The sequence below is a fragment of the Nilaparvata lugens genome, chromosome 3 (assembly GCF_014356525.2).
Source record: "Nilaparvata lugens isolate BPH chromosome 3, ASM1435652v1, whole genome shotgun sequence".
Lineage (NCBI taxonomy): Eukaryota > Metazoa > Arthropoda > Insecta > Hemiptera > Delphacidae > Nilaparvata > Nilaparvata lugens.
The window spans coordinates 16,713,214-16,857,392 of record NC_052506.1 but is presented as its reverse complement, the minus strand read 5'-3'; the positions used below and the strand labels follow the sequence as shown (position 1 = coordinate 16,857,392).

At 33.4% G+C, this 144,179-nt stretch overlaps 3 protein-coding genes across 13 annotated transcripts; 1 reads left to right on the top strand and 2 right to left on the bottom strand.

Annotated features, from left to right (window-relative positions):
- Positions 1–3,220: 3,220 nt before the first annotated feature.
- On the top strand, positions 3,221–41,866 carry LOC111049872 (trichohyalin-like). Of its 4 annotated transcripts, none has more exons than XM_039423098.1 (14): positions 3,221–3,405; positions 5,034–5,165; positions 7,912–13,616; positions 14,812–14,864; positions 15,830–15,926; positions 17,171–17,245; positions 17,757–17,924; positions 25,345–25,403; positions 26,247–26,350; positions 29,764–29,978; positions 32,224–32,280; positions 33,365–33,427; positions 36,510–36,692; positions 40,664–41,866. In XM_039423098.1, the coding sequence occupies exons 3-14, from the start codon at positions 8,247–8,249 to the stop codon at positions 40,766–40,768; spliced, it is 6,549 nt and encodes a 2,182-aa protein (XP_039279032.1). In that variant the 5' UTR covers positions 3,221–3,405; positions 5,034–5,165; positions 7,912–8,246; the 3' UTR covers positions 40,769–41,866. The 4 variants fall into 4 exon arrangements, with proteins under 4 accessions (XP_039279032.1, XP_039279031.1, XP_039279034.1 ...); XM_039423097.1 differs by having other exon boundaries at positions 26,247–26,371; XM_039423100.1 differs by lacking the exon at positions 33,365–33,427.
- A 2,879-nt stretch (positions 41,867–44,745) lies between these two features.
- LOC111049879 lies at positions 44,746–55,744 on the bottom strand. Of its 6 annotated transcripts, none has more exons than XM_039423091.1 (3): positions 55,546–55,744; positions 52,119–52,286; positions 44,746–50,388 (listed from the first exon to the last, which is right to left on the bottom strand). In XM_039423091.1, the coding sequence occupies exon 3, from the start codon at positions 50,382–50,384 to the stop codon at positions 46,998–47,000; it is 3,387 nt and encodes a 1,128-aa protein (XP_039279025.1). In that variant the 5' UTR covers positions 50,385–50,388; positions 52,119–52,286; positions 55,546–55,744; the 3' UTR covers positions 44,746–46,997. The 6 variants fall into 6 exon arrangements, with proteins under 6 accessions (XP_039279025.1, XP_039279027.1, XP_039279026.1 ...); XM_039423093.1 differs by lacking the exon at positions 55,546–55,744 and adding an exon at positions 55,197–55,444 and having other exon boundaries at positions 45,495–50,388; XM_039423092.1 differs by lacking the exon at positions 55,546–55,744 and adding an exon at positions 54,884–55,120 and having other exon boundaries at positions 45,495–50,388.
- Positions 55,745–70,827: 15,083 nt separating this feature from the next.
- LOC111050660 (Golgi-specific brefeldin A-resistance guanine nucleotide exchange factor 1) lies at positions 70,828–134,846 on the bottom strand. Of its 3 annotated transcripts, none has more exons than XM_039423089.1 (40): positions 134,636–134,846; positions 127,401–127,500; positions 126,143–126,241; positions 125,673–125,791; positions 125,112–125,220; positions 122,687–122,793; positions 119,512–119,650; positions 117,762–117,877; positions 115,773–115,878; positions 113,967–114,151; positions 112,331–112,784; positions 110,585–110,802; positions 109,673–109,850; positions 108,757–108,872; positions 107,992–108,118; positions 106,814–106,950; positions 105,792–105,994; positions 100,850–100,973; positions 99,072–99,280; positions 98,843–98,906; positions 97,358–97,530; positions 96,072–96,171; positions 95,225–95,401; positions 92,920–93,040; positions 91,930–92,069; positions 91,033–91,148; positions 90,575–90,749; positions 89,170–89,407; positions 86,855–87,024; positions 85,292–85,517; positions 83,517–83,710; positions 81,032–81,190; positions 79,373–79,570; positions 78,602–78,715; positions 77,905–78,076; positions 76,324–76,465; positions 75,116–75,536; positions 73,786–73,953; positions 72,576–72,633; positions 70,828–71,837 (listed from the first exon to the last, which is right to left on the bottom strand). In XM_039423089.1, exons 1-40 carry the CDS (start codon positions 134,735–134,737, stop codon positions 71,758–71,760), a joined length of 6,354 nt encoding a protein of 2,117 aa, XP_039279023.1. In that variant the 5' UTR covers positions 134,738–134,846; the 3' UTR covers positions 70,828–71,757. The 3 variants fall into 3 exon arrangements, with proteins under 3 accessions (XP_039279023.1, XP_039279022.1, XP_039279024.1); XM_039423088.1 differs by lacking the exon at positions 134,636–134,846 and adding an exon at positions 131,361–131,598; XM_039423090.1 differs by lacking the exon at positions 134,636–134,846 and adding an exon at positions 131,361–131,598 and having other exon boundaries at positions 90,575–90,734.
- Positions 134,847–144,179: the final 9,333 nt, after the last annotated feature.

Here is a 144,179-nt window from a genome sequence, read left to right as displayed (position 1 = left end):
TTTTCATTTTGTATTTTCAATGATTCTTTTACATCATTTCTGTCATCAATTGAGAAACTTTCTAAATATTCTAAAGATAATAGCCCCAACTCTCCAATTCAATTTGTTCTCTGATGATTTCAGGTGCATGTCCTGAAATAATTTCAGAAAAGTTCGAATTCAACCCTTCACACAAGGATTATGAATATCCAGTGTCGATTTTCCTGGCAATAACTGCATTGAAAGTAGAAGAGCCAGATTTTAGATCTCCTCTTTTTAAAATGGACCAAACCACTCAGAAGGCCGTGGAAAAGTTTTTGGAAACAATCCTATCAAAAGACATGAAAAGGGATTCTCTTAACGCTGCAATTGCTAATGCTGGTGAGTATCATGCATAAATATAATGAGCATTTACTTTGAATATTTATAGAATCTAACTTTGAAATTAAATCTACCTCAAGTAATAGGTTGGGAATAGGCTGGGAATAAGGATAGTAATTTAAGAGAGGTCGACACATTGTGACCATTAAACATAGCGTTTCTTATCCAAGCAGGTTTCACAAAAATATTTTTAAGATAATTTTGATTAGTTTAAACCACGTCTTTATCCCATTTCACAAGAGAATTCGAAAATCTTTTGCAGCACCATTGATTTTTGATTCCGCCAGAAAGGTAGCAACTCATAAACTTGAACAAATTTTCAAAAATATAATCTGCATCACTGTGTTCTGATTGGTTGTGGTGGGCGGGGCGTATAAAAAATGGATCAATTTTTCTGATTACCCAGGGAAGTAGTGGTTTATGTCTGTTGATTGATATATTTTCAAATGTCAATACAAAACAGCTCTGTTTGGATTGTCTTCACCTGGTGGAATAGCTTTTTATAATTTGAAATGATTTCAGTTAAGGTAGTTAGAGATGACTCGCTGAGGACTCCGGTATCGCAAATGAGAAGTAGACACCCGGTGCCTAATTCTTCACCATTGAAGGATTTTTTTTCAGTAAGTAGTATTGAAGATCTTATACTTTTAAATTCTTAAAGTTCTACTTTCAACTCATATTTTTATCTAATCATTTGATTGTAGAAGAAAACATTTCAGAGGAAGGAACAATTCAATGTCAAATTTTTATGATTAGGAATATTTTTTATTCATTTAAATATAAATTTTTATAATACATTCAGGAATCGGGTGAGAAAATATTATTGTAGACAATGTTATGCAATGGATTGAATCAATGTTGAGATTTTTCTATTCACAGATTTAATTCAAAAATTTTGTAAAATTAATGGGTTTTTTGTGTCACTCTCTTGGTTTTGAAACATGAATCATGCTATTGATGTAGCGGTTAGCAAGTCATGTGGGAGTGTCATACTGCCTCAAGATTCCAGATCAACAATTGACGAGGTCCTATTCTAGTAGGAACCATGAGTGTGAGACTGGTGAACCGTAAAACGTTCCTGACTTAGTATTATGTAAAAGGAAAGTTATTGACATATCTCTGCGAAATTATTTTGATTCTATGAGGGTGCTCATGAAGTGTTGAAACTTCAAGACAAGTGCCTCATTATTGAAGGATATTATGTACAAAATTATATTGAAATGCATAGCTTTGTGAAAATAAAATCATTGAGATGACTTTGTGCGGTTATATTTTATTCCAGAGCCGTAATTGAAAAACATGCTTTATAGTTATGTTAGAGATGAAAGATTAGTGAGAGATTACAAGTATCTAATAATTATTGTTATGAAATGCAATCTATTGATCAAGGTCGCTCGCTTTTCGTAGTTTTTTGCTATATATCAGAAGTTTTTCTATCTTATACAGTATATTTTTAATGTAATTATTATAATACTTTTAAATATATAATAGGCTAGTTATGTTTATAATTCATACAAAACTATTACTTTTCAGTCTCCTCCCGTCCTACGAAGAACATCTATAAATGTATCTGCCGATTCTAACATTAGCAGAGAGTTGGAGGAAGAAATGCATAACTTGGAAGTCGAAAGATCAGAACTCAAGAATAGTCTTCAAGTGAAAGACTCCGTCATAATCTCCTTGAGTAAGTTTTTAAATTTATTTATTGTGAATACAATTATTACAAATCATATGAATAAGTATTTGGCCTCATTGCATTCATCACCGGGGATAGGTCTCAGTCGGTTACTCCGTAATGCATAATGGAACAGAAATACATATTGGGTTGGGATGCACCAAACTGGATCAACTGATAACACATACTTGACATTTTGCTGATTGAGACTGATCTCGCTGGGTTATTCCCTACACATAGATGTATTGTAAATGGACCGCCACGGAAAACTGGCATTTTACTAATGAACAACACAATATTTCAAGTTCAAAAATATATTTTTTTTGGCAGATATAACTTCTTTATAATACTGTATGCCCAATTCGACTTACCTATGTATGAGAAGTAATATTGTTCAGTTGGTGCTTATTCTCAAACCACCAAAGGTTGAGTCGCTCTTGAAATTCATAATAATTATTCAAACTATTACTTTCATTTCCAATAGTTGGTGATTGATCTGAGCCATTTTCTGGTATTTCTGTGTATTCTTGAAGATATTATTCAAGTTTACGAGGTTTAGTTTCATACACCAAAGACTATAAATATCATAATGTGTAAAACAAACTGAAATAGTGGAGTCTTAGAACATTCATTTCCAGTAGCAGACCTGTATTAATCAAATATATTTTAAAATTGTTTAATGACATGCACTGTGGCCCTTATTTTTACATTGGAGCATTTCACATGCTTTACATTTTGGCTGACTTTTTTAGTATTGATGTATATGAAAATGAATGTTTTCGTTTAATATTATAACAATTTTTATTTTTTTTAATAAAATAACACTATTATCTATTATCGAAGGGTTTTCTAATAGTATTAATAAATAGAGATAAAAGAAATATTATTTTATCAAATTAACCGATCAATTTTTTTATGAAACATTTTAAATGTAAATTACCACTTTTCGTGCGGCATTCAATCAAAGGAATGAATAAATCTACTCTATTCTATTCTATTTATCTTATTCTATTCTAAATCTATTTATTCTATTCTATTTTAAATGTAACTTACCATTTTTCGTGCGGCATTCAATCAAAGGAATGAATAAATCTATTTATTCTTTTAGCTAAATTCTTAGACAGATTTTAATTTATCTGGAATGAGGTGTGTATTAATTTGTATATTTTTTAGGGCAAAGGCTAGAAGCAGCGAACAATGAAGTGGAAGATTTGAAGGAACTCCTAACAAAAGAAGAAGCGGTGCGGGAAAGTGCTGTCGAAAAGAACAGACAGATTGAGCATGCACTTAAGGACCGCGAGAAGGAAACAGAGAATTTGCAGGTCGAGTTGAACGAAGCGCTTGAGAAGCTCGTAACAATTGAAAGCAAGGTACAATATTTAGATGTGATAACACAATTCATGTGATACCAACTTAGAAATACTGATTAGTAAAAATATCATCTTCATCATATAACCAAATATCTGAACGTGGTAAATTTCTAGAGTTGATACAATGTATGTTTTTCTGAATGAAGAAAATAATCTAGGAAGCATGCATTAGTAGATTTCTCAATGGATTTGGCACGCCATGCCGATTGTTGTTTTAGTAGCAACTCAGGATCCCGCCGTATCACTCTTCCTCCGTCTCAAGGCCCAGGAAGCGGGCCACCCCGCAAGGGTCGGTCCAGAGGCTGGCGGTTGTTAAATTTGCCATGCCGATCTTATTTGTTAGTTCAAATCACTCTCCTATGTAGCTCTGTTAGTTTAAGCACATACATTTTTCAAAGTTACATACAGAGTTTTAACTTGTAGCGCGGCCAACGGTTCAAAATTTTGTCCTCACTCACTTGTTAAGACTGTGCAAAGGCTAAAAATAAACTTTCTACTGGTGATATTTTTCAAAGTTTTTCGATTTGTATATTATCAAGCTATCAAAATTAAAAAGTTTTCTCAGGAAAACATTTTTTTCGATCATTACTTTTTGAGATATGAGCGCCTAAAGTTTAAATTTTTGTGCCAGAACATTTCAAGTTCGGTGAAAGATAAAACCATGAGATTTTAAGGATAACATACAATTGAAATATTGTCACGTTCTTCGTCAATCTTTTAGTTTAAAAGTTATTTTTGGTCATTTTTAGTAAATTGAATAACTTTCTCAGAAAATGGCATTTTCAGAAAATTTTTGTTTTATTAGATCAACAATACCATGAAGAATCTATCCTTAAAATCTCATGGTTTTATCTTTCACCGAACTTGAAATGTTCTGGCACAAAAATTTAAACTTTAGGCGCTCATATCTCAAAAAGTAATGATCGAAAAAAATGTTTTCCTGAGAAAACTTTTAAATTTTGATAGCTTGATAGTATACAAATCGAAAAACTTTGAAAAATATCACCAGTAGAAAGTTTATTTTTAGCCTTTGCACAGTCTTAACAAATTTTCATTCATGCATGTTTATTCTATACTTGTATTGTCATGAACTAGTAATATTGCTTATTTGCTATTATAAATTCCAATTTTCACCATCATACAGACATTCACGAAATTGAAAAATGTAATACATGTTTCGAGAAATTTATATAATATAAAAAATTCAATCGCTTTTGCCTCCTCAATTTCTCAATTTTTGAATCAAGAATAGTATTTGAAGTGTAATCACTAGTTCATTAAATGCGCTGTTGCTGATTTTAAAAACGTTTTGAATCATAATGTACATATTCCATTTTTCATAAATTCATTAAATTTCAGTGTACTATATTGTAGACCAAGAAGAAATTATGAATGATAATTGTATAGATTCTGCCAATAAAGCTCTTTAGGGAGTTGAATGTGAGCCTTTATATGTGCTTTAAAAATGAATAATTTATTAGCATTCTCAACCAGAATCATTCATGAGTGTTTAATGTTGATTTCAACTCAAGCACTGACTATTAGCCCACTTAGTATATCATACTATGATAATTTATGGCTGTGAGCTCAAAGAGAATTTTGTTTTTCATTAAATGTTCTTTTTTTAGTTGGAACAATCAGAATCCAGCCGATTGAGTTTGTTGAGTGACGTCAGAGTGTTAGAAACCACCAATTCAAAGCTGGCTTCCAGTAAAGAAATTCTGTTTGAAGACTTCAATAAATTGCAAGAAAAATACTTGGTGAGTTGGAAAGTTTCAACAGATAGCAGTTATTTTTTTCGATCAGTTTCCTGACTTCCAATCAAATTACTTATTTGGCATTCATCAAATTATAAGTGATCATTTCGCTCCTTATTATTTATTAAGAAATAACTTATTAGTAGGCTACTATCTGCTCACTTCTATCATTACATGCTCTCAATTTGCAATGAGATCCGATAACAATGTGACAAAACTTCAACTGCATAGTCCATCTTTTCTATTTATCTCTTTTCTGTATAGGGCTACTTTTATAGAAATAGAAAGAAAAAGAAAAATCTTAGTACCCTTTTTGAAATATTTAATCACAACATGTTTCGGACATTGATAATGGTAATCATTGTGATTAAATATTTCAAAAAGGGTACTAAGATTTTTATTTTTCTTTCTATTCATATTTTTTAATTTGGCTTAGTGGTTTTGTGTGTTGTTTCGGTTTTGTATAGTGTTTGGACCTTTAACATTAAAATGAACTTAATTCCGAAGTGAAAAGTGTAAATTTGAAGTGATGTGCTTACTATAACCTTAGTGTCCGGTTTCCCATTAGGGAACTTTGGATTATAGGTGGATCTACCCTTGGGTCTCCCCACCATTAAAAGCCATACGCTAATAATAATAATGACAGTAGATAATGATATCATGCAAAAAAGAAACTTCATGTTTCAGGTTGGATAGAATAGGAAAGCAAAGTGATGTTTATTATGAAATAGGAACGAAAAGTGATTGTAACATAAAACTAGTGAATTTTACATTTTGTTATTTGATTTTGCTGGGTGTCATTCGTAAGTGCGATATCTCAAATGTGCGAGTATTCCAACTTTTCGTTATTTGTGTTTATTATATAAAATTATTAACATATTTTAAATAATATTACCATATTGTCATTTGAAAACAAACACCTTACCTTTTCCCTTTTCTTTTAGCTTATTTTAATCTAATTGAACAGATTATTAGGTTATTTTCATACACTAGACAAATTGGAATCTCACATTATTGAGACACTCCCATTTTGCTATGTTATAGTTCGGGTGGGCGACTAGTTGCTACCCCGACTACTTGTCCCCTTTTAAAACCGGTTTTTAGGGGACAAGTTGACGTGAGCCATACCCGTCTACTTGCCTCCTTTCTGAGGAGGTGACAACTAGTCGGGGGGACACTTTGTCGCGAGGGTGCGAGGTGTCAAGTTGTCGTTTACGGTCATGACTAGTTGGCACCTCCGGTCCAGTAGGTGTCAAGTAGTCGGGGTGAAAACTTGACGGCAATGGTATATTTTTACGAGGGTACAAGTAGTCGTCTACGGTCACGACAACCTATCCCGTCGACTCCACTCCACAAGAAATCACCATTCCGGCTGGCTCTTCATTTGAAAGTTGGAAAATGAAGCCAAACTATCAAGTTCTATATGAAAAGGCATTAAGATTCCTAATTTTGATATAATAAGATATTTTCAACATCATGTCTTTGTGAGTGAGCCTCAATTTCTATCTCATATTTACTTTCATTGCCACTTATTTACTATAATATGCCCAGGAATTCGAGAAATAATTTCTTTCCTCCAATATTTGCAGTGATAGATATGGCAACTAGCTACTCTCCTTAATAATCATACTCATAAAATTTGTTTGGACAGTGTCTGTGAGTGTAGAAGACACAGACACAACTTGAAGATTCTCATTGGCCTTCTTATGGTCTGATTGCAATCTGAGCGCAAGTGTATATAAATAATTATTTATCCTCATATTAATTACCAGACTTTATGTAATACCTCAGTGGATAACCAGACTGATAGCTTCATCTGCCATATCATTGATGGATGAAAATTTGACTGTTCTAGCATTAGGCTCAATTTCGTAAACGGTACGTCTGACGGGAAAATATAACTGAACAAAATGTGTTTAGAATTGTGTTCTACATCTGGTTTAGTCATCAAAGGGGCTTATTATTCATTTTTTCTATTTTCAACCAACTTGAAAAAATTTGTCCTAAAAATAGCAAAGACGGTGAATATCTCCCGAACCGTGCGTTTGACGGGAAAATGTTACTGAACCAAAAGTGCTTGGAATTCAATTCTACATCATAACCAGTAATAAAAATTGCTTGATCCATCCTCCCTACGCCGCAGGGGTGTGAGTTGTGCCAACTGGTGCTCTGTAGGTGACAAGTAGTCGGGGTGACACCTTGACGCCAGCGTGCAAGGTGTCATGTAGACGTGAGCCATCCCCGTCTACTTGTGTCCTTCCTAAGGAGGTGACAACTAGTCGGGGGGACACCCTGACGCGAGGGTGCGAGGTGTCAAGTTGTCGTTTACGGTCATGACTAGTTGGCACCTTTGGTCCAATAGGTGTCAAGTAGTCGGGTGGACAACTTGACGGCAATGGTATATTTTTACGAGGGTACAAGTAGTCGCCTATGGCCAAAATGACCAGGTGTCAAGTAGTCGGGGTGACAACTAGACGGCTACCCTATAGCTCCTGACTGTGTATCCTAACTAGTGTGATCATGAAAAATGAGTACACTTTTGCAGCTAGTATTCAATTCCATGAAAAAATAGTTTAAATAGCTCCTATTTATTCAGTATTTCCAAGCTTACAGTGAACTTTCCTTACACAAATGATTTATTCTAATTTATGTTGTGTAACTTGATGTTAGATTTAAAGAATTAAAATACGGTGATTTAATAAATTATCGTGATAACTTGTTAATCACAGCTAATTTATCTCTTTTTCAGGAACAAGAGAGCTTATTGCAAGAACTGCAATCGAATCCAACAAACAGGAGTCACAGAAATCCTGAAAACAGCAGCTCGTTTATCCAACAATCGGTCAATTTAGGACAGGAAGTGGTTGATCTGTTACTACGAGAAAAAGATCAAGAAATTGCCTCTCTCAAAACAGAAATTGAAGATCTAAGGGAAGAATATTTAGGAATTGAACTGCGCAGAGAAAAGGAAATAACCGATTTGAAGAAAGAAATTTCATCATTCGTTCAAAAAAATGAGACGTTAGAAGAAGAAAAACTAGAATTGATAAAAAAAGTCGATGGTCAAAAACTTCAATTTCAGGGATGACTAAGTTAATTGAGACGCGGACTAGTGAAGCAGAGAAATTGAGGAATGATTGGTCTGTATACAAAAGGCTAAAAGAAGAAGAGATTGTAAACTTGAATGGCAAAAATTTAACACTCCAGCAGGAAATTGAAAACTTGACTGAACAGTTATCCATTAACGAAAAAGAAATATTAACAATTCAAGAAGAACTTGAGAATGTGGAGAAGGAGTATTCAGAAAAAGATCTGATGAAGCAAGAGCAATTGCTTGAGTTGACAAAAAGAATTGACGCTCATAATAATATGATTTCAGATATGGGACAAGAGCAAATTAAGATGGAGAGTGAAATAGAGCAACTGAAGAAAGAACTATCAGATATTGAAATCTTGAAAGAGAAAGCTATTGCTGACTTGAATAGCAAAACTCTATCTTTCAGACAGGAAATTGAAAAGTTAAATGAGCAAGTATCAATCAAAGAACACGAAATATCCTCACTTAACGCTGATCTTGCAAATCTAAACCAGGAGTATAAAGAGAAAGATCTGATGAAGCAAAAGGAGTTACTTGAACTGACAAAAACATTGGATGCTCGCAACAATACAATTTCTGAAATGGGAAAAGAGCTAGATAGGTTGCACAATGAAATGGAGCGTGTAAAGAACGAATTCTCAGAACAAGAAGTATTGAAAGAAAAAGAAATTGCCGATTTGAATGACAATACTTCATGTTTAAGGCAGGAAATTGAAAACTTGAATGAAAAATTATTCATCAAAGAGCATGAAATATCATCTCTTCAAGAAGATCTTTTGAACCTGCAAAAAGAGTACAGAGAAAAAGATTTAAGGAATCAGCAGCAATTGCTTGAGTCAACCAAAACAATCGATGACCTTGAAAAAACAATTTCAGAACTGGATAAGAAGCAAGAAAGGATGCAGAGTGAAATGGAGCAACAGAAGAAAGAATTTGCCGAAAAAGAGGTGGTCAAAGAAAAGGAGATCGCCGACTTGAATAACGAAACTTTATCTTTCAGGCAAGAAATTGAAAAGTTGACAGAACAAGTATCCGGTAAAGAGCTTGAGATATCAACACTACTCGGGGAACTTGAGAATATGGAGAAGGAGTTTACAGAAAAACATTCAATCAAGCAACAGGAATTAGTCGAGTTGACAAAAACATTAGATTCACGCGACAAAACCATTTTAGAGTTGGAAAAAGAGCAAGAGAAGTTGCAGAGTGAAATGGAGCAGCTGAAGAAGGAATTCTCTGAAAAAGAATTGCTGAAAGAAAAAGAGATTGTCGACTTGAATAAAGAAAGTTCATCTTTGAGGCAAGAAATTGAAAGGTTGACTGATAAAATATCCAGTAAAGAACTTGAAATTTCAACACTTCACGTTGATATTGAGCACCTAAAGAAGGACTATGAAGAAAAAGAGTGTATGAAGCAACAGGAATTGCTTGAGTTAACAAAAACAATCGATGTTCAAAAAGATAATATTTCGAAATCGGAAATAGAGCAAGAAAGGTTGCAGAATGAAATGGAACAACTGAAGAAAGAATTAACAGAAAGAGAATTAATGAAGGAAAAAGATATTACGGATTTGAATAGCAAAATTGTATCTTACCGTCAAGAAATTGATGAATTGAATGAACAAGTATCCATTAAAAATGATGCATTATCCTCGCTACACTTGAATCTTGAAAATCTGGCAAAGGAATACAACGAGAAATATCAGACGAAACAACAAGAATTACTTGAATTGACTAAAACAATGAATGCTCAGAACAATACGTTGTCAGATATGGAAAAAGAGCAAGATAGATTACAGAGTGAATTGGATCAACTGAAGAAAGAATTCTCTGAAAAAGAATTACTCAAAGAAAAAGAAATTGATAACTTGAATAACGAAAATTCATCTTACAGGAAGGAAATCGAAAGGCTGACTGAACAAGCATCCATCAGAGAAAATGAAATTTCCTCACTCCACGTTGATCTTGAGAACCTAGATAAGGAGTATACAGAGAAAGACTTAATGAAGCAAGAGGAATTGCTTGAGTTGAGCAAAACAATTGATGCTCAAAAAGATACTATTTCGGAGTTGAAAAAAGATCAAGAAAATATGCAGATTGAAATGGAGCAAATGAAGAAAGAATTCTCAGAAAAAGAAGTGTTGAAAGAAGAAGTGATTGCAAATTTGAATAACAATACTTCTTGTCTAAGAGAGGAAATCAGCAAGTTGAATGAACTCGTATCCATCAAAGAGCATGAAATATCTTCCCTTCAAGAAGAAATTGAGCAGCTCAAAAAGGAGTATATAGAGAAGGATTTGATGAAGCAACAAGAATTGATTGAGTTAACCAAAACAATGGATGCTTATAAAAATACAATTTCCGAGTTGGAAAAGGAGAAAAATAGTATGCAGAGTGAAATGGAGCAACAGAAGAAAGAATTCTCTGATAAGGAATTGCTGAAAGAAAGTGAGATCGACGACTTGACTAACGAAACTTCAACATTGAGACAAGAAATTGAAAAGTTGACTAATCAGATATCTAGTAAAGAACTTGAATTATCATCACTTCACGTTGATCTTGAGAAGCTAAAGAAGGAGTATAGAGAGAACGATTCTACGAAGCGAGAGGAAATGCTTGAGTTAACCAAAACAATTGATGATCAAAAATACACTATTTCAGAGTTGGAAAAAGAACAAAATAGGATGCAGATTGAAGTGGAGCAATTGAACAATAAATTCGCAGAAAACGAAGTGTTGAGGCAGAAAGAGATTGCTAGCTTGAATAACGATACTACACGTTTAAGGCAGGAGATTGAAAGCTTGACAGAACAAGTATCCAATAAAGAACATGAAATATCAGCACTTAACGTAGAACTGCAGAATGTTGAGAAAGAGTATACAGACAAAAAATTGATAAAGACACAGGAATTACTCGAGTTAACAAAAACATTAGATTCACGAAACAGTACCATTTCAGATATGGAAAAAGAACAAGATAGTTTGCTGAGAGAAATGGTGCAACTGAAGAAAGAATTCGCTGAAAAAGAATTGCTTAAATTGAATGAGATTACAGACTTGAATAACGAAGCATCATCTTACAGGCAGGAAATTGAAAAATTGACCGAACAATTAACCAGTAAAGAAAATGAAAAATCCTCACTCCACGAAGAATTTGAGAACCTTGAGAAAGAGTACAGAGAAAAATATTTGATTAAGCAACAAGAATTGCTCGAATTGTCAGAAACCTTAGAATCTCGCAACAATGCTATTTCGGAGATGAAAATAGAGCAAGATAGGGTACATAGTGAATTAGATCAACTGAAGAAAGAATTCTCTGAAAAGGAAAGGGAGATTAACGACTTGAATAAAGAAACAACATCTTACAGGCAAGAAATTGAAAAGTTGACCGAACAAGTAACCAGTAAAGAAAATGAAAAATCCTCACTCCACGAAGAATTTGAGAACCTTGAGAAAGAGTACAGAGAAAAATATTTGATTAAGCAACAAGAATTGCTCGAATTGTCAGAATCCTTAGAATCTCGCAACAATACTATTTCGGAGATGAAAATAGAGCAAGATAGGGTACTCAGTGAATTGGATCAACTGAAGAAAAAATTCTCTGAAAAGGAAAGGGAGATTACAGACTTGAATAACGAAGCATCATCTTACAGGCAGGAAATTGAAAAGTTGACCGAACAATTAACCAGTAAAGAAAATGAAAAATCCTCACTCCACGAAGAATTTGAGAACCTTGAGAAAGAGTACAGAGAAAAATATTTGATTAAGCAACAAGAATTGCTCGAATTGTCAGAAACCTTAGAATCTCGCAACAATGCTATTTCGGAGATGAAAATAGAGCAAGATAGGGTACATAGTGAATTGGATCAACTGAAGAAAGAATTCTCTGAAAAGGAAAGGGAGATTAACGACTTGAATAAAGAAACAACATCTTACAGGCAGGAAATTGAAAAGTTGACCGAACAAGTAACCAGTAAAGAAAATGAAAAATCCTCACTCCACGAAGAATTTGAGAACCTTGAGAAAGAGTACAGAGAAAAATATTTGATTAAGCAACAAGAATTGCTCGAATTGTCAGAATCCTTAGAATCTCGCAACAATACTATTTCGGAGATGAAAATAGAGCAAGATAGGGTACTCAGTGAATTGGATCAACTGAAGAAAGAATTCTCTGAAAAGGAAAGGGAGATTACAGACTTGAATAAAGAAACAACATCTTACAGGCAGGAAATTGAAAAGTTGACCGAACAAGTAACCAGTAAAGAAAATGAAAAATCCTCACTCCACGAAGAATTTGAGAACCTTGAGAAAGAGTACAGAGAAAAATATTTGATTAAGCAACAAGAATTGCTCGAATTGTCAGAAACCTTAGAATCTCGCAACAATGCTATTTCGGAGATGAAAATAGAGCAAGATAGGGTACACAGTGAATTGGATCAACTGAAGAAAGAATTCTATGAAAAGGAAAGGGAAATTAACGACTTGAATAAAGAAACAACATCTTACAGGCAGGAAATTGAAAAGTTGACCGAACAAGTAACCAGTAAAGAAAATGAAAAATCCTCACTCCAAGAAGAATTTGAGAACGTAGAGAAGGAGTACAGAGAAAAGGATCTGATGAACCAACAGGAATTGCTCGAATTGACAAAAACATTAGACTCTCGCAACAATGCTATTTCAGATATGAAGAAAGAGCAAGATAGGATACAGAGTGAATTGGATCAACTGAAGAAATACCTCTCCGATCAAGAATTACTGAAAGAGAATGAAGTTGGGAATTTCAATGAAAGAATATCAAGCATCTCACGAGAGAACGAGGAGTTGTCTGACATCATATCCAAGAGAGACATGGAAATATCATCTCTCCAGAGTGACTTGGATAGTTTGAAGAAAGATTTGTCGGAAAAATTGTTGTTGAAGGAGAAAGAAGTAAATAGTTTGTCTGCTGCAATTAATACCAAAGATCAAGAAATTTCCACTCTGAGACAAGAATTAGATCGCGTTGAGAAGGAAACCTCCGATGAAATCCTGGCCAAAAATCAGCACTATGAGAATCTAACATCATTATTGTCTGTGAAAGTGAATGACTTGACTTCGTTGCAAACCGAATTACAGAATCTAATCACAACCAATGAGAAAACAGCTGCATCCTATCGACTTGATGTGAGTCGGTTGAAAACCGAACTATTGAAGAAAGATCAAAAATGTTTGGAGTTGGAAAATGAGCTGGACAACATAGCCAATCACCATGCCCGTTCGGTTGAAGCTAAAAAGCTCGAAATTGAACGATTAACCAGCGAAGTATGCTTGAAAGATCAACTGATATTCAGTCTGGAGGAGAATTTGTCAGCTTTACAAACGGTATGTACACACAATAGATATAACTTTTCACTTATGTGAAAAACTTACCTTATTTTTATAAATTGAAATTACTTAGCGTTTTGCATAAGCTCCATTCAAAAATAGTCACTATTCTTATGTATTAATTTATTCATCAAATTATCATAAAAATGCTGTTCAATCCAAGTTTGTTATCCTCCCAATTTCTTATAAAATCATTGCATTTAAAAATGGATTTATGTTTTCTCAACCACAAAAGTGTACAAAAACATAGAGTTATAAAGAATCCAGTTGAATCTATATGATGAATAAATACAGCACATTTAGTTAGCTAAAAATAATTTATTGAATAACAAAATATTTCAAATTACTTGAATTATAACAAAATTATTTTATATTAATTTCTAATTTATTGAGATTGAAATAACTTTTAATCTGTTGGATTATTACTGGTAGAAAGTTTTGTGTATTTTCTGTACACCATTGAGTTGATATAATAGTTATTTGTACAACTAGTGCGCAAAGTGACAGTTTGCTGCACCGAAAGAAACGTTTACGCCCGAGCCGTAGGCGAGGGCGGAATGGTTTGTTGAGTGCAGCAGGAGGAACTTTGCGCACGTATTTCACATTAAATTTTTCCTACAGTTACCATTGAATATGAAAAGTGGGTAATAATTATGGGTGAAATTGCCTGAAATGCATAAAATGTTTTTCTGTGTAATTTTATTATTAATATATAAAATATAATAATGTAGTAGTGTTTGAATGGCGGGGTGGCTGTGTGCTGAATGTGGTTGCTGTCCTCGGTGTCCATGTCCTTAATATTATTATAACGTGGGCCTCACTATGAGTGTTACCAACTTAATTTAGATTTTGCTGCACTGGTGCTCCATATAACCAACTAACTATTTTGCGTTGTCATGCTGCAAATCTGGAGTACGCAAAGTACTCACTTTGCGCACTAGTGCGGAAAAGTGATTCTTTGCGTCCTGCAAACAGTGCAGAAATGGTCACTTTTCAAGGTATCTGTAGGAAAATGATTTTTTTATGCATATGAACTGGGCAATAGCTTGAAACACATCCTACTGTTACCATCCGCACAATATATCTAGATTAGTCCAGATATATTACATCAAGTTAGTCTAGATTATTTTAGTATAGTGACTATACATTTTCCAACATCACTAGATTCATTGACTTTTGTCTCGTTTTTCAGAATGATATGAAGTTGAAGGAATCAAATACTATACAAAAAGAAGAAATTGACAGGTAAGAACCACTAAAATATGCTGATTTGATTTTTATGATTTTTCATTTTTTCTTGTTCTTTATTTGAAAATCCCTGCTATAAAATAGTAAGCACATTCAAAAACCCCATATTCATTTTTACTGTATGATTGAATAATTTCGATTAACATGAAATGTAAGGAATCCATAACAATAATGATGAAAGATTGATGGAAAGACGTGAAAATTATTCTGGAATAAATTCTATTGTGAATGAAATGATTATGAACACTTGCTAAACCATAATTAATCTAAAATACTGTACTGTACCCTTATTTTTTTTGTTCAAATAAACAGTGAAACTAATGAGGGTTACATCTCATAACATTTATAATATTAACTATTCAGATTTGACAATAGTGCGAAGACAATTGGGGTATCTTAGCTCAAAAATAATAAATATAATGCCAAATGCATTGTCAGAATATCTTTCTAATAGGGGTAGACAGAGGATGGAACAGATAAATAAGTGGGTGATACAAATATTTTTCTTCGACATCAGTCAAATATTATAATTACTAGACTAGTAATTTATTGTTAACTTCGATTTTTTTGTAGCTTTGATTATTAGTAAATAATTTTTTTTATATTGTCTAACAGCTGATACTCTCACTCAGCGGTCAGGGTTTTGCCCTTGCTGGGTGGTGCCATGTAATTTTAATTTATTTGTAAAATAGCATAATATATTATTATAATCTAGAATATTTCTTTTGTAAGTTTTGTATTTTGTTTTTATGGGCAATAAAGATGTTTAAAAATAAAAGGTTGAAGTTTTACATTATTTAAGCAGAAGATTCATATTTTTCGTTTGGGGATAAACATTCACATACATTAATATATATTACAGTCGACCAATTATATAGTATGTTTCAATATTAAATAATTAGACAGATAAATGTAATAATGTTATTTTATCTGGTCTATTTATAGAACGTTCTCTGTTTCAGATTGAGAAAAGAGCTGGAAGAAAAAACCAAGAATACAGACAAAGAAGCAATTCGGAACGAATATGAACAACGTCTGACTGCAATAAAAGAAAAGATGGTTTGTATATTATTCAATTATTCTGTTAGAGGTTCTCAGGGTAAATTAACTTGGATAAAATAATTTCATAGTATCCTTTTTATAAAAAAAAAAAACAATTTTTTATAGAATACAATAGCAACTAGTTTTGGAATTTTCAATCCATTCTATATGCTCAATCAATTCAACACCAAGAGTGGAATGCGCGAAGCGGTAACGTTGCAAGGCAAGCAGACTTAAGGCTGTGCAAAGGCTAAAAATAAACTTTCTACTGGTGATATTTTTCAAAGTTTTTCGATTTGTATACTATCAAGCTATTAAAATGTAAAAGTTTTTTCAGGAAAACATTTTTTTCTATCATTACTTTTTGAGATATGAGTGCCTAAAATTTAAATTTTGGGACAGAAAATTTCAAATTCGCTAAGAGAAAAATCCATGAGATTTAGAGGATAGATTCTTCATGGTATTGTTGAAATAATAAAACCAAAAGTTTCTGAAAGTATCAATTTTTGAAAAAGTAATTTAATTTACTAAAAATGACCAAAAATAACTTTTAGTTGAGTTATTTTTGGTAAATTGAATAACTCTCAAAAATTGATATTAAAATGTAACTTTGTTTTACAGAAACTTTTTGTTTTACTATTTCAACAATACCATGAAGAATCTATCCTCTAAAATCTCATGGATTTATCTCTCACCGAATTTGAAATTTTCTGTCTCAAAAATTTAAATTTTAGGCGCTCATATCTCAAAAAGTAATCGAAAAAAATGTTTTCCTGAAAAAAACTTTTATATTTAATAGCTTGATAGTAGGCTATACAAATCGAAAAACTTTGAAAAATATCACCAGTAGAAAGTTTATTTTTAGGCTTTGCACAGCCTTAAGCCTTCTTCTCAGTCTTTTTCGGCAAGAGGATTAAACATTCCGAAACCAGTTAATTTATTTTATATAATTAACTTAACAAATCAAGTAGCCCTAATGAAATACTTTATTAGATAACTTGTTAGAATTCATATTGTCTATCTACGAGATCTTGAGGTTCCGTTCTTCTAAGCAGATTTGCTTTTTGGTTTCATTTGTGATCTTCTATTCTATTGAGCCAAATATCAGACTTTAGATTTTCTTGATGTGTTTCACATTTAGACGAGTTTGTAGATTGTGCCAAGTGGATCACAGTTTTGAACGATTTTTCCCCTGAACTATACATTACATTACAAAGATAGTACTTGTTAATAAATTCAGAATCGGTGTTTCCATGTTTCAGAAAGGGTTTTGGCGCGAAGATGTCAAGAATAAAGCCGAAGAATTTGAGTCCAAACTGCGACAGTACAAAGAAAAGGTAAGAATCCCTCTCTCCCTTCTACTTTTTCAAGATGGCTATTATTTATTTCCCTAAGCTTTCATTCAATCGTGAGTACTTGAATGAAAAATGTTGTATATTTGATTAAAAAATATGAAATTAGATTTCATTTTCCAATCTTGAAAAATTATTAATTTGAAGAGTATAACAAAATTTCCACTTTCTTTGAAATTCGCAGCAACGTATTTTCTTGTAGATCGTAATTTGAAGTTTTTTCTCATCGATTATTAATTCCGTCAATAATATTACTGTGAAATAAGCATGTTCTTTTACATAATACCAACTCATTCATGATTATTTGTCGTTTCTATCGTACTTTGTTGTTTTTTGATTTTTGCATTGGTCTCAATATTAGATCATGAGTACTACGGTAATTCAGTTCTAAAATCATTGTCAAGTTTATATCTCAAACGCTTTCAATGCAGTGTTAATAACACTGTTATTTCTTACTTGTCCCTTCAACGTTTAATTGCTTATTTGATTTTTTCAGATCTCGAAAGATGAAACTCACATTGCCGAATTGAGTTCTCAGCTGTGGGAGACAAGTGACAAACTGCTCCGCATGCAAAATGAATACCACAAAATGAAGAAGCTTTATGATGAGCTGCGATCGAGCTTTGATGCAGCACATAACATAGTCACACATGCTTCATCTGCTGTAAGTAATAGGCTTACTCAAACAAACTTTCAACAATGGTTTTTCTATTAAAACACTAGTATTACTTTTTGAATGATTTCTTATAATGATAATGCTCTTGAACAGCAAGTCACTTTATTTTCATTCCCTGTGGTGGTTTGATCTGAAACTGGTATGTGAACAATATTTAGTTCAGAACTTAAAAGAGAGAAATTCATTTATTAAAAATAAATACAATTTATTAAAAATAAGAACCAAGAAAACAAGTGTGAAAGATAATAAAACAAATATGTAAATGGAAAAACTATTGACTAATGTATGCTTACAATTTTATGATAAAACTAAATTCGTAGTGTTGTACTGGTTGAAATGAATCTGGTCATTTAAACTATACTGGGAATTTTCCTTAATTACTCTTGTTATTTCTAAAGCCTCTAGAATATTCAAAGATCTGCCTTTGTTATTAACATGCAGAAACTCAACATTCTCCTTAACTGTGAACTTGTGATTATTTGTTATCAAATGTTCTGCAAAGTTAGATTCCCCATTTTGTTTATTCCAATCTCTGATGTGTTCTTTAATTCTACTTTTGAAACTTCTACCAGTCTGACCCACGTAACAAGCATTACAATCATCACATTTAAGTTTGTACACCCCGCTTTTATCCAAATATCAATTTTGTCTTTACTCCAGCTAAATAGACTATTTAATATCGGTTTGGTCTTGAAAGCAACATGAAATCCATTCCTCTTCAATTCCCTACCTATTTTATCAGATACAAGGCCTAAATATGGGATTGTTATACAAGTCTTCTCCTCACAGTTTGAGCCTACAAAGCTAGAATTGATTGAAATTTTTCTATTAATTTTACTCAATAATCTGTCCACCATACTTTCTTCATACCCATTTGTGACAGCTATCTGTTTAATTTTAGTGATCTCAATATCAAAATCATGATGGCTCATAGGTATTGTTAGTGCTCTATAGACCATACTATTGAAAGCAGCAAGTTTGTGAGAAATAGGATGACAAGAATGAAGAGGAATGATAACATCAGTATGGGTTGGTTTTCTGAAAATAGAAAACTTGTGAAAACCAGTGCTATGATCTATTCTTAAATCTAGAAAATTCAATACACAATCCTGTTCTACCTCTACAGTGAATTTTATACTCTGATGTAATCCATTCAGATAGGAAAGAAAATTGTCTAGTTGTCTGTTACTTCCTTTCCATAAGCAAATAATATCATCAACATATCGAAACCAGTAACAATTTTATCTTTGAAATGACTATTTTCAATGATTCTACTTTCTAACTTATCCATAAATAATCAGCTAGGAGTGGTGAGAGGGTGACCCCATTGCCAACCCTCTCTTTGTTCAAAAAATCTATTGTTAAATTTGAAATAATTATGCTGAGTGCATAACTTCATCAATCCTATCAGTTCTTCTCTGAGTGTATGATCATTTATAGAGGCTTCCATTATTTCCTCAGCTCTTTCAAGACTTTCTCCCACCGGAATGTTAGTGAATAAATTAGTAACATCAAATGACACAAGTTTATAGGATGATAGAACAGGAATATGTTTTATATTGTTGACCAACTCCAATGAATTTTTAATACTAAACTTTGGTTGAAAACCTGTTAATGACCGAAAGGTGCTATTCAGTTTGTGAGCTAATTTAGAGCAGGGGGAATTAACAAAAGATACCACTGGTCTTATAGGAACATTAGTTTTGTGTAATTTAGGTTGACCGAAAAGTCTAGGTGGATATGGATTCATAACTGTTAGATACTTAGTTTCTTTCTTGTTAAATAATTTGGTGGTGGTGGTAAACTTATTTCTAATCAAGCTATTGATTTTGGTGGTGGGATTGGAGTTAATCTCAATAAAATTGTTATCTGCAATGAAATGGTTTACCTTACTTAGATATTCGTCCTTATCCATTATTACTGTAGTGCATCCTTTGTCAGCTTTCAAAATCATCAGGTCATTGGTTTTCATCTTCTTCTTTAAATTCTTCATGATGTCCGCCGTTTTTGTGATCTCTGGTCGAAGTTCCCTTGTATTTTCTTGAAGAATTATGTCAGCACATCTGTTAGTTAGTATTTTGTTCTTTGAGGCTTCCCAATTGCTATCAATGATGCATGCTAGTCGTTCAAGTTGTTGGTTATCCAAATAGTTATGACTACTGTATTTGTTACTTCGTCCTAGTAACTCTGTCTCTGAGGATGAAAATTGGACTTGTGAGAAATTAGCTACCCTATCAGCAAACTTGTGTTGATGTTGAATGATAGGCCTATTATTAAGTGTCGGATGTTGATCTTTGAGAAGTTTCTGCAGTTTTTTGTTTTGAGTGACTGTTTTCTCACTCAATCTCCTAAAAAGTTGTTCCCTACATTTGGTGTCTAGAAAATCCCACTCAGCCTTGTGCAGTTTGCTTGCCAGTTGTATGTGGAGAATATAAATGTAGAAAGATAAGCTATCCCTTATTTTATACCAGTGGCTGATCTCCTTCTTAATCCAAAATTTCTGGGCGGTTTTTATGCTCTTCTGTGCAATAGTAGAAGTGTTGTTGGTTACTATTGCCACATACTTTGGTATAACCTTCAGTTTCAAGCATTGTCTATTGAAGAAAATGTTCCTTTCTGCTACTCCATACTTGAGTTTCAATTTAAAATATAACTTCACTTGTTCAGCTTGACTTGCTAGTTTCACTTTTTGTGTAGTTGAGAAGTTGATATTGTGGTAATTATTCATATTGAATGAAAAAGACTAAGAAATTGTTTTCATTCAATGTTTCATTCAATATGAATAATTACCACAATATCAACTTCTCAACTACACAAAAAGTGAAACTAGCAAGTTATTATTTGATAACAAATAATCACAAGTTCACAGTTAAGGAGAATGTTGAGTTTCTGCATGTTAATAACAAAGGCAGATCTTTGAATATTCTAGAGGCTTTAGAAATAACAAGAGTAATTAAGGAAAATTCCCAGTATAGTTTAAATGACCAGATTCATTTCAACCAGTACAACACTACGAATTTAGTTTTATCATAAAATTGTAAGCATACATTAGTCAATAGTTTTTCCATTTACATATTTGTTTTATTATCTTTCACACTTGTTTTCTTGGTTCTTATTTTGTACTCAAAGTAAATTTTCATTATCAAGGCGATTCTGTTGCTTAAGCCGCCATTTTGTCACACCGTTGAGGGGGAGGAGACTGTCTGGCTAGGCCAATGGCAGGCGTTCATGCCCTCGACCAATAGCAGTACACGCCTACTAGTATAAATTCTGCTGCTCTTGTATTTAGTTTTAATTTATCAGAGATTGACAATGGTGTAATAACCGAAACCGGTCTTTCTAATTATCAATAAATCAGTGATTTTTTGACAATTTCTTAGTCTTTTTCATTCAATTTAGAATTTAATTAGATTGAAAACCGAAAAGAATCAAAATATTGCACCAAACTAATTAAATTTTAAACTTTAAAAAACTTTTAAAAATTGAAATTTAACAGGCGTTTGTGCAACCTGTCGTTAATCTTCAAATTAACAGGGTATAAATAAATTGTTTATTCAAGTAAACACCTGATGTTAGCATTACTCATCATAATTTATTATCTTAAGGCATCATATCACCTGAAATCAAATTCAAATTTATTTTGTCAATTAAAAAAATTACAATTTCAAAGAAAATAGTATAAATCACAGAAAATATACTGTTCATACATACTGGGTAGTATTAAGTACACACACACAGCAAAGAATGTAAATCCACTCTTTATAATTATATTATTAATACGTTGATTATATATCTATTTATATTTTTCACTAATAAAATATTGTGATGAAAATCTCATTAATTGAGCCATATGTTAATGCTCAATTTATTGGTATCAGCAATACCTTCTATTACTTCAGGCAATACCTACTATTACTTCAGGCCCCACAACTAATTAATGACGTCATAGCATGTAGATTGATTCTTCCTAGAGTCATAGTAGTTTCTACTAGCTCATCATTGTATGCTCTCCAACTTTTGTTGCTATATCGGTTTTTATTGGGTGAAATAATATTTAAACTACAGATTAAAGACATTTGTATTTTATTAAAATAAAAACACTTTATTCGACTAATGCTATAATTTCCTCAAACGTTTAGCTTAATAGACATATTTGATTCAGTGATAGAGATTTTGATGAATTAATCTCAACCAAAAATACCTAATAACAGCCTGTATCAGAATCAAAGGAGAGGTAAAGCAAATAAGGTAAACCAAATCAGAGGTAACTCATTTTTAGGAAAGAGGCTCCCACAGACTTGGATCACAATAAATCTGTGGTTACAGAGAAACCTATTATAAGAATGTTTTCCAGTTAGGTAAAACCTTTCCATCTTATGATGTTATGGACAGTTCTAAAACTTGCATTTACTTTTTTATTCATTAGTTTAACTGTTCTTTCACACTTTATTTACACTGTTCTTTCACACTCTTATCACACTGTTATTTCACACATTATTTACACTGTTCTTTCAAACTTCATGTAAACTGTTGTCCCACACTTTATGTACAGTTCTTCCAAAGTTATACACAATTTCTCACTCATTAAAACTTTTCAGTGTTCAACAGTTTTCAACTTCCTTTTTTTCAATTTACTTTTTGAAAAATTATCATGGGATAAAATGCTATGGAAAATATTGCATAAAACGGTGAACTCTGTTGAGTAACGGTTGGAAAACTTATTTGTATCTAAAAGATTTAACTGTTCCTTAATAAACTTAAATTTTTCCGAGTTGGAGGCAAATTCCAATTCCTCAATTTGGCTCAGACACCCATCAATTGTGCTGAATAAATCACTTTTATTTGGCCTCCCATTAGAGCTTTGAATGAATTTGGTGAATGAATGCAATGTTTCAATTTAACCGTTGATGTCATTTACATCATGCGGATAGTTTACATTGTTCATTGCTTTTGATTCAACTTGCCCCACAAACAATGAAAACTGTAAATTTGAATTCACCCTGGCTGAAAGTACAATGTTAGGCACAGGCACAGCTTCAACAATCAAGAAGAGAACACTGTCTGGTTTTTTTCGACACTCCATTCACTAGGTACTTAACTCTCACTAAATCCACTAAATTTGATAATTCAATAAAATTTTTAAATTTGAATTCATCATCTTATTTCTTCTTTGATTGCAAACTTTTTTGAATTGCTTGATTTAACTGATAGTTTTCTTGACGCTCTCTTCTTTCTTCAGCACTTTCTCTTGAAGAATATTTAGTTGACCAATGTTTTGGGCAATTGGGAAAGAATCTGGGAATTGCACCTTCTTTCCACTTGACTCTATTGATTTTGGCTCCCTGATTTTCTCCATGCTCGTTGTATGCTCTTACTACTTTGATGATATCCCTATCATCAAAGTGCTTTTCACATACCTGAAACAAAGGTGCAACTTTATTAAACCTGTCAAGATAAGGTCCTCCATTTCTCTCCTCTCATCCCTGCTCTCCACTGATCAACAAATTTATGAATTAGGATGAAAAATTTCTCAACTCCTGTACTTTAATATTTTGACAAAAATAACTACTATTTGACCTGATAAACTTTTTTCAAATAATAACTGAATAAACTCAATTAGTTGAGAAACCACAGAGTAATTCTGAATAAAATGCAGACATTTTTTAAGATTTTCCGAAAAAAATTTCCAACAAAATAAAAACATGCTTAGGCCTATCTGTTATGATAAACTTGTTATGATGAATTTTAATTTTTTCAAAGTAGCTATGCTTATTAATAAATGTCTGTTTGCAGCCTTTGCAGGAAAACTTAAGGCGATTGAAATTAAAATTTAATAACTTACCTTTGAAGATTTTGTAGGATTAAAGTTCTTTCTTCTTATCAATCGTATCCATTTTCTTTTCATAATTTCATCTTTCGGAAAAGAAAATACAAAAACTTTTGAAGTCTTATAATTCCCGCGACAGTTGGGTACACAACAACAGAATCCCATGATTTAAAATTCCATTCACCATTACTTTCCACAGACAAATATTAGATTTAAGATAAACAAACTATATTTATTAAAATAATAGACCGTGAAAATAGAATTCGTGATACAAATTTCGATGGTTACCGTATCAGATGCAATAACAAGTATTTCGCTTGCCTACCGCCAGTAGATCAGTGATCTACATGTGATGACGTCATAGTTTTGTTAGAGCTCCAGTTGTGGGGCCTGATGTAGTAGTAGGTATTGCTTCAGGCCATACAACTAATTAATGACGTCATAACATGTAGATTTATTCTTCCTAGATCATAGTAGTTTATACTAGCTTATCAATGTAACTTTTGTTACTGTATCGATTTTTTATTGGATGTAATATTATATAAATTTTCAGATTAAAGACATTTGTATTTTATTAAATATAAATTTTATTGAAATAAAAATACTTTATTACACAAATGCAATAATTTATCCATACTTTCAGCTTGATAGACATAGGCCTACTCGATTCAGTGTTAGAGCTATTGATAAATTCATCTCAACCAAAAATACTTAATAATAACCTGTATCAGAATCGTAGGAGAGGTAAATAAGATAAACAAAATTAGATGTAACTCTTTTTTAGAAAATAGGCTTCCCCAAACCTGAACACATTGAATCTGTGGTACAAAGAAACCCTTCAGGAAAATGTTTTTCAGTTAGGTAAAACCTTTATTAGGATGTTATGGACAGTTCCAACACTTTGCATTTACTTTTTAATTTATTAGTTTAAAAGTTTCTTCACACACTTTATTTACACTGTTATTTCACATTTTATTTATACTGTTCTCCCAAACTTAATTAAATTTTCCACTCACACGTTATTTACACTGTTCTTCTACACTACTTCATGTAAACCGCGTTGTTTTGTAGAATTGAAGTTCTTCCTTCTTCTCGCTCGTATCCATTTTCTTTTCAAAGTTTCATCTTTTGAAAAATGAAATACCATACGGAAACTTTTGGAGACTTGTTATAATTCCCGCGACAATTATAGGTACACAACAGTATCCCATGATTTAAAACCACAAATTCATTATTACTTTTCACAAACGAATATTAGAAGAATGATAAACAAAACATATTCATTGAAATGGAAGACCGTGAAAATTTGAATTTGTAATTCTTATTATGTTGATCAGATGTGATAACAAGCATCAGCGCTCTTATTTCGCTTGCTTACCGCCAGTAGATCATGGATCTACATGTGATGACGTCATAGTTTATTAGAGATCAGTTGTGGGGCCTGAAGTAATAATAGGTATTGGTATCAGTCACTATTTTATTTTTGGAATATTTTATTATGCTATTGTTTACTTACCCTCTGATTGATATAATCTCTTGATTTATAGTCATGAAATAATTTTCTTCTTTATTATTCTACAGCAAAATCAAGATTCTTATTCAAGAAGGAGGAGTCTCTCAGTTGATGCGTTTCCTTTGAAGTAAGTTTTCAGAATTTCACAGAGTTCGATAATTTAATATAGCCTATTCATTTCAAAATAGAAATAGCAAAACTATAATTGGAGGATGAAAATATGTGCGAAATATTAATCGCAAATTTTTTTCGTCCCAATGTTGATCTTCTAGTGTACTCTTAATATGAATTTATGCTTATATAGTGAGTTCCACGTTATAATGGCAGTGTGTGATTTGCAATGGTGTTGCTATCCTTGTCTATCTTTCAACAAAGCAGATGGCACTGTCTCTTTCACGCATTGCGATGTTTCCACATCGTTTATCAACAATGTAGAAATTCAACTAATTGACAAAATATTTAATCTCAATCATGAAAATTCATTACTACATCTTTAAAAATATATTTTCTTGACAAATAAAATATGATTAATTATTTTCAACAATAATGAACAGTTAAATTCATCAGATATAACAGTATCAGCTGTTGGGGTGGCAAGGCTGAGATCTGGCAACACTTTTCTCCTATCTTCCTACACTGCCATTATAACGTGGACCTCACTATAGAAGTGCTGCTTGAAAATATTAGAGTTGTACTTGACCATTCACTGCTAGTGATTATAATATCATGGGGATGGGCAGCAGCTAATAAAATAGATGTATATTACCATCTACATGTATATAGTAAACCTGTATTAGTTAACATTGGCGTTTTGTGTTAGCTGAATTGACAGCAAAACTCAGAAACAATTTACCAAGAAATTCAGTGGATACAGTATAAGACAAATTAAAATAAATGCTGTTATTCTATACTTTGTTAATCCAGCTACCATAAATGAAGTATATTAAAAAGCAATATTATACGTTCACAGATCGAAAGAGAGGGACACTGACTCTCAGAAATTTCTACTGGATCTCCAAGATGAGTCAGAGAGTGGCAATCCTAGGCGGCGAAGTCTCCTGCCATCGGGCATGGGTAAAAAATTCTTGTCTTCGGGTTGGTTAATTAACTTTTTTATTATCTATTTGTTGAAATGTTTTATTTTTCTGTGAGTATTGATGTTTTTGAGTTTTCTGCTTTGTTGCATAACTTGCTTATAAGCATTAAGCATGTGCTGTAACATCATTCTTACAATTGCAATTTCAAAAACGTATTAGAATTTGATTAGATGTATGGTGATGTTTGTCACTCATCAAATCTAATGGACTATTATAAATATTTATGTTTACTGATCCATTCAGTTCAATAAGTGTCCTAAAACCCGGACAGAAAATGACATTTTTAGAAGTGTGTTTTATTCCAAATGCGTTTCATACAAAATTTTGTTATTAATGTAGCTTACATTAAAGTCTATACCTTGCTGAAATAATGTTAACATTTCATGAAACTAGTTTTCATTCTTGATTTTGAATTTTATGGTTGAGCTTTGGACGATTACTGCCCACTTGTTATTTGGTTAACAAAGTTATTTTGCATTGTCATAAAACTTACCCAAACTTGAGATGATCGAGAATGACTGATACTATAATTTATCTGAGCTTTTTGCATCTATTAACAAAAAAGAAACCATGCCTGGAACTACTACTGAAAATATTAATGTACTTTTGTTTATTATATACTAATTAAAACGAATAGAGAAATGAATCGACCGTCTCAATTAATAAGTCTGGGATAGATGGAAAATATGCAGTTAAGAAAAGATGAATATTAATTGAATGCTTTCTATATAATGTATTACATTATAATATACAATATATATAATTTATTTGTCTCGTGACGATGAGTGTATGTAATGGAGTCTGATGCTTGTGTCTGCGTGTTGGAATTATAGTTTCAACTCCGAGAAAATAATAATACAAATAAAAACTTTTTCTAATATTTTCGGGTAAAATATCAAACTATCTTAGGATAATTGAAAGACATCATTCATTGATAAATTCAATATGCATGTTCTCTTGTAATGCTTGAAAACATCTAACAGTGCATCTTGATAAGGCATGCTTTCTATAATAATATAATATATTACTTTATTTTATGCCATGATCGCTTCTAATGTAATAGAAGCATTCTTTAAAATCATTGTTTGCCAAAAACTTCGAAGTTGGTAATTTAACCTACTAGTTGTGAAAAAATATAGAATCAATTTCATTTCAAATTTGTATTGTTTTTTATTTAGAGAACAGATGCTTCTACGTGTAATTGAATTATCAAGACCTTGAACTCATTCAATAAAATACTAAATTCTCTGGGATATAGTAGTAGTCGAGGTCGATAAGTATACCAAAATACTACCAATAGAAAATGAAAATTTACCACAGAATATATAAATACAATGAACTATACACATTCAATATGCTGAATATTTTCCAAATTTTCAAATGTTACTAGTGGAAATGATTCGAGAATTAGATCTTCTTCATCACTGTTCAAACTCTTGAAATCAAATTGATACAGTTTCTTCATCAGCGGAAGAGTCCTGTATAGTAAATTATTTATTATCCAAACTTGTACACCTGGACATTATTTGCGATATTGTTGCGCTGATTTGTATTCAGTTCAGTGCATTTTACTGCATTGACAATCGATGAGAATTTGATATGTTTTGAACGTTGATCAGAATCGTGTAAGATCTTGGAGAAAATTGCAATAGCCAATAGCTAGTGTTTGCGGAATTAATGCGACAATGTTGAGTACATTTTTATTCAGTATTGCGCATTTCACTGCAATGTCAGGATCTCTTCACACTTAGCTTCGCTACGCTGAAATTCGTCCTATCTTCCAACGTTAAATCCAAGCGACGAATGTGAACAGGACAGATTCTTAGCTTGGATTTAACATTGGGAGATAGGTCCTATTTCAGCTTGGCATAGCTAAGTGTGAAGAGACCTTAAATCTATCAGAACTTGATTTTTTAATATTTATCATAGAGAAAAGATAGTATAAGTAGATATCCTATGGTATGGGTCGTTTATGTTCCATATTTCAAGTCCAATTGAGCTCAAACTTTTTTGATTTGAAGCCAATAATTACTATCGACTACTGTCTATTATTACTGTTTTGGCCGGATGACAGTGTAAGAACGGCACAGTAAGAGGGACTAGCAACATCACATAGTTTCACGATAAACAACTACTGGGACTATCGGATTGATTTAACAGTGAAAATTGGATCATAAACGCAGTATACTGTGGGATATCCAGTTTTTCAACCGTTAACATTTTTGAGTGAAAATTGACTAAATTTCAGAAAAGTAAAATCATAACCCTATTTCGGACTTTATGTTATCTAAACATTAAAACATTGAATCAGTCATTTTATTCAAACAGGCAGTCAACAAAATGTTAAAAGCCTATAAACAATCACAGAATTCATTTGCAAGAAAATTGTTTTTTTTTTTCATCTATATAATAAGAGAGAGTAGGGTTGTGTTTGTTCGCATCAAAACATGTCAACTTGTGGATTTCATACCGGAAAAACGGGAACGATTTAGATCTCCAAATTTTGCACTTAGATTCTAAAAATATCAATCTCGTGCACCTCGAAGCCCAAATTTCAATTTTCCTTCTAGATTTTTCAGAATTAATGTACAAATTTCATTCATGGGACATGAATACATATTATATGTTGATATAGTACTATAGGTAATTTAGAGAGACTACCTCTTCGAAACAGATGGTTGAAATTGGCAACTAAATTAATAACCAGTCCAATTTTGCCAGGTTGGAATCAAGTTGAGGAAGGTTTCTAAACAAGGTTTGAGTTTTGTCACTTTATTAGGCTAGCACCAAGTTGAAGAACTTATCTATACTATAATGAAGGAAAGAACTGGCTCATACATGTACGGGATAGGAAAATTATGTTTGACGCATCGTCACGTCTAAAGTACTGAACTGATTAACTTGGAATTTTGCATATAGATTCTTAATTAACCGAGGATGGTTCTAGGCCTATTTGAAACTCTTCAAGATTCTACTCGGTCAAGTTTTCAGTTAGTGAAGTTTTAAAATAGACCCTTGCAGAGCACGGGTGACCTACCAGTATAATATATATCATTACCATCCTTATATGTATAATGATACTTGACACTTCCTGAATAAATATTTTATTTTTTGATTGTATGTATTATAGTATTAGTACTGACAAGTTACCTGTCAAATGGGTTTATTCCCAAAACATTGATGTGATGTAATGATTATTAATAAATAAATAAAGTTGGGAGAGAAATAATACAAGGAGTATCCTTAGCTTTTCTCTCCCGGTTAGTGCTTTCTTTTAAAAATGAAATGTTGTTGTGCTATGTGTGTATTGAGTGGATGTCAGACTGGTGCAAGAGGCGGTGATGGTGAAGAAAAGTGGTTATAGTGTGTGTGTTGTGTTGGTGTCGATAGGTCGAGTGTTCCCAAGTGAGGATGAGACGGGCGAAGTGTTCGACAACCGGAACCTGGCCGAGCTGAAGGAAGGCCGCCACGACTTGAATGCCGAGGACGACAGAATGAGTATCCTCATGATGCGCAACTCGCTCTGCCCGCCGCATCTCAAGTCGTCCTATCCGGCCGAAACGCAATTCCTCATCCCCGACGGACCCAAAGAAAACGATATCAAGGTTGGTACTCGAAAATATCTATAGTGAGGTCTACTCTATAATGGTAGTGGAGAAAGATAGGAGAAAAAAGTTGCCGAACCTCTGTCTTGTCAATGCCTTCTATAGACGGAAGCTGATACAGGTTTATTGATTAATAAAAACAATATAAAAAAAACTTGTAGTACCCTTTATTATTAACACGCGAGTAGTCGCGCCCGCGGCAAATTGCCGCACAATTGTAACTTTTGTATGTAGCTTTGGGAATTTTCGTTTTCCAAGGTTGGCAGCTCATGTAATCCTCGCTGTGACTGTCCTCTAGACAATCTTGAACAGTTTGAGGATGACAGATTGAACGTTGATTAATTTCAATATATAGGTATTATCTTCCTATTTTATATTCCATCTTCTGATTTAGACTTTCATTATCTTTTTATTCTATCTAGATGTCGAAAAATGAGTCAAATAAAGAAGGTATATTCATTCCATTCATGAGTAGATTATTTTATCCCATAAAAATGATAAATTCTAACAATAAATTTGCAGTATGTATTTTTGGAATCTCCTCCATGTATTATGTTATTATATACTATTTAATAGTATATAATAACATTAAACACGTTGAGAAAGATTTGAAATTAATAAATATTGAAAGAGCATTGTCGAAACCAACTGTTTATAGTCTAGGGAGCCATAAGGGTGAGTGTGAGCAAAATGCTCACGCGCGACCACTGACGTTCTGCAAGTCCATGCGACTACTCGCGTGTTAAAAACTTTTAAATATTTTAACGACTAGTTTCGACCATAGGTCATTTTCAAGTTAAAATAAATAAATATTGTTCTTTATATTTGTTTTAATTAATTTGTACAAAAGTAGCCCATATAAGTGATGTGTTTTTAGGTTTATTGATGTATTATTAATTAATTCTCATTTTAAATAATCAATTATATTTTATTAAGCAATAAATTATATTTTTCAATAATTTCATAATCAATTTACATAATTAAGATGAAATATTTTATTAATTATTAATTCTACATTGTTAAAAGACGATCTGGCAACAGAGCAAAGCGAGAAAGAGATAGTGCTATCCGCTTTTTTGAATGAAAGACAAGGATAGCAATACCATTGCTAATCAAACACTGCCATTATAATGTGGACCTCACTACAAACACTATCCTTATATATTTATTTATCTATGTAACCATCGACACTAATATGAAAAAAATTGGTAGATAAAATACTAAGGCAATCCTTGTGTTATTTTCAAGTGATGACACAGTCCGAAAAGAAGGTAAGGCAGTTGAACCTCTGTATAATGAAGTCGATCACCCCGAGAAAATATTCACTGCAGAGAGGTATTCGTTATTGAGAGGTTATTCTGTCAAGAAAACTGTCACAATCTTATGGATCTTATAATGTATAAGATAAAGTCATTTCGGACTTTTAAAATATGATCTAAATTTGGGAAAGGAATAGTACAAGGTGTATCCATAGTTTTTCTATCCCATTCAGTGCTTACTTGTGAAAATATAAATAAATATCACTGGCGGTAATTAAATGAATATGGTACATAAAACATTTATGTTACTCTTAAACTCTTACTTTTCCCACCACACGACAGACTCGCGGCACGAATGAAACTGAGTACAGCAATTGAACCAGCAAAATTGAAATGTATGAAAAAGCAAGGATGGGAAAGATCTCGTTTATCTGTCAGCCTACAAATTACAAAGTTCTTAAAATTCCATTTCCTGTAACTTGCATTCAATTTCGACAGGTGTTTCAAGCATTCTCCATTTACTATCTACAACCCTTTCTTCTTTCTACCTTAACTTGTCATTATTTTTAGTTTATTGGCCATTCTGCTGAAACTAAACAATTCCTTGAAAATGAAGACTATCTTACTTACTGGCTGTAACAAAAACAGTCTTATATGTTCAGGATTTGAAAAATTTCTTGAACTGAGTCGAAAATATAAAATAACTTAAGCAACTGCTTACGCTATTTGTTGAATTTTTGGCACTAATTTTTGTTGATTGATCAAGTGCTACTGCAGCCATCAATTTTCATTATCAATAGATCTAAATGTTTTTTTAATTATAATAATTCTTTCAATAGGATGTATGCTTGTAAATTTACAATTGTAGAATGTTGTGAAATTGAAGCATTCCTTGATGCTGAATTGGATGCAAGCATCCCTTTATCCTACATACTATTATGTGTTCAAGTCATTGATGAATAAATAAATACATTTTTCCTTTACAGTGTGGTGGCGAAATTGTCGCTCAGAGTGGTGCTATCAAGAAGAAAGAACGGACACAAGTGAGTTAATTTCTGAATAAAATAACTCTTTTGGGTTGAACTTGAAACCAAACTTAGAGTAAATCAGTTGTTTTTGTATTTATATACTCTAACTCTGTGTTGTTTATGTATTTGCTTTGTTGTTGTTTTGTGTTGTTATTGTTGTTTGTTGTGTGTTAATGGTCTTCAGCTCTTTATTTAATACTACCATAGTACTAGAATAGTATATACCCTAAGTCTGGAGACAAGGGTGTGGCTTTTTGTACTTTCCTTTAGATCCAACACTAGAAAATTGTGTAGAATATAAACTTATAGGACTAGCAGAATTTAGATGGTTATTTTGGGTCGTATTAGCACCAACTTATTTATTTTATCAGATTCAATACAATAATATAGATTATTGAGTATTTCAGATTTTTGAGAATTATCAGATTTAACTCTAGATTATTTTTATAATGGTTTTAAGTTTGTCTCGTGCTGTGTTAGATACTGCGAATTTATATTCCTAGAAAAATCATATTGTTTTTATTTCTTGAGTATAGATTCTACCATAGATAAAACGTATAACCTTTCATTCTACTTTTTTATTGTATGGCTACATAATTTTTTAAAACCTTCAATTATAATGTGTACCGTATAGAGATAATCATTATTCAATATTACATTTAACATTAATACAAGAGAGCGTTTTGTTCAGACTGTGATGCGAACTGTTCAATCAATGAAGTCATCAAATGTAAGGCGTGTTTATTGGTACTCTTTTAGGAAAAAATACTCGGTCCTTATGTTTATTGATAGTTGAATACCAGCAGATAATGAGGTAGCCTAATATTTTTTGTTAAACCGAATATTTGAATATTCTTTTTGGATTATTTTCTTGGTTTCAATTCAATTAAAAATATAGTTTCTTCAAGCTAACTATTATGTTAGCTATATTTATGTCGGTGAGCGTTTAATGTAAGAAATACACCTTCAGACGGATTTTTCTCTCAATTCTCCCATCTTGTAATCAATGTTTGGCAGATTATTGTTGTGTATTCGAACTTGGTTCATCTTTTTCTGTGGTAGTTGATGTATGGTATGTAATGCTGTAGTTTGTTTTCAGATAACTTATAAAAAGCCAGGTCCTCCCACTCCAAGTAAAAATGGGGGTCGTTTAGGCAACCAGGTCAGTTGTTGTTTCCTATGAGTTTTGCTTCTTCCACTCCTTTCTCTTCTTCTTCATGTCTTTGTCTATCTCCGAAGTCCAATAGCTTTGAGCTGCTTCCTTAAAGAAGAATGGTATTATTAATAATATTGTACTACAGTTTGTTCTATTAAACAAAGAAAATAAAACACCCGATTCTTCATTTTTTGTTTATAATAATTTTATAATATAATGAACAGCTACTTAGTTGATAAAACTACTAGAATCCCATTCATAATTATGTGTTCTATTATTTGCCCGAGTTATTGGCTCATATTTTGAACATAATGTTAACTAAGAAATAGGGAATTTCTAATTTTGAAATTAGAATGTGAGTATATGCATTTCAACAATAAATTGTTCGAACTATTAAAATTCAATCTATTCCTCACTTCTGATAATCACTAATGATTATGAATTAATGGATGTATGGTTCCATTTGGCGATTTCTCCAGACTGTTACAATCACATGATCACACTTCGTTAATAATTAGACATTTTCCGGTAAATTAACTCATAGAATTGAAATAAAACAGAAGAATGAATTAATCACTGCGCTGTCAAATCCATCTCCAAAATTTCCATCGAGTTATTGGTTTTCCATTTCTATGTAAATTTAAAATGAGCTTCCAAATCATATTTTGAGGGCTCAGACCTACGGTACCGTGAACTGTAGTTAAGACTGAAATTAAAATGTATACCGTACCTTATTCACATCGTAATGTTTGATACAATATAGAAATTAATGCTCTTTACAATTCAGTAATTAAAAATCATTGGTTCATTTTTCCGATAATTTTAATTTTCTATTTCCATTGAAAGTTTTGTAAATAAAAAAATATTGGTTTGATATAAGTTACACTTATTTTGTGGGTCAATATTTGATGCATTAAAACGTCTCAATTTTCCACTTCGGTTTTCCAATTTATTTTCTACTCACATTAAGGCACGGTAACTTTTATATGTTTCGATTTCTGTTTCTTCGCTTATCTTGTACTGCCATTTCTCTATTTATCAAGGGTTTGGATAATTCTTCTTTCTTTCTTTCAAATTGTTGTGTGTTGTGCATGCTCCTGACTATTATGATGAATGAAAACATAAAATGAATATTGTCAAACATCCACAGCCCAGTTTCATCTTACAAGCAGAAGTTTAAGTTTGCTCTTCTAATCATGTGCTTAAAGACCACACATTTTTTCAAAAAATGTACATTCTTCACTGTGAAGGGTGTGAAGAACTGTGTTGTTTTTGCATTCATATTTGAAGGACACAGGGGAAAACCGATCAAAGTCACAAAATCTTTTTTCTTCTTCTTTTTCTCCTTCTCATTTTCCTTCTCCTTCTAAGCTGGGAATATTGTTCGTTTTTCGCCTGTGTCCTTCATTTGATCCAGAATCAATGGAATCAATTATTTCTATCACATGTTTTGAAATATAACATTTATAGGCTGACATTATATTATCATTTTTATAAACTATAATAAGTTCTTTGACCGAAAATTATCACAGTGATAAGAATACTAATGATGTATTGGTGATTTTTATTATACTTCAAGACTAGGTAAAATAAACAAACTAATCAGTCATACATTTGCTATTTCATCATGTTCAATCTGATGAAACGGTCTTATCTGTTTTATTTGAACTGTCAATGCTATTTGTAAATATTTTTATACAAATGCGAACGTTATCAATATTGTTGATATCACTGAAATGATGTTTGATCAACACTATTGTGACATATTTTTGCCCCTTACTGTTTTTTTATTTCATTGAATCTCAATTTGATAGCACTGAAATGACCTTTGATCAATTGTAAGGGACATATTTTTGCCCATTACTGTTTCTGTTATATCAGTGAATCTTTTCAATATTATTGAACATGGCAATGGTAAGAGTGCATAAGGTAATGAGTTGTATCAATAGTAACATACAACCCATCGTCACAAATATTTGCAATCGAGTAGAAATTTCTAAAAGTAATAACCATCTGAAAAAATCCTATACAATAGATTTAATTTTGGTGACTTGATAGTAAGCCTATCCAAATCGATAATCTTCGAACAATTGAAATTGAAATTATCTTTATTCTTCTTAGAAAATACAAACAATATGCAATATACATATACAAAACTTGAAGAAGGTTCCTCACATGGGCAAAGCCTGTGTGCGAGGAACGAGTTCTCTACAATTCAATATACTTAGATATACAATGACAGATATGACAATGATACAATACAATTGAAAAACAAAACAATTTCAACCAATAATAAGCACTAAACCATAACATATTACCAAAACAAAAGAAACAGAGCAATAATAATTATTAATCACAAGATATATTACTTACAGACGTAAAATGATAATAATTATTAGGTGATAATGAAATGGTATTAGGATACTACAAGAAATTAAACCTAAAAGAGACATCCCAAACACACTCAAAATCCCTCAACACACCGTAAACATTAAATTTCGTATAAATTCATGTGAACTTCCCTATTTATATGGTTTATTTTCATTTTTATTTATATTCTATATTAATTTTTAATATTATTGTATACTTGCGATCTTATCACATCATTCAATCACTATCGATCAGAATAAATTGATACTTTAGAATTCTCCATTTCCTCACGATTCACACTAAGTACCGTATCCATTTGTTGACTATTTGCTTGAGATGGCTTATTTTATTATTTTCGGGATTTTTTATAAATTCTGATAGCAATGTCTCCAGTTTTCAAAAGCCTGATGCACAACCTCAAAAGGTGGAACTTTTTGTATTATAAGGTTGAAGTTGAAAGGTGATTAAAAGGTGGAAGTTGAAAGATGATATTGTAGGTGACTCTACCTATTCAATCCACTGAATGGTTGTCTACGGTGAAATTTATAAATCTTGTCAACAGTACATACATTTTTGGGTTAAGTGGAAGGAGGGGGCTCTTATTGCCTCAACTTCGCCCACACTCTATATTTTAAAGTGTGATGAATAAAGGCAATTATGTGTCTATCTACATTTAGCGGTTGTCGTGCTTTAACGGTAGGATTTGTTGGGTGTATAGGAGTCGAGCGGTCGCGGAGGCGGAGGTGTGCTGAGAGAACTGCAGGTGCCGAGTAGTGCGAGCAGTCGCCGCAGTAGCAGCGGCAGCACCAGTTCGGCCGCCACTGAGCCAAGGACGTCCATCACGCCTAGTCGGCTCAGGGCGCTCTTCACCGCCAGCGGCCGAAGGGCTAACCGCGACGAGGTAACTCACTCACCTATACATTTAGTCCATTTGAAACAACTTCCGACTAGGAGGGATATGCGGAGCAGAGAAATAGATGGAGATCAGCCAATCACAGTGATTAATAGTCACAGAAAGAAGCACAGTTGTTAAGTTGTCGATCAGACTCAGTCGATGTTGTGCTTTCAGAGAGGAAACTAGGTATGCGTATCACTCACTGAAGACTACAGAGCCCTGTTGGCTTTTGCAGGTCAACATCGCCGCCGCTCCATCGCCCTACTTTTCTCTGCTCCGCGCACATATCCCCCCAAGTCTGAGGTTGTTTTAAATAGATTATAATTAGGAATTTCTCTGTTGCATATCCATACTTTTTCACAATTAAAATTGAACTTTAATTTTAAAAAACACTTATGGAGTGAAAATGCACTTACATTGGTAGTGACGATCGTTTCGACCTGTTGTTGGTCATCATCAGACTGTAGAAATTTACGGTAATGTCAAGGTCGAAACGATCGCCACTAACAATGTAAGTGCATTTTACTCCATAAGTGTTTTTTTTTTTAATTCAAGTCAATGAATTTCTATTAATTAGCCAACAGTCTTTTCATTTTGTTAATAACTGTTTTTTTTTTAATTGACCGAAGCGAAGCTGAGATCTTAGTTTCGATTCGATCGGCTATTGTCTGTTTGTTTGTACCGCAGTTACAGTCGCAGTTATTGTCCGATTTGGATGAAATTTAGTATGCAAGCTCTTTGAAACAAGGCGCAGAAACGTATGTGTAACGATTTTTGGTAAGACCTCCGGTTTTTTTTTAATATTTAAAAAACCGTAGAATAACCTCAAAAGTATCTTTGAAGATACAGCAACTCATGTTCCTACTTTTTCGCAACCACTGTTACCAGGGTATGGTGTCCAAGGCGGTTAGAGCGTAGTTAATCACACCGTGGGACCCAGGTTCAAATCTCGTTCCGACCAGATTTTTTTTGCAGACGATACTAATTGTTCTATCTTATTCTAAAACAGTACACCTCACGCAGTATTCTCATCCACAATCACCTGATTGAAACCACAGACCAGTGCTCTCCAACCTACGGCCCGCGGATGGATTTTGTCCGGCCCGCCGAGAGTTATTGCAATAGATTTTTTTTAAATATATATTTATACACATTTTTGACAACCACTGTGAGTTCAGTACTCTTTTCTTACTAGCCACTCCATTTCTTAATAAGTGTAAAATTAGCTGTAAACAAGCAGCTTTTTGGATCTACCTTAGTGTGAGCAGACATTTTCAAAAATGAAGTTTGTTAAATCCAAATACAGATCTTCCATGTCAGATGAACATTTGAAATCAATTTTAATGATAGGAACCACAAAGATCCTAAATGGGCGGACATTTTAAGTGGAAAACAAATGCAATCTTCTCACTAAAAATAAGTATTCTCTTTTAGCTTGGTAACTTTTTGTAAATTCGTGTATTGTCAAGTTGTCTTATTACTATTAAAAAGTCAGTACTATTCTATTTAACTTGCTAGATTTCTTATGGCCTTTTTACTTTTTTTACTCTTTGACCATTTGACTTTGTATTAAAATGAAATGAATTGGTTTGTTTCTTCCTGTTTTTTTATCAAACCTTCTTAAAACTTATTATATTTTAGTTAAAATATAATAATTTTGCACCCCCCAAACCCCCGACGTGTGTGACCCCACAAGTCAAATTCCACGTACATCATTGTTATTGGACCTCTAAGCCTCCCAAGAATTAAAAATGTGGCCCTTGGATAAAATAGGTTGGAGACCCCTGTATAGACCTTATGGAAATACAGCAATAGGCTGGCTTCCCCACACATCTGTGTAATCACTTGTCAGCTGATTAATAATGAATAATTCTATAGTCTGATTTTTACTCTAATAATTGGCGTATGAACGAGGCTCCTTTTTCCTTCTATATTATCCTTGAAATGCAAAATTTCCAAAAACCTTGTATATTCGTCGACGCGCAATGAAAAAAGGAACATACCTGTCAAATTTCATGAAAATCTATCACCGCGTTTCGCCGTAAATGCGCAACATTTAAACATTAAGAGAAATGCCAAACCGTCGACTTGAATCTCAGACCTCACTTCGCTCGGTCAAATATATCATTATAAAATTAGCATTATGACTATATAGAATAATAATAATAATATTAAATCATCTTATTATTATTAATAAATTGATTTATCAAATTTATTGGATAATTTATTTTTTAAAAATCTTTAATATCAATATAAATAACTATTATTATCTATGTTACAGATAACTCAACTATTTCAGTTGTAGACAATATTTAACATCATGAACATTTCTTTAATCTCCAACTTCTTTTATTCATAACTATCAGTTATTATTTAAGTTATTTTTAACTGAATTTTCAGTTTATCAGGTACAATAATTATTGTATTGTATGCATTTTTGTGTCGCTTTACAGTGTCAAGTCTTTTGTTTTCCTTTTGGTATGAGATCGGAAACCAATTTGTGAGCATTAACATTCTGCACAAGTATAAAAAGCCATAACATTGAATCCACTTTTCATGAAAAACATGATTAGCAACCTCCTGTCATTGTCACCAACAAACCCATCTTATTTAGAATCATTTTCCATCCCACCATCGTCTGTCAGACGATTCATCATCTAAATTGTCTACTGCATATTCCATTTTTCCGTCAGTTGACCGATTTCTTATAATTAATTATTAGAAAAGTTGTAATATATGTTTATATTGTGAATATGGAGACGATATAAAGGTACCTCCTTGATAAGTCCGGTGTCCCTGCAAACAGTGTCTCTAGCACTTTCAATGGAGAAAATAATAGATGACATGGCTAAATCTTCACAATAATATACTGTACTTACTGGCCCTTCTCATTAGATTGAGAGTTGTATTCATGAGCGAAGTCTACTGTTCGCAGAACTACTAGTTAATAACTGTTTTTTTAACCGACAATTTTGCTTGTTTCGCAGTTTAAATTTGTAGTTCAGATTTATTTTCTATTCTCCACCTCACCAAATTTTCTGAAGTTATTCAACAATATTGCCGGTGGCCAGTTGTTTTTCAACCTTTGTGAATGAGTTTATCCGCGAGACTCAAATGTTTAGTTTCCTGATAACATTTTAAGCACGCTAGGATGTCATGCTTCTATATATCTATCAGCATTTGCAACATCGAACAAAAAGCATGAATGGGAAGTGGCAGTCTGCATACATTTGGAAGAGTGAGACGAATATAGTACCGGTAGGCGATAGGCCACATCCGCCCTAGGCAAAACATCTCATTTGATAACTTTTATAACTTGAATTGCTCGTTTAATAGTATAGGATATACAATGTAAACATAAATATTCTATTTGCTTTTTGGGATGTATTTGATTGTTCATTTATTTTTTGAATTATGCTAATACGTAATTCAATCAACTATAAACAAAATTAAATTATTTTCTAATTTCTTTAAAATTACAACAATTTTTAAGAAATTACTTATTGAATTTCACTCATACTTATGGCGAACGTACACCGAAAGATGAAGGAAAAATTCCTCAAGGTGTTCAAATGTAGCATCTTACAGAGATGTCCATCTGTCTGCCTATGTTTGCTCACGTCTGCATGCAGACGTTTGATTTTTGATACTGCTGCTATGCAGTATAAGATTAAGCCTTTTTGTACATGCTTATTTGCTATTTCCAATCAGCTCCCCCAGATGACACTTTGCCATGGGATAAAAATGCCTACAATGATTTGCTTTGTATAATTTCTATTTTATGAGATAATTGAATAACAGCCATTTACTTCAATTTATTAATTATAAGCCTTAATACTTTGACAAAAAGGTACCACCACATTATCCTTTTCTACTTCCAAAAATTATAATTTACTTCTTATATTAATTATTATTGTTATGAGTTTTTATCTTTTGCAACTCGATGAATATAATATTCAATGCGTTTATATTTACAGAATACGCCAACTGCAGTTAAGGAATCACCGACGACGAATCAAAGAAAAAGGCTCAGCTTCTTCAATAAACATTTCGGCAATAGAGATTCAAGATCGCAGTTTTAAAAAACCCAGACTTTCTTATTCAAATTTTCAAACAATTACTCATCAACCTCTTCATTTAAACTATGAGTTAATGTGTGACATAGGTTTATCCATTATCCAGTTCATAAAATTACGATTAAATCCACCAATTTTAAAATCTATGACATTGTAAATATGTGTATGTGTCTATACGTTGTATGTGAACATTTTTTATGGTACTGACTATTTCCATGCTGATTCATTGAATCAAGATAATATTTATTGTATGTTAATAATTAATACGTACTTTTATAATGGTAAAACAAAAATGATATAGATTTTTATTTGAGAATATTTTTATAACATGTCTAATACTTTGTACATAATTTAAAAAATGTTACCTACTGTTAATTGAGATTGATATTTAATACTAGATTTCAAAATTAGCCGCTCCCCACAATTCAATGTAATTTGCAAATTATATCAGACAAAGATGAAATCTCACTCAGTATTCAATTCTCCCAAGCAAATTAATTATTGTTGTCTGAATTGTTGATGTAAATTTGATTATTTTGTTACTGTATATGAATTTCTTGTGTGCAAATTGCATAATATTATGTGCCTATATTGCACGTTGAAATTGACTGTTTTGTATGAATCTATTGAGTTATATATTGCATAGTTTATCATGTCCATTTTGCAAAAGTGAAAGAATGTGTATATTGGAAAGGAAACTCAGTAGAACTTCTTGACAGAATTTGATCTTAAAATTTATGGCAGTTTCACTGCGAGGCGACCAGACGAACATGTTTTCAGTGTACATAATATTTTTAATCGAATCAGGATAGCTGTATTTTCATATTTTTCATGGTTATATGTTGATTTTTATATTTTTACCTATTTTTTAGATGATAAAAAATATTACATTATTATTAAAACTGAGAATAATCTTCAATACTAGACTCTCCCCACAAATCAATGCGAGTTGCAAACCGCATCGTACTAAGCATTCAATATCATTACAATCAATTATTGTATATTAATATTTTATTATGTACTAAATTGTATAATTGTGTGTCCATATTGTATATGCTTGAAAGAGTTTTAAATAAAATAAATTAATAATTTTTTTTAAGATAATAATTATTTTTAATACCTGTATTAAACCCTACTACCTCAGTACTCAGACTAGACAAAAGGACATGCATTCAATTCATAAACCTTTTTAGGGTCAGAATCCATGAATTGAACAGTAACAAATTGAAAATAATAAACCGAAATAAATAATTGTATTTGTGTCTATTCTGTACATAAAATTGAGTGACGATTGCACAAAAGCCGATTAGATTTTAATTTTACGAGAACCAATCGGAAAAGATTCTGCAGGAGGTGTAGTTAAATAATTATCTTAAAAAGGGAGCGCATCTCGTCTAATAGAAATGGGCAGGACATGTGGCGAGGATGGCGACGGAACGCTGAAGATATGCACTGAATGGATTCGGCGCGACAGAAGAACGAGATGACGCCCAGCCATTAGATGGAGGGACGAGATCGCTCAGCGCGTAGGAGATATGTGGCCGACAACAGCCAGGGATCGGAGAAGGTGGCAAACAATCATGGACAATTTGTAAACATATTGTAAATTTTGTTACTTCAAAGATGTTTCTTTGGTAACTGCCAACCACAAACTACATCAATAATAATTGAGAGGCTTTTATTTAATGAATGTCAATAAATTTATAACCTATTATAATTTAACCGGTTTTTGTGCAACCGGGCCTCAGTGTAATAAGATGAAAATCTTAAACCGACGGAAGTAGTCGGCTCCAATGTTGATCCAGCCCATTACTCTCTCCATTCTGTCTATTAACAACTATTTTACACTAGTAACTCAGCTACGGCAGTAATGAGAACTAATATTTTATTCAAAACACCATTTATTATCAAATCAAATACTTAATCATTACATTAAGAACGGAATATAAAAATGAGTTAATGGAATTAGTCCAGTCAAGGATACTGTAGGTTATAGAGGGAAAAGTTGGGAAGACAATTTTTACCGCGCAGTTCTGTTTAGGGTAGTAAGGAGGTGAACATATCAAAAGTCCCCACCCCTACCACCTGTGCTAAGGGGGTGGGGATGGTTTAAAGTTACCATTTCATGGTTTCTCGCATAAAACTCAAAAACTATGTATCTTAAGGACTTGACTGTCATATAACAAATTAAAGCTTATATAATTTCCTACAATATTCATTCTACAACTTTTTTTATATATCCTCTAGTTTTCGAGATATCCGCTCTTGAAGGTGTGACATTTTTGAAAAAACATGTTTGCCACCAATTTTCGATCTTATAATTTCTTAAAAATCGACGGGAAAAATCCATGTTGATTATAAGCTTATAGAGCATTAAATTCTCTTCAATTTGATGTATCATTTTACACTTTTACGTATTTCCCTACACCTTTTGCAGCAGCTTTAGAGTTGAGTGTGAAATCTCCATTTTTGCAACAATAGACCAATTGACAAAGGAATTTGAAGGGAATGTTTCAAACAAAATTTTTACTTTCCTTGCCCTATTACCATAGGTAAGGAAAGTATTGCTTTCCGAAAAAAATTAAGGTACCCCAATTTCTAAATGTTTCAAGGTCCCCTGAGTCCAAAAAAGTGGTTTTTGGGTATTGGTCTGTATGTGTGTGTATGTGCGTCTGTGTACACGATATCTCATCTCCCAATTGACGGAAGCCCCATCTATGCAAAGTTCGATTTTAGATTCCCAATTATCAGGTTAAGGATAAAATTCAAACAAAAAATTTTGAGTGGAAAAGATTAAGCATGAAAATCTCTACAATTAATGCTCAGTAACATTTTCACCTAAAATTGAAAATAAGCACGAAATTCCAGAAAATGTTATTATTTCAATTGCAAACTGTTGGCAACTGTTGATTCTATTAAATGATTCACTATGAAGAGATAGCAGACCTCGTATGTCTCCAGCGTTATTGTCCTGTCACCAGCTGGCTCAGATCTTTGTTTATAAGTAGACTTGAGATGCGCGTGCACACTAGCGTCAGGTGATCAATTATCGTAACGGCAAGGAAAGTTGTGTGAGTGCGCCACACCAGATTTTTGACTTAGCAGCTTTGTTGAGACTAGTTAGGAGGAGAACATATCAAAAGTACTCAAGTGTTGAGGGGATGAGGGTGGTTTAAAAGTTGCATTTTTCAGCGTTTTGCTTCCACGCTCATATCTTGTGAACAATGCGGACAACCGACATAACTAACTATTCAGAAATGAAGCTTGATAACTTTTCTACAATTTTTGTTTAGTAGAATTTTGTGATATTCTCAACAGTTCCCGAGATATTCGCTCTTGAAGGTGTGTAATTGTTGAAAATACAGGTCTTTAAGCAATGTTTTGCTCTTTCACGGCCTATCTCTCTAACAATGCATAATAAAAACTTATGTTTATCGTAGGTTTGTAGAGCATTGAATTCTATTTGAAATGATGTAATATTTTCCTTCTATTGTTATAGCAGCTTCAATGTAGGGGGTGAAATTTTCATTGCTGCAACAATTGATCGTTTGACAATGACATTTGAAAGAGGGTGTCTGTAACACAATTTTCGACTTTGCAGCTCGATTTGGACTACTTGGTAGGTGAACATCTTTAGTTTGAACATCAATAGTGCGCATCTTTATCCCCTCTGTTGAAGGTGTGGAGCCGCTGAGTTGACACTTGTTGCAGCAAGGACAATTTCACCCCCTACATTGAAGCTGCTATAACAATGAAAGGAAATTTCACGAAATTTGGAACAAAGTAGGTTTATGATATAAAGATTCGATTGCACTAGGTCTCAACCCTTGGATAACTCGCTGAAGGACATTAAAAGGATAAATACGTCCTTGGAAAAACAGCTGAAAATTTAGTCGTCTGTCGATACCGTAATGGAAGAGAGTGAACGAGTGCGTGTGTGTAGGATTATCCAGCTGATTTCACGAGAAGAAAAAATCAGCAAGAGTAACTTATTTTTGTTTATTTCTCTTTTTTTAGACAACATGTTTACTTCAGAAAGTCCAAAATAGTAATTAGATGCATTAGTAACTAAAGCATTTAGTATATTAACAAATATTGTAGCAAACACATATCATTCTAAATCGAATTCATAGTATTTCTATTTGTAATTGATAATGTGTTAGTTTTTTTAGGTGTGAATAAATTGTTATTTTGATGAGTGATAGTAGCTTAACCTAGATTTTGATTTGGACTGTAGTATAAATTTGAAAAAGGACAGTTTTGGGCATAAGCTTGTTGTGCCTCCTCATAAAACTATAAATAATTGTACGACTAAGTAAATGAATAAATAAAATATAAACTATAAATTCAATCTTTCGTTACAAATTTTCTATGCTTTTACACTCCAGAGCAAAGCTCGGTCCCCCGATATTATAATAATAATAATATATAAAATATATTATATATTACTCAAAGGTAACTGATTCTATTTCATGTCGTTTGCAAGAATCAAGTTTTATACAGTGTCTCGCATAAAATTTACTCCATGCAGTAACACCACAGTATTTTAGAAGCAGATCAAATAAAATTTGTATCTAAGAAGATACAAATTTCCAAATTTCATATTTCAATAAAAGCTATCATAAGTCACAAATGGATCAACATTCTCACAAATTTGAAATGGTTATACTCTATGTGAAATTTGAAAATATTTTATACTATATCCACAACTTATTTGTCTACATATTTTTTAAAATATAAAACCTTTACTCACGGACTGCATGCTCTAGTCAACATAGTCAATGGAACAAAAAATATTGTAGATAATGAATCCCGAGCGATTTGAGGCTGTTCGGTACACTTTTTTTATTTAAATTGGATAATCTTTTTCAATATAATTGTTAATATCATTATAAGAGTGAGAAAAAGTGGCAACTGAAATTTTCAAGTGGTCTAATAAGCGAGTTATGGGTTGTTGAAAGTGCTAACTCCGTTTTCTTTCCAGATCATAAACGGTTAACGGTTTCGAATTTTCCATTGGAGTTTTTTAATAAATTGGCTTTGCTCTAATAATATGCGTTTTTCGCGATTTATGCCACAATAAACAAGTATCGAATTTACAAAAAATGTTACTTTTTTATTTATGAACGATATGGGGAATAAAATGTTTTAGTTTGGAAAGATAAATTTTTTGAATTTTTAAGAGATGTTCTAATAATATAATCAAAACTGTTTATGATCTGAAAAGAAAACGGAAACTGGAAAGTTAGCATTTCAACACCCCATAACTCGCTTATTAGACCGCTTAAAAATATCAGTTGCCGCTTTTTCTCACTCTTATAGTGATCTTAGCAATTATATTGAAAAAGATTATCTTATTTGAAATAAAAAAGTGCACCGACCAGCGTTAAGAGCATAGGCCTACTTTAGTCGTCAGTGAGCAAAATATTTTTTTCAATGATTAAACTTTTCAAGTTGTCAATACAATTAATACTAAAAAATACATCTCAGTTTGTAACGGATTGAAAATATTAGACATTTTTTACTATTAATCTTATAAAACTAATCTATTTGCACTTTATGACAGTTATTATTTTAAAAGATTATGTAACGAAATTTCCATCATTATAATATCTTCTTCATAAATTTTACATTGAAGATGATTCAAGTTGGAAAAAAAGTCAAACATACACTCAAAGTTGAGAATAAGAGATTAATAGATGTGTTGTTTTAAAAGTAATAATATCAAAGAAAGATTTTTGTTAAGTGTTTAGAATGATAGATAATCCATACTGACATTTGAGTGCATGAACCATGAACTTATAATATAATACTGTTCGTATGGCTTGTATTGGTGGAGAGTCCTTTCGGAGACGACACTGTAAATACCTTCCAACCGCCATGATGTAGGCCTGATATGGAAAGCCAGTAAAAAGTAATTTTGAATTTGGTTTGCATCAACGCCAGAGCCTCCAATCAGCAAAACACATTCTATCAAGTTTTTAAAAGGGTACTATGGTATTATTTTACATCTAACAAATTAAGTAGCCCTGTAAAAATACCAACAATAGGTGTTGAAAATTTAAAAATTCTATTTCGACGAAGTCAAGTATTTTTTGTAATATTAAATTAGGATTTCACTTCTATTCTTTTTAAAAGAGAATTTATCAATTAGAATAGTTTAAATGACATTTTCAGTTCATAGTATGTCGATTCAACACGAGAAAATCACTTGTAGATGCGAAAGATTGATAGATTAGCTGGAGGCACTTTTTTCAGACGAGGTCTCCTCAGTGGACGGTTTGCGCACCAGCCCCAGAACATCGAGCATACTGCGCGGACGGTTGTCATCAATCCTATCATTGTTTCTAGCGGGTTCCGACGAATCCTTGCGGCTGACGAAGGCCTGCAGCCACTTGTCGTTGGCATCTCCCTCATGGTCGTGGTCGTCGAGGTTGACGAGCGGCGGAAAGCTGGCCGACTGCGACTGGAGCGTGGTCGACGGATAGGCCGACTTGCGACCACAGTCGACCAGGTGCTTGGCCAGCTGGTTGCCGTTGCTGCTCTTGTAGCCACACACACAGTGCAGCTCCTTGTCCAGAATCACCTGGACGCCCAGATTGCCGCGCTCCCTAGCCGACACATGACTATGGAAGGTGGTCGTGTGCTCCATCATGGCCTTGCTGCAACAGGTGCGGTACGGGCATCTCATGCACGAGTAGTATCCGTCAAAGTGGCTGTCGGCCAGAAAGTCTCCTTCACACTCGCAACACTTTGAGCCATCTAGAGCTCCCGTTATCTCAATGTTTGTGAACTTGTTCACCGAACAATTGTTATCGTAGAGCGTTTCTTTTGTTTTCTGCAGCTGTGACTTGACTAGAATAGGACTATCCGAGACAGGCCTTGGCATCATAATAGCATCCAACGCATCCGATTTGAAGGGCTGTATATCTGGTGAGTCTTTGAATGAAAGGTGGTCTTTTTGCTGGTGTTCACGCAACACACCCTTATGCACAAACCACAGGGCACACTTATTACACTTCCTCGCCAAAGTCTTTCTTTTATGCTTTTGAATATGATTGAGGAAAAAGTACAAGTTTTGAGAGATTTTGCGACCGTTGTTGGCGAAAGCGACAATTTTCAAACAGTAGGGACACTGGACCTTCTCGCTGTTGGAATGCACCTGATAGAAGTGGTCAACAGCCGCGGTGTGCTGCGATGAGCGGAAGCCGCAGATGCCACACTCGTAGGGCAGTTCCAGGTGATAGTGGTTTCTGTGCATGTGCAGTATCAATGTAGTTCTATCTCTGAACTTCTCTTCACAAATTGTGCACATCAAAGTAGTTCCAGTTTTTGCATACGCTTCGTCGAGATGACTTTGAAGCAGAAGTTCTGAATTGAAATACTTGAGACAGTAGCGACATTGCGGCTGATTGGATACATATTTTTCTTCACTCATGGCATGTCCAATGAGATGAGTCATCAGTTCAATGTTTGTTTCAAATACCAAACGACAAGCACAACATTTCATATTTAATGGACCTTTCTTCTCCTGTTTGATGAGATCTCCATCACCTGGTATCGTTCCACAATAGTATGATTCAAGATTAACCATTTCTGAAGCGTTTGAAGATGGCTGAGGAGGGATCTTGATGGCTGGCGTTGACAGGTCAGCTTCTGCTGCTGTTCTTTTACGAATAGGGCGTTTACCTGCCGATTCTTGAACAACAGATTGTAGAAGCTTGGGCTTTTCATCAATAGAGCCATCAGTGGTACAATTGATTTTCCACATGGAATACGACCAATTCTTAAAAGGATATGCAGAGATATTCTGAAGTGCAGTGAGAATGTTGTGACCTGAATCAAGCCTTGTTTGCTCAGATAAGTGTACTATAATATTGGCAAAAGCTTTGTTAGGCAAATAGCCCCATCTCTCTCGCCAAACCAGTTCATCGAGAAATTGCTGCATTATTGGCCTTGAAAGTAGCGACAATGTGTTCTGGTACATTCGAGGCACAACTCTTCTCAAATACGTCATTATATATGCGTTGGATAAGTTTGCAGGGTTGGTCTCATTGGAAGAGTTTTGTACAACGCTCTTAAATCCCATACTATGCAATGCTAATTTATCTACAGTGTAATCAGTTACAACTATGCTTTCTTTGTCAACAAACAACGGCAGAGGCTGAAGAATTTTCGTAAATCTTGTTTTGTAATCCTTTTCACTATCTGGGAGAGGCTCGACGGCTATCAATCGTAAAGATTTGCTGCCTTGCTCAAGTACACCAAGAACTTCAACCTTGACTTGTCTTGAGGCTCCATCAGTTGTAGTTGTTCCTAGACTTATGATACCAACTTCAACTACCTTTTTGGGGCCACCGAGCATTTGACATTTCTCATGAACAGCTGCAGTGCACACAGCTCTCAAATTTGTGAAAAAGTTCTTAACGAAGAGGCTATCAACTTTGACCCATGAGAGAATGTTCTGTACGACTGTTTGGCATGACCAATGATACATAAGTTTAAGTAGAATGTTTGGCGGGTGAGAAGAAGATTCAAAAATGGATGATTTAAAAACAGAAACATTCCGCTCTGGACAGCAGTCACTGATCCAGACATAGCCACCACTGAATGGGAATTTTGTCGCATCTGAGTACATGCCTAGTTTCAGTTTGACTGGAGTAAAATCGGGATTAACATGTTCATTACAAAACTGTTCACTACGTACAAGTCCTTGTTGAATCAGCCATTCTGTGAATTTTGATGGAGTGTACATCAAAACAGATTTTACTTTAGCATCTAGACTTGTGTTTTCCTGTTGGATGATTTGGGGTGTCAGTTCTTTTTGTTTCATCTGCGGTCTTGCTACCACTACTAGAGATGGATATGTTTTTCCAATTAGCTTACTGAACTGGACTTCTCTTGAATCAGGAGCAATAGGGGTCTTGTTTGAGAATTTGTCAACTTGGCCAGCAGAAGAAGCAGGTGCCGGTTTGGGTGCTACTGGTTTGGGTGGTGCTGGTTTGGGTGCTGTTGGTTTGATTGTTGCCGGCTTGATTGGCTGATTGACCCGTACTGTGGTGGCTGACATCGGCGCCGGGGCTCTGATGGTGTTGGGCCTATTCGCCATTTGCCTGTTGACCGTCACATTTGCTATGGGTGTAGTTGCACGTACAACAATGGGCAACTTGCGTTGTTGTATTGGAGGAGTCTTGGCAAGTTGAGAGGTGAGGTGCACTGGCACTGGCCCTGGCATTGGTGTTTGTGGTGGCTTGTTGACAGGACTGACCACCAGGCCGACATGAGGCTTCATCATCAGCTGGTAGGAATTGGCAGGCCGCCCTACCGGTTGCACTGTCTTCAACACACCTGCACCGGTCATAACCGCTTTCCTAGGCATGTTACTGCTCAAATCCCATATCATAGCAGAGTCGTTTTTCTCCAAAAGCACAGCATGTTTCTTTTCATTTTCAAAAAGTGACAAAAAATTACGATACTCTTTTTCTCTGGTTGAATAAGCGGATAGTTGAGCAGGACTCAATTCTTCTTCATAACATTCCATATGCGTTAGAATATTGTTCTTCTTCGGCCTCCCCGCCTTCTTTGATGAAGCTGAGGGCGAAGGTAGCACAGCCGACGCCATTTTTCTGCAAATACAACAAATTAGCCTATATTAATAAAACTAATATAACAATTGTATAAAATCTAGTAACAAGACTATGAAACTAGCATAAATAATTATTTACTAATCTGAATCTGAGCCCATTGGCCACAGCACAAAGCGACTCTTACATAGTTCCAATTTGCTGCCGCTTTATTGTTACTTAGTCAAAGTCACAATTCACATTTGTGTTTATGACAGTATTATTATAACTACTTGAGCCGGTATCATAAAATAGAAATTCACTTTTATTCCTGTATTTCGAACCCTACGCTTTATATAGACGATTCTTGAAAGTACGTTTGAGACCTATTTAGTCTTAAGGTGCATACAGATAATTATACACACCGCGAACATGATCAATTCACTTTTAATCAGCTGATTATATCTGTATTTTTACAGAAACAGATAAAAAGCTTGGCATCAGCTGATTAAAAGTGAATTGTTCATGTTCGCGGCGCGTAAATCTGTACGCACCTATAGAGTATCAAACACCTACAATTATTATGAATGAACATGCGACGGGTCTCTGAAGAATCAACATCTACTTATTGAATTCTGTAGAAAGTGATGCCTTGTCAAGCAGGGATGAGTTGAGAGTGAATGACTGATTGAGGGACATGATTAGGAAAGTATAGATCTACTGAGTCCTAGTCAGCTGGCGAGTTAATGATGTTGACCAGAGATTGATAATGGTTTAACAGCTTTCTACTTTTAATAAAATCTGTGGTTTTGATAATTTTTTAGTCTTTTTATTTAATAATGATGTTGTGGTAAGCAACATATTTCTGGCTGGTTCACTACCGTTCTGTCACTTAGGACTGATTCACACGATGCCAGTGGCTGGGATGCCAGTTTGGATATTGACTGGAAGGTCACTGGCAAGCGGCGACTAGCATGCCAGCTTTAAGCGGGTACCCAATTTACACGTTGCCAGCTACTGGAACAAGTCAGGCGACAGTTGCCGTTTACACAGTGCCTGTCGGCTGGTGTTACTTACAGGGGAGGGGTGCCACGCGGTAGAGGGGAAGCTGGCGCGCCAGTAAAACAAAAATTTGTTTTGCTGGAACGGCCAGTTACTGGCGTGAGCCGTTTACACAGTGCCAGTCGTTGGCATAGTGACTGGCTAACTCAACTGGCAAGCCGACTGGCGCTGTGTAAATAAGCCTTTAGGGCCGTGTGTACAGTCAAAACAAACTGAAAACGAACTTGGACTGGTTGCCGAGCAACCACACCATATTTGGCTAAGTTCGTTGTTGAAAACTGTTTAGACTGAAGAAACCTTGAGAATGTCTAGGTCTGTAGCCTACTGCAAATGTTTTTATGGTGTTTGTCATATCCTATCTCGAACGATATTTGAAACAAGATCCATGCAAAATGGTGCATTCTATAATGAAATGAATTTGGTAAATTACTTATTATGTTATATCCATTAAAACATCCACTTGAACAAGTCCTTCTTCACATTGACTCAAGAAGTAATTCGTAGTTCTTTGGCTTTTCAATAACAACGTATATAAATTAATTATTTTATCTCAAGATGTGTGAAGGAGTAAGCAGCCTCGACCATATTAGAAACATTCATGTCCACGGCAGCTTCAATTTTAAAGTTGGCATTACTTATTTGACAAAATGTTTTGCTTACAACATGGTTTCGGTGAAAAGGCTACACTAAATTATTATAAGTATTTATACTTATTTATTATAAAAACATACCTGTTGAAAAGATGAAGCTATATAAGGTATCCAGACAGTTGAAATGAGTGGTAGCCCCAGACTACAGTCAGTTAGAGGAGAGCTCGAAAAGGCAACCCATCCAAGATGACCAAAGAAACAGATGACCAACCATCTGCATCGGCTGTCAGAATCCAAACAATCTAGAACCTTCAAACACAAGAAAAACAAAATTCAAGAAATTGAATTCCAGTTTTCCCGACAAAAAACAGTCTATTTTGTAGAAACGGTATATAGATAAAGCCTATATATTTTTTAAAAGTGCATTTCAGCAAGACAAAATTATTAGTTAATTTGAAGTTATAGGTTAATATGAGTATGAATAAATTTATCCTAATGAAATAAGGCCTAAAATAATTATTGTCATGCTCATTTTAATTATAGGATAATTATTTTAGCATAGGCAATGTTCTAATCTACATCGAGAAAATGAATTAAATGATATATACAATAATTAGTAACTAGCTGCTAAACAAGCAGGTTGGATGTGAAAATTAATGAAATCTTAACTACAGTAAGATACGTTCGCATAGCTAATCGATCTAATTGTTGATTAGCTTGTAAACTCATTATTTATTTAAATATTAAATGATACAAAGAAGAGGAATTAATTTACAGACAAGATAAATCATGTCAATAAACAATGAGGAAAGTTCAATAAATGATAATTTATATGATTCTGCAATGAATGAGTTTTTGCATAGAAACTCTCAAAATTTCCAATAAATTGAAATGTGTTGATGCGCAATTTTACGAGATTTATTAAGGGGATCGACACATGTTTGATTGCACCACCAAGTGCTATTATGAGTGATGAGAAATGCTTCATAACGCGCTTCATGAATTATTGTTAATCAAAATTGATATGCTTTTCAATAGGCTATAAATAAAAGTTTTGAGTGAAGTGTCTGGTACCCAACTGTTTATCATCTTTAATGATAAACAGTCATTTTTTCAAACAGTTATTTCATTTCATGAAATAAAGATGATAAACAGTTGGGTACCTGACACTTCACTCAAAGCTTTTATTTATATTGAAAAGCATATCAATTTTGATTAACAATAATTCATAAAGCGCGTTATGCATTTTTCATCACTCATAATAGCACTTGGTGGTGCAATCAAATATGTGTCGATCCCCTTAATAAATCTCGTAAAATTGTACATCAACACATTTAAGTTACTCAATTTATTGGAAATTTTGAGAGTTGGTATGCAAAAACTCATTCATTGAACAATCATATAAATTATCATTTTTTAAACTTTCCTCATTGTTTATTGACGTGATTTATCTTTTCTGAAAATTAATTCCTCTTTTTGTATAATTTAATATTGAAATAAAGAATGAGTTTACAAGCTAATCAACAATTAGATCGATAAGCTATGCGATGGATTAATTTTTTTGGAAATACAAGTTTCATGATCAAGTCACAATTTGAAATCCATTGGCATAATGTGATTCAAATAAAATAATACCATGATAAATAATACTTTGAATTAAAAATATTGCATTACAATAAAATCAGTGGGGACGGTAAAGGCTGCAGTTTAATAATATGGGCCACAGAATCCTGCATTAAGATTAGATATATATAGATAGAGAATGTCTGGACATGTTTATCCATGTATTACATTGCTGTCTATTTCGAAGAGTTAGCTGAACAAGCATGGCAGAATATTTATATTTTTTTCTCTGTTATATTTTTAGGATTTTATTTTTTGGGACTTCAATAGGTCTAAAATAATCTAATCAATGTAAAATTTGACGAAAAATCCATTGACACCAGTTATTTTAGTTTATATCTTCAATAAATTTTGATATGTTTAAAAAAAGAACAAAAAAGCACAAATTTTTGTTTAAAACTTGGTTATCATTTGTTAACTTATTTAAACCAACCTACCCAAACCTACCAATCCAACTCAACCTAACCAAATATAATACAAACTCAAACCAACCTAACCCATTAAGAACTAACCTAACCAAACCTTACCTGTTACACAAAAGTCTTACCTAACCTAACTTGATCCTAATAGAAAAAAACAATCCTAACCTGAACAGGGCCACTTCTGAACTAACCAAACTTTATCAACTTTAACAAAACAAAACCTAACCTACCGTTACCCAGCTTATAACAACCAAACCTAATTCAAATATAGTTAACCTAACCAAATAAAATATAACTTGTCCTGACCTAACATACCAAAGTTTATCCAACCCAACTTTAACATATTTATTTTACCTATACGTAAGATAGGCCTATGACTAATTTAGTGCCAACTAGAAATAGGATAAAATTGTCAAGAACAAAAATTAAAAAGTATGGAGTTTGTTAAAGTTATCAAAATTTCTCAATTGAGTTTAGACTATCAAGTGACTAAACATGTTTTTCCAAAATTTAATAGTTTTAAATATACTCTTGTATTTATAGACCGCGGAATCCAGAATTGAGACCTATATACATCAATGGAGGAGATCAAGACGAGTTCATACATGTATTACGGTACATTTATTTTGATCTCAAAGTATTACAAGTAAATTATACCTTATACTGTACTCTATAAGAGTTATAATTATTAGCTTTTGTGTTGAACAGTTCCAAGCCAAACCTAACTAAACTATCTGACAGAAGCCCATTCTAGTAAACCACAGCACAAAAATAAATAGGTTAGTTAGATAAATGACTTCAATCTATCAAATAAATGTTCATAAAATTTGTAAATGTTAAAAATTATACTTGATTACCAACATAAAATATTGTAAGAATAACGCCGTTACGCCGGCCAGTAACAGTGAGTGGGTAGACAGCAGGCTTACCCTAACCTCAAAGTGTGTGTATACTGTATATTGTGTAATGATATAAAACACATTGTTTGCAGTCACAGATTCCTTTAAAAGATTAAAGTTTCCTGATAAAAAGATTAATTTGATTTATGTTGATAGCCATAATAATTCAGATCAAATTTTAACGTTTCATTTGACAACAATAAACTTATACAAATTCATAACCTAGAAATTATCATAAATGCTATTAGGCTAGTCAAATACCGGTATTAACTTACTCATATTAGAAATCAGCAAAATTCATTCCAATAAAAACTTCACATTCACTTATAGAAATATAGAATTAGAAAGAAACAAATTAGAAAGAATGTCTCAGAGTGCTACAATAAAAAGATCAGAGTACAATAAATATAAAATCTTACGGAAAAGATTATGCTATGGAACCGATTATTTTTTGTAATAATTGTCAAGAATAATGTACAATTAAGAATAATTATATAGAATAATAATTGAGGAATAAATTATAAGATAAGTTTTGCGGTGCGCATGCGCGTACTAATGGCTGACGTTGGTGATGCCAACAGATTGAAAAGTGGCAACATAGCATGTACCTAGTAATTTACTAACCTTGACTTGATTTGATTTCACTTTCTTCTCATCCGAGACCAGAGAATGAAATAAAAAGTTAGATAAGTCGAGTTCGAATATTAAGATACCATATCTTTCAATTGGGTACTAAGCCAATTAGCTTCCAGCCTTGTAGGAAATTGCCAATTTTCCATGGTTGATGTCTTTTGTCTTATGTTGTTGGGTGGTGCTGGTGTTATTTTTCCATTTTTTGCTTTCTCTGCCTTGCCACTGCCTTCTATAGAATACCTAATAGCTCACAGTCCTTTTTGTTAAAAATAATCAATTGCATTTTATTCGTCAAGAAATTTTTTTCAATCATTGAAAATTTTCATAATTGAGATTAAATATTTTGTTATTTCTTATTGATTAGATTTCCAAATATTGTTATTGAAATACGATCTGGCAACGTTGCAAAGCTAGAAAAAGTTCTATCTGCTTTGTCGAATATTAACAAGGATAGCAACAACAATGTTAATCATTATACTTTTTATAGGACTTACTTTCTTGATAAAGGTTCTTTTTTCACTGGTGAGGTTAGAAAGATAATAATCATTAAACTAGTCATTGGAGAATAATCAAATGGCGCCAGCTTTGAATTGTCTTCAATGGCGCCATTCATTGTCACTGACGCAGCTACCACCAGAGTTGCTACTACTACCAGGCCAGAGTTGCTGTCTGCTGTGTTGCAGGCTGGCCACTAACGACAGGACATGCATGATGAACATGTGTGTACACACATGTCAGCATTAATTCACATTGTGTCATTCATCTTAACTAAAGGCTTCAAAAAAAGGTTATGTTCTGTATCTTTAATTTTTTGTTGTTTGTATTTTCTTTACTGCTCTATTTGAAGTTAAATTATGTTGTATAATTTGTAATTTTCCAGTGGTTTATTTATTATTATTATTATATTATTATTATTATTGTTATAATTGATTTTAGGTTTTATGTTAGAAGCTGCTGTCAAACAGCTGTTTTTTATTCAAAGCCTCTTGGGACAAAAAAATGCATGATGGACGGACATGAGTTTTTGTGCATTATGAACAAGTGTGTCACTTATGTTCATAATCATGCATGTCCTATCATTAGTGGTCAGCCATATGGGTCTGCCACTGGTCTTTAATAGTCATGTTGGGCTGGCCACTCTGATGGTAAAATACCAAGGTCAACAACCAACTTGTTCACATGTTCAACATGCATGTTTTGCCATCAACCAGAGGCTTTTAACTTAAAATTAACAACCAATAAATGAATCAATTTAAAATTGAAATTATAGTGATAGAAAAATAACTTTTTCCTACAGTTACGTTGAAAAGTGGCCATTGCTGCACTGATTACAGAACGTAAAGAATCACTTTTCCGCTCTAGTGCGGGAAAAATTTTTCTGCACTCCAGATTTGCAACATGGCAACTCAAAATACTTAGTAGGTTATATGGAGCAACAGTGCAGCAAAATCAAAATGAAGTTGGTAACAGTGACTGGGCTGCTATAGTGAGCAGAGGTGCACCGAAGCACAACGCGCTAATTATTACTATTATATATTATAACCAACGACAACGAGGACTTTAGGATTTTAGGATTAAGGTTTTTTATCAATAATAAAATTACACAGAAAAACATTTGATGCATTTCAGGCAATTTTACCCATAATTACCCATTTTTCATATTCAATGGTAACTGTAGGAAAAACTTAATGTGAAATACGTGCGCAAAGTTCCTCTGCTGCACTCAAGAAACCATTCCGCCCTCGCCTACGGCTCGGGCGTAAACGTTTCTTTCGGTGCAGCAAACTGTCACTTTGCGCACTAGTTGCACAAATAACTATTACCTCAAATAGAGCAGCAAAGAAAAAATAAACAAAAAAATCGGAGATACAAGAACCTAACCTCCAAAATTTATGCTTGAAGCCTTTTACTGTGATGACACAACAACGTATAACGTCATGTGCATCATGCATGTCCTACCGTTAGTGGTCAGCCTAAAGCATGTAGGGGTACCAGGAATGGAGCCCGGGCAAGCGACCTAAGTGCAATAATGCAATATTAGTGTAATCAGAACTATTGCCCTGCATCCCAGCTCTAATGTAATATGGGCCCGAGGACCGAGTCACAAGGCTGGGACACCAGGTCTTCAAGCTGGTGGCAGCCAGAAACAAGATTTTGGCGGCCGGCTGGTGGCTCTCTGGCTACCCAGACTGGTGGTCTAAAGAAATGTGAACCTTATTGTGTTCATTAGTCTACACTATAGAGACACCAGATTTTAGCTGCTGGACACCAAGTTGGATGGGTACCACCGTTGGTACGCCATTAGTGGTTACCACCTTTGGTACACCATTAATGTCTCACTGGTATCCTGCTGGTATGGCTTGCTTTACACCAAGATGTTTGTGTGATTACGGAATGGCGCCGGCTTTCAAGCTTTTATCATTGCTCTTATCACGTCAACAGTAATATAGTGGCACCAGATTTTGTATGTCTGAATGGTCTCTCACTCGGGACACCAGACGACACCACTGGAATACCAGCTTTTCGTGAAGTATGGAACTTCTTAAAATACATTTAGGCATATTGCTTATTATACTAGTAGTTCTGTGAACAGTAGACCTCACGCAGTATTCTCATCCACAAGTACCTGATTGAAACTATTGACCTTATGGTAATACAGCAATAGACTGGCTTCTCCACACATTTGTGTAATCACTTGTCAGCTGATTTATGATGAATAATTCTATAGTCTGATTTTTACTCTAATATTGGCGTATGAAGGAGGGTCCTTTTTCCTTTTATATTATCCTTGAAATGCAAAATTTTCAAAAACCTTGTATATATACGTCGAGGCGCGATTAAAAAAGGAACATACCTGTCAAAAAATAGGATTAAAAGCTGTTATTTCAACAATTTTACACTTTTAAGAGCGTATATCTCGAAAACTGTTGGAGATATCACAAATCACCACAGAACAAAAATATTGTAGAGAATTTATCAAGCTTTATTTCTAAATAGCTAGTCATGTCGGTTGAACGCATTTTTCTCAAGATATGAGCGTGTAAGCAAAACTTTGAAAAATGCAACTTTTAAACCACCCTCATCATTTTAGCACAAGGGGTAGGGATGGGGACTTTTGATATGTTCACCCCCTAACTGGTCCCAACAAAGCTGCAGAGTCAAAAATTGAAGATCTCACACTCAACACTGAAGCTGCTGCTACAGTCGTGATCAGCATGGATTTTTCCCATCGATATTCAAAAAGTTGAAGGAAAATGTGTTTTTTAAACTAGTAGTTCTGCGAACAGTAGACCTCGCTCATGAATAAAACTTTCAATCTAATGAGAAGGGCCAGTACAATAAGTACAGAATATTGTGAAGATTTAGCCATGTCATCTATTATTTTCTCCATTGAAAGTGCTAGTGCACTGTTTGAAGGGACACTGGACTTATCAAGGAGGTAACTTCATATCAAATACATACAGATTTTACCTTTCAAATGAAAAAGGCTAAGAAATTGTCAAAAAACCACAGATTCATTGATACTTAGAAAGACCGGTTTCGGTCTTTATCATAAATTGACAATGGTGTAATCACCGAAACCGGTCTTTCTAAGTATCAATAAATATGTGTTTTTTTGGCAATTTCTTAGTCTTTTTCATTCAATATGAATAATTACCACAATATCAACTTCTCAACTACCCAAAAAGAAAAACAAAATTAACCTTTATACCTTTCCATACAAATTTCTCTCTACAACTGCAGTATTGGACTCCAATACAATAAAGATTTTTTTAAAATAATTTATTCAATTAATTTGATGAATCAAATTAATAAATATAATAAGATGATTCAATTTAATAATTCTATCTAATCATAATTATTCATTTTATAATGATATATTATTAGAATAAGATAAAACAATTAGTATCATCTACAAAAAAAAATTGGTAGGAACGAGATTTGAACCTGGGTCCCACAGTGTGAGAAGCCACGGTCTAACCAACTTGGTCACCATGTGCTCGTAACAATAGATGCGAAAAAGTATGAACATGAATTGCTGTATCTTCAAAGACACATCCTTTCTGGATTGATGTTAATTTAAGTTTTTTTTAATTACAAAAAAAACCAGAGGTCTTATCAAAAATCGTTACACATACGTTTCTGTGCCTTGTTTCAAAGAACTTGCATACCAAATTTCATCAAAATCGGACAATAGCTGCGATTGTAACTGCGGTACAAACAAACAAACAGACAAAAGCCGATCGAGTCGAAACTAAGACCTCAGCTTCGCTTCGGTCAAAAATGTCACATCTTATAGAGCGGATATCTCGAAAAGTGGAAGAGATATAGAAAATGTTGTTTGATCAATATTGTAGGAAATTATGTGAGCTTTAATTAAATTTCTTATAGAACAGTCATGTCTGTGAAATCCATAATTTTCGAGTTATATGCGAGAAACCAAAAAATGGTTCCTTTGAACCACCCTCACCCTCTTAGCACAGGGGGTAGGGGTGGGGACTTTTGATATGTTTACCTCCTCACCAACCTAAACAGAACTGCAGGGTCAAAAATTGTCTTCCAAACTTTCTCCTCTATACCCTTTGTTGAGCATTCATTGCCTGGACTATTCACTTCGCTCGGTCAAATATAGCACACAGTGGCATTTGTCATTTTTGAGGGTGGGCTGCTATGTATAATGGTAAAAAATCGAAAAATCAGAAATGATTGGGCTGTGGGCCAAAATGATAAAAGAGTCACAGTTTGATATCATTTTAGTTGGAACACCCAATGGAGAAAATTGACAATCAAATGCTATGAAACAAAAAAAAAAAACATTGAAAACTGTTGAAAAAATACAATTTTTGTCTATTATGAGGGTGAGGTTTCATTCGTTCGTAGTCGGTACTGAAGTTTCTGAATACTGATTTCAAATCAGCAATAAATTGAAGATGAAACGGGATTGGTTTGGAACTTGTTGACTGGTATCTATGGTCTACAGAGAGCGGGGAAAATCACTTTCTTTTCTCTTAATCTGCAGGCTGCTTCAGCCCTCTATCGTTTCCAGAAACGGCTGAATGCTAATAGCCAACGACCTGGTATCGCTACAAGGTTTAGGTTTAGTTGTCAGCTGGCAAGTGTAGCCGCACCAGGATAGGCTCAGCATTTTGATGAATGCATCAAAACTATTCCCAATGTATATCTACGTCATTTTCATTTCATCATCCCAAACATTTACATAATTACATCGCAATCATGTACGTCATTTTCATTTTAAATGTCACCTTACATTCTCACTGTGTGTATACACAATGTAAGGACCGGATTTACAGAATGAGCAGCGAATAATCCTTGCACATAAAAGACCGCTCACCTTTGTTTTGACGCATACCACATCAAAACTTGTCAATTCAAACAACTAATTCGACTGCAATTCGTTTTGAAAAAATTCTTTCAATAAAATAAAAATATTATGAGCTTCAATTGATCCATTATAAAATTGTTCAACAATAATGTTTAAGCCTTTGAGCAATAATTTCTTGAACTGAATAAGGAGTTGATAAAGTGAGCCATTATGATACAGCATTAGTCAGAACAAGAGACTTTGATACTATTCCAACTCCTCAAGTGTAGACGTTAGTGCACAACAAGCAGAGGCCTAAACCCTAATGATTTCAAATACCCTCTCATTACTTATGTTCGTTGTTTGGCTTTGCATTCAATTCGTGTTCACATTTAGAAATTTTCATAATCGAATATAATTTGTCACCTGGTCATATGGGACATATATATGATTCATATATTTATCTCATATTGATCAGGATTTTGGAGTTTTAATTTACGAAAAGTTTAATGAACGGTGTTTCTGCCTTTGAACAGTTTTGTCATCGACAGAAAGATTTGTTTATTTCACTTGTTATCAAAATTATTGTAGTTACTCTTTTGTTTTTCATAACAAACGTGCTCGGCTCGTGCGACTGATAAAAATATGTATTTGAAATGGCTTCATGTTTGGCATTGACTGAGTTATATATTAATTCCCAAAATTTTACTAGTGTGGTGGGTGAGCTCGTTCGTTAGGACTGAGAGTAAAAGTCCGGCTGTTCTGGTGAAGGGGATAGATTTTGTTCTTGTTTTGTAATACAGTTTTCCTGTCACAGTTCGGGCAGTTTAAAGAGAATTGTATTATTGAATAGGAAGGGATCTGAACCCATTTCATTAGATCAGTTTTTTTTATTTTATTTTTCATTAATAATTAACGTCGCGATTAACCAGTGGATGCCAAATTTGGGGGCCATTATCATAAAGGTAGGTGACTACTGAGTCATTGTTTTAAATTTTCCATAATCACAACAAAATTTAATCTTCACTAGCAGCCAAGCGAGTAGCCCTAGAAATATTCATATATTTATTGTTATTTCATAATTTATAATTATAATTCTAATTTTGTACAAATAATTTATTGTTTTGTTTTAATTATCAAAACCAGTACGATCATATCTTGTTTTTCACTTCCCCACCCTTACATACTCGGTGAAGGCACATATTGCTTACATAATTGGTGGAGGCTCAAAGGGTTTTTAATCCAGCTTTTAAAATTTGGACTTTTCCGGTTACCTCATTGAAGATTCAATTTTTGTGGTTGCATTTTGCATTATTAAATACCGTATATGTTTTTTTTCAGTGAAATTATGGGTGACATAGTTGAGTTTAAACCTTATGGGGCTGTAGAAACAGCTTGTAGGATGAATTTCGAGGATTTATTGAATTGGAATATTGTGGAACAAAAAATTGATTGCTAATAATGGATTTTAACGGATGGAGAATGATGATTATAATTGAACAGATTAATTTTGAGATTCACGATATTGGAAGATTTACGATTATTGATTTGGAGATTTTGAATTGTAAAAGCTTTGGCAATTGAAGATTTTGTACGATTGCAAGATTTATTATCAATTCTTATTAGAAAGAATTGGATATTTATGATGATATGAGAAATTGATGATTATTAAGATATGATTGAATAGGTTAAATTATTATTATTGAAGAGATATTTGAGATATGGAGAATTTATGATTATTGAAACCAGATTAATTGGAAATTTATTATTTATTATTGAATAGAATTGGATTGGAACAGATTAACAATGGAAAAACTTAGACCGTTACTATTACCGAAATTTTTTGATGGAAAAGATGAAGAATTTGACATTGATGATTTTTTCAACTATTTTGAAAAGGTTGCCTTAGCGAACGGTTGGGATGAAAAAGATAATTTATTATACTTGCGGTTTTGTTTGAAAGGAAGTGCTGAGAAATATTTTGACGTTATTGAGAATGATTTGACTCGACAGGACAAATTTGAATATATGCCAGTGAAAGAAAAATTGGTTAATTTCTATCGATCTCCTCTCAAATTGTGGAAACTAGAAAAGGAATTAGATACTTGTAGCATGAAATTTGAAGAAGATGGTAGAGATTTTGTAGCACGAGTCTTATCCCTATGTAGAAAAGTAGATTCGAATATGCATGAATCTCGGATTATCAGGATAATTTTAAGAGGTTTGTCTTCAAATATATTTGAAAGAATTATAATGTTATCAAATAGTACTATTGTAGAATTGTATAAAAATATTGAGAAATATGAATTATCATGTCAGTATTTGAATGAGTGGAAATTTGGACAGGTGCAAGTAATTAATGATATTATGGAACCAGAATTTGAAGAACCATTGGAAATCGGAAATGAGTTTGAAAATGAGAATTGTTTAGAAAATGCTATTATCTGTGATGATTTTGATTCTTGTAAATATTATGTTTCAAATGAAGTGGATGTATATTGTCATGTTAGTAACTTCGAGATTGAAAATGGGTTGGATGGAGTTCTTATTTGTAATGATTGTGATTTGAATGAGGAAGATATAATTTACAAAGAGGATAAAGATAGGGAAATGATTAAGGAAGAGTTATCAGATTTATCGGAAAGTGACTTGGATTATTCTTTTACGATTGATAACAGGCCGTTTGAACATTTTGTGAACTCTGGTATGCGTAATGATTGTGAATCTAGAGGAGTCAAGATGCATCAGAATGTTAGTCTCGTGAATAATAGGACTAATAGAAAAAGAAGACGTAAGAAATGTAAAGTTTGTGGTAAACAGAATCATTTTACGCGGAATTGTTTTTACAACGTTAATTATGCTTATCGGGTTTATAAAAGGATGCATAGAATTTGTGAAAAAGAAGGCTATGATATTAGAGTGTGTTCTTTTGATGGCAGAAATAAGTTTTCGGAAAATGCTAGACGTAAGAAAGCATATTTTACTGATAGGACACAGGAGTTAGTACTAGGCATATTGATGAAAATGTTTTAGACGGCGGTCCATCAAATATTGATAATTCAAGGAATGAATTAGGAGGTTGTATAGTCACTGAATCAGGTTCTACTTTGGAAGGTGTTAGGCACAATGGGATATATGTTAGAAGAAACTATTCTAATACTGATGATAAGAAATATTCAATCTCCCATAAACACGAGATTGATCTTGTAGATATTAAAATTAATTATAGCCAGAAATGTGGATCAGCAAATAATGGTTTTGAACGAAATATTACTGACTCATGTTCAGAGTTGAAAAGTGATGTAGATAATAAAAGTTTTGTTAACAAGATGAATGAATCAATTATTGATAAACAAGAACCAGGCCATGGAAGTAGTATATTGAACCGATTACAGAAAAAATGTGAATCAGCGATTTGTGTAAACGGTGAAGGTGAAAATACAGAGTCAGATTTGAATTATTGTAATTTTCTAAAAGATATGAAGAATAATAGAATTGAAACTGATGGAATTTTTGTTAATGGGAGTTCGGCAGAGAAATATGATGACATAATTTTGAATAGTTTGGAAAACGTGTCCCAGTTAAGCGTTAATAGCGATGAAATATTTATTGAAACAATAATTCTGGAGAGGTTTGAAAAACGAACTCAGACTCAGCAGACTCAGCGAAAGTATTACATGAGACAATATTGCTAGTAGAACGAGGCCTTTTAGCTGATTTGCAGTTGTCATTCAATGAAGAACGCTGAACTGTTTGGGACTAATACATCATTCGATGTCAGATAAATTGAAAATAATCATTGTCCGATATGAAGAATTATTAATATTATGTTATTTGGAAATATTATGAGCTAAAAAGAATAATGATTAGAGTAGAATAAGATAATTAGAATAGAATTTTTATTAGATTTTGATATTTTTGCTAATAATGAACTTTTCAATTTTGGGATTTTATGATTTTTTTTTCACTGAGCTTGTAGGTAGTGATAATTTCAATCGTTTATGTCCAATAAAATTTTTCGATTAGGGCAGTAGTTTTCGAGTTAGGTATTTTCAATAATTTTCAAAATTTTCTCTTTGGGGTTTTGTGATTTTTTTCTTCATATAAAGTTTTGTTTTAGTATTTCGAAACATATTCTGGAAATTCAATGTAATTCACCGAACGAATCTGTTGTGAAGGAAGTTTTTCAAACGACGATTTTGATAGCGTTTGATATTGATTGACTCCTACTAAATTTTTGCTCTACTGGCTGCCAAGAGGCGAAATTATCGAAAAATTCAGAAATCTCCAGTTCATGGAAAACAATTTTGTGAATTTTCGATTTTTTTTTTCGGGAATCTTATTTTTTAGGATGAGTACATTCAACTTTGTTCTGTGAAAAATTTTGTTTAGAGCAAAGGGTTTTGAGGTTTTTCATTTTATAGTTTTTGTTGGTGACCTTGTATAGTAGCAAAAAAATTTTTTTTTTGAATTTAAAGATGAATTTTAGGTCATTCGCTTGCATTTCTAAAATGGGATAGGATATGTGAAGTAGATATTTTTGAGATATTTGAAGGTTCGTGAGTTTTTTCAATAGGTAGTAAATTTTCGGCTACAGTCAGACACGGATTTTGAATTTCGCGCGTTTCTGCTGAATAGTTATCTACTGATTTTGAATTTCGCGCGTTTTTGCTGAATGATTATCTGCTATTTTTCTATGGTTTATGTTGGGATTTCATTTTGGTTTCATGATATTTGATGGATAGTTGTATTCTACATATATTGGATTTTGGTTTTCAGTTATAAGTGGTATTCGTTTATTCCGATGAGTTCTTTTTTTTACGATTTATGATGATTACAAGGTACGCGGCGTATCTTGATTGTTAGTCTAGAAATTTCAGACAAATTCGGAAAAAGTCGATTTTCGAAAAAAATTTATTGCAGTTTCATATTTTCTTAGCATAGATTTTAGCATTGCGATAATTATAATTTTGTTTAGGGCAAAGGGTTCTGAGATATTTCACTTTAGAATTTTGGCCCTTTGGATTTTATATTTCATTATATTAAGGTTATGAATAAGTTTTATTGAAATATTTTCAAGGGTTATTAAAGGTAGATATTTTGTTGATAGAATTCATGAATTAAATATTTGAATTTGTTGTCATAAGGTGTTGATAATTAAGGTTTAATGGTGATAGTCATTTTTTTAAGTCGTATTTTTTTGAAGTCATGCGCTATATTAAAGTCCCTAAGAGAATTTTTGTAAATATTATTCGTAATTATTTATCATTTCATCATTGTTTATCAGAATTGATTATAATATTTATGGATTTATCATCCAGTGGTTGAATAATAGGATTATATTTTATTTATTTGATCTGTTTTCGATGGGGTCTTATGATTTAAGCCTATAATTATAAGTCCTCGTAAAATTTTATTAAAGTATTATTACTGATTATTGTTGCTGGAGGTGAAGTCCATATTTTTCAATGGTAATATAGACCAAACTTATTGTCCATGGGTTATAATAAACGGTTATAGGGGAATTTTTTAGCTATGGATAGCAGAGTTTCAGTTTTATACGTTTATATCTTTGAATTGAATTTCGTTTTATAATTTTTTCTCAGTATAAACTAATGATTACTATATTCTTGATTATATTTCATGATAATATTTGAGTTTCATTGTGTCATGGTTCTAATATTAATGGTTTTGAGTAGGAAAATTTTTCTTTTGGCACAATAGGTTGAGTTTAGGGCTTATTATTATGGTTGAGTTTCTATTTTCAGAAGTGATTTTTGGTAATCATTGTAGAACCATGTTTTACGATATAGAATCAGTTATTATAGAAGAGGGTTTATTATTCCATGGTTACATATTTATAATTTTAGGGTACAGTTACCTATGAAAATTGGTATTTGGCTGGGTTTTACATTTAATTTCACCAGTTGCATTATTGATTTTGTATTGATTTTACAGTTATGATTACCATGTTATATTTCATAGTCATTATAATTATATCTTAGTTATTTCAAATTATGGTTATTCCAGGAAAATGAACAGGAAATATGGTTGATGGATAGTTTACCATTTTATGATAACCAAATGGTCATGTTTCATTCACATAATTACATATTCTGATTACATGTTACATTTTTGTAATATAACATTATCACTGATATAACTTTCTTTTTTTTTCTCGATAAATCATGGTACGTTTTAATATTTGGTGCCACGAAAAAGTACAGTAATGTAATTCATTGTTTTGTTATTTTATTTTTGCGTTTGTACTGATGTGACCTACGTTAAGAAAGTGCAATTGTCACGTATTTTTGTTTAGTTGTCAATCTTGTTATTCATATCCAGGGCAAGGTCGTTCATTGAGTGACAAACGTTGTTATTGATACTTTTAAACGTTCACTAATAGAAATTCATAATGAAGCTGTTATAAGACAATTATATTTTTGATGGATGAATATTTTATTCACTTTTATTTTGACTTGAATTTCTTTCTCAATAAAAATATAACTAGAGTATAAGTTTCTTATATTCTGATGATTTATTGTATGATTGTGATTTTGTTTTCATATGACTCATATATTGTTCTGATTTCAGAATTGTTCCAGTATATATATATATAGGCCTATGCACTTCTAATAAATTGTATCATTTCTAGGTTTCTGATTAATAATATATGCTAACCAGCCAGTCCAGTTGTTAATTGTAATATTCACGTCGAGTTTATTAATATTATTGTAAACGTTTCTCTTGATTTTTTTTTTATTACGATTCATTTGCGGTTGCTTCAAAGTAGAGTTTTTTTGTTTGTAAGAGGTTCTGTTACGCATAAACATGTCAATTATGGTACATTTTGCGTCATTTCTCATTCTCACGACTTTCACGGCGCAACTGGAGGCAGTCAGGGTCTTCGCGGGAGTTTTCTACAAGGAGCTACGTCACGCTGTAGCGTATGAATCATCGGTTCCACTAACATACGAGGTAGATTTCCCGGCAGCTCAGCTCGACATCTTGCAGGCGGAAAGGGTGTTCTGGCCTAACTGTCAACAAGAGGATTGCAGTTTAGCGGATGCGGTAGAAGTTTTGTATAATTCTACAAACGGAATTCTTCGCAACAGTCATGCTGCTTTCAACTCTTCAATTCGTTTGGGAACTCAAGCTTCACGAAAGACCAGAGCGATCGATGTTGTCGGCGATTTTCTTCATTTTTGTTGCGCAGTCGCGACGGATGGGGAACTTCATAAGCTGGAATTCAACGAAAAACATGTAGCTGATCACCTCAACGCATTCCAAGGGTTGGTTGCAGACGACCACAAAGATTTAATTCGGATTTCTCGCAACTTGAGGCAGTTTGCTGGAAATTTTTCTCAGCAATTTCACGATGCGTATAGCAAATTAACAGACAGTATGAGATTATTCGTACAACAGAATGTATCGGAGGAGAAAACACTGTTCACAAACCAGTTATTAATTTACATTTTTCACCTCTACTCACATGTAAATATTTTATCACGGCAGGAATTCATAAATACTGCGAAGGAACGCTGTGATAAAAAGCTTTTACCCTTTTCGCTGGTACACCCCAATTTCAGATCTCTTCAGATTGGAGAAAGGATATAAGTCGAAAGGACACCAGTTAGCTATACCTCTATCGGATTTGCAGCGATATTTTGATCTTCCACTTACGACTTGCGTGGTGAAGGAGAACTCCATGGTGCTTAGCTTAAAAGTACCGTTGGTCAGCATCGGCGGACAGTTTCAATTGCACAAGTATGTGAGGACACCTATGTATTTCGACGGCCAGATTTGTCAGCTTCAGCAGCAGGATTTCGTTTTGGCGCGGAGACAGGAGGACGGTGAGATTCAGGTCATCTCGGGAGATCATCTCTCTTCTTGTCGGGCACAGGACGATTTCTTATGCTATCTTCCGCGGCTGGTGCATGGAGGACATATGTCATCAAGATGTATGCATCACTTGTTTGCGGCGACAGAGCTGAAGGACATCCAACAATATTGCAGTTTAAGCTGTCGTCCAGCTAAGCAGGAGTTGGAGATCGTCGAATTTTCGCCTTCGGAGTATATCGTCGCGAATATACAGGCCAACACTACAGTCACTTGCGAGGGAGGTTCGTTTCATCATCTTCAACCTATTCTGGGAGCAATGTATGTGGTTTTACCCTGTCATTGCGAGATTTCGGTCGGCGGGAGAATAATGGTGAGAAAGACTTTTCCGTGTGACGCAAATGTTGATAAACAACCTCAGGTTCTCCATTACTTACCTTTGCATTGGGTTAAGTTTAATTCGTTGAAAATTGATGTTTTGCAACCGCATTTCAATCCTAATTTTGTTAATTTTAGCGAAATTTTAAAAACTGATATAGATATAAAGGTTCCGGAATTTACAGTTCAAGACGTGATATCGTCAGATATATTTCACAAAGTAGATCTTCCAAATTCTTGGGGAGATGTTGTAAATTCATCTAGTTTTGTTTTTTATATATTATTTGGCTGGTTAGGGTTTTTAACTTTATTCTGTGCATATTTAGGCATCAAGTTGTATGTGTGTAAATTTTCTGCTGTAACGGTAGCACAACCCAAGATACATATAATCGATAGTTAGGAGTTATATAGTTACTTTTTGATGGATTAACTGGTTTATTGTTTTTTTTTCTTGCCTATATAGTTATGAGTCATAATGTACTTATAAAGTTTTTTTTTTCTCTTCTTCGATTTTTATTGCAGTTTTGAAGTAGTTCAATGTTGATTCACAAATAATTATTGTCAATTGAGATTTTCTTTTCATAATATGTTGAATATTCATGTATATTAATGTGTATAATATTGAAAGTTAGTTTCATATATAATCAATGTTATTGTGCAGCATAGTTTCGTTTTGAATTTGATAATTTAGTTTGAGTAACCTACCTTTCTATGTAAAAGTTTGATTTCAATGTATAGTAGCATTATCAAGTCAATCAGGCACACGTTTGTTTCCCGAGTATATTATTTTGTTTAATCATTATTTTTTTTGTTTTTTGTTCCCCTCTTGACTACAGACTCAGGGACGAGTCTTTCAGCGGGATGGGTGATGTGTCACCTGGTCATATGGGACATATATATGATTCATATATTTATCTCATATTGATCAGGATTTTAGAGTTTTAATTTACGAAAAGTTTAATGAACGGTGTTTCTGCCTTTGAACAGTTTTGTCATCGACAGAAAGATTGTTTATTTCACTTGTTATCAAAATTATTGTAGTTACTCTTTTGTTTTTCATAACAAACGTGCTCGGCTCGTGCGACTGATAAAAATATGTATTTGAAATGGCTTCATGTTTGGCATTGACTGAGTTATATATTAATTCCCAAAATTTTACTAGTGTGGTGGGTGAGCTCGTTCGTTAGGACTGAGAGTAAAAGTCCGGCTGTTCTGGTGAAGGGGATAGATTTTGTTCTTGTTTTGTAATACAGTTTTCCTGTCACAGTTCGGGCAGTTTAAAGAGAATTGTATTATTGAATAGGAAGGGATCTGAACCCACTTCATTAGATCAGTTTTTTTTATTTTATTTTTCATTAATAATTAACGTCGCGATTAACCAGTGGATGCCAAATTGGGGGCCATTATCATAAAGGTAGGTGACTACTGAGTCATTGTTTTAAATTTTCCATAATCACAACAAATTTAATCTTCACTAGCAGCCAAGCGAGTAGCCCTAGAAATATTCATATATTTATTGTTATTTCATAATTTATAATTATAATTCTAATTTTGTACAAATAATTTATTGTTTTGTTTTAATTATCAAAACCAGTACGATCATATCTTGTTTTTCACTTCCCCACCCTTACAAATTTGAAATTGGCAGAATATAAAACCTCAAGCTCTAGCCATGAATTCAAAAAGAAGATATCTATAAAATATTGGAAATAAAAATCGAACTAAATTCAAAGTATATTCCATAGAATAAATTTTGTTTATTTTTACATTACACAATACACAACTTGATACAATAGAACATCTTTATAATAATAACTTAATGAATGATAGATTACAGCATTCACACCTTTTACCACATATTTTACAGAAATATGGTAGAATAACAATCAGATAAAATTTATATAAACAATTTACACTAGGAATATCTAGATGGAATTTGAATAAAGATAACAAAATAAAAATTACATTGAAACAATATATAACATTTTCTTTACAGGATATTCAATTTAAAACAGTACTGTAGCATGTATATTGTGTCATCCTAAGATGATAAGTCAGGTGAGAGAGAATGATGATAAAAATAATTTTGGATTCTTGAACATTCATTACAAGTCTTACAATGAGCATTACACTCTTGATTGGATTATTTTCTTTTGTTGAAAAAATATAAGTAATAGTGAACTGCAAGATTATGATGGTATTGTCAGGAGCTGACATAGCCTATGTAGGTTACAAAATGCGTACTGAATTATGCGATTGAATTATAAAGAAGTGTTACATTGATCATTATCATTTTTGAGCCTAGCAAGATCAATGAAAATCTTATAACTCTTATAAATCCGAGAAAATGATTGATTATTCCCATTAAAGTTGTAGAATAAACAATAAATTAATCATTATTTTCTGTATTCTCAGCAATATTCAGCCACGTTCACTTGATATAAGAATAATCTTCAATCTGAATTTTAACAATTAGAAGGTTGTTTAGAATTTTGTGATCAACTATACTTCAACTAAATTGAATAGTTTAAAATCCTCTATCAAGTAGCCTACAATGACTAGCAAGTTAATTCACATCTTAGCCTGACTTGGAATATGGAAGATTAATAATATTCAATTCATAATAATTGCTAATATAAATAATTGACAAACTGTGGTAGAAGTTAGGGATCACTAGGTGGTGCCAACTGCGGCAATGAAGGCAACACTGCATCTCCCACGTTCAACAGTGATGACGCTGAACCTGATTAACACAAAAAAATGAATTGCTTATTCAACAATATAGAAAATTGTGAGTTAATGAGTTGTTAACTCGTTCTGGATCAAGAAATAAATCGCTCAAACAATAATACTCAAGTTCTCAAGTAAATTGACTACAAGCATTTAATTTTCTTGACAAAGATGTTATGTTGTATCACCAGAGTAAGCGCTAAACAATTTTTTCTAGAAAACAAGATTGATGTTCAAAGTTGTCATTAAAAAATGGACATGATTATCTAAACATGTAAGTTACGTGGGGCAAAACCAGTTGATCCTCCCTTCATTTTAATTAGTACAAGTATGGAAGGGGATAATACAGGATGGATGATATTATACAGTTATTCACATTATTAATCAATACTATTCAAAGCAGAAAGGAGAGACACCCACCGTCAAATTACCTTTGTGTATGAGATATTAAGCCGTTCTCGGACTTTTCACCCACTCTGTATGTGATACAAGTTTGATCAGACAAAATATAAAAGCCCATAAACATATAAAATACATGAACATAATTGGCAGCTCACTTGCTAAACAAAACTTTATGAGGAACGTAAAGATTCCTCATACTTTTAAATTTGAAAAGAATATCATATACAATATAAGATTACAGCTGATTATGTGCTGAATACGAAACTGCAGTCATGTTGTCATTGATTCAAGAGGAAAATAGACAAGAGTAATTTCTCACTGACATAAGCGGAGAAATAGTATTACTGACCTGCATTTGTCACGGCAGGCTGCATGATTGTGTTCTGAGGGACAGGCATCAATTGCGGCTGGAGAAGAAAAAAATTGAAAATCAACAAAAAAATGTGAGTACGATAATTATCAAGACAAAAAACTGATTTTTGTAACCAATAGTACTTATAATCATTTTTGAATAATAGCTTTCGTGAGAATGAAAACAAATTATCAATGCCCAGAATTTTCAGTTTCTTAGATATGAAACTCACACTAGGCATAGTAATTATAAAATATTCAGGAGAAACAATAACAATAGAATATTGCTTCAATATTGACTTGATTCTTGAAACTTTATCAAGCACGTTATTTCTGCCGATAAAATATTATAATTGTTTACTTCTTAATGTATACTATAATAATGGAAAGAACTGGCTTATACACGTACGGGATTGGAAAATTATGTTCGACGCATCATCCCGTCTGAACTACTGGACTTATTAACTTGAAATTTTGCATATAGGCTAGATTCTTAATTAACCGAGGATGGTTAGAGGCCTATTTTCAATTCTTCATGATTTTATTACGTCTAGTTTTCAGTTTGTCAAGTTTTAAAATAGACTCTTGCAGAGCACGGGTTATCTGATTCAATGAGTTTTATTTAAGCCGCCAAAGTACATCAGTACATAAGCCAGGTCAAATTCAACATTCATTATAAATAAAATACAATATACAATATCAGAATACAATGTCACAGCTTTTAAAAAGTCCAGTGTCCAATAATAATTGTAATGACTATTTCCACAATGTCCAACGTCTATTAATCATATAATATTTCCACTTCTATTACCAATATAATATCATATATTATGTCTAATTTAATGTATGTTACCCAAGTAATAAAGTATTAGCTATCAAAATAGCATCAACAAACAAGTAAAGTAAATCCCAAAGGTTATTCCCCAGTGCTATCTGCTAGTGTAAAATACACTTTCAGAGAAACTACAGAGGAATGGAGAGAGGAAAAGGAACTGAAGAAGAAGGAAAAGGTTTCAGTGAAATGCCTAGGGGGAATTGTTCAAGGGTAACAAGAAAAGGAATTGGGTTGTAGGTTTGGATGATATATAGTGGCATCAATCAACTCAATCTATTTTTCAGTACGATCAGTCTTCTCCTTGACACAATTTCAGTATGTTGAGACCGAATCCAAAAATGATGAAATGATTCCCGGTAGCAGGACCACTTACCAAGTCTTGGTAGAAGAACTGAGCTGAGGAGATGATCTTTGAGGGAGGATCAGACACGTGGGCAAAGCCAGAATAGACCGGAAGTGGAGTGGGGGTGGCTTGTGACTGCTCCAAGTTGGCAGCTGCTGGGGGAGCTGAAGGTGGGGGGCCTATTGGTGTCGACACCAGCTTTTGCACCAAATTAATGGAGAACATAGAACAAGAACAATGCAAACACTCCCATTAGCATATCACATCTTAAAAACACTGAGCTCAATACACAGAAAATACACGTCATTAAACAGAAACCTAAAACTTTAGAGCATGAATCAGATGAGTTCCCACACAGCAAGGTTGGTTGATATATTTGAGGGATCCTCAAAAAGTAATGATTTGCAACCATGACAGAATCGTTCAAATAAGAATATTATCATTAATATTTTGCGGTTCCTGAGAGCTGTAAGTATAATTCAAGGGTTGTGTGCACAGAAAAGCTCAACTCTAATCTGAAAGCTAACTCTATATCCAAGCTCTGTTTGGAAAAATTAAAAAATGAAACTCTGATTGCCTTTATTATGAACATTTCGAGTTTGAACCACATTTTGAAACAAGTTGTTTGAAACATTTTATGATTCATAATAGATTTTTGATCCGATTTAGGCCCGCCGCAAAGTAGACCCACGTTAATCCACGAAAAGCAACCCACGCCTAGGATGTTTTGTAAACCATTGCTATAGAATTATTCATAATAAATCAGCTAACAAGTGGATTATTCATTGCATGTATTAAACAGATGTCTAGAGAAGCCTAGCAATGTTTTACAAAACATCCCACGGCGTGGGTTGCTTTTTGTGGATTAGCGTGGGTCTACTTTGCGGCGGGCCTAATCCTCAGGGTCGCATGCACACTCAATGGGATCTGCCGGAAAGGTAACACATTATATGCAACCTTAGCTTGATTCAACCCATCACCTATTTAAATTGTAATTAGAAATTGTTTTTTTAATAATCGATGGTGGAATTAAGAGCAATAACTTACATTTTGATTTGGACTATAGTATGAATTTGAAAAATGACAGTTTTGCTGTGCCTTTTCATATAAGTAGGCTATGATAAAAGAGTATTTAAACTATAAAAATTATACAAATGATTGTATAGATGAATGCCTTCTTTGTCTCACCACATAAATTTATTCTCTACTCATAATTACTTTATTTCTATATTTATGAGCCACCACATTTGTAATTTCATTAAAACTTCATTTGGATCAACAAAACAGAGCGATTCAAGTGAAGCATTTCTTGAATGTTTTTTACATGAATCACAAAATAGGATAAGTTGAGAGGACTTACCTGACCCATGTGGGGGAATAGAGGAGTCGAGCCACGCCAATTGTGACCGTAGCCTGCGGGTGGTTGCAACGGTTGTGGGGCATGGTGATAGGGTTGCTGTTGTTGTAGCTGTTGTTGCTGCTGTTGTAGCTGTTGTTGCTGCTGCTGTTGTTGCTGGAATGATGAAACGTCTACACTTGACTCCTGTTGTTGGAATGGCGCGGGCACATTGGAAACATGCTGTTGGAAATTTTGCTGATGTTGATGAAGTTGTTGTTGCTGCTGCTGATGATGATGTTGTGCTTGTTGTTGATGTTGTTGTTGTTGCTGCTGCTGATGTTGTAGTTGTTGCAAATGCTCTGTTTGTTGTTGCTGTTGTAGATGCTGTGCTTGTAGTTGTTGTTGCTGAATCACTTTTGATGTATCGGTCACTGGTACTGGACTGCAACAATGAAAAAAACGTGAAAACTTTTAATTAATATTAATCGATTGCAGGATGATTTATTTCCTTCTTTCTCAGAAATCAAGAACATTTTCTTTCTTTTTCAGAGGTGATCAATAATATCATAGCCACCTCTAATGCAAGGCCCCGGCCTACGATATTGCAACGTCACAGTGTAGGCCTAGAATCTAATACATGATTGGTGAAAAAGATCAGCTGGTATTTTTTTTAATCTTTTTAACCAATCATGTATTAGATTCTAGGCCTACACTGCGACGTTGCAATATCGTAGGCCGGGGCCTTGTATTAGATGTGGCTATGATAATATTCGTGTTGAATGAAGTGTATTATGTACAAAAAATGAAACTTGAAATTCAATTGTTGAATATTATAAAATTCAATCTTCAAAAATAATAGTATTACTTCTCGTTTCGGAATCTACATATTTTATAACTCAAGGTGTCATATTTTATGTTTACTTATTTTCAAGTAGCATGTAAAGGTAAGTGAGGACTTAAGCGCTACAAACATTTCACTTTTCATCAGCTGATGCTATTCTTATTATATCTGTATTTGTACATAAATAGTAAGGCATTTTCAAGCTGAAGGAAAGTTGAAAGCGCGTATTCGTGGTGCATAAGTCTGCAACCTTGACGAATGACACTCAAGTATGTACGTTTCTTTTTTAATTTATTTACCGCTGCATTTTTTCACGCAAATGTTAGAAAATATAAATGTAGCTGCGAGTAGTAGATTATCATGAATGTTTATTGATAAATATATTTACCTTGTGGCAACAAGTGAAGGCCGAGCATAAGCTGGATTGCTATGTGGTGGCTGCTGTACCTCACTGTTGGAATTGCTTGTGTTCAACACTTCTGCGCCTTCATTTTGAGCTTGAAGCACCGGTTTTGATGATGCAACATCCACTAGAAATTAAAGCAAATTGAAATTACAAAAAAGAGACAATATTAGTAGTATTGTCTAAACAAGTGATTAGAATACAGTTCCAGAATATTTTATCTTATCACTGTAGCATTCCAATAATAATAAAGTGCACATAACAATGCTTTGTTATAAATAATACAATTTTATGAAATTTTGAAATACATGCATTAGCATGAATTTTAGTTAATTCTGGAATTTTTCTGCGGCTGTTAAGTCTATTGTCTGATCACAAAATACTAAAATGGCATTAAAAAAACACAGGTTCACATACTAAAAAGATGATTACACATTTTATTGTTTTTACAAAACTTATGTTGTATCTTTTAGTTTGGCTATGGCTTATTGACAGAATTAAATAGAGGTCAAGGTTTGAGAAACTATTATACATATTTTTACAGTTCAATGCTAGTATGTGAGTATTGTGAAGGATAATGGTGAATACAGATGATGAATTGATCTTCAGTTTTCAGGTACGCTCCAAACAATCTCCAAATTCTGAATAATCAAGAAGATTCTCACAAAGTATTCATAATTCATCAAATTCACTATTTAACAAACTATCAATATGTAAATCGTAATGAGTAAAACAGTAATTGATTCTAAAGAGTGTCCTTATAGGTAGAATGAAGAAGTATTTAGAACCTCAAGTATAATTTTTGTTTCCAAGATCAACAAATTCGTTATCTATCGATGATGTGGCCGTTTTATTAGTAGAATAGTAGCGGTTCTCATAGCCGTGCAATGCTGCCACCAGGCGGTGAATTGATCAAATCAAGGATAAAAATGTTATTCTTCTAATCGAGGTCTCGACATATATTGTTTTAGGCCGACTCCCTTTTTGTTATTCGTATTTGTAAATATTTTCAGGGTATAATGTGTGTGTACAGTCTGGAAAAAAGAAAGGTAAAATTCGCCAGTTAATGATAAAAATCTGCAAATTCGTAATAGTTTGATAGATCAATCAATTCACAGTAACATCGACTCCAACTCCAAAATAATTGAAGGTTACTCCAAAACTCGAAAAGCTAATAGCAGGACCACATTCCTTGAGTGTTCCTTTATAATCAACTTTTCGTTACCTGTACATATCCTCCTGCTAAAAATAACATATCATATGGGAAAAGGAGATCTGGTGAATCAATCTATACATTGGTCTATCAATATATACATTTGCTTATATTGTGTAAGATGCGACTGTGTCAATCTTTCATTTTCATAACCAAGTCCGCTCAGAAGTTATACTTATAACCTTTCAGTCTAGAACCTCAATTTGGACTAATTGTTGAACATTTATGAGATAGACAGGTGTTGCAAGAATGCCTGTGGTTTCTCTCCAACTATCAAACATTATTAAATCAATATACACTTTCATGAACCCCCCCCCACAAAAAAAACCCAAGGAGAAGTAGTATTGATTTACCTGATGGGGCTTGTGTTTTGAATAATTCATCTTTGAGATGAGGGAGGAATGTATTTATTCGATCCCATGTGACAGTCCACAAAGGAGAGAATTCGCAGCCATTCACTGAGAACACCTTGGCCGAATCCATCACAAGCAGCATATTTTTGAGTGATTCAGGAATTGCTTCGTACTGAAAATAAGAGATGCAATATTTAAGGACAACATCAAACTAGATCACTCACGAAATGTCTAAAATTAAAGAAGAAAGAAAAGAAATGCTGTGCTTCTTTAGAACTCACAGCTTGGAGATCAGATAGTCTGATTTTCAGGGACTAATTTAGTTCTTTTGTAAGGCAATAAATTTGTTTTGACTGTGCTGAGAATATTTAAGTTGTTATCCCTCCTGAATTCAGGAGGCATCGAAACTTCAAATATTGTCCACTGAAAGTGAAGTCTGTACAGTTGAGAGATGCATCGAGGTCACTAATCACCAACCTTATATCAAATGCAAGTGACTTTTTCAACTCCATAAAGATTTTGAGAGAACACTAAACTACTTCAAAGTACAACGCTCATATTAATAAGAGTATTAATTAGCTATTAGATAAATATACTGCTTTCAACTTCATACCGATGAGTAGAATACAGAAATTTACATTAATTAGTAGTTGGATGAATAATATTGATAACATTGTAGAAATGTTTGAATTCTTACCAGAAGATCACTTCTGTCTGCATGCATATACTTGTCCATAAAATCCAAAATAGTCAGCCAAAGAGCAGTGAACGTTGGTAGAGTTTGCAGGGGCGTCAAGTGGTGTAAAAATACCTGCAATAAAAACAAATAACTTTCATCAATGACTTCTTGAAATATAATATGATACCACAATTTTAACAATATGATAACACAGCAAACACAATTTTAACAATATGATAACACAGTAATCTTAATCAAGTGTTGAAAAGAAATCCAGAAGGACGACGACCGAGAGGAAGACCACGACGGAAATGGTGGAGTCAAGTGAAGGTCGATATGGAGAGAATCGGAGCAACCGAGGAGGACGCGGAGAATCGAGAGGTGGGGGGGCTTTGTTGGTGCGGCTAAATATCTACTTAGATATGTAGGGCAGTAAGTAGTAACACAATTTTACCCCCGAAAAATATCAAATACTGAATTGAGACGCTAAGTAGTGATTCCTATTTATAGAAGTCATATGCCTAACGAAATTAAACTCAAACAATATCACAACGGTCTAATTGAGAGGTTCAACAAGTTTATTGATGATCCCATAACGCACAATTACCGTTATTTATAAAATAAGAGATGAACAATGCGCTATTAGTAAGTTTTTATGTGCTTTCATGGTAATATTCACCGTAATGAAATCCCGGTGAATTTTAGGAAAAGAAAACACAACTGCAATCCCATTGTAATCATTTTTTATAATAAATAGTATCAGTTTTACTTATAGAAGTTCAAACTTACTTTTGATAAGACAGTGGCAGCTCTCATCCGCGTTTCTTCCAGACCAGTAGGGTCCTGGGGACTGATGGGCTCCAACAGCTTACTTAGTAATGGGAACAAGACCATACTGAAGCATGATTCCCATTCATCTCCAGTTAGAGTTTGCAGATCGTGCACCAGCAGAGCTCTTTGCAAGTATGTTATAGCACTCATACGAACCTGTAACAATAGAATATTTATTGGCTATTGCTATTGGATACTATACATTACATTTATCTTCAAAACATATGAAAGAATAATACAATTATTCTAACCTTCTTGGTAAGGGCTATTCATATTTACATGGAAATTAGAAAACTAAGTACCCGGTTTTCAGCTTTATTTTATTTCTCACAGCTTCAGACTATTAATGTCATTTTGAAGTGAAATGAAAATGACAATAATAGTCGAATTATGTTGTGAGAAATGAAATAAAGTTAAAAACAGGGTAATTTGATTATTTTATTTTTATGTAAATGCAATTTACACTGACCAACATAATATATCACAATAAAAATATTCACCAAGACTAAAAAAGCTCTTTCCTTGAGCCACTGTGATACTACTGTTCTGTACAAGGTCTATAGAAAGAGGTTTGGACACCACCCATATTGTTGCTTGTTGAGAGGTTAACAGGTTACATGTTACTAGTATAAGGAATATAGTCTAGCATACGTTGATATAATAATATATTATGGAAATTACATATTGAGCCTCGCTCCAAAATTAACAATAGTACCATGACCTCTATCTACAGACCTTGATTATGTATTTTATACTGAAAATTTCAACAAACTGTTAGAGGTAACTTATTGAAAATAATGAAATAGCGACATTGAACTCAGAAATATCTTGAAACTTCCAATCGAAATGAAAATAAATATCATAGAATAGAATTGTTTTAGAGATCCATTTCAAAATAAATTATTATTCAATACTGATAATAATGATGTTTAATAAAATCATGAGATAGTGACCTTGAACTCAGTAATATTTTCAAAATTCCAATTAAAATAAAAAGAAATAGATTTACTTTTTGTAATAGTTGAGTAGTTGATATTGTGGTAATTATTCATATTAAATGAAAAAGGCTAAGAAATTGTCAAAAAACCACAGATTTATTGATACTTAGAAAGACCGGTTTCGTTTATTACACCATTGTAAATCTCTGATAAACAGAGATTATAAGAGATTATCAGACACTGTTTATCAGAGATTGACAATTTTTTTTTTTTTTAAGATTACGTCCTAAAGACTCCAGTCATGGAGTATAAGACAAGTCATGTTATTACATAATAATTCTAACACTAAGTAGTTCAACTTAGTTTAGGTTTGAAAGGAATTCTTGTACACTATAAAAAGCTCTATCAACTAAATATTTTTTAATTTGTTTTTTGAAAATCTTCAAATCATCATTACTTTTTAATAAAAAAGTAATTTTCCAATGGTGTAATAACCGAAACCGGTCTTTCTAAGTATCAATAAATCTGTGGTTTTTGACAATTTCTTAGTCTTTTTCATTTAATAGAAATAGATTTGTTTTTGGGAACCAATTTCAATCAAATTATTATTATTCAATTGCCGAGCAGCTCTGATTAGATTGTTCAAAGTTTGGAACAAAATTTGGCTTCAATTATTCACCTGTCGCCTGGAGTCGCAGCACAGCCGTGCAATGCCCTGCAGCAGCGGACACCAACCCTGAGTCCACAGGGACGCCAGTTCAGTTTCGGCATTCTCTTCCGCCCACCACCTGTAGATCTGCGCCGTCCTAGTGTGCAATGTGTGCATCAGGTCCAACAGCTGCAACAACAAACAAAATCATTAGCATTCTAATCACCACATAATAATGCAGGGTGGCCACCCATTTTTAAATAAAAAATCATAAGTAATTCCCGGTTTTCCAGAGTAAAATTTCAAATTTTCCAGGTAAAATATCCGCGGTATTTGAGGAACAAGATACATTCGTAAAGAATATTTAGGATGGAAATCTTTAGTTTGATCTTCCATTTCGAATAGCTGTTAATTTTCCAAATATATTAACAATTTTTAATACTTCAGTCTATTTTGTGAAGAACTAGTACGTTCTTTTAACTGCTCATGCGTGTGGAGTGCTTTCGGACAGGGTCCATTTTCAAAACTCAGTGAGTAGTTGAAAAACGAAAAATTCCTCATAAAAATTGACTACAGAGTAAAAGTTATCAATACATTTATTATGTATTCTGAGTCATACTTTTACTAATGAAGCTATATTATATGTATGTACAGTACCATAGCCGATGTTTTTAGATATTTTTCTGGTTAGATAGGCTAGTTCAAAAACATTGCCAATTATATTATTGCTAGCCATCAAGTGTTTATTTGAATTTATTGTTACTGTGCATTTCTTTACTAAATTAGGCTAATTCAAGTTTATGAAACATTCATGAGTAATTGGAGAAATTCATGAGGAATTCACGGTACTTTACCCGGTTAGTAAAATCATAAGGAATTCAAGGTTCTCCCGGTTTTCCCGGTAAGTGACCACCCTGTAATATAATAATGATAATATCGAGCAAACTGGCTGGCTCAGGTCTGATATAAAGAGTTTTCAGATCGCACCTGATCAATTTAAATGCCTCTTACATGACCTAGCGACTGTTTCTTTTAGGCAGCCGAGACCGACGCCTTAACGTGCCCATCCGAAACACGGGAGTGGCCCCAGAAAAATATCCTGCACGGATCAGGATTCGAACCCGGACCTCTGAATGGCATGTAATCCACTCGACTACGGCCACTCCACCACATAGATGATTGAGGGACACATGAACCATCTAAGTTTAACGTTAATCTACGATTACATTGTATGGTCGCATGTACTATAATGTGTTTTTTCCAGGTTTAAACCAAAGGATGATTTCCCCTGTAAAACAAAAACACATTTAAAACGTGTGATACCTTAACGTTTAGGTTTAACTACGTTTAACGTTAATCTACAATTACATTGTATATCGCATGTATACTAATACATTTCGGGTTTTGACCAACAGATGATTTAAATCATTTTTCAACTCCGTTTAAACCGAGATGGTGCATATGGGCCCAAGTCATCAAAACTGGAATTACTATTAGGCCGGTTACAGAGCTCGACCGACCGTCAGTGCGTACGTCAGTCGCGCTTGTCTTTTCCATAGATGTTCCATGTAACAGAGCAGGACTGACAGCCCGCATGCGCACGGTCAGTACCATGCGTTTTACACTGCGTACGAAGACCATCGGTCGAGCTCGTACGCATCCGTTCCATCGGTCGACTAACACGCTATTGAATCAAATAGAAGCGTTCACAGTTGTACTTATCAGTTGCCCGATCGCGCCATAACTACTGCGCTGACACCTCTGCCCGACAATCAGCTGATATTGAATTGAATAATATTATAATGAATGAATTCAATTAATAAATATATAATAATTATTTAAAATCAGAATTTTTCTACACATTTCTTCATCTATTTCCAACTTTCTTATTAGAAAAAATATATATTATTATTATCTACGGTACACTTATTATACAATACTATCATAGCTTAACAAGTTTTATAAGAGTCAAGGTTGTATTGAAATTCGAAATCAGCAATTAAACAATTTGTAAACGCGTCCATTTTGTGTGTCAGATCAGTTCGTTCGTCAGGAGAGCTCTGAAACTGAAAAACTGATGTATGGATGTGTATGGTCAGGATGGTACATACGCACTGACGGTCGGTCGACATCTGTAACCGGCCTTAAAGTATGAATTTGGATTTCATGTTGTTTTATAATACTACAGTGAATCCACGCTATAATTGCAGTAATTGATCAATATTGGTGTTGCTATCCTTGTCTATCATTCGAAAAAACAGATAACGCTATCCTTTTTTAGTTCTGCAACGTTGCCAGATCCATTTTTAACAATGAAGAAATATATTTTCTTGATGAATAAAATATAACTGACTATTTTAAAAGAGAATTAACATACAATATTACATCAGCTATCCTCTACAGAAGGCAGTGGCAGGGCAGAGAATCGTCAACGCTGTTCTCCTATGTTTATCCACTGCCATTAAAACGTGGACCTTACTACGGTAAATAATTAATTAAATAGGAGTTTTCATACCTGTATTGAGACTTGGTGATAGCCGCTGGGCATCTCTTCTGAGTCACTCTCGTCAGCATCGTAGGCACTGTTAGTCGGGCTGTTGGCTCTTGGCTGGTCGCCTCTCCTTCTCGAATTGCTCATCTTCTTCTTCCCCTTCAAAGGTCCTCCATTTTCTTTTCCAGACGATCTCTTACCGCCACCTCTCTTCTCAGCTGCAATCAAGTCACAAAATCGTTACTTTTAAAAAGACAAACAATTTTAAACATATCTATAAACAAGCTAGTTATATATTTAAGAATAAATTAGAAACAATATGAATAATCACACAAAGAGTATGAACCATTTATGAAATAATAATCATATTGATATTAATAAACTAGCGGTCTCTCCTTGCTCTGCTACGGCAATCAACAAATCCCATCCAAGAAAGGTACAGCTACTTATCCAGTTTGAGAATAGCATAATGGGTATCCTTATTAACAATCCAATATTCAAATTCACAGCAATCACTAGCTGTTGTTTTGTCAGCACCAATTAGATGACGTGATATTTATTTGAGCCATGCATAAAGAATCAGAGGAAGAGCCCTTTGACGTTTGGACAAGTGAGACAAAAGTAAGCAAGAGATCTAAATGAATATCAGTCAACAAGTTCCGAATCAACTTGATTTGTACTAATCAAAATAATTGTAACAAGCAAGGGAAAAATAGTGATCAGCATTATGACTGCTGATTTGAGAACTGACATTGGAAATTAACAATTGTGATAGAAATCCAAAGTTTGAATCCAAGCCCCGCCATTTCAAAATTTCAAAATTCCGCTGTAATTACAGGGCAGTTCCAATATTTTCCAAGAATTATTCCATGATTTCAGCTAATTGTTTGTTTCTTTAAAAGTCTTAGAAGTTTACAATTCATTATTCTCTCACACCTATCTATTTCAAATTATTTAAGTTCGATTCACATCTGCATATTATAATTTAAAATTGATTTACACCTGTATATTTTAAAATGAAAACAATATAAAACATGAAGTACCCTTTTATCTAAAACATTTTAAACTTTAAGGGCCAGTTTCCGAGCTCGGGATTTGGCTGAGTTCTAGACTTTAAACAGCTGGAGTAAGAAAATTGGCTTTCCGAAACGGGGCGTGGTCGTAGTCATTGTCAAAGTCACGTTTGAATTAAATTTCAAAAAACTAGAAAATTAAACACAAAATAAAATAAAGAGAAAATAGTGTAAAGTTGCAGCTATTTTTAATTATTTAGAAATGTTTAATTTTGTCAAGGAAAAACGTTTCCAATTATAGAAATAAGAAAATAAAAACTCAAACTACTGTTATAAAAACTGCGACTACGCCCCGTTTTGGAAAGCTAATATTTTGACTCCAGCTGTTTAAAGTCTAGAACTTGGCCAAATCCCGAGTTCGGAAACCGACCCTTAATAATTCAAATTACTGAAACTTTACACTATTTTCTCTTCATTTTATTTTGTGTTCAATTTTCTAGATTTCCGAAATTTAATTTAAACGTGACTTTGACTATGACTACGACTACGCCCCGTTTCGGAAAGCCAATTTTCTGACCCCAGCTGTTTAAAGTCTAGAACTTGACTAAATCCCGAGCTCGGAAACCGGCCCTAAAGATCTATGTACACCTGAATGTTATGATTTAAGGTCGATTTAGACCAGTATATTATGGTTACAGCTAGAACATTTTGGATTAACTTCATACCAATAGATGTTTTCAGTACAATTCCGAGTTAATTAATTCATCAAAGTAGATGTAGACTTACTCGACTCGAGACTGGCCTCGACAAAGGTGCGAATGCAGCGAACACAGTTCTCGAAGTTGTAGGGCGTGATGTGCGCCACGTCTCGCACGAGGAAGGCGAGGCTCTCGCAGCACTTGACCAGTGAGAAGGGGTCGTGAGCGGTTAGCTCGCGCTCACTCAGCATGTTCAGCTGGCTGCTCAGTGAAGTCCTCACCGGCATCGGCTGGATCTCGCCTTCGCGGCCAACCTAACGCCAAACACATTCTTATCACATCTAACAAACTATTCTCCCTAAAAATGACTTACTATGGAGGGGAGAGAAACCAATCTACTTCATTAAAATGCGACAGGGTGACAATCTTTTTATCAAAGTTTCAGTTGATCTAGAATCAGCATGGTATGTAACTTCACTACGTAACGTTTTCAGTTCAATGATTCAATGATTTTTTATTTGAGCCAGAGTACATCAATACATAAGCCAGGTCACATACAATCAATTATAAATAAAATACAATATACAGAACACAATGTCACAGTAGTCAAACACAATATCCAAATATTAAATATATACATCAACAAATTATTTAATACGTTCCCATGCAAGGGTAAGCATTCCTGACCGGAAATTAGGAGTTCGATTCCGTTCGATTTCTTACTGGGTTCGATTACGGGCTGACAATTTTTGTATGGTAGCGCTCATCGAATTTCCATCTAGCTGTTTACCCTGTTGTCAATATTTGCAGTAGCAGAAGTCTTCGGGGTGATATACAGCATTTAATTGGAATTTCGTTTAATAATAATTACTAACTATTTAATATATCAGTGTCTAATATATCAAATGTCTAATATATCTATTTTTACTGACGATTTTTAAAATTGTCGATTTCGTCAAGTTACTATTGCTTTCAGTTTTTTCTGCTCAGTTAACTTGAGGCTGTGCAGCACCTTTAAAAAATATTTTACTGGTGATATTTTTCAAATATTTTCGTTGTATACAAAATTAAGTAACCAAAATAAAAAAATCTCAGGATTTTTTTTCCGATTATTATATTTTGAGATATGAGCGACTGAAGTTTAAATTTTTGGGACAGATAATTCCAAATTAGGGATAAATTCATAAAATTTGAGGATAAAAACTTCATGGTATTGTTGAATATTGAAACTATATTCTAAAATTTCAATTTTTGAGAAAGTTATTCCATTTTTAAATTTAACTTCATGCAAGTATTGAAACATATCACCAGTAAAAAGTATTTCAAAGGTTTTGCAAATCCTTAACTTGAACTTTCGTTCTCTGTAAACAGTATTTTCTTATAGATTTCTTATGATTGTACCGCAAAGGTCGCAGATAATCACTGTAATTTATTTTATTTTGCAAATCTAATCTCCGTAGTATAAAATGTATACTTGAAAGATATTCAAACTGGCAGCGTCTATAAAATATTTGCTAGTATAATTCTGAAACCATGATTGTATTTAATTTTCGTATTATTTAAATGCAGAATAAAGTTAATTTTCATTTTGTTAAGATCTATTTCAAGAGCGAAGATCGTTTGGTGATATATAATGGGGGTGGTTACTGACCAGAATCCACCCGCCGCCCGAGTTTGGCGACAACTCAGGACTGGTAGTGCGTGTGGGTTGAGCACTCGACCGAGTCACCTCCGAGTCAGACGTGCAGTTGCGCTCGTTGCCCAGACCGCTATCCTCCTCTGCACTCTGATTTGCGCCAATGTCACCGTCCGACTTTGCCCCTAAAACACAAATACCATATAATAAACTGAGTGATCTGTATGGAATGAAATGAGATGAAAAAATATTTTCCTCCATTTACTGTCTCAAGTGCTTACTTTACTCCCTGGAACATAATACTAAAGTGTCTCTTTTTCGTAGGTGGAGGAAAAATGTTGTGTACATCACGAGTGAAAATGCTTTTTCTCCCTCAGGGAAACTTTTCCCCTCAGGGAGAAAAAGCGGTACTTTTCACTCTAGATATACCAATTACTATTATTTGGCGGAGGAAGGACTTTAAGTCCTCTCTACAACTCAACCTCGGGTGTATCTCATAAATTTATTTGTATCAAGTTAACTGGAGTGGCTGTAGCTGAAGGGGTTTATATCGAATGAGAATTCCTAATGTAAAGTTCAAAATTCTAAAAAAATCAGGATGGGGAATCGAACGTCAAGCTCCTGTTGCAGAGCCACGGTACCATGACGCCACGATGTCATGTCGATAAAGGGAGGATTTTATTGCTTTTCTGTTAGCGTTGTTAATGTTCAAATTCGAAATGAACTTCAATTATTTGAATATTATTGAAATTGGGAATTGATAAATAAAAATAAGCCTGTATTAGTATGCTAAATTCAAATCTGTACAAAATTTCAAGTTGATCAGTTTGATAGTTCAGGCATATCAAACATTCAGGAACATGAAACATAAATATCATGAACACTCAACAGATTTTTTATTATATTAGAAAAGAAAGAAGATTGCAGATATTTTAGAAGAAGATAGATTGAGTAACTAGTTTCGGTTGCTAAATCATAAACAATCTCTATAGTGAGATTCACCCCAAACTGACAGCATTGATTTAATGGGGAACATTGATGTTATTTATGAGGAATATTAGTAGTTAAAAGTGAGTCTCACTAAAGTGAACTGATAGCTTGAACATTGATCATCAGAATAATTGTCTTTTTTTCTTTAGGGCTACTTTTGAATATAAATAAAAATATAAATTTGAGTACAATTTTTAAATTATTTCGTCACAACATGATTCGGCTACTAATGCCATTTTCAAGCATTAGTAAAATGCTTGTCGTGACGAAATAATTTAAGAAGGGTACTCAGATTTATATTGTTATTCATATCATCAGAATATTATGGAACATACTTTATTGAACATACCTAAGAGATTGATATCAGACTGTATGGTCCATACTTTATTAAACATATACTCAAGTCTAGAAGCTTAAGCGTCGAGCAGGGAATGCAGTGGTGACATGTCTAGGCACCCAATCGTCAGTCACATTTCAGGAATGGGGATGATATTGATTCGAAAAAAAATAATTTCTTTTGAAGTATCAATGGTTTTGATTCTAAGATTTAGTTTATTTGTTTATTAACACATTCATAAATACAATATAATTATTAACTCAGTATGAATCATATCATAGTTATGGTACTATAATTGCATATCATAAAACCATTTTTCAACAAGAACTATTACATTTACTATTGCAATTCAACTTTTATACTAGTAGTTCTGTGAACAGTAGACCTCACGCTCAGTAAGTTACATTGACCTGTTGTTTTCTCAAAAATTGATAAATAATTTATGTATTTAAAATGTTTAGAAAAAATCCTAAATAAACATAGAGCTTTCTGTCCTATCGTACCGTGACGTGTCGTCCCGGAATGTGAGTGTGAGCGCTGTTATCAGGTCTGGCTTCAACTGTCTACAACGTTGATGGAAAGATACAGACGTTCGATGTTTTTGAACGGGTAGTATTAGTCCACTAGACAGCTGATTTATTATGAATAATTCGAAAGTCTGATTTTTACGGTAATATTGGCGTTCAAAGGAGACTCCTTTTCCTTTTGTATTATCCTTAAAATGCAAAATGTCAAAAAACCGTATGTATACGTCGACGCGAAATTCAAAAAGGAACATACCTGTCAAATTTTATGAAAATCTATTGCTGCGTTTCGCTGTATATGCGGAACAAAAATATAAACATAAAGAAAGATGCAAAACCGTCGACTTGAATCTTAGACCACACTTCGCTCGGTCGAAAAATGTTTTTAATGGAATCAATAAATGAATACAAATAGAAACAATTTCCAAAATTCTGTTTAAAGCTTCAATTTATTGAGGTGAGTGGCTGTGAAGTCTGACCTGTTTGATGTGTGGTGGTGGCATTTGCGTTGACCTGGTGCTTGCCGACAACGCGGGGCGGCGGGGCGCCGGCACCCACACACTCGAGGAGGGTGAATATGATGGCCCAGTCAGTGGCCGAGTGGATGTTGGCCGCACTCGTCTTCAGCAGCTCGAACAGCCCGTAGGCCACTTGTCGTGACACCCAGGCCAGTGTGCTGCTCTTCAATAGCAGCAGCATACGCAGTGACTGCAGCACCTGTTACATGTTACATATTATATCACAGCCATATTTTTTATTTATTTATTCAGTCATGTACAATTATTACACTTATGTGAGAAGGCACAACAGGCTCATCCCCAAAACTGACCTATATGAAATTTATACTACAGTCCAAATCAAAATGTACAGGGTGTCTGATAAGTCACTTCCTATTTTTATACAGCTATAATTTCTTTATTTATGAACCAATTTTGTTAGAACTACATTTGTTAGATTGAGCACTCCTTGAGGTTATGTTTAACACCAATTTTCATTCGTTTCAGTTTGAAAATGCCCACTCTCTTGACTGTGGAAGAAAGAGCCAAAATAGCAGCTCGTTATGAGGTCTGGGGATCTGTGGTGCGAGTACAAAGGTGGTGGAGGGCTGAACGAGGGATCCATGCAAAAACTTTTAAAAATTGCGCTTTTCAAATATTACTAAGAACAGGGAGTGTCGCAGATGCATAAAGATCAGGAATACCATCAACGTCAAGGACAGCAGAGAATGTAAATAAAAATAAAAATAAATGCTAAAAGAGTACTTCTTCGATTTTTCATTTTTATGTAAATTCAAGTGGACAAGTGAGTTGAGCATGTGCACACAAATGACAATGACATTGTTGCGTCATCACAGCGAAAGTCTCCGAGCAAAATTTTTTGAGGTTAGGTTTTTGTATCTTTGATTTTTGTTGTTTACTCTTTTTTCACTGCTCAATTCGAGGTTGAAGTACTTTTGTACCATTATCATTTGTAATTTCCAGTGTTATATTTATTTTAAGTTACAAGATGCTGTAAAACAGGTGGTTTTTGTACGAAGCCTGTCACTGATGACACAAGATGCATGAAGAGGATGTGTGTATACACATGTTTAACATACTTGTCCTGTCGTTGATGGTCAGCCTTACATCTCAAATTCTCAGTCCATAGTGTGATGAGCAAAATAGGAACTAGCCGGAACACCAAATTTTGTGACGAACACCAGGTTAAAGATTTGATTCCCTATAAGGCCCGTGTTAGACTATCAAATACTTGATATAAGATGTGAACTATTACACTATCAATGATCAGTTATTTGACCCGATGGACGATTATCTATATGATTGTGTAAAGGGGCCCGAGAAACGTGTTTCTAATTTTATAATTTATTTGAAAAAGGATACTCACCACAAAACTCATATCTTCTCTCCTCATAAGTCGGATTCCCAACCTGAGAAGGCCAACAACTGACCGCTCAACCAGGAAGTGATGGTTGGATGCTGCAGAGCCCATCAGTAGAGTGTAAATGTGATCACGAACATTCTGCCAAACGTTCTGCACACGGTCCCTGCAATCAAAATCACTATTTTTCATTAAATCATTCGTATCGTTCACATCTCACAGGTATCCATTCACAGTTCTGCAGAAATATCACGATCTATTATTCAAAATTCCCATTAAATCATTCCTAACGTCCACATCTCACAGGTATCCATGCATATTTTGGAAAAAATATCATGAAAAATTCTTTGAAATTTCTAAAATTATTTGCATCATTCACTTCTCACAGTTATAAGATGAATCCACATTTCTGAAAAATGTCAACGATTTTAATTTTTTTGAAAGTGTTGAAGGTGATTACATACCTGTTTTGGATGACAACTTTGAGCAGGAGCTCGAGGAAAAATACTGCTGTATTCTCATCAGTGGCAGAGCCAAGAAATACATGTCCTTCTGGTCCATAAGAAGCACGGATCAATGCCTGAAAAGGAGAAAATTAAATCAAGATTGATTTTTGTTGGGAATAAAGAATGTGTTTTAAGGCTATAGAAATTATAAATTAATTTTTCTAGACTTTTCATTTTAAATTAGTGTTTGAAGCACTTTTATTGCCTAGTATAACTACCTGCATTGTATTCATTGTCTATAAATGAATAAAAATGAATTAAGATGCTTTAAGCAATTTTAAGAACTTTTTTACCAGTACTGGGTTTTAATGATGAGATAATACCAATTCTAGATATGAGAGCACACTTTTTTGTGGAATAATAGTCTCTGTGCATCTCAAATATTCTACCTCTCTTGGTTCTAGGTTGACAACATATACTTGAAATTTTGATTTTTACCTGAATGGTTTAAAGATTACTTCAGCTTATAACTTGCTCCAACTAATTGAGTATCTGCGTATATGTACTATGTACCTATGCAGGCGTACAAACCTAGGTTTTGTTGGCTTTGTCAGATAGATAACAAGTTATTTTAAATGTAAGAGTTTAAATGTGTTATTGGAATCTTATTATGTATTTCTAGCTTGCCTAATATTTTTATGATTCATAGTCTACATTGTATTGTTTTCAATTTGACAAAATAAATTTTATTTGATTTTTGATTTGCCTATTCTAGTTAATACTACCAAACATCAAGAAATATTACAATAGAAAATTTGAAAATTAGAACGGAATTTTGTAAATTATTGAAATAAGCATGATAGAAAGACTGATGTAGAGTGATTTATCTAGAAGGATTAAAATCGAATACTATACCTTGATTAATTGATGCAATGAATCGAGTCGTAGGAATTTTGACTCTGTTGTCAGTTGCTCCAAATGACATTCACTTATACACGCTTGAGCAAGCCGAATGTACTCCTGGTCTTCTGGAGAAGGTGCTTTTTGATTTGATTCTGTAACCAAAATTGAGTAAAGGATTATTATACAGCAAAGACGGAGTAGAGAAAATAGATAATGAAGGATCGATTGAACGTTCTCTCTGGTTGGTTACTTCTACTTCCTATGTCACGCGCTGTCTCTTTCGACAGGCCGACGCCCAGAATGACGTCATCTCAATATTATGTTTTCATTACTAATCAAAGTTTTAGTCAATTAAGATATTGCATTTTGTATTCCTACACAATGAATCACAGCTAGGTCATTTTCAGGATATAACAGCTGTGATAAGTTCTAAATAGTGTGTTTGTCTTTACGGTGTCAAAATTTTATAGTTTTTTCAAAGTTTGGAATTTTCTAATTAATTGTGATTGATTTAATTTGATTTAGAAGTTTTTTTTTTTTAATTTAAAAATGATATTTGTGTGTCTTGAATTGTAAATTGAGTGTGTAATTGATGAATGTTGAGTGACACATAACCTAGCTGCATTTGGACTGTTGTATAAATTAGAATTGGGACCGTTTTGGGCTTATAAGCCTGTGGTACTTTTCTGTAAGTTGTATAATTCCGAACGATTAAATAAATAAATTATGCTATAAAATGATAGAAAGAAATCTGCATGATGTACTCAACTAAAGTGATATGCCACTAATCAAATTTTTATTGAATGGGAAGTTAACATGATTATACATCATACAGATACATGTTATTGCAGAAATGAAATGGAACTAGTATGAGGTACTCAGCAACAGTTTCAATGAGGTGATCAGATCAATTTTTATTTTAATATTAGGCATTCAATTACAAATATCAGTATCATAGTAATTGAAAGTCTTGGAAAAGATTTTTTAAAACGATTCACTTACCGGCACCCATAGAAATATATGAATAGATCGAGCTAAACAGTCCAGTTTCTGTCTTTTGAGTCAACTGAATTTCTTCTCTTAGTAGGGAGATCTTTCCGCTTGTCTCAGTGAAATCTTCGGCCTAGAAAAACGTTTTGGTTTGATCAGAAGACACTCTTATTTTACAATATTTTTCGTAAGAGATGTCAAGAAGTGGCATGATAAATTCCATATATTCCATAATAAATGGAATATATATATAATAAACGCAAGATTCAGCATCCTTCAATCTACACTTGCATCCACTAATATTATATAGTCAACTGAACAAATAGGATATTGTGTATAGATTGAATACGGATCAATAATCCAAATTATTTTCCCGTTTTATAGCCAAGCCATACGAAGCGTTTATTCAGGCATTTTCAGACGAGTCGGTAGGGCAGGAAGCTCTTTGATTGGCTGATTATCAGTTGATTCCCGAACACCAACCCAGAGAGCTTTCCTGCCCTGCCTACTCGTCTGAAAACGGTTCATATGGCTTGGCCCTTAGCTTAGGCTCAACTCAAACTTACGCGACTCAGGTTGAGAAGAGACTCGACTCTAGTTGAGAGCATGTGTTTCCAAATGGTGATACTCAGACCAGTCGATTCTAGTCTCCGCGACGTCACCATTTAAAAGCACATGCTCTCTCAAAACTAGAGTCGAGTCTCTTCTCGACCTGAGTCGCGTAAGTGTGAGTTGAGCCTTACAACTACCGAATTGTTTTCAAGAACTATAAAAATTGCAATGAGATAATTAGTTTTATGGTCTAGAATATTTTCAGGATAAATTTCAACTTTTCATTCAACAGTAATGTTTTACAAATTTCATAAATTTTCAATGTACGAGATTGAATGAGCCTGCAACTTCACAATAGGTTAGCACTAAATGAGCAGATTCAGCTTAATTATCAATAGTTATTTTTGGGAAGAAATGAATCGATATATTAATATTCCATTAAAATCCAGTTCCTAAGACACTTGTTGCATCTTATGGACCATTGATAATCTATAGCGCTTATGGAGCAATTGGATTTAATAAGTGCCCTAGAAACAGGGCATTAGCGTATCTGACCTCCACATTAATACAAGAGTTAGATAAGTAACTTATGTATCATGTGATAATATAGGAGGGTCATTCAATAAGTAACGAGACAAATTATAATTTTGAAAAACGGCTCAATTGATCCGTATGAAACTTTCAGGACATGAAGTTGACAACCTTGCGATGACATGTGATCAGTTGTTCCACCGTATTTCGTAAACATAATTGCAAATTGATTCAGTTAACAATGGCGAGTCTGCTTGAGAATTGCACCATGAAAGAAAAACGTGCTGTGATCAGATTTTTAGTCGCAGAAGGTGAGAAAGTTAGCGAAATCCACAAAATAATGTTAAACGTGTACAGAGACCATTGTTTGAATCCTTCAAACATTTACAAATGGGTAGAACAGTTTCAAAGTGGCCGTTCAAAAGTTTGTGATAATCAATGCAGTGGACGACCAGTCAAAGTTGGAACTTCTCTCGAATCTCTAGGCGTATCTCGCACAAGTTTTGTTGTACTGGCAGTACTGCAGCTTGTTGTGAATAATGTTATGGACAGTTCCAACAGTCGCGTTTACTTTTACACTTATAAATTCAACAGTGATAAAGGTGCCGCAAAGTAGACCCACGCTAATCCACGAAAAGCAACCCACGCCGTGGGATGTTTTGTAAACCATTGTTAGGCTTTTCCAGACATCTGTGTAATACATGTAATGAATAATCCACTTGTCAGCTGATTGATTATGAATAATTCTATAGCAATGGTTGTGCGAGATGAGTGCCTAGACAACTCACGGACGTTCACAAAGAAACCTGAATTCAAATCAGTCAACAGTTGAAAAATCGGTATACAACTCAAGGAGAATGTTTTTTTTCAAAATAATTGTAACATGGATCCACCACTATGAGCCAGAGTCAAAACGACAGACAGTCAAATCTGATCACGGCACGTTGTTCTTCCACGGCGCAATTCCCAAGCAGACTCGCCATTGTTAACTGAGTCAATTTGCGGTTATATTTACGACAAAATACGATAGAACAACTGATCACATGTCATCGCTAGGTTGCCAACTTCATGTCCTGAACGTTTTTTATGGATCAATTTAGACGTTTTTGGAAATTGATAATTTGTCTTGTTAATAATTATTGAAGTGTCTTGTATGTGAATGATCGAAGATCAAAACAGAATTCTCTTCGGATTTGAAATACTTGATAACTATTTCAAACAGTGAAATAATCACCTCGACTAGAATCTTAGGTAGCAGTTTGCATTTATAGAGTTGCAGAATGCAGTCCAACACATTCCTCCAGCCTTCTCTGATTGTGTCGCCATGGCGGTGAGTCAGGTTGAACACAGTGACAGCTGCCAGTCGACACTTCGGATTCTGACCGAATGATATTGTCAAGTTATCAGGCGTCTGAAACAAGGCCAATATTGCTGATTATCTTCAAAACGAACATGTTGATCATCTTAATAGAAATTAATATTCAATATTTTTGAGATTCAATAATGCAATTTGTAGCTCGTTCTTTCCGAATACATATTTACAATTTGACAAAAAATGGACGTAATACAAGTTTCAAACCAAAATACATTAATATAATCAATAATATGGCGTTCTTAGGTAAGAATAGCGTGTTTATAGAATATGTTCTAGTTCCATAATTCAATAACAAATATATTTTAATAATTTATAACCAATATACTTTAATATACTATAAAAACACTTCATTTATATGGGATACTTTTGTACAAATTAATAAAAACAATATAAAAACTTGTAGTACCCTTTATTATTAAAAACTTTAAAATATTTCAAGGACTAGTTTGGCCATAGGTCATTTTCAAGTTCAACTTTCAAAGTTCAAAACTTAAAATATTTCAAAGTTTTTAATAGTAAAGGGTACTACAAGTTTTTTTATTGTTTTTAGATATTACTATATCTGATTCGAAAATTGAAGAATAATATTTATTGCAATTTGTTTGAAAAGCGTTCTTCATTGCCATTTGTCTGAAGTCCCTCTCGTTTGTGGAGCAAGGTATACAATGAGAAACAATTAAAATACAGAATTAACATTATAGCTCACCTCTGTTGAATTGAGAAGCATGGTAAACTTGCACAGTGAGGCGACGATGTGGTCGAACACATTGCTCATTCCATAATGTGCAGATATCATAGCGCACTTCCTAAATTTACACAGAAAAACAAACAACATCAATATATTTATACCTATTTTTGTAAGGGAAATGAAACAAGAAAATAACATATATATAGCATAGTAACAGATGTTAACAATAACAGCATAGTGACATTTACTTCAAACTGTCAGCAGCCTTTATCAATGTTTCATGTTAAAACCATACAGTATAGAGGCTGATGTCATCTTCTCAATCGTGGCAGAAAAAAATCACGGTAGATAACGTTAGAAAAATAAATCATTGGTAGATAACGATTTGAATTGTTGGCAGTGACGTTTTCGAAAAAGTAAGGACCAATAATGAAGTTTTAACTAATGCCGCATCAAACAATAAATTATTTGTCCATTTTGCTACAAAAGAGTTATTAAATACAGAAAACCCCAGTCTTCAATCATCAAAATTCCCTTCACTGCAGATACGGCAGGGTTATCTCTTACACGGCACTCTGTCATAAACGTTTTAAATTGTCTACAGGAGTGTTTCGACAAAAACGGACACTATTTTACAGATCAATTTTAATACAATTTTTTCCTCTCTAAGGGCCGTTTGCACAGGGACAGTTTAAACTAAATTTCATTTTAAACTGGATTAAATCCGTATCAAGTCTAGTTTGTTATGTGTTTCATTTTGAGTTTAAGCCACCAGCTGAATAAATCGAGTTTAAGCTTTGACTGTGCAAACGGCCCTTATTATCAAAATGGCATTATTTGAGGTACACACTAGATGAAAAAATTGAGTTTCGTTCAAAAATAAGTTTGTAACAACTATTCCAAATCGTCGATAATTCATTGCACAATCCTGTATAATTGTACCATTTTTAAATTTTAAACTAGCAGGTAACCCCAGGATAAGGCAAGGGTCTAATTAAAAACTTGACCTACTAAAATCTTGAAGAATTTAAAATAGGCCTATAACCATCCTTGGTAAATTAAGAATCTATTTGCGAAATTTCAAGTTAATTAGTTGAGTAGTTGAGACGTGATGATGCGTCATTCGTGAATTTCCTATCCTGAACGTGTATAAGCCAATTCTTTCCTTTATTATATTAAGATTATCGTTTGTGCAGGCTACCAATTAGAAACAGATTTTGTAAAATCAGTTTTGACTGGCAAAGTAAGTCGATCGGGACTGGTGTGATTGATTGGTTGGTATTTTTGTTGTGAGTTTTGCCGACCTGAACCCGGAGATGGCCTTGTGGTAGATGGCGGGGTCGCTGCTCTTGTCGAAGAGATAGCAAAGTGCGGCGACGGTTGGCCCCCAGATCAGCGAGAACAGGTCGTGGTCGAACAGGCCGTTCGGCGCATGCACGTATACTCCGTCCAAGCCCTGGCCGCGCCGAAGCAGCACCTGCAAAGTACGTCAAAAATCCCCGGTTATTATCAAATCAAAAACGGTGCTCAAATGAATAATAAAAACAAAAATCCTTTAATAAATAGGAACTATGCAGTTATCTATTTCAATTTCTATTGAATGTCATCTCAGAAACCAAATATTTATTACAATATATCGTGAAGTAGTCTATTCTTGCCCTTTTTTAGCTCTACTGCCTAGTGTGGGCTTTGACCTCCTCCACGACTTTTCTTCAAGCATCTGTCTTCAATGAATCTTCTCCATCCTCTATAGCTCATCCTTATTAAATCATCCCTGATCTCATCCTCCCCTCGTGTTCTCGGTCTACCCCTTTTCCTTCTCGAGTAGAGTTTATCGTTCAGCATTATTTTTGTCCGTTATTAGGTGCCGATAAATCTATCCTTCTCAAACTGCGCACTAGTTTTTTTAACAGGAATGTTTGATTTTGGATTTTAGCGATGGGTACAGATGTAAAGTAGCAATCTTCAGTAGAATAGGTCATTTCTATATTGATGATACATTATTTACTGATAAATTATTATTCAAATCTAACCTGTTAGAAACATTATCTTTATATTCAAGTTATATCTGATAAGATGATTTGATCATTACACAAGTTTAATTTGATCTATTACTGATGAAACAATAAAGTTTGATTTGATGTTATGTTTCATATCTATAGAAAGATTATTTAAGATTTAAGTTCTATAGAGACTATTATTTTACGATATAGTGTAATAAATATTTGGTTTTTGAGTAAATAAAAACAATATAATACATGTAGTACTCTTTTTATTGAAAAAATAGTCCTACCAACATGTTTTATTAATTTTAATTAAATTGCCCATACAAGTGAAGTTATTTTTAGTTTTTGAGATATGAATTAAAATTGATAACTGCATAATTTCTATCCATTTGAGAACTTGTATGGTTGTACGAATGTTTTTGTTATTTCAATTTGTTTTTTCAATTCATATAGTATGATATGAGTCAATTAGTCATTTGTTCAACAATATATAGTATATTGTCGTAGCCAATTATGGTGGTTCATTCATTATAATATATTGTAACGACACTAATGATTTAAATGAAATGGAATGCTATATTCAAATAGATTAGAAAAATAATTATTCTAATTGCCTTAGTCGTAGAAATGACTAGCGAAGCAATCATTTTCTAACTGCATTCCTCATTTTTTCTTTGTATTTTTCTGAGTATGTAGGCCTATTCAATTTTTTTTTGATAAGACGAACTTTGACGATATTCAACTGTGTATTCAACAAGTATTGAATAAAATATGTTATTTTACCTTCCAGAGGTAGTTATCACGCACTAGACCAGTCTGCTCGGCTGGCATTACGATCTCGTCCGCTCTGCAACAAACATAAATATTACTGCATTGACCAATTTGATTCGATAAAAATTTGTGATGTTCTATCGATTCAGATTTCTCATGCATTTTCAATATTCAATAATATTCAATTTTAATGGAAAATAATTTATAATGACTGTTGCTAGAAGATACACAAGACACTCACTTGATGGCAGTGTAGATATCATCCAACATATCTTGATCAAAATCTTGGTCGCCATTAACTTTTTTCAAATTTCTCTTGAAATCGTCGGCTGTCATCGGAGTCTTCTGCTTCTTAGCGTTGTAGTTGTGCTGATCAACGTTCAGCATGATGACTGCATAGGCCAGAGTGAAAGCTGCGTCAGCATTCACAAATGGCTCATTGTTACATTTCTGAAATTGAACAACAACATGAAAAACATATATTTAAAAAATCGAGATTGAAAATAGTATATCTTCAATTGATCAAGAACTAATTTATGTTGCTCTTTGAAATTGGTGATGAACCAACTATTCATATCTTGAATAAAAATTATATGGATCAAGTTGGTAGAATAAGAATTCTCAATAGACGTTCTATGTTAAAATTAAACAATGTTAAAATTCTATGTTAAAATTGTTAAATTGTTATAATGTTCTAAGTTAAATTCCAAGAAAATGCGTTTGGATGAACTAGATAATAAAGATAATAGCAACTGAAAGTTTGAGACAGTAACAAAAACAAAACTAGGAAAGGATTTCAAGGACTCAAAATTGGACAAAAATCATGAAGTGTAAACATAACCTATTTTTGGACAATTTCTATCTAAATTTGGGAAAGGAACAGTTTTGGGCTTTGAGCCTGTTGTTCCTTTCCCAATCATTCATAATTGAGAATGATATTGTATGTATCAATGTATAATTAAATAAATGATTGATGCTGGATTCCCCCATATCAGAATCAAGCCCGCTTCCGATTCAGTAAAAATACTCTTTCCATGATTTTAATACTTATTCATACTCGATCGGCCGTGCTGTGTGGAAATAATTCCATTTTAAAGCTCATGGGATGAATATTTATACCGAACTGAATCTGATACTGATAATGTATGAATAGGATACTGAAGGATACAGAACTAGTATGAATTAGATTTTTATTTCAACTAGAGATAATTTATCAACATTAGAAAAATGATTTGAGAATGTTAAAATATGAATATACGAAAAAATTTATGAATTGAGGCTACTTTTCTTTTATTTATAAAATAGAATTATAGCACCCTTTGAAATTAATAAAATGATATATATTATTATTAAATATAGATATTTTATCATTTTATTAATTTCAAAGGGTACTATTATTTTATAAATGAATAAGCATATACGAATATATCTTGAAGCATGAAGGTGATTTGAATATTTGATAGGAGAGCAACATACTAAAGTCTAAGGCCCGGTTGCCTTAGTCAAAAGTCTTAAGTCAAAAGCCGGTTAAATTTTAACCGTGATTAATTTAACGGGAACCAATCAGAAAAAGCTTTTCTGAAAAGACGGCTTCTCTGATTGGTTTCCGTGAAATTAATCACGGTTAAAATTTAACCGGCACAAAGACTTAGTTTGTAATGAATGAGGTGAGATATTGGAATAATTGTTTATGCATAAACATGAAAAACATATTTATTTTACACGACCATCTTGAGGTGCGTACAGATATACGCGCCGCGAACATGAGCAATACACTTTTAATCAGCTGATTATATCTGTATTTTTACAGAAACGGTAAGATACAGATATAAAAAGCTTGGCAACAGCTGATTAAAAGTAAATTGCTCATGTTCGCGGCGCGTAAATCTGTACGCACCTTAAGCTTTACTGAACTTCATTACTGTTTAAAATTTTACTGCTGAGATAAATAGCGATTGATGGATGTTTGGTGATTTCTAAAAAGTTGCGATAGTTAACAGATTTGAATAGTTAACCTACATGCCAATGGTCAGCGAAACACTCCATGATGTGGGATATGAGTGGCGATTCACCCGGCAGACGAAAAGTTTCTAGAAACTGTCTCAGAGCTTCATCAATTCTAGTCTCCGTGAAGTCGAACGACCTGCAACAGAATCAGAAAGCAACTGTATTAATTATTTCAAATACTGACTAAAAGAATTCCATATCATACATATCACTATCACCAAAAACAAATTCATCATTTTGAACTGACCTTGAACGTCTACAAGCTGAAATAGCATCTGAAAGATTGCAAAACATACGTGTAGTGTTCCGGGAGCATCCCTGATGAGAAACCAGAATGGAAAACTATCATTCCCTCTACAATGTTCCCAGCATCTCTGTCAAACTCGATCAAATTGGTCAGATATCGAATTAGCTGGACGTTAGTTATTACTGAATACTGATGGACGGAGTATTGTTCTCTTTTAATGACATTTTTGCAATACATAATAGAGATGTCCTCATTTATTTCCAACCTTACAACTTAACATCAACTGGAGATTGTTTAATTGTATTGCCAACCGAACAAAATTGTAAAAATTGCTTGTGTAGATCCCAGCCTGCTGTGAGGCGTGATGTCACCATAACCCTAAATCTCACTGAACTCAATATTGAACCAAGGTCTTGTTTCATTAGGTAAAAAGCTAATATTTTTGAGATTTCCTATTCAAATAACCAGCTGACTACTGAGTTCTTATTTTAAAATGCAGTAGGCCCCAGGAGGTAACACATGCTAAGGTTAGTAAGCCATGCCAGGCCAGATTCTGTCTAATTTTATGAGATTGGTAGTAGATTGTTGATGATATGGGTGCTGTCTAGCTTTGTTGGGTTGGTTAAGATGGTTCATTCCATGGCCAATCTATAGTGTAACTACTATAGGGCTACGTTTAGTCACGAGAAAAGGGCACATGTATTAAAATCACATGAAAAAAGACGAATGTCATTATTTTAGAGCTTTATGGACCCTACTGTGATTTCTGGTATCAGTAGTACAAATGATCGATTTATAAAAAATATGTTAGAATACCGTGAAAAGTCAGCTGGAGACTCAAAATATTTATCCATTTTGCTACCAAATTTTAATGTACTTATTTATACAAATTGATAAATTTTCCGTTATAAAGTAAGATAAAAATGACAATTTAATTATTATTTCAATACCTAAACATTTGACAAATGATCGAATGGCATAACGATTCTGACAGAGCCCAACAACAAAAATATAACTGAAGGTAAATAATATTTCAATTGTAGGCTATTAATATATAGGTACTCTAAAGAATTGAATATTAATGAAACAAAAACACACATAAATATCGTCAAATTCTACAGTTTTATTTGGTGCAGGACCATGGTTTCGTGACCACACAGGTGACATTTTCAAGCTGATATTTAACATTTATATATTACTTTACATTTAGAATTTATACTATTAAAAAGAAGTATGTTGCACTAAAAAGGATTTTATAAATATTTTATTTGAAAATGAATAAAATATAAGTAATCTTTTTTTGAATGTTACCTACGACATGTTTCGGCATTTATAAAATTATCAAGTCGATTTTTATTTTTTTCCTAATCAAGAATAGCCTTAACGAAAAAAGATAGATTTTATATTATACAGATTTTACATTGCATATAATAATTATTTGAAGATTGACGGTGTTCATTCATTATAATTATGTCTTAAAAAATGCTTTGAATACCGTACACTAATTCTTAAATATTTTTCATCAAAACTTGATGTATTATTGATAATCCGATTCATTATCAAGACTATGTTGCATTACATGTGTAAGAGATTATAAAGAATTATTTGTTTATGAAATGAATCCTTTTTCTAGAATTAATAAAACCATTATAAAGGAAACAAAGAAATGCCGAATAAAGGATCCAGAGCGAAAAATTATAACTCAAAACTGCATTTACTACAAGCATTATCAGAATTCATTGTAGATGAGATTGGTAATGAAAAAAGTGAAATCGAACGTTTTCTATTGATATTGATCAAGAAACTACGAAGAAAAAGTTCTAATGCAAAAAACAATTTAAAAAATTATTCACAAGAGATCAAAGATTCTATAAATAATAATGGAAGTTCAAATAATATTTTAGAGAAAATATTCTCAAGCAATTGCCCTAGCATATCTAGGGTGGAAAATTGCTTGGGATTCAGTGTTTTCAACAGGAGTTCAACTAATATTACCATAAATAGAAACTCCAACACTGAAATATTAGACTTACCAGTGTTGCCCTAAAGTTGTGCTGTAAGGAATATGTTTTGTGCATTCAAATGAATTTTATTAATGTATTTGAAAATTCGAATTGACTTACAGTTTACTTACTGTATTATCTTTAAGACTCAGTAATGTAATTTTGTTTGTACAGTTGCTGTAAAACTTGATTTTATCTTTTGTCTTACTGTATTCAATATTTTATTTTGCCTATTATTCTAAGAATTTAACGACAATAAAATCATATTTATTTATTTAACTAGTCTCAAACATTCTGTACAATGACGTAAGCAAATGATAGAAATAGTTACCCTGTTTATTTCTGTATGTTTTATAAAAAATTGATTTGTATTAAATAACTCAGTAGGACAGTTTTCTATCATTACACAGGTCAATATTCTCCATTAATAATGAGAATTCACTCTATTTTAGGAAATGTGTCGAAGCAGAGACGCAGGTGGACTCTACATAAAAAAATAACAGAGATCCAATCAAATTTGATTAATGGCCGAACAATTCGAGTTTATAACAAGCGACCTCAAACTTCAGGAAGTATTGATTGCTACATGGATGAGCTTCATTCATCAAACCATGACAATAATTTAGAAGACATCATTCAGCTTTATGATAAAGTAACGGATTTGATACTCAATAAATATAAAAGACTTAATAGACGCAATCTTGAAGAATTCAAGTCTTTCCTTGAAAATAAATCACATTCGAAAAAAGATCTAACTCCATTTGAAACTTCTACAACCTTAACACCTGAGATGCCCAGCTGGGCTATTAGAGGACTACTCAATGAGACTAGAGGAACACCGATTGATTTATTTGGTATAATACTAGACAGGATGAGTGATTACTTAATAATGAAAAGAGGCCGAATCATCAAGGAAGATATTGACGTATTTATGCAAATGCTGAGTCACAAAATGATTGAGCAGGCAAGTTTCTGGCGAAGGACGTCACTTCATAGAATTTATAGGAGTAAAGCCAAGGACCATTATAACATTAATACAATGGAAAATCGTCAATTTTAGTAATACTCATTGAGTACGGTTTACGAAAGAAAAATGGACTACATACTGAAACCCCAATCCGATAAATTATATTATTTCATGAGATTAATAATGAGTAGTATTAAGGCTGTTCATTACACTATTTTATTATCCAAATTGGACAATCTTTTTCAATATAATTGTTAAGATCATTATAAGAGTGAGAAAAAGTGGCAACTGAAATTTTTTAGTGGTCTAATAAGCGAGTTATGGGTTGTTGAAGTGCTAACTTTCCAGATTCCGTTTTCTTTCCCGATCATCAACGGTTTCGACTATATTCTTAGAAATTCTCTTAAAAATTCAAAAATGTATCTTTCCAAACAAAAACATTTTATTCCCCATATCGTTCATGAATAAAAAAGTAACATTTTTTGTAAATTCGATAACTTGTTTATTTTGGCATTTATCGAGAAAAAAAACGCATATTAGAACAAAGCCAATGATATACTGAATGTATTAAAAAAACTCCAATGGAAAATTCGAAACCGTTTATGATCTGGAAAGAATACGGAGTTTAGCAATATTTAACAACCCATAACTCGCTTATTAGACCACTTGAAAATTTCAGTTGCCACTTTTTCTCACTCTTATAATGATCTTAACAATTATATTGACAAAGATTATCCAATTTGAATAAAAGTAAAAAGGTGTAACGAACAGCCTTAAAGAGATTTTAGTGAGTGAAGAATATTATTATAACACAAAACCAACAATCTAATGAGGAATGAATCTTGATAAGTGGTAGTATTCGATTTCATATTAAAATTAGACGGCTAAAACTTATGAGCATTCTTCAGTCGATTAAATAAACTTTTTTAAAAAATACAACAAATAATTGCGATTTATTAATAGCTAACTTTAATGGGCATATTTTTGTAGACTCAGAAAAATTCTCTTAATTCAATTATATCTAGGAGAACATTCATATAGAGCACGTATAACCACTCCAAATGAAAAATATTACACATTGTAAATCAAGGTATAGTAGCACCTTATTACTCAGTAATGCCGACCATCGGACCATGTCTATTCTGATGTTTTTCATGAATTTATATTCAAAGTTGTTGGACATGCAGTAACTTTTTCTTCCATATCGACGACGTATTAATCTCGAGATTTTAAAAACAAACTACTGTTTGCAAAGCCAAATTCGTTTAGATATATTTGTTGAAAGTGGACTCGCTTACAATTTTTGCACATTTTTTTCACTTTTTTCCTACTTTCTTCTCGAATACTTACCTTTTCTTCTCCTCTTCATCCTTCATTCCTTACTTATATACCCTCTACCTGCCTATTACATGGGAAACCATTGTTGGCTAGGTATTTTTCCACCTTTCTTTCTTTTCATCACACTCAGCTATGAAGCCTATTTTTGTATTTTATTGGAAATTTATTTTTGTGTTTTGATTTCTTTTATGTATAATATATTGTGTTGATTTGAATAAAATTATTGATTATTGATTGATTGGATTGCATAAAGTGGCTTCATTATAGCAAATTATAGCGTTTATAATAAGTCATAAATATTAGTACCTGGCTTCGGTCCAAGGATAATTAGATGCTATTGCATATCATGCAGAGAAACTTCTACATGAGAATTTGAAACTCGAACAATGCAATACTCACTTGACAAAACAGTCGAGAACATTCAAGTTGGTCCGGTTGCTGATGTACTCGCCAATCATTTTCTTGTCAAGGTAGGGATTCTCCTTCAAGTAAGTCACAACTTCAACTGGATCCAGAGGCGTTGATAGCAAGTTTTGATCCTGTAGGAATTGAATTCCCTTTTTCGGCTTTGAATTGAAATGCTCTGTTCCTGTGGCTAAAAGCTGCAAACAATACGAGTGAGTTAATGAAAGTTACCTTCGTGCAAATAAATTTGATGAATAACTTCAACTAAAACAAATAAATTTTAATTTACTTCTTTTTTTTAATAACATATTCTATGTTATTCATAGATACATTATAAATAGAAAATTTTAATAATTACAAAATCAACTAACTGGTTTATTACGGTAATATAGTGAGTTTATTTATACATAATGAGGAAAACATATCAAAACCCCAAACATTATCGAGAAAGCGTGTATTTTCTTGGCAGATAAGTGTTGAAAACACCAATATTTTGAATTCGAGTGGTATTTAAGTTATAGGTAGCGATTCTGGCGTACAAGTATATAAATATTGGACCAACAGAGAGTAAGATGTTGAAGTTTGATGTATATTACTTTTATGTTGTAAGCCTTCCAACTTACAGGTACATACAAGATGCTGAATTCCAACGAGTTCTAACTGAACTATTCCCACTTAGCCCGGCCCAGCGAGTATGCATATTATAACTCATGGAAAGAATTATATATTCACTGTTCACTTTCACTCACTGTTAACTGGAATACAGCTTTAAGGTTGTTTCCATCAAACTCTTCTCGGGCAGATTTGGATTCTCATAAAGGACCATTATGTGAGATGGAACCAGATAAACACCATGTGACTGAGCTAAATTGAAATACGTGTGAACCCTACTTGGTCCAAGTAATAGGATGACAGTCTAACAGAAGGACTTCTCTTGCTTCTCTTGTCTTGGCCCAAGTAACATGTCCATTTCACTTGTGTTCAATATGGCTTCATTCGAACCAGTCTTAACTCACCTTTTTCTTTCGTTTGACGGCCATTAGTTGCTCGTGACTTGGAATGTTGGCAGATATTTTCTGCCGACTGCCTGTGCGTACTATGTAATTGGGGCTCGGTAGTATTCCAGTGGCCTCTACAGGCACACTGGCTTCGGCTAGAAAACGAAAATAGCACTATTATTTTTTAGTTTGTTTTAAACGTCGAATAAACAAGTTCCCAATGAATGATACCAGAGACAAATAATACAAGTATTTTAAAGGTATCTTTACTCTAAGATGATACTTTGTAATGGGCAAATTCAAAAACGAATAGGTTTAATTCAATAGTACATTTCATCAACTTTACAAGCTGGTTAGTTGAATTGCTACAGTATAGAATATCAAAAATTACTGAGTGCTTTTTGTGTAGTAAAGAAGTTAATATTGTGGTAATTATTCATATTGAATAAAAATACTAAGAAATTGTCAAAAACCAGAGATTTATTGATAGTTGGAAAGACCGGTTTCGGTTGTTACACCATTGTCAATCTCTAAAGACTGTAAACTCTAAAGAGCTTATCAGAGATTGACAATGGTGTAACAACCGAAACCGTTTTTTCTATCAATAAATCTGTGGTTTTTGACAATTTCCTAGTATTTTTATTTAATTACTGAGTGATCACGCAGTGATTTGATTAACTTGATTCACCTTGCTGGTACAAAAAATGTTGTATTACATTGAATAAATTGGAGCAATATTCAATAGAATTTTTGAACAATTGAATCAATTCATATGATTGAAGAATTTCAAACTTATAAAAAGGTTTTCAACATTACGTGAATGCAGTCAACACTTTCTTCTAAAAAATACATTGAAAATAACTTATTTATCTATAACAAAGAAATATTTGTAAAAAACAACTGGATCTAGAATTCATACTTCAACGTGAAATAAGAGTTGGGATGGAATCGTACTTTCTAAATGAACACTAAGTGCCAGTTGCACAAAAGCCGGTTAAATTTTAACCGTGATAAATTCCACGAGAACCAATTTTTCAAAACCTAGTTTTTTCAAAAACGCTTTCTCTGATTGGTTCTCGTGAAATTAATCACGATTAAAATTTAACCGGCTCAGTTATTGAACCAAAATTCAATATTAATAATGTTTCAATTGAGTCGAATACATTAAAAACTGTTAATTTATAGCATACTCATACCGTTTCCATTTCGTTGTTCATTTAGTATTCTACTATTACAGTGATTCTCTATTGAGTCAATAATTGTCAGTAAGGCATCTAATGATAGGAGATGAGTGTTGTAGACTCCGGAAACAGGAAATGCATTCTGGAAGAGATAAAATGAATATTGAGTATCCTTTCTTAACAAAATCAAAAATGTTTTTAATGATTATATATATTTCATTTACTCTTTATTTCTTCACCTTATATATTTACTCTGCATCTTTATGAAGAGTTACTTTTCAGAGAAGTAATGTCGCTTCAACAATGAAATCGTAATTTTTCCAGACAGAGAAAAACTGGAGAGAGCTGATTTGATTTATTGCCTTTATTTGCTATAGTGAAGCAAAGTTTGCTATGGAGAAAAAGCACATGATGAATAGTATCCCCTTCTACACAGGAGTTTACCTCAAACCAGGCTTGTTTCTTTTCTCTAGACCTTTTTTCCACAAATTACTTTTATCTAAATGTTATTTTCAGTAGTTCCACTGCCACTAAACAGGGGAAAAGCTCAGATACTAGACTTGAATGAAAAGTGGTGTATTATTATAGATTCATTCTTGTGAAGATCTGTACTGTAGGACATCTTACTTGAAACAGTTTCATGGTCTGGGAATGTAGAATACACCATTTGCCCAAGTTATAAAGAATCCTCTAAGAATTAATCATTGGGTTACAAATAATTTATATTTTTTACTTTATAATAATAATTTCATGGTTACTACAAATTTTTCAAACACTTACCTTTGATAGAAGTTTTGTTAGTTCTTCATAAAGATTAGGACAGTATAAGTCACAATCATAATTCAGATACAGCTCTGTTACAAAACCAGGGATTCTCCACATTTGCACAACTGCCTCTGAAAAATGTAACACATTACTTAGTAATAAAGATACTGTGAGGTGGGATTTCAAACCGAATTCATTCTATAATTTATTTGAGACATGAATGCTATTGAATTGAAAATCTTGATCTTGAATTAAAATGAAAAACAAAATCGAGAAAATTATATTAAAAAAAAATATTTTGCTGTATCTCAATTTTTTAAATCATTATTTATAAGGAATACTGTGGGGCCATTATGTAGTAGGTGTAATTACAACTAACTGTGATTTAATTTATGTAACTGAATAATACACATAATAGGACTAACAAAAAACAACAGATTTGATAAATGTAAAAATATCAATTGAAACGGAGAAGAGATTGCTTGTTGGAATTCTAACTCACCCCTATTTGAATTACATGATTCCTAACTATTCTTCAACATTACTATTCTTGCACTTTTTCTTTGATAGCTATAACTTGATTGCAATTAGAGTTCTATTAAGATATGGAATATTGTAATTTATAATATAATAAAGAAAACAACAGTGTTATACACGTACGGGATAGGAAATTCATTAATGACGCATCATCATGTCTGAACTACTGGACTGATTAACTTGGAATTTTGCATATAGATTCTTAATTTACCGAGGATGGTTATAGACCTAGTTTGAATTCTTCAATATTTCAGTACGTCAAGTTTTCAGATTGTCAAGTTGTTAACTAGACCCTTGCGGAGCACGGGTTACCTGCTAGTATGGAATAAAGAAAAGCATATCTTGCACATTGGGAATGATTTCAATAGCATAGAATAAAGTTTTGAAAACTTACCAAGAGTGATTTCTTTGAGCTCGTAGTTGATCTTTGGTGAGTCAGAAATAATAATTTCAGTCAATGATGACAGAAATACCTCAAGCTGGAACTTTAGATGAGTACGAAGGGATTCAAAAAGAAGGAATGCCACTTGTAACGTAGATGAGAAAATTGATAGTCGTTCACTCTTCAATAACTGTAAAAAATATAATTGATTAATCACTTATAACTTAATAAAATGTAAATCAATAACATTATTTATCACTTTACATAGTAAAATACTACTTTATTAATGTTTTTATAATTATGAATTAGTGATTACATATTCTGTAAAACGTCGTAAGATAAACAAAACAAACCTAACATGAACAGAAATACAACTACAAAATTGATTGTTTTATTTTGTTTTTTAAATTAAAGTTAACAGAAAAGTTAATGAAGTAAGCAGAATAGGTTTTCATTGTAGATGATCTTATTTGCAGCACGTTGATGTGAAACTCCATGCTGTGAAACTCATAAAATATGAACTATCTTCTTAAAAATTAATATTCCTTATATGAACTTCCTATGTATCAAAATATTGAAAAAAATGGAGCTCAGATGTTTTTTTAATATACTGCGCAATCTGTAGCGACTCAAACTCAATAGAAACTTTTATAATGGAAATAAGAAATAACAATAAATTATTGTAGAATATATAAAAAACTGACAACCAAATTTATTGGGTTTTTTCTCAAAGTTATATATTTCGGCAAAATATAGGCTAGTTGAATACAACATACAGTATATATTTTTGGAATCTTGGCCTATTGATTTATTATATCATTTCTCCACTAGATAAATAAACTATGTGGTCTTTAATAGGCTCGTTTTCCATTAATAATATACTTTAATCTTTATAATGCAATGATTGGAGTCGGCACAACTTACAGAGAATAGATTCCTGCATAGATCGTCGCGCACGATTGGCAATATTGATGCGAACTGGCCAATACTATCAGCTCCAACCTGCAGAGCCACATTCAACAGTGTCAGCCCAAGATGGATGATGCCTTCTGTGTTCTCTTTGTTGCTAGGACTGCACAGAGATACAATCAGTCTGAACAGTTCTCTCACACTTGCTAAACCATACGGTACATGACCACCACCTGAAAAAGATACAAAATAATTTCAAATATAGAATAATAAAAACTATACGGTACAGTAGTTGTAATATTAATAAAGTAGTTTATAAAATAGAATTATAGTACCCTTTGAAATTAATAAAATAATAGAATAAGAATACAATAATATAACAGAATAAAATAGAAAAACTATTAGTAAACATTTATTAGAAATTTACGAGTATTTTATAACCTGAAGATGGTGTGATCACCGAATTTAGTAGTTATAGGCCTAATTTGTATTCTTATTCTATTATTTTATTAATTTCAAAGAGTACTATAATTTATTTTATAAATACAAGAAAGTAGCCCTGAATTCATACATTTTAATAAAGAAGTATTTAATCATTATAATAATCAATATAGAATATATTTGTTGAGTATGTTATGATGTATTGTGTTGCAATAAATTGCAACACAAAAGCCTGTGTCCCAGTTGCAGAAAAGCCTGTTAAATTTTAATCATTATTGAATTCCACGATAACCACCAATCAGAAAAGGTTTTTTTTTTTAGAAGAAGGCTACTCTGATTGGATCTTGTGACATTTAATCGGGATTAGAAGTTATAGTTTGTGTAAAATGAGTTGAAGACTTTGCTCTCCATCCGAAGAAATTACAGGTTGTTGAACTACAATTATTGTCAAAGGTAGTCGGAAGAACGTATTTTGGCTTCTCAGGAGTTTCAAAGTCAAGGATAGAGGCTGAATTGTGTGCCACCATATGCTATCAATGGCTGGGACCAACAAAAACAAAATACAGAACGCCTGGAAAATTCAGTGACTGCAAACCACATGAATATAAACGGTGAAAATGACAACCTTGCCTCGAATAATCTAAGCAGTGCTGCATGTTAGCATTTCTCATAGCAACCAGCTGCTTGCAGTTGGAATATTTCAATCAAATAATTGATTTATTTTATTTGTATCGTAAATAAATGAATGAAAAAAATATCTTGTAAGTTTCCAGCCTTTAGCATACAATTTAGTACACAAAGCATACCATGCAGCCGCTCTCCTTACTTTAACATTCTTTAGAGACCAAAATATGTTCTTCCGACTACTTTATTTTGACAATTGGAAAAATGATTTCAATTATTTCTGAGAAGTTTTCTTGCTTTCGTGAGACAGCTTTCGTAATGCGTTTGCCTTTAGTCACAATTTCATAGCCTAAATGATTGCATACGTTAATAAAACCTTCATAAATTACTATTTTTGTTCGAAAACATCATTGTTCAACTCTATAAGAACAAATATAACTTATTCTCGACTTATTCTTGAGCCGCGTTTACACCAAAATTATTAACAAAATGTTGATAACTTAATCCTTATAGATTGCATTAGATTGAACATAACATCATACACATGATGATCACATGTGTTTGTCAAGTTCCGTTCAATATAATAGAATCTAAAGGAATAAAGTTATTAGCATTTTGTTCATAACTTTGGTGTAAACGGGGCTTCAGCGTCATTAGGCTTTGAAAATAGAATTCTTACAATAATGTAATTCTGACCTTCAGCGGCAGGGTCCTGAGGCATAAATCGGACACCTTGTGTATTGAACCATTCGTGCGATTCTGGACTCGGAGATGTGGGAGATTCGAGGTCCAAAGAGTGCTGCAGCGGCAGAATTTGCTTGCCAGTGTCGCCAACATTCAATGGACTGGGAATACCTCTGACCGTCTCTCCTTTCGAATCCTCAACCACATTAGCAGACATTTCACAATTGGACTGTTCAACAGCCTCGACTTTCACAACAGACTCTGTCTGTTCTTCTAATGCAGCACTGGCATTTTCCTTCTGTACTGAACTTGATTCTATCAGAGGTGTGGTTTCATCTACTTTTACGTCAATTTTGTCTTCTGTGGTAAAACCCTGACCAACAGCAGAGGAGTCGGCCACATCAGTATCATCGGCAACACCATCTTCAACAACGCTACATTCTGTTTCTTCTTCCGGCATGCAAACCTATAAATAACAACAAAATTACTAAAATTTTCAGAAAGAAATGAAACAGTCAAAGTAGTAGCTCATAGTGGAAAGAATAATATCATAACAAAGAACATAGAATTCTCAAGAAATGTCATATCCAAAGACAGTAGAATGAGAAATGAGAATGAGCAAGATATAATTGTTCGAAATGTTTGTTTTCTACCATCAACTAAATTATTGAAAGATAAAGAGTTTGAAGAAAGGGATTTCAGTAGTTTAGTCAGGAAAATCAGTTTTTACTCGATTCTTCAAATCAATGAGACTAATCAAATCAATTCAGTCTTTTATAATAATAATATCGAGACTGGCTCAGTCTTTTAATCTCGATGTTCCTTATTTACTTTCAGAATTTTGTTTGTATCCTACATAATACATTTATTTTAACCTATTAAAAAGATTCAAGTTCTTCGGTATTCGAATTATTTAATAAGTGTACTGTTATTCGTTTTATACTTCTTTGAAATTTTCATGTCATAGTATTGTTTGTCCAAGGTTTGATCCTATTAGATTCGTATATGTGCAGGTGCACGCATGGTCATGCATGACTAAGCACGCAGATAAGAAACAAAATCCGGAAAGACCAATAGGAACACTCACACTGAACGCGTGCACTTGCTGGTTGCGTTCAGTGTGAGCAGCTAGATGCAAGTAACAACGTGTTTCAATGGCAATGGATTTTGTTTCTCGGCTCATTCATGATCTGACGTGCACTAGCACAGGGGTGCCCATCCCCCAATTATGGTCCATGTCGCAAAATTCCCCCCCAAAATTCTCAAAATTTGGTATCCATTTAGGTACTTAAAAACTGTATATTGAAAAATCCCCCCCCATTTTCCCTAGTTTTTTCCAAAAATCCCCCCAAAATTCAGCCTCATGTCGCAACTTGCGACATCAAAACATGCTGTGGGCACCCCTGCACTAGCACATAAACGCATCCAATGTGATCATACCCTAAGTTGTAAGTAAATGTTGTACTTTAATCACAGTACAATTTTTACCTTTTTTCATTATTTCGGAATGTTAATCCAATTTACTATTCACGCTGCTTCACTAATAAATCACAGATAGACCTATCTCACTTTTGGATGCACATATTTATGAATAGAATAAGATATTTATACATACGAATTCAATTATTCATTTTTGCAGGTAGCTCACATTTTCAAAAGACGGTGTTGTTTGAGTGTTGAGACTGTGCGAAGATGCATCCATTGTGAGAATCACAGCACTTGATTCTTGCGAGAGCGAATTTGAGATGACATCGGATGATGCAGCATTTGACATGCCATGATCTGTAGGAGAAGTCACCAAATTGTCAGCTAGACTCCCTTCATTTTCACCATCTAGTTCAATATAAAACATTTGTTAAAAAATTATAACATGAAAGTTTCTCTATATTACTACAACTATTATGTGATACTAGAGATCGAGAAACCTTTCATCAAGAGTTGAATGGATGAATTGAGCTTATTATATTACTAAATACAAAGACTAGATATTTTACAAGATTAATAAAAACAATATAAAAATCTTGAAGTACCCTTTATGTTTCAAAAAAAACTTTAAAATAGTATCGAAATGCTGACGATGGTGTGATCACCGAAACTAGTTGTTGAATTATTTTAAAGTTTTTTTAACAATAAAGGGTACTTCAAGATTTTTATATTGTTTTTATTAAATTAAAAAGTAGCCCATGTGAATGAAGTGTTCTTACAAGCTTATTATATTAATTAAATAAAATATCCATATTCTATACGATTATTCCTCCTCCAATATTTTTCAAATGATATGAACAGAAATATCTAAAAGTTTAACATTAAAAATTACTTGTTATTTTGGAGCTAAAAATATCTGTATTGAAAGTGATGAAGAAATAGTTATTTGTGCAACTAGTGCGCAAAGTGACAGTTTGCTGCACTGAAAGAAACGTTTACGCCCGAGCCGTAGGCGAGAGGAACTTTGCGCACGTATTTCACATTAAATTTTTCCTACAGTTACCATTGAATATGAAAAGTGGGTAATTATGGGTAAAATTCCCTGAAATGCATCAAATGTTTTTCTGTATAATTTTATTATTAATAAAAACCTTAATTTATTTAAAATTGAATAATAATAATACCACTCATGGGGTAGCTGTCACTGTCACCCACTGTTGTCCACTGCCTTCATATCATTATAACGTGCACCACAACACTATACCACAGTTACCAACTTAATTTTGATTTTCCTGCACTGGTGCTCCATATAACCTACTAACTATTTTGCGTTGCCATGTTGCAAATCTGGAGTGCAGAAATTTTTTTTCTACAACTGCACGTGAAAAAGAATTTACATACTCAATTCTCCTTGTAAAACAGCTTATTTCTGAGGAGAATCGACTTTTTCGCTCGCTAACCATCCGTGCATGCGCAGTAGATTTTCTTTACGCTCGCTAATCATTCGCGCATGCGCAGAAGAGTTTCTTTACGCTCGCTAATCAGCTGATGGTAAGCAGCTCGCCAAAAAGTCAGATCGTAACCTAAAAAGTCGGTAATTGTAACTCCACCGATATAAGTAATTTAACAGGTTTGGGCAGTTGTAAAAAAAATTTTGTATGTAATTCGCACGTAATACTTCTTTATCGCTCTTGCAAAATGATCACGCTCCGCTTCGCGTCGCGTGATAATTGTTTTGCGTGAGCGATAAAGTCGCGCATTACGCTCTTAATACATAGATAGCTATTCCCGCACTAGAGCGGAAAAGTGATTCTTTGCGTTCTGTAATCAGTGCAGGAATGGCCACTTTTCAAGGTAACTGTAGGAAAAATAGTTTTCCATCGAAATTCGGGAATGAGACAGTAAGGGCTATAAGCCTGTTTGTCATTCCCAATCATTTTATAATATGTGTTTTCATTATAGTTGAGTAAATAAATAAAAAACCATAGAATTTATTACTCTGCTCTTCAAGTAAAGTAGCTAATCTCACCTTCCACAGATACTGCAGAATCCGTAAGAGCAGTTTCTTTTTGGGCATCAACAATATTATGTTCATCACAAGAAGATGTCATTTCTGAATTTGTAACAGCACTTCCCTGTAACGTAAATATTTGTATTAGTTTCGAATAGCATATTAACGAGTAGAGTAGTAGTTTAATCCTTACAATAATAAATCACACACATTCACAACGTCCAGTCATTCCTATAAAGCTATAGTGAGGTCCACGTTATAATGGCAATGGAAAAAGATAAGATAATTGCGTTGTCGATTCTAGGCCTTGACACTGCCTTCTATAGAATATGGCTGATACCAGTATATCACATGAAGTATCAACTGCTCAATCTTGTCAAAAATGATCAATTATATTTTATTCGTGCAGGAAATATAATATGTTTTAATGATTTAATAATAAATGTTTATAATCGAGATAAAATATTTAGTTAATTATATTTCTATATTGTTTTAAAACGATCTGACAACGTTTCAAAGGTGAAAAGATAGCGCTATCAGCTTTGTCAAATGATAAACAAGGAAAGCAACTCTAATGTTAATCAAATACTGCCATTACAACGAAGATCTCACTACAGTTCTGTATCCGAGTGCAATAGTCATAAATTGCTCAATATTCTTATGACTTTCCTCATGGGCAATTCCATCTCGCTCTCATTTTGGGACACACGGTGGACTGATTATTGTAGGTGAGAAGGATTCACTTCAAACTGACAGCATTCCTTATGAATAGCCTCAATGATTCCCATTCAACCAATACTGACAGTAAATAATTTTGTAACAAAGAAACTTGATACAATTAATCAATATATGTGAAGTCCTCTTGTCACAAAGGATTTGCAATAAATGAACTGAGATAGATGAATAAATGAGATAGGTTTCATACTGTCATAAACCATGGGTTTTGACAGCTCCACAAGCACATCAAAATTTAAATTTATTTTTATTTTTAATTTTCAATAATAAAATCAGGATCACTAGAAAGCCAAATTGCGCTGACTGAATGAAAAATCGCAGAACTTCAGAGTGGTGGAACGTTCCAGTCTCCCCACCAGCCGGCATTTTCATATTAGATTTTTCCCACTTTTTCGAGTCAGTCTCTTTTTGTGCCGCTCCTCGCGAACATCCAAAGACTCTGACTGGCCAGGACCTGGACCTTCCTCTAGACCTCACCTTCCAGCCAAAGCTGACGAGATGGTCATCATAAAGGGGATTGGTATCGTACTCAATTAATTATTCATAATTTTAGTAGTTATAAAATTATAATGTCATGTTGTATTTCTTTCTTATAGGAATTTAAAAATAATAAATAAAATGTAGAGTATTTCACTTTTTGTGTAGTTGAGAAGTTGATGTTGTGGTAATTATTCATATTGAATGAAAAAGACTAAGAAATTGTCAAAAAAACACTTGACAATTTCTTAGTCTTTTTCATTCAATAGAGTATTTCAACTAAGAGGAAAATCCTCATAATCTTAAATATATAATTATCAGAAATTAATCGAATTGAAATCAATAGAAACTTCTTTTTATATAAGATAAATAAAGACTTGTTCGATAATGATCTGTTGTCCTTTTCTTCATAGCCTAAGTTATATAACTTTTTAAACTATACATTTCAAATTTATTTCTTTTTAAATATTGTAAACCAATAAATTTTGTATTTCTTAGAATGATTTCTTCTTTTTATTTCTTTAAAATATCTGCTCTACTATCTTCAGCTATGTATCTCCTTTGTAACCCATCTGGGAAGTGGTGGAGCCCCCAATATTTACAAAAAATTATAACTAGGTTACAAATGGTGATACCGTACATATTAATTGTTTTCTTTCAACGTAATGCAATTGTAAAAGCTTACTGACCGATTCGTCACAATACATACATGAAAATTGATGATTTTATTGAATTGAATAATTCATTTTATTTGCCAAAAAAAACTAAATTACAAAATTAAGTGATTGAACTCACAGTTTGTGTATCAGCAGCACCAACCAATGGAGATGAGTTTACAGCTGGCAGATTCAGCTCCGTAGGCTTTACTGCTTTTTCTACAAAGGCATGGCTGTCATCAGAAGCCACAGATCCTATGAAATAATAAAAAATAAATGAGCCATACCGCTAGATGAAATAATATTTAATTTGATCAAATGAAATGATTGAAATGAAAAAACTTGAGACTATTTTCAATACCTTATTATTATTTTTTTTTTTTGAAGGGACGGATTCGAGGATCCAAAGGTTCAAAGAACCCAACACGTCAACCGAAGCTTATAGTGTTCCCAAGTAGTATGTTAGTTAGGCAAACCAATACCTGTGTCCTTTACAAGAACCAGGAGTTTTTCCCTATGCTAACATCCCATTCATCACCTGGTTGCTTGTCGCAATCCAGTGTGATATACTTGGCAGTCTCTTCAGACTGATTAGTTCCTCGTGACCTACGTGAGTTCCACTCCTGGCCTTCTTTGAATGTCCTTCCGCTGAGGAAGGGGCGGCCAAATTGCCTCGAGGGCACCTGGTTACCCTCGACTCAGCCTCATGACCTACATTTGTGCCCGGAGTTTCACCCATCTCTGGTATCTTGGGTTTTTCTTTTTTCCCCTACAAAACTACACTGATGGGGCAGATCCCGTGGGTTTGAAGGCAAGGCAACTTCTGGAGTCGCCTCCTACGACAAGCAGGGGTACTGTGGGTGAATTCTGGTTTTCAACACATTCTTGAGTACGATGTTCAACTAAAAGCTCCCCCAACCCACAGGAGGCTTCAATATCTTATCTTCGTTACACCATTTTTCACAATTGAATCTCAGTCCTATTACACTTTATCCATATCTCATCATGCAATCCTTATGTTCATTGTGCTTCAGAGAAGATGATTTTTACACTTTGTTGAATAGTTGAAGATTTTAACGGATAATTTTAGAAATAGGATACTCGGTAGAACTCTCAATTCCTGCAGTAGAATATTGATATTTTAAATAATGTAATGGAGGGGAGTATAAAGGTGATGTATGTGGTAGTAATCTATGCATAAAAATCAACTCAATACCTGACCAAAAGTACTGACCAGCTACTGGTAGGACACCAAAGGTAAACAGGGAAATTTTTAGGCAATCTTTTATGTACTTAGGACCTTATATTTACAATAATAAATTGTCAATTGAATTGAGAAGGTGTGATTTCCATATTATCTTTTGTGAGAGAGCAAAGAGCTGGTAATTTACAGTGAACGACGTATGGATGGTTAGAAAATAATGTTGTTGGATTTATTCATTCAAGTATAGCAATATTAACTGGATGAAGAAAAGTACTACTTTACAAGTAGTACATACTAAACTCACTCAGTAACTAATCTGTCTAATATACTGGATAATTCATAAACATGTAAACAGTTTGAAATCCTGCAGAAAATGCATTTATATATGAATTTGTCAATTATGTTTGAATTAGTGGCCAGGAGGAGCACCAGTACGATTACATTCTAAATAACCATGTTCATTTTATTGTATAGTTGATGATTTTAGAAAGGATAATTTTAGAAAGTTGCTGCAAGTCAAATCTTTGAAAAATATTGACATTATTTGGCATTTACTAGCCATTTGAGTTGACGCCAATTTTATAACTTTACTTTTTAGAGCAGTACAATACAAAACGTCTATGAACATTTCAAGTGTAATATTTTCAGTATCAGGATAATGTATAGAAAACATGAATGGACGGACCTTGGCCAAGAGAATCAGCTGGTCTATCTTCTTGTTGTGGCGAAATTATTCGCTGCTGCTGCTGCTTCTTCCTTAGTGAAGAGCGCGGTTTGCGCTTGCTCCTTGTCGCTTCTATTGTTCCAGCTCTCATGTTCAACTTCTGTAAGGAAATGTATTATTCATATTATGATAATAGCAGGTAACCCGTGCTCCGCAAGGGTCTATTTTAAGAGCTTGGGGTGGAACCTTGAACACACATTTTGAAAAACTTATCATAATTCAAAAATATATTATTAAAACAATTCTAAGCAAACCCAGACTTTATCCTACAAGCGATCTTTTCAATGAATTCAAAGTACTAAATGTTCGACAGCTGTACATAAAACAATTGATAATATCTATTGAAAAGAATAAAAATAAATTCATTCTTCGTAAAAGCAACTTGAATTTAAATTTATGTCCTACTAGAGAAACATTCCATCAAGACAGGATGGATTTGAATGTATGTAGAAGACAATTCACTTACTTAGCACAGAGGCTGATAAATCTTGTTCCTACTCATTTTGTTGCCAATATGAGCCGGAGCAAAAAACTAAATTGCGAGATTGAGGAATGGATAAGATCAAATAAAACTGAAGAAAAAATCTTCTAGGCACCAACTGTTTCTTGTTTTATGTTTTGTTTTTTTATCATAGAATAATTATTGTGTGCTACTAACTTATCTAATTTCATCATTTACTAATCTACAAAATTTTATTTTGTGTGAAAATTCCACTAATCTTTGTTCTTAATTTGGTTTTGATTGTAATTTCTTAGTTTATATTGAATAAATATACTATCTATGCACCAATCTTCTATGCACCAACTGTTTCTTGTTTTATGTTTTGTTTTTTTATCATAGAATAATTATTGTGTGCTACTAACTTATCTAATTTCATCATTTACTAATCTACAAAATTTTATTTTGTGTGAAAATTCCACAAATCTTTGTTCTTAATTTGGTTTTGGTTGTAATTTCTTAGTTTATATTGAATAAATATACTACTGCAACTTAGGTCTACGCACAGGTAGCTACATGTAGCTACTTATAGCCTTGTAGGCTACTCCTTAAACATAGATGGACATATAAAATATAGACTGCAGTTTTGGGAGTATTTTTATTTATTTGATAGTATTTTTCTTGTATTATTTTTAGATGTTATAATATTATATTATTATAATTGTGTATGTTTTTTTGAGAAATAAAAACTAGACAAACTGAAAACTTGACCGAGTGAAATATTGAAAAGTTTGAAGTGGGCCTAGAACCATCCTCGGTTGGTAAAGAATCTATATGCAAAATTCCAAGTTAATCAGTTCAGTACTTTAGACGTGACGATGCGTCAAACATAATTTTCCTATCCCGTACGTGTATGAGCCAGTTCTTTCCTTTATTATAGTATAGATAAGTTTTGAACTTGGTGCTAACCTAATAAAGCGACAGAACTCAAATCTTGTTTAGAAACCTTCCTCAACTTAATGCCAACCTGACAAAATTAGACTGGTTATTAGTTCAGTTGCCAATTTTAAACATATATTTTGAAGAGGTAGTCTCTCTAGATTATAGTTCTATATTAAAAGATTATGGTATGTATTCATGTCTCATGAATGAAAATTGAAAATTAATTCTGAAAAATCTAGAAGGATAATTGAAATTTTGGCTTCGAGGTGCACGAGATTGATATTTTTAGAATCTATGTGCAAAATTTGGAGATCTAAATCATTCCCGTTTTTCCGATATGCAATCCACAAGTTGACTTGTTTTGATGCAAACAAACGAACAAACACAACCCTACTCTCTCTTATTTTATAGATTACACTAACATTGTACCGCATCAATATTTGAAATATTGTACAGTGAAGGTGTGGGATATCCATTTCTAGCACTGCGTCAAGTATAAAAAGTTTATCAAACAAAGCAGTAATAAAACTTGAAAGTAGGAAATTTCATCTCACGGTGGATGCACAGATCGTTTGACCTTCAAAACGTGTTACATCAAAGTACAATCTCTTGAGTTACCGTGAATCTTTTGGCATTTTTGGAATAATACACAATAAGTTGTAGAGTGAAAAAGTGTCATGGATCGAAAGCTCTCCCAACTATGGTTATCCTTGTCTTGGGAAGTCCTTTAATCCATGGAAGATTTAGGATGAGTGTGATAAGAACGAGGAAAGAGATAGTTCGATAATTATCAGAAGCACAGAGTATTATCAGCGAGCAGGCATACGAATAAGAAGAGTATCAAATGTGTTATGAGTCATTTGAGATTTTGGATATTTTTCACGTGAAGAGATAGATCAAACTCACTATGATCTATCAATCTTAAATGGCTGAGGTTTTGGATAATTTTACATGTGTTTTATGAATGAAAATTGAAAATTAATTCTGAAAAATCTAGAAGGATAATTGAAATTTTGGCTTCGAGGTGCACGAGATTGATATTTTTAGAATCTATGTGCAAAATTTGGAGATCTAAATCATTCCCGTTTTTCCGATATGCAATCCACAAGTTGACTTGTTTTGATGCAAACAAACGAACAAACACAACCCTACTCTCTCTTATTTTATAGATTACACTAACATTGTACCGCATCAATATTTGAAATATTGTACAGTGAAGGTGTGGGATATCCATTTCTAGCACTGCGTCAAGTATAAAAAGTTTATCAAACAAAGCAGTAATAAAACTTGAAAGTAGGAAATTTCATCTCACGGTGGATGCACAGATCGTTTGACCTTCAAAACGTGTTACATCAAGGTACAATCTCTTGAGTTACCGTGAATCTTTTGGCATTTTTGGAATAATACACAATAAGTTGTAGAGTGAAAAAGTGTCATGGATCGAAAGCTCTCCCAACTATGGTTATCCTTGTCTTGGGAAGTCCTTTAATCCATGGAAGATTTAGGATGAGTGTGATAAGAACGAGGAAAGAGATAGTTCGATAATTATCAGAAGCACAGAGTATTATCAGCGAGCAGGCATACGAATAAGAAGAGTATCAAATGTGTTATGAGTCATTTGAGATTTTGGATATTTTTCACGTGAAGAGATAGATCAAACTCACTATGATCTATCAATCTTAAATGGCTGAGGTTTTGGATAATTTTACATGTGTTTTATGAATGAGAATATTATGAATGCAAATTAATCATTACCTTTAGACTCAATGATTTTCTGTGGTCTTCAGAGAACGTCGGCAGGCGAATGAAGAGCAGCATGAATATGTCCTTCAAACAGCTCTCTGCACCTTTTCTCAAAAGTTCTGAAATCAAATAATTAATGATAATTGAGTTTTTGGGAAGCAACTTGACCTATAGATATATCTACATACACCAACTACAATAACAATCAACAAGATTGATTGATTGATTATATGCCTTTATTAGGGCGGAGTTAGGAATCCTGGTCCTCTCTGCCACACAACCCTAGATTGGATAGATGATTGAACCGTAGTAATATAAATCACAATCTATACCTAATAGCCTTGGTTTCTCTAGGGATTCTCTAGCGCTCTTGGCTTACCCCATATGGATCTTACCAGTTTTCATTGAAATATTTTTACTTTCCTTGCCCTATTACCTAAGTATTGCTTTCCAAGAAAAATTAAGGTACCCTAATTTCAAGTTTTCTATACGTTTCAAGGCCCCCTGAGTCCAAAAACATGATTTTTGGGTGTTGGTCTGTGTGTGTGTATGTCTGTGAACACGATAACTCCATTCCTAATTAACCGATTGACTTGAAATTTTAAACTTAAGGTCCTTATACCATGAGGATCCGACAATAAGAGATTCAATAAAATACAATTCAAGATGGCTGAAAAAATGGCGGATAATTACTAAAAAACCATGTTTTTCACGGTTTTCTCGAAAACGGCTCTAACGATTTTCTTCAAATTTATACCATAGATGGCTATTTATAAGCCCTAATTTCTAACATGATTCTCATTTCTGGGAAAATTGCAGGAGCTCCGTGATATTCTTGAGAAAAATGGCGGATAATTACTAAAAAAAACATGTTTTTCACGATTTTCTCAAAAATGACTAGACAGATTTTTTCAAATTCATACCCTGCATAGTTATTTATCAGCTCTATCAACTGGCATGAGTCTCCTTTCTGGGAAACTAATGGGAGGTCCACCCCATCCTTAAGAAATGGACTTTGTAACCTCCTTCTCGTGCATGGTAGAGCAGTTCATGAAAAGAACACATAGTCGAGATATTTCATCTGTAGAACAGCTGTTTCGACGACTTTTAAAAAAATCATCGAATTTCACAATAAATTTTTTACACAAAGGAAAAAGTACACTGAAAACAATATTATATATACACATATACAGTAGTCTGATCGTAGTTTCAAATATGTTGCCGCCAATCGTCATTATGTTATTCCCCTAAATATTACTCTCGTTCAAGAATGGGGCTTACAGTTCAGTTTATTGCCTAAAAAGCAGTCGTTAGGTCATGTCAAAGGCCCTGAAATTGATCAGTTGCGACCTGAAAACTCTGACACCAGACTTGAGCCAGCCAGGTCACACGATATTATTATTACAGTAGATCAATGAGCAAGGAAAGTTGTGTGAGTGTACCACACCAGATTTTTTATTCAATCAACTAACTATAGTGAGGTCCACGTTATAATGGAGGTGTGTGATTTGCAATGGTGTTGCCATCCTTGTCTATCATCCAGATGGCAGATGGCGCTATCTCTTTTACGCTTTGCGATGTTGCCACATCGTTTATCAACAATGTAGAAATTCAACTAATTGACAAAATATTTCATCTCAATCATAAAAATTTATTATTACATCTTTAAAAAATATATTTTCTTTACAAATAAAATAAGATTAACTATTTTCAGCAATAATGAACAGTTAAATTCATCAGATATAGGATACCAGTATCAGCTGTTTGGGTGGCAAGGCTGAGATCTGACAACCCTTTTCTCCTATCTTCCTACACTGCCATTATAACCTGGACCTCACTATAGCACTGCATTTACTAGTGAGAAATGCTTTTCTTTGCAATCTGAGTTATCATTTTTCAACGGCTTTCAGTATATATAGATAAGAGTGTAAGTTTATTGGAATAATTTACTGATTAGCCTTCTTCTGAAGAGTTCTGTGTGAAGAGCAAGTGAAACAACGGAGCATATTAAAGAGGTTGGATGAGAAATAAATATGGTTGAATTAAATTCATCATAAGCTGACCTGATGAAGAGAACTATTTAGGGTTGAAAGAACTCGTAATTCTCGATAACGACATCCAAATTCATTCTGTTAAGTTGAATTCAAGAATGTAGCAGTTGTGTGATTTTTAGACCTAGATCAGATTGCTAGAAGCATAGCCTATGAGAATTCTACGGCCCATGTTATAAGAGCGCTGATGCCGCGGCGTTGGCAACGCTGAACCAAGTTATACACAGCGTTGTTAGCGCGCACTATGGAAGTACCATTGCCCAGCGGCATTAGCGCTCGTATAACATGGGTCGTAGAATCTCGTTAGCTTTACTAGGTTCTTTGAACAGACTGAATCAATAAAATAGCAACAGTTGATCAATCTGTATAGCAATTCCTTTACTAACCTCCAAATCTTGGCTCAAAGCAGATCCTAAGACAGCTTAGAACAATCTCACAAATCATGTCATTGGATAGTAAGGTGCCTTCCGGTGCCATCACAAGCGTGCGTAAGACCTGAAAGCGATGGAAAATTGAATAAATAATATATTAGAAAATTTTTATATAATCCAATTTAATTCCAAGTTACAAATCTTCAGTAATAATGCGGGGATAGATAAACTTGATTTTTAAACCATTTATTCCGCATCTCGAGTACCTTACCGAATTCAGTTTTCCATCTCCATAGAAATAAACATGCATCAAACAAAATTTGATTGAAATAGAATTTTCGGATAACGATTCCAACAACTTAGTACAGTATGACAAACGGTGGTTGGACCATTTTCAAGTTCTTTTAAAATTACCTAATAGTTCAACTAATGGTGAATACCATCTCTCATGGTTTTTATAATCTATTTAACGAAGTTGATTGCGGCATTTTCTGAAAATATTCTCACAAATCATGATCTTCATGAATCATTATTTTGTGATGATGAAAACAACATGAATGAATGAATTTCACTCACCTGAAGAATGTTCATGAGAACAACACCATCACTGGCATCGTCGGTTCCAACGAATCGCGCATGCGTGACCACATCAGCAATGCTTTCAACCGCGGTGGCAACTGACTTTCCCCCTGGATCTACAACAAAAATTATTGTTCATAGAAACCTTTAAAAATACATTACAAAGAAATTCTGTATAACTTTGATAGCCGTTCAATCATGTAAGTTTGTCATTAGAAACGAAACATTTAGTATTTCCTCACATGCAGTTGGAATTCAATCAGTTTCCAACTAGTTGAAATTCAAATGAGAAAAATTCACCATCTCAATGAATTATATTGTAACGTATTAATTTAGCAAAGCCTAGAGTTGAAAATTATTGGTAAAACTCAAACTATATTATCTCATTTAAAAAATAATACTAACCCCATAGTAATTCATTGAGCATGAACGAGAGTTTAAAAATAATATATATTTTGTGAGCTTACCAATCAATCCATAAGAGATGAACTTAATTATTGAAGTTAGAGCCAAAGTAGTGACAGGTCCGGTTGTCTCCTCTGATCTGATTACTTCAAGAAAAGGGCCTAAAATAAGAAAAACAAAACTCCGAAATTAAAAAAGGAATTTATTTTGAATTATTTTTTAAAAAACACATACATATGAATCAAATTATAACAAACTTGAGTCAATTAATTTTGCATTGTAGTACTTATCTACAACATAAATATTGTTTCTATTTACTTTTTATGACTATATATTTATTATGCAAATAGTGCAATTTATTCTATTTTTATTAGAACATGATATCTGAAAAGCAAAGAAGCACAATTCATAGGATAAAATTTGACACAATAATTGAAAGATTGCTAGCATCCGAGCGTGGTCATCGTTTCTAAACTAAGCATGGGAGGACGATGATAATAAATTACTGGCAATTAATAAGACAATGAAGGGACCTATTATGTAATTGGAGTGATAAAAGTAAGTATAAATACATATTACAGGATTATTTCAAGTTATTAAAATAATGTAGCATTGCTCAGTTTATGTTAATTGAGCATTGCTCAATTCATTTTATTACCAGTCTTTTCTAAAAAAAAAACTGAAAAATGAAATTGATAAATGGGTGAAAGCAAACATCTATTTCAATATTAGCCTACTTAATTGCTTTTTTGTTGTCAATGTTCTTTCTATTCTTATATTATTTTTTTCTATTTCTGTTATTTTTTCTTAATAGCAACTCAACTTTTTCAACTTGTACTCTTTTGTTCTTGTACATGTACATAATATTATATAATTACTTTTTAATTGAAAAGATTAATAATTGTCAATCAATTATATTACACAAAAAGTAGATTACATCATTGTTTTGAAAACTCACTACTGGCGCTCAAGCCAGTTACTTTTGCCAGTAGAGCCAAAATTTTACTATTATTAATAGTTTCCTAATTTTTATGTATGTATTTTAGTTAAGTGCAGAAGCATATATTTATTTTTAGTAAAGTTTTTTTGTATTTTTTTTTGGAAAATAAATTCATTCATTCATTCATGTGATTATTTGCTCAGTTTAATAGGGCAAAAGTAACGGAAATGCGAGAATGAGCAACCTTGCTAAATGATGAAATCAAATAGATTGAAAAAAAACTTGCCTATAGCCTATACAAAAAGTATTTAGTAGGATTTTTACCAAGACTTTAGTAAAATACATGGAAATAAAAGCTTAAAATAGTTATTTGAACTTACCAAGGAAATGAATAGGTTCAAGTTCTCGAAGATCACCTATTTGGTTCAAAACCTCTTTCAAGTCAGAGAAATTCCTCACAAGGATGTCATTTTCTTCGTCCTGAAACAATATTAAAATGAATCACGAATTATTTACACAAATATGGATATATTTCTACAGCTTATAATAAATAAATGGCACAGGATTAGAATTTCTGTAAATAATTGAGTCAGTAAATGAATAGCAACACACAATACATACGTTTATAATTACTTGGTAAAAACTATGTATAATAGTGTATTTTATTTAGTATATCACCATTATAAATAACGCAGTAAGTTACCATATACAATACCGTAGTTGAATTCTAATTAAATGTCAAACACATATAATTATTTTATAACAGTCATATTGAGTATTAAGTGATAAGACTACGAAGCTCTTATTCTAATATTATGTGAATAGTAGGGTCTTGTGGGTTTCTTTAGTTTTCTTTATTCTTTATTCAAAAAAATATTGATTACACATAAATATTGGGTTGATTACACAGCGTGTAAGTTAAATTTAAGATAGGCTACAGCTAAATGTGGTATGGACTGTGAGTTTTCCCAAACACGATGATTGGAGTTTTTTTCATAAAGGACGGCAGAATACTTTTACGCTCAAAAAAATGAGCCTAGTAAGCTGAGCCCACCGTGTGTGGGACTCTCTATTTCTGAGAGTCCAGCCTTTCAGGAGGCGTTTGACACTGTCGAGCGTCCCCGGCATAGTTAAACTCTTAACACTGGATGCATAGGCCACTAAATCAGTGAGAAAAATCGAACCTGATAAGTTTCCACTATTGAAGATGGCATTAGCTAATGTGAACTGGACAATGATACTTCCTGGCTGTACGGATAACCCTCAAGAGTTATTTGATACATTTTTCAAAAAATTCACAGAAGAATTTGAGAACATTTTTCCTTCAACACCACAGAAGCTACAAAGTTACCAGACCCATAATAAAAGGAAAAATAAGTGATGGTACACACCTAGACTTCAATTGCTCAAGAATATTGTTCTGTCACTAAACTATCAGAGCAGGGCTAGCCTCAATGATGAGGATAAAAAGAAATATAATGAGCAATATCTCAGGGCAAAACAAATATATAGACAAGAAGTAGATCTAGCAAAATGGGAGGCCAACATAAGTACAATTAACCAAGCCTCTAATAAGTGTAAGGCAGCTTGGAACCTGGTCAGGTCCATCACTGGGTCTGCTTGTCAGAGGATGAGGCCTAAAGTCACTGCCAGCCCCGATGAGTTCAACCATTTTCTCATTCAGCAGGTCGAAAGAATAGTGGAGTCGATTCCAGGAAAAAGTGAAGCAGATGAAGTCTTCCACGTGCCAGGAAATCACAACACAGTCTTTGATAGGTGGGACCCAGTAATAGCAGACGATATCATTCTGATGGTAAAGAGTTTCAAAGGTAAAAGTAGTACCCAGGATATATATGGTGTGTCAGTTGACCTATTGAAAGCTATTATTGGAGAAATTGCTCACCCTCTCAGCATTGTCTTGAACTTTTGCCTAGAGGCAGGATATTTCCCTTCTGCTCTGAAGCTTGCCACAACTGTACCTGTCTTTAAGAAGGGAGATCCATCAGACATGGGTAGCTACAGGCCCATCTCCCATATAGTTTCATACGATATTCTCCTCAAGAAACTGGCTACTTATGGAGTCCTTGCCACCTTCAGAGCCTACCTTTCTGATAGGAGGCAGGTTCTCACCCTTGATGGAGCGAACTCAGGTCCACTACGGGTTCGTCACGGAGTGCCACAAGGTGATTGGTCCTGTTCTGTTCCTGGTAATGATAAATGACCTCGGATTTATGGGCAACATCCTCATGTTTGCTGACGATGCTACTATTTTCGCAAGGCGTAGAGCACCAGACTTGTCCAAGAGGTTGGCAGCGGATATTTTTGAACAGGCGAAGCAGTGGTTCACCAGCAACGAGCTGATGCTTAATGAAAGCAAAACCCAGGAGACAACATGCACTCTTGTTCGGGAGCAGCTTGACGATCCCACAGAAGTAAAGCTACTGGGTTTTACACTGGATTCTAAACTTGGCTGGAGTAGCCACATTGATAACATCTGTCGGAAACCTGCCAGAGTGATGTACCTACTGAGACGTCTGAAGCCATTAATCTCCAGGAAGCATCTGGTGGAGGTGTATTTTGTTATGTTTCATAGCCATATCAACTATGAACTTCAGTTATGGGGACATGCTCCAGACTGTAAAGATGTACTGCTCCAGCAGAAGAAAGCTCTAAGGATCCTGGATTCGGCGGGCTACTTGGACCACTGCCGACCCATCTTTATCAAGCTGAGAATACTCACGGTATACAATCAATATATCTGGCTCTCCCCGTTGCACGCAAGGGATAATTTCCACTTGCTCACAAGAAGAGAAGACAGACACTCCTACAACACCAGAGGAAAAGCGAAATAGACATCTCCTTCTGCAGGCTGAGTAAGAAGAAGGATTGTTCTCCAATACTAGCCATGAGAATTTACAACGCATTACCTGACAGTGTGAAGAACTTGGACGACAGGAGCTTCAGAACAAAAATCAAAAACTGGTTAATAGAGTCTCCATTCTATTCAGTGGAGGAATACTTTGAGGCCACTAAAAACATCAGCTAACGTCGAGTGATTAATGTAATGCCTACAGACAAGGCCATCTTGAAAAAGTTGAAATATTACTATTCTTAAATGTTTTATATTTGTTATGTTTGACTAAGTTAACAAACGTAAATAAGTGTTTATTGTGGACATAGTTTATATGTCAACTCTACGACAAGGACCAAGTCAGGTCCACTTTCTGACACAGTCAATCCAGTTATCTGGTCATGACTAAGGAGAGAAGTATGAAGTATGAAGTAAGTAAACTGTCTAGTGTTCCCCAAAAGTAAAACTGGCATCCTCACAAAAATAAATTGTTTTAGTCTAATCATGTTATACGCCATCCAGGCACGAATAATTGGAGCTAGTGCCTTTTAAACCACTTATTACTATAGGTACAGAACGACAAGATAACCACTGGTATTAAATTGCTTCCAGGGGCCATCTTGTTGATTCATCGTTTAGTTAATAATTATTTGTGCAAAACCATGGCCATCAATAGTGTAACTAGAAAACTGTAGATGGCACTGTGCAAACAGGTACAATATTGGTGTCTAATAGTAGCAGCCATAATTGTTGAAATGCTAACATACAGGGACATCCTGTCCGAGTCCGTTGTCACAGGGAGAATAAACGGATTTGTAGTAGCGGATTCGGACGGGATGTTCCTGTATGATGGCATTTCAACAATTATGGCTGTTACTATTAGACACCTATATTGTAATTGTACCTGTGTGCAGAGTGCCATCTAGTTTTCTAATGATCATTCATAAAGATATATTACCAAGTCACAACTCCGGGATGCCATGACAGACTGCGTCATATTAAGAGATATGTGTTTCATAAGGTTTCAAATGTTTAACAAGACAAAATTGATTTGCAAGGGTACGTAGGTGCTTCATGAAAAACTGGTTCTGATACAGCATTAAGATAATTATTTGAAAGAAGGTATGTAGCAGGATTGGCTATGGTGGGGTGGGGACTGAAAATTTGTTGATAATCAAGTTTATTAAGTCAAATTCTAGTCAAACCAGAGGTCACAGAAAGATGTTGAGAGTGTCTTGATAATTATTATAAATAACCAGCGAAAAATTGCGCATTAATGAAGAGTGTTTAAATTGACACTTATTGTAAAAATTCAGTTTGAAAGATGCAACAGCAATCACACAAGTGGTTTTAGATTCCTATACCTGAAATTTACCCTAGCATCACAAAACGTTCATAGGCGGTCCCGGTACTAATCTAACAAAATAGTTACTAGTTCAAAGTATTAAAGTAGTTTTAGTTGACTATATGGTACAGGAAGTAATCTAACCTGATGTAATTGAGACCATCTTGCTCCTCTTTTCATAGCTGTCAGCAAAATGGCCATTTCTCCCTGAACCACATAGATTCCATTACCCGGCAAAGAAGCCATTGTTGATATATTTAATAAATCACTTATTTATATACAAAATATCCATAAAAACATGTCTTTAACAATACACTACTGAAAATGTAAGCAAAATCCACCACGCATCAACATTGCAGCTGACGTAGCTAATCATGAATTGAGAATCCAATCAAGCCGCACTACTCGTCTGCTGTTTGCATTTAAAAACAGCTGTTTTGTGACATGGTACTTCACCAATTTATCTCAAAAATCAAATTGATGAAGAAGACAGTAATGTAATATTGATTTATTCATTATTCAACAATATTGATAATAAGAAAAAATTCATGAAAATTTATCGAAGTAAATTTTTCTAAATTCTCAATGTAACCTCTCATTGTTTCTCAACAATCTTCTGACTTTAAAATTGCTCGACAGAAGTGTAGACGTATAATTAGTTGTTTGATAAGTATGCTTGGAATAAAAATGGTGAATATTCAGATGTCTATTACAACTTTTAATATGTCTATTACAACTAAGGAAATAACCAGACAAAATATTAATAATATTGATTCACTTGGATCGTGTATAGACAACATTGCCACTGATATACATTTCAGCCGATGGGAGACTAAAGTATTGCATACTATTTTCTCGGATCATTATGCCTTTTGAGTCTGAAAGTTAAAATTGAAAATAGATCTGAATCTATCAATAAACGGAAAAAACAATACTACTAAGACAAATTAGAGCAGATAACACAAACTTACTCCTGGCATATCTAGAATCATTAAACTGGATTTCTGTCTATGAGCTCGACAATATTAGTCATAAAATTCAAAAATTTCAGAGCCTGTTTATGGGAGCGGTTGATATGGCTTATCCACTGGTGATAAGGAAGATATGCCAGAGTAGAGATTATAATAAATGGTACACACCAGAATTGAAAATCTTGAAAATAAAATGTGAACAGTTATTTTATTTGTATAAAGATAGCCTTAGTGACACTATAAAGGAGGAGTATAATAAGAGTAAAAAACAATATAAAATAGCAATAAAAAAAGCCAAGCTTGAATACAACAGTAAACTCATTTCAGATAGTAAAAACAAAACTAAAGCGGCTTGGGAAATAGTTAACAGACATGTTTGTAAGAATAGTAAATCTTCAAAAATTGAATGTAATATGCCAATTGACGACAAAAATAGATTTTTTAAACGAAGAGAATGGCAATGGGATCACCCCTCTCACCACTCCTAGCTGAATTATTTATGGATAAGTTAGAAAGTAGAATCATTGAAATAGTCATTTCAAAGATAAAATTGTTTACTGGTTTTGATATGTTGATGATATTATTTGCTTATGGAAAGGAAGTAACAGACAACTAGACAATTTTCTTTCCTATCTGAATGGATTACATCAGAGTATAAAATTCACTGTAGAGGTAGAACAGGATTGTGTATTGAATTTTCTAGATTTAAGAATAGATCATAGCACTGGTTTTCACAAGTTTTCTATTTTCAGAAAACCAACCATACTGATGTTATCATTCCTCTTCATTCTTGTCATCCCTTTTCTCACAAACTTGCTACTTCAATAGAATGGTATACAGAGCACTAACAATACCTATGAGCCATCATGATTTTGATATTGAGATCACTAAAATTAAACAGATAGCTGTCACAAATGGGTATGAAGAAAGTATACTGAACAGATTATTGAGTAAAATTAATAGACAAATTTCAATCAATTCTAGCTTTGTAGGCTCAAACTGCGAGGAGAAGACTTGGATAACAATCCCATATTTAGGCCTTGTATCTGATAAGATAGGTAGGGAATTGAGGAGGAATGGATTTCATGTTGCTTTCAAGACCAAACCGATTTTAAATAGTCTATTTAGCTGGAGTAAGAAAAATTGATATTTGGGATAAAAGCGGGGTGTACAAACTTAAATGTGATGATTGTAATGCTTGTTATGTGGGTCAGACTGGTAGAAGTTTCAAAAGTAGAATTAAAGAACACATTAGAGATTAGAATAAACAAAATGGGGAATCTAACTTTGCAGAACATTTGATGACAAATAATCACAAGTTCACAGTTGAGGAGAATGTTGAGTTTCTGCATGTTAATAACAAAGGCAGATCTTTGAATATTCTAGAGACTTAGAAATAACAGAGTAATTAAGGAAAATTCACAGTTCTAAATTTATAGTATTTCCTATAATATTAATTTTTTGAATATAAATCCCTTAGAAAATGTTAGTTTAAATGACCAGACTCATTTCAACCAATACAACACTACGAATTTAGTTTTATCATAAAATTGTAAGCATACATTTATTAGTCAATAGTTTTTCCATTTACATATTTGTTTTATTATCATTCACAATTGTTTTCTTGGTTCTTATTTTGTACTGGAAGTAAATTTTATTATCATGGCGATTCTGTTGCTTAAGCCGCCATTTCCGTTGAGGGGGAGGAGACTGTCTAGCTAGGCCAATGGCAGGCGTTCATGCCCTCGACCAATAGCAGTACTCGCCTACTAGTATAAATTCTGCTGCTCTTGTATTTAGATTTAGTTTTATCATAGATTTACAATGGTGTATAAACCGAAACCGTCATTCTAATTATCAATAAATCAGTGGTTTTTTGAATTTCTTTTTCTTAAATTTTCTTAGTCTTTTCATTCAATAAAGATAGTATTACCAACTCACAACTCTGGGATGCCATGACAGACTGCGTCATATTGAGAGATATGTGTTCCATAAGGTTTCAAATGTTTAACAAGACAAATTGATTTGCAAGGGTACGTAGGTGCTTCATGAAAAACTGGTTCTGGTACAGCATTAAGATAATTATTTGGAAGAAGGTATGTAGCAGGATTGGCTATGGTGGGGTGGAGACTCCAAATTTGTTGATAATCAAGCTTATCAAGTCAAATTCTAGTCAAACCAAGGGTCGCAGAAAGATGTTGAGAGTGTCTTGATAATTATATAAATAACCAGCGGGAAATTGTGCATTGATGAAGAGTGTTTAAATTGACACTTATTGTAAAAATTCAGTTTGAAAGATGCAACAGCAATCACACAAGTGGTTTTAGATTCCTATACCTGAAATTTACCCTAAGCATCACAAAACGTTCATAGGCGGTCCCGGTACTAATCTAACCAAAAATATTAAAGTAGTTTTAGTTGACTATATGGTACAGGAAGTAATCTAACCTGATGTAATTGAGACCATCTTGCTCCTCTTTTCATAGCTGTCAGCAAAATGGCCATTTCTCCCTGAACCACATAGATTCCATTACCCGGCAAAGAAGCCATTGTTGATATATTTAATAAATCACTTATTTATAGACAGAATATCCATAAAAACATGTCTTTAACAATACACTACTAAAAATGTAAGCAAAATCCACTTCGCATCAACATTGCAGCTGACGTAGCTAATCATGAATTGAGAACCCATCAAGCCGTACTACTCGTCTGCTGTTTGCATTTAAAAACAGCTGTTTTTGTGACATGATACTCCTTCATCTCAAAAATCAAATTGATGAAGAAGACAGTAATGTAATATTGATTTTTTTATTATTTAACAATATTAATAATAAGAAAAAATCCATGGAAATTTATCGAAGTAAATTTTTCCAAATTCTCAATGTAACCCCTCATCGGTTCTCAACAATCTTCTGACTTCAAATTGCTCGACAGAAGTGTAGACGTACAATTGTTTATTTGATAAGTATGCTTGGAATAAAAATGGTGAATATTCAGATGTCTATTACAACTTTTAATATATCTATTACAACTAAGGACCAGACCAAATATTAATAATATTGATTCACTTGGATCGTGTATAGACAACATTGCCACTGATATACATTTCAGCCGATGGGAGACTAAAGTATTGCATACTTTTTCTCGGATAATTGAGGAGTTCTATGTAAAAGTGGCCTTATCCAAGTTAGGCCCTTTTTAGGGAGATGGCATTTTCGGTTTCCTCATAGTTTTGTTGGTATACCTGTCAAATTTCGTTCTCATATGTTGAGATATAAATATTTTACAGCTGATTGAATCAAGCATTGAATCAAGATCCAGTCCTATCCACGTCTCAGCTATCCTTGTACCTTGTACAGGAGGTGTTCTTGCATCTACATCTTATACCGGACAGTATCAGCCTTTCACTTACTTCAAAAAACATGATCTGCCTATGAATTTGGAAGAACAGTTGCAACCAGTTGATGCAGTCAAAATCAATCCATTAAAAGAGGTTGATATCAGAAGTCTTTTCAAGTTCTTAAAACAAGAGGATATTGATTGGTTTGAAGAAGTGTTTAAATAATAGTGAAGAAGAGCTTAAATAATATGAATACAAATTCCCTGGAAAATCCGATTTTCATGAGTATTTTTTTCTATTATTGTTTTATAATCATTTCCATTGTATTCTTGATAATCTATTCAAATTCACATGAAAGTCTTATTTGTATGATTTTTTCATTAAATTTTCCATGTATTTAAATTGAAATACCATTGAATTCAGTTGTTTATTCAATTCATATTTTAATTTCTTGGTATTTAATTGGAGCTAGTATAAGGGAAAAAGCCTTGACTGGATAGTCTATGTAAAAAGGGCTCATAAAAAACATGGCCGACTCCCATCTCCCTAAAAAGGGCTCATGCAAGCATTTTGTATTATTCATTTTTCTCCACTAATATTGATCCAAATAACTCACCAACATCATAAAATAGAAGAAAAAATAACAATCTATAAAATCAATATTTACATTTTATGCCTAAAATGTACAATAATTAGATTTGATCATGCCCAAACTTTGGAAGCTCTTTTCTCAAAACTCGCTTTTCAGACTTGGGCCCTTTTTACATAGACCTCCTCAATTATGCCTTGAGTCTGAAAGTTAAAATTGAAAATAGGTCATGTATCAATAAACAGAAAAAAACAATACTACTGAGACAAATTAGTGCAGATAACACAAACTTACTCCTGGCATATCTAGAATCATTAAACTGGATTTCTGTCTATGAGCTCGACAATATTAGTCATAAAATTCAAAAATTTCAGAGCTTGTTTATGTGAGCTGTTAATATGGCTTATCCACTGGTGATAAGGAAGATATGCCAGAGTAGAGATTATAATAAATGGTACACACCAGAATTGCAAATCTTGAAAATAAAATGTGAACAGTTATTTTATTTGTATAAAGATAGCCTTAGTGACACTATAAAGGAGGAGTACAATAAGAGTGAAAAACAATGTAAAATAGAAATAAAAAAGCCAAGCTTGAATACAACAGTAAACTCATTTCAGATAGTAATAAGAACAAAACTAAAGCGGCTTGGGAAATAGTTAACAGACATGTTTGTAAGAATAGTAAATCTTCAAAATTGAATATAATATGGCAATTGACAACAAAAATAGATTCTTTATAGATAGAGTAGACAAGCAAATGAAAACTATTTCCAAGAGCAATTTTGATTCCAGGTATTATGTCAAGAAAATACCAAAACCAGTTACAAGTTTAGCTTCAAACATGTTAAGGTTGAAGAGGTATTTGCTACTATAAATAGAATGAAAAACAGTAACTGCTTAGATGTCTATGACTTAAACTCTTTTATTTTGAAATTAGCTGCTACTAAGGTCTCTGAAGTACTGACACATATATTTAATATATGTATAGACTTGGGTATATTCCCTGATGACCTCAAAAAAGTTAAGATGATACCTACTCATAAGAAAGGTGACAAGTCGAAAATAGAAAACTACAGACCCATTTGTATTGTACAGATATTTTCCAAGATTTTTGAAAAGCTCCTTCACAAGCAACTAGCTGAATACTTTGAAAATAACAAACTACTATCAAAAGATCAGTACGGTTTCAGAAAAAACTTGAGTACATGTGACAATGTGTTAGATCTAGTTCAGGATATTATAAACTGCTTGGAACAGAAGAGAAAAGTTGATCTAAGGTACTTCGATCTGTCACTAGCATTTGATACAGTGGAGCATGTAAAACTATGTGATAAGCTATCATTCTATGGTCTTGACAGGGCAGCAGTGAATCTCATTGGCTCTTACCTCAGCAACAGGTTACAATATGTAATTGAAAATGGTAAAGTCTCAAGTGGAGAAGTAATAAGTTTTGGGGTCCCACAGGGATCAATACTGGGCCACTTCTATTTATAATCTATATCAATGACGCTGCAAAGATAGTCACCCATACCTTTTTGCTGATAAAGTGGTAAAATCAGTTGTGTTTTAATTGGTAAACCTCTCACTCACATAGTAAATCTGGTTTTTAAAAAAGGAATTTTCCCAGAAAAACTCAAATTCTCTATTGTTGAACCAATATTGAAAAAAGGGAGTCCTACTTGTCCTGAAAATTTCGCCCCATAGCAATCCAGACTATATTCTCTAAAATTATAGAACGAGCAGTTTTCCTCCAACTCAACAATTACTTTGAAACAACTTACTTTACAATAGACAATTTGGCTTCCGTAAAAGTAGATCAACAATGCAAGCAATATCTGAAGTGGTTATTGACAGCGGCCTCCGAGCATTGGATGGGTCGCGGAGTATAGTGGGTATCTTCTGCGATTTATCCAAGGCCTATGACAGGGTTAATCACAAAATTCTACTGAAAAAACTTGCTTATTATGGGGTCACAGCCAAGCATTAGACTTTTTTGAATCCTACTTGACAGGGAGATGCCAAGCGGTAAGAGCTATTAACAATAAAGGGGTTATTATTGATTCGGACTGGTTGTTTCAACCCAATGGAATTCCCCAGGGAACAATACTGGGTCCAATACTTTTTAACATTTATGTGAATGATCTCCAGAACTAGATTCCAAGGTCATTCTATTCGCCGATGATACAACAATTCTAGTTGAGGGCTCAAAAGGGGATATCCAAATCAAGACTCAAACGGCAATTTCAGACTTAAATCACTGGCTCAATGAGAATCACCTTAAACTAAATACCAACAAAACAAAAATTCTTCAATTCACAGCATCCCATCGAACTTTAAACAACAATATACCTAACGTAGACCTATCAGGCTACGATCTGATCAGTCAAAAGTGACGAGGTTTCTCGGGGTCGAGCTGCAGGATGACGTGAAATGGGGTGATCAGGTGCAGCTTGCATAGGATATCTGCTATTCTGTTTTCGCTGAGGTGTGTGAGGGGAGCAGTAGGGTATAATTCCCTGCTTGCAATCTATCATGGCTATCTCATTTCTGTCATTCGTTACAGTTTGATATTCTGGGGTGGCTATGACACACACCTTGTAAAAATTCAGTTTGAAAGATGCAACAGCAATCACACAAGTGGTTTTAGATTCCTATACCTGAAATTTACCCTAGCATCACAAAACGTTCATAGGCGGTCCCGGTACTAATCTAACAAAATAGTTACTAGTTCAAAGTATTAAAGTAGTTTTAGTTGACTATATGGTACAGGAAGTAATCTAACCTGATGTAATTGAGACCATCTTGCTCCTCTTTTCATAGCTGTCAGCAAAATGGCCATTTCTCCTGAACCACATAGATTCCATTACCCGGCAAAGAAGCCATTGTTGATATATTTAATAAATCACTTATTTATATACAAAATATCCATAAAAACATGTCTTTAACAATACACTACTGAAAATGTAAGCAAAATCCACCACGCATCAACATTGCAGCTGACGTAGCTAATCATGAATTGAGAATCCAATCAAGCCGCTCTACTCGTCTGCTGTTTGCATTTAAAGACAGCTGTTTTGTGACATGGTACTTCACCAATTTATCTCAAAAATCAAATTGATGGGGAAGACAGTAATGTAATATTGATTTTTTATCATTCAACAATATTAATAATGAGAAAAAATTCATCGAAGTAAATTTTTCTAAATTCTCAATGTAACCTCTCATTGTTTCTCAACAATCTTCTGACTTTAAAATTGCTCGACAGAAGTGTAGACGTATAATTAGTTGTTTGATAAGTATGCTTGGAATAAAAATGATGAATATTTAGATGTCTATTACAACTTTTAATATGTCTATTACAACTAAGGAAATAACCAGACAAAATATTAATAATATTGATTCACTTGGATCGTGTATAGACAACATTGCCACTGATATACATTTCAGCCGATGGGAGACTAAAGTATTGCATACTATTTTCTCGGATCATTATGCCTTTTGAGTCTGAAAGTTAAAATTGAAAATAGATCTGAATCTATCAATAAACGGAAAAAACAATACTACTAAGACAAATTAGAGCAGATAACACAAACTTACTCCTGGCATATCTAGAATCATTAAACTGGATTTCTGTCTATGAGCTCGACAATATTAGTCATAAAATTCAAAAATTTCAGAGCCTGTTTATGGGAGCGGTTGATATGGCTTATCCACTGGTGATAAGGAAGATATGCCAGAGTAGAGATTATAATAGGCCTAAATGGTACACACCAGAATTGAAAATCTTGAAAATAAAATGTGAACAGTTATTTTATTTGTATAAAGATAGCCTTAGTGACACTATAAAGGAGGAGTATAATAAGAGTAAAAAACAATATAAAATAGCAATAAAAAAAGCCAAGCTTGAATACAACAGTAAACTCATTTCAGATAGTAAAAACAAAACTAAAGCGGCTTGGGAAATAGTTAACAGACATGTTTGTAAGAATAGTAAATCTTCAAAAATTGAATGTAATATGCCAATTGACGACAAAAATAGATTTTTTATAGATAGAGTAGACAAGCAAATAAAAATTATTTCCAAGAGCAGTTTTGATTCCAGGTATTATGTCAAGAAAATACCAAAACCAGTTACAAAGTTTAGCTTCAAACATGCCAAGGTTGAAGAGGTATTTGCTACTATAAATGGAATGAAAAAAAGTAACTGCTTAGATGTCTATGACTTAAACTCTTTTATTTTGAAATTAGCTGCTCCTAAGGTCTCTGAAGTACTGACACATATATTTAATATATGTATAGGCTTGGGTATATTCCCTGATGACCTCAAAAAAGTTAAGATGATACCTACTCATAAGAAAGGTGACAAGTCGAAAATAGAAAACTACAGACCCATTTGTATTGTACAGATATTTTCCAAGAATTTTGAAAAGCTCCTCCACAAGCAACTAGCTGAATACTTTGAAAATAACGAATTACTATCAAAAGATCAGTACGGTTTCAGAAAAAACTTGAGTACATGTGACAATGTGTTAAATCTAGTTCAGGATATTATAAGCTGCTTGGAACAGAAGAGAAAAGTTGATCCAAGGTCCTTCGATCTGTCACTACCATTTGATACAGTGGAGCATGTAAAACTATATGTGCTATTGTATTTTCTGTGTTTATTATTGATTGTGACGATTCAATGTTGTGAAGCTTGTCTTTTATATGCAACTACTTGAATAAATGAAATTTGATTTGATTTGAACGCACACTTCAAATATTAATAAATTCTTTGAGCATACAACAAAAGCCTGATTTTTATCATCAGCGTAGTTAAATCAAGAAAATTATCATATTCTGTAGAGTATTGGAAATTGAAAATCAAGATTCAGAACATGTCAAAACAATAGACAAAATTGATTGTTTCAAGCGCCAAAGTGTAAATACGATGCAATGTAGAAAGCAGTACTATTACTGTTTACTATGGTGAAGGGAGTCAGCCGCGTCGGCTGCTTCCCCTTCCACAGCGTCAAATTGAATCACAAATACATAACAATACACATCAATGGATTTGCAATGAAAAATTAATAATTTGCCGACATTAATGATTTGGCTCATTTTTCTTTAAAATCATTTGCTTCAAAGTTAATCGGAGAAAACAAAACAATTGATTTGCTACCCCCCTCAATTTTCACATTTATATTATTTTATCAAGAAAACTGTTTATTTCATTGGAAAAATTAATAGTACTACTGTAATATTGTAGTCCATAATGTAACGAATCGAATGACATATAATAGAACTCTTTCCGATCAAAGGTTACAGAGATAATTGTTTTTCCGTGATTACCTGCATTTTTCAACTTTGAGGGTGGCTAGGGGGGAAAGCTCCAGGGGGATTTCTTGGGACTTTTGGGAAAATGAGTAAATGACCCTCTGGGAGGGTTCTATCGATGGTGAGAGATTCAGCTTTTATTTAATTTTCGGATCGAAAAAACCTTTATTGACTGGGCTAAAATCAAAATCTAGGTTAAGCTACTAACACTCATCAAAATAACAATTCATTCACACTTCAAAAAACAAACACATCATCAATTACAAATAGACGATGAATTCCATTTAGAATGATATACTATGTTTGCTGCAATATTTGTTAATATACTATGTACTATTCTACACTAACAGCATCTAGTTATTTTTTGGACTTTCTGAAGTAAACATGTTTTTAAAAAAAATAGAATTTAACAAAAATGTAAGTTTTTCTTGCTGTATTATTTTCTCGTGAGATCAGCTGAGGAATAACCCACACATGATGCACTCGCTCACTCACTTCCATCACGGTATCGACAGGCGACAAAAATTCCAGCTGTTTTTCCATGGACGTATTTATCCTTTCAATAATATTCAGCGAGTTATCCCAGGGATGAGACCTAGTGCAATCGAATTTTCATATCATAAAACTGGTAGTTCTGTGAACAGTAGACCTCGCGCAGTTATAACGACGTTCCAAACCATAAGCACATCCACACTGATACTCTATTTATTTGATCAGATCATGCTTACACAAGATTTAATTATCATATACGCTTTCCGGAATTTAGCGCGAGAAAACCAGAAGACATCTAGGCGCCCAGACGAGCTGTTATAAGTTCTTTGCATCCTATTTAATAGTGCATAAAATTGCATTCAATGAGGCATGCAATTTATAGTCTACACAGCTGCTAATTTTTTACCAAGTTACATTGAGATATTGAATTTCATGCATCATGGCATGCAATTTATAGTCAACTCGACAGCTGATTTATGATGAATAATTCTATAGTCTGATTTTCACTCTAATATTGACGTATGAAGGAGGCTCCTTTTTCCTTTTATATTATCCTTGAATTTCCAAAAACCTTGTATATACGTCGACGCGCAATTTAAAAAGGAACATACCTGTCAAATTTCATGAAAATCTATTACCGCGTTTCGCCGTAAATGCGCAACATATAAACATATAAACATATATAAACATATAAACATATAAACATATAACATATAAACATATAAACATATAAACATATAAACATATAAACATATAAACATATAAACATATAAACATATAAACATATAAACATACAAACATATTTAAACATTCAAACATTTAAACATTAAGAGAAATGCCAAACCATCGTCAACTTGAATTTTAGACCTCACTTCGCTCGGTCAACTACTTTGTTCCAAATACCGTGAGAATCGTTAGAGCCGTTTTCAAGATCTGGTCACATACAGATATATAAACATATAAACAGAATTTGCTCGTTCAATAGTATTAGTAAAATATATAATCTTTGATTCAAGTCAAACTATTGATTATAGGTCATGTAATTTTTCGGTTTACTAGCAAATCATTGATGAGTTTTAAACCAATGAATAAAATATTATATTACGTACTAGCTGGCCCGGCGAATTTCGTACCGCCAAATAGTTAATGCATCTCATGACAAACTTTAGCTGGATGCACACCTGAGGAGGAGTGATGCGGCATTTTGCATCCAGGTGCTTCTTGCTTATTGGTTTGAATGGAAGAACTCACGCACACTGAATCGGGCATGACGTGGAATGGTGTGATAAGGCAATCTCCATATGATCAACATTTTGTATCACCAAGCCGCGCCTCCTCAGGTGTGCTTAGCCTTAATGCACTATATTTTTATGAAAATTATTCAACAATCAGTATACTTACATTTATATCTCAATATGGACTTTCTATGTGCTTAGTTAGTTGTGCAGCAGTTTGTATTTTTAGATATAGTTGAATGCAGCTTGCTGGGAAATTGAATGGTATATCTCCTTGCTGCTGATTTTCCGGCAATATTACAAATTTACAGCATTTTGACTTCTACTATCCAAGTTTGGACGTCGTTCGTACCGCGGCATTATTATTAGAATTAGAATTTTTATTTTGTGTAGGCCTATCAGTAGAAAGAAGATAGAAAAACAGAAATCTACCGACGGCTGTTGGATGACGCAATGATTATAACAGCTACTGATTCTTATTCCTGTGTGTGGCCAGTGCACAAATCTTCTCCCCTAAGGATTACATGTGAAATTTGAAGGACCGTGGGAAAAAGTCCTGAAGTCGGATCATGAATTTGATAGGCCATAAACTATTCCTGAACATAATTCAAATACAGCTACAAAAATATCATCAAATTCGGTGCACACATAAAGAAGTTATTGGATGTCAAAATTTGAGGCTCGATTTTTATTTATATAGATTTAATAGGCACAGTAAAAACTTATGCTGAAGTTCTTATTTGTATATTTCTGAGTTGAATTTCTAGCAATTCATTATATAAGACCACTATGGGTACTATTTGTGAGGAATCTTGTTTTTAGTTCTCAAGATGCTGGAATAAATGATTAGCTTTTACTACTGAAGGGCATTAGCAAAATAAAACCGGAGACAAAATAATCTAGTCTCTATTACTATTAAACGGTACCTATCTTTACTCTATGATAAAGATGTAAAGTTCTGAAGTTTAGTAGTTGGGCCTGTAACATTCAAGTTAAACACGTGAAAAATGCTAAA

Coding starts and splice junctions, on each gene's coding strand:
- LOC111049879 (XM_039423091.1), bottom strand. CDS start 50,384: ATGGCGTCGGCTGTGCTACCTTCGCCCTCAGCTTCATCAAAGAAGGCG.
- LOC111049872 (XM_039423097.1), top strand. CDS start 8,247: ATGACTAAGTTAATTGAGACGCGGACTAGTGAAGCAGAGAAATTGAGG. Junction 14,865..15,829: donor CAAAAAGAAGAAATTGACAG/GTAAGAACCACT, acceptor TCTCTGTTTCAG/ATTGAGAAAAGAGCTGGAAG. Junction 15,927..17,170: donor CTGCAATAAAAGAAAAGATG/GTTTGTATATTA, acceptor TCCATGTTTCAG/AAAGGGTTTTGGCGCGAAGA.
- LOC111050660 (XM_039423089.1), bottom strand. CDS start 134,737: ATGGCTTCTTTGCCGGGTAATGGAATCTATGTGGTTCAGGGAGAAATG. Junction 98,907..99,071: donor GATATCTACACTGCCATCAA/GTGAGTGTCTTG, acceptor TGTTTGTTGCAG/AGCGGACGAGATCGTAATGC. Junction 91,149..91,929: donor CATTGCATCAATTAATCAAG/GTATAGTATTCG, acceptor TCTCCTTTTCAG/GCATTGATCCGTGCTTCTTA.